Source organism: Physella acuta, unplaced genomic scaffold (genome assembly GCF_028476545.2).
Source record: "Physella acuta isolate Inbredline_101_S28 unplaced genomic scaffold, ASM2847654v3 ptg001278l, whole genome shotgun sequence".
NCBI lineage: Eukaryota > Metazoa > Mollusca > Gastropoda > Physidae > Physella > Physella acuta.
In genome coordinates, this window is record NW_026732793.1 from 95,926 (window position 1) to 240,104 (window position 144,179).

Below are 144,179 nucleotides of genomic sequence, written 5' to 3' on the forward strand. Positions count from 1 at the left end.
GCCCAAGACACCAAGCCCAAGCCTATTTTTGCATCCCCGTGGGTACAAAAAGGAAACGTTGACAATTCTGAATCATTTGCGCTAAATATATCTCAGATATAACGCTTGAGATAAATGTTTTTTAGAATTATTTTTTTTCCAAGTAAATATTTTTTTTAAAGCAGAATTTGCTTACGGTAAGAAATATTTAAGACATTGTGGTAAAAAAATAAATTAATAAATAGAAAAGTACACAACTGGCTTAACTCCCCACCCCTCCCCAGTAATACACGTAGCATTTTCTCCAAGTTATAAATAAAAAGTCATGCTCTTATAAATTCGTTCTCTTAACTTTTCATTCTTGCTAATCCGACTTGAATACAACCGAGGGCGTTTCTTTTCACGCGAGTTCAATAGTCAATCCTAATCTCGTGCGCTAATCAGGTTTAATCTCACCGAGGAGAGAAATTAAGTTAACCTTATTGACTTTTTGGGTGGGAAAATTTCTTTATACACGTTTTGTGTGCCTGAAACAGAATGTTACAAGAATAACTCAAGCAAAATGTTTTGGGTTCAATCAAAATACCAGAGCTAGCAAGATAAAGCTTCTGAAAAGGGTGTGAAACGTTAGCCTCGAGATATAAATATTTCAGCTCTAAAAATACTAATTCTAAGGAAACAAACAAGTTGCTAGTAATTTTCCTGTAAATATAATTCATGGGAATCACTGATTATGCAAAATCATGTATATAAATACATTTGTCATAAATGTGTATTTAGTCAAATTTAAAAAAAAGAAAAGAAATAAAAATTCCTGTAATTTAAATATTGCATTGCATTAATATTTATTTTCAAAATACGTAAGAAATTATATATATATATATATATATATATATATATGAATACGTATGTGTATCTGGTATGCTTATGTAGTGTAAGTGACGAGAATGAAGGCCATTGAGAATATTTGGTTTGTCACTGAACTAGGGCACAATATGTTACCAGGTCGACCCTCCAAGTTTACGCTCTGAACTAGGTCATAGTTCATCATGAATATAATTAAAACATTGATTTGTGTATTGACTCGGTCATCGGGTTAGAAGGTGGGACAATATCTTTTTAACGCTTTTGAGTTAAAGGATGGCCCATATATTTTTGAGCCACATACGGCTCAGAATATGAGCACACATGTATATGTAAATGTTCCACATATGGCTCTGTATATGAGCATACATGGATATTTAAATGATCCACATATGACTCTGTATATGAGCATACATGGATATTTAAAGAGTCCGCATGTGACTCTGTATATGGCATACATGGTTATTCATATGAGCCACATACGGCCCTGTATATGAGCATACTTGGGTATTTATATGAGCCACTTATGGCTCTGTATTATAAGCATGCAAAGATAACTATATGAGCCACATACTGCATTACATATAAGCATACATGGGTATTTAAATGATCAACATATGGCTCTGTATTTGAGCATATATGGATATTTATATGAGCCACTTATGGGTCTATATTATAAGCATCCATGGATAACTATATGAGCCACTTAGGTTCTTGTATATGAGCATACAGGGCTCTATTAATGATCACACAGTGTCAAACTATCTACTAAAATACACGAACATGGTTATGAAGGTAGAGCAATTATACGTGTTATACTAAATAAAACGAATAGTTTTTAAAAGAAAATGTTACTAAGTTTAACAAAACACAACAGGCTTACAAACCCTGCTTTTATTAAATTGTTTCATATTTTTCCCAAGTCACCATATAGATCAGGATATGTGAGAAGTTATACTATGCTTATAAAATGCAGTAAATATAGACACACTTATTTAAGCTCATCAGTGGCGTAGGCAGGGGGGGGGTTAGGGGGAGTCATAACCCCCCATAGACCCTCGGTATAAATATAAAGTATGGGGGGGGGGGTGCAAATCGAAAGTTTGATGGGGGGGGGGGGTTGCAAATCGAAAGTTTGTCCCCGGGTAAAAATTGGAACCCCCCACTTTAGACGATCCTGGATACGCCACTGAAGCTCATAATGCATTTATAAGCATGTAACATATTACATTTCTGTAATTGCCAAGCACTTCTAGATGCATGGCACATATACCAACAAAGTATCAACGTACGCAATGCACTTCTTGAACTAATGAGCACGCAATCAACGAACAACATCATTTTGTTTCGTTAGGTAAATGTTACATTGATTTGTTTATTGACTTGGTCATCTGGTTAGAAAGTAGGGCAATATTTTTTAACGCTCTAAGTTAAATGATGGCCCAGAAACCTCATACGACTCTGTATATGGCATGCATGGGAATTTAAATGAGGCACATATGGCTGTGTATTATGAGCGATCGTGGATATTTATATGAGCCACTTATGGCTCTGTATATGGCATACAAAGGTATTTAAATGATCCACAAATGGTTCTGTATAATACATACATGGGTATTTTAATAAGCCACATTTGGCCCTGTATACATGGGTATTTATATGAGCCTCAAATGACACTGTATATAACATACATGGCTCTATCAATGAATCTTCAGAATTAATGTTTCAGAATCTAAATCTCAACATAAATCATGGTAATAATTGTTTGCATAGCACGGGTTTAGGGAACATCCATCGATGATGTGGAAGGCCAAGGGAGACGTGGAGACTCACAGCAGAAAAAACAAAAACAAAACAAAACCAAATTGATGTGAGCAGGACTAACTTGGGGAACTGCCAAGAAAATTGAGAGACCGCAAAGGCGGAAACAGCTTTCTGTGGTGGACCCATTTGTCTTAAGCACACAAAGGAAAAGATGATGATGAAACATCTGTGATGTGAGTCCAGGTAATGAGGGGAAGGAGGTTGTGGCTACTCTCTTGTTGCCTGTGGGGGGTGGTTAAACAATGTAAAGTAGGTAGCTTACATCCACTTTTTATACAGTTTATCTGGATTAAATTTAGCCCAATGTTAATTTGTCTGTGTGAAATCATTCTTTTAGTAGTGGTGATGGGGGAGGGGCGAGAGCAGAAATATTAGGACGGTAGGAGAGTCAGCCTTTACGGTTCCATGTGTAAAAAGCGGGAGTGATCTCCCCTAAACTCTCTCGAATATATTTATAAAACACTCCGAGGATGGCAACTAGGGATAGAGACCATATTTTTTATTATTTTTAATCTATCTTTAATTACTAAAACTGTTTAAAATATATTAGAACCTAGTAGAAAAATAATAACGCACCAAGAGAACAGAAAAAAATGCGTGTATAATAGTGCAAAATATTAGTACTATATCCATTCATATGCGTTTTTTTGAGAAATCGGAAATAGCGTAAAGTACTACTTCCGAAAAATGGAAATTACTCAATATTTGATATAAGGCAGAGAATTAGATTTTTGCATTTATTATGAAATTTCGTCTATCTGAAACAGTACCTACTCCAGTTATAGGCTTTTGAAAAAACCAAATGTAGGATAAGTTCCGATTCCGGTTACCGGAAATCGCTAAATGTTGATACAGATCTACAAAATTGATATAATACTTATATATGAAATTTCATCAACCTAGATGTGACGTTACTCAAGTTATCATAATCACAGACACACATCCACATAGACACACACACAGACATAGGGACATAATTGCAAAACTATGTTTTTCCGACTAAGAGAGGTGAAAAAAATCTCGATTTCGATTTTTTGTACGTTTGCAATACTTCCGCCATACTTCTTATACGGGAACGTAAATCTGGAAACCTTAAGAGGGATTGGGAGTGTGTGGAGGAGGGGGGGGGGGCAGAGTTTCTTCAAGGCATATCTTCCGGGAGGGGGGGGCGGGTAACTTCTACCACCCCCTCCCCCGAACGAAATCGAATTTATATAGAAAATATACTTTCTACCAGTGTCCGATTCCCCCCCCCCCCCTAAAACTTTTAGACCGCCCCCACGAAAATTTCAATTGCCCCACACCCCCACCCTCGGAGGGAACAAATCTGGAAGAAATACTGGTGGGGGGTGGGGGGAACCACACCCTACGAGACTTAAGCCTACATTGCTTATTCTAATTCGTTATTGAATTTGGCAAGTTCTCATCTTGCTACAGTGAACAAAAAAAAACAAAAAAAAACAACAACACTATTGTAAAGAAGTTGACGTCAGTGGCTAGGGGAGACGTCCGCCAACGCCCCCCTGTCACGTGATTTTAATCTGTCAAAACTTTCCCAAGACATCAATACAGCAACAGATAGGCCTACGCTGAATACAAGGGAATCAATAACAACAACTGTATTTATTTCGCCCGAGTTGTCTCTCTTGGGATTTTCTGGTTGGTTTTGTCCGTGCTACTAACTTCATTGAAAGGTACACTAACACTTTATTTTACCTATTTTATCAGTAGGATATATATATATATATATATATATATATATATATATATATATATATATATATATATATATATATATATATATATATGAATGTATATATATATATATATATATATATATATATATATATATATATATATATATATATATATCCTTAGATGTCACATGTGTATTATTTTAGTTCATGTTTCTAAAATTCAACATTTTTATTGTTTTGTAAGTTCTGAGTGTTGTATTCGTCTAAGCCGAAAGTCGTATTTACATGCTATGTCGATATGTTGATAAATATTTGCAAAATAATTCAGCCACATTTTGGAGTTGGCTATATCCAAATACAAGTACTTTATTTACACATGGAATCCCATGAAACAGGTGTAGTTTAATCCGGTAGAACTCATCTTTGTCGCAGATTTGGGATTTGTCGTCACTCTTCTAAAATACAACTGTCTCTTGTTTGGGTAACAACAATTATAAGCATTATAATGTATCAATATTTTAAATATAACATTATATCTCTTATTTATACAGTACAAGTATTATGACGATATAATCAAGAAAAGATAACTGAGACACTTCAAGAATGGAATCTGAAATTCCCAAGTATTCCATTCTACTGCTGGCCCTCATATGTCTGCTAGAGATTGGTAAAGATATTTTGTTTTATTTTCCCGGTTGATAGATTTCATTATATATATATATATATATATATATATATATATATATATATATATATATATATATATATATATATATATATATATATATATATATATATATATATATATATATATATATATATATATAAGCCTCTATATATATATATATGTCTATTGGGACAGAGTGGTCTAGCGCTAGAGAGCTGGACTGCTAACCCGTAAGTCTCGAGTTCGAATCCGTGTTCAAGTCATTTCAAGTCCCCCCAACTCTGATGGGTACCTAACTCACCTTAGGGAAAGTAAAGGCGGCTGGGCATAGTGCTGACCACACTATCTCTTCATATGCCGAGGTCACAGAAACAAGTGAACTCTACTTCACTTGCCCCATAGACCGTCAGGTTTGAAAGGGAAACTTTTTACTTTATATATGCCTATATATATATATATATATATATATATATATATATATATATATATATATATATATATATATATTTATATATATATGCCTATATATATATATATATATATATATATATATATATATATATATATATATATATATATATATATAAATATATACATATATATATATATATATATATATATATATATATATATATATATATATATATATATATATATATTTATATATATATATATATATATATATATATATATATATATATATATATATATATATATATATATAGTTGCAACCTAATCGCAGTTAATATATAATGATTCATGCTTGGGAGCATGAAAACCATAACCCAACAATATCAATTTTAAAATCTTGTTTTTTATGTTGACTATGTAATACTTGTTCATAATTAAAAAAGAAAATTAGCTGAAGTATAATTTCGTTTTAGTTGAATTACGAGTCTGCAATGGTGACTAAATTTGATTAAATGTTGAAGCAGATTATCCTAATAATTAATGAAAATTAAAACATTCTCAGCTGTTCCTGGAACTGTTTACGGTGATATGCCACCTTATTCAGCTGGTAAGAAATAAATTTCTTTAGACATATGCATTTATTTCAAAACAGTTATTTTTTCTCATTTAAAGGGAAATATCCTAATATTTTTACGCGCGGGTTATAATGATGTATCCAAATTTTTACAGAACTTATGGGAATTATTGCAGACGTACATTTAGTTTTATAGTAAGAAAAGTCACTTATAAAAATGATGTTTTTATAGAAAGATAAAGAAATGAATTGTATCCAGAAATAGTATTTTTTTCCCGAGTAACCATTCAAAATTTAACAACTATTCTTTATTTTTAAAATTTCTTAAAGTCTGGCAATTAATATATTCAAAAGTATGTTTTGCAAATTTAAACACCCTTTGCTATAATTTTTTTCTATAAGTACAACGACATACCATATAATTACACATTTGTAATTTCAGGTTAAAAATAAAATTGTAATTAGACGAATAATATTATGTTAAGTATTAATATAGTAAATCTATATCTGTCCTCACAAGCCAATGATGAAAACTGTAGTACTAAAGCGAACATAGCAAGGTAAAATGAAGCTGTAAATAACATGTCTGAGGCAAAAAAAAAATCTTTTTGCAAAAAATAAAAACTAAACACCATTTGACCTAAAATAACAAGAAAAAGAGAAAAAACCACATAAAACTTGGACATTTTCTTATCACATAACAGAGGCCCCCTACCCCCTCATGTTACACGAACGTGACGTCATTCATTACGTCAACACCAAAAGAGAGTTTAAGCAAGTCGGAAATGGATCATTCGCTGACGTCACACTCGGAGAGTTCCGACCTTCGGGAGTTTCCGTGGTCTTCAAGCGATTCCGGGAGTCTACTTTCTACAGCGTGTTTAAAGAAGTCAGAATACACAGGTAGATGGTAAACGACAGGTACACGATAAGTGCATCATAGGTACACAATCTAACTTCACGACAGGTAACTGTCAGGTGCACAATCTAACTTCACGACAGGTAACTGTCAGGTGCACAATCTAACTTAATGACAGGTAAATGACAAATACACAATCCAACTAGATGACAGGTGCACGACAGGTGCACAATCTAACTTAACGACAGGTAACAGTCAGGTGCACAATCTAACTTCACGACAGGTAACTGTCAGGTGCACAATCTAACTTCACGACAGGTAACTGTCAGGTGCACAATCTAACTTCACGACAGGTAACTGTCAGGTGCACAATCTAACTTCACGACAGGTAACTGTCAGGTGCACAATCTAACTTCACGACAGGTAACTGTCAGGTGCACAATCTAACTTAATGACAGGTAACTGTCAGGTGCACAATCTAACTTCACGACAGGTAACTGTCAGGTGCACAATCTAACTTCACGACAGGTAACTGTCAGGTGCACAATCTAACTTCACGACAGGTAACTGTCAGGTGCACAATCTAACTTAATGACAGGTAAATGACAAGTGCACAATCTAACTTAACGACAGGTGCACGACAGATGCACAATCTAACTTAACGACAGGTGCACGACAGATGCACAATCTAACTTAACGACAGGTGCACGACAGGTGCACAATCTAACTAAATGACAAGTAAATGACAAGTACACAATCTAACTTAATCACAGGTATATGACAGGTGCACAATCTAACTTAACGAAACATCAACTTCATCCCATGTTATTTACTTGTGCAGTTTCAAATCTTCAATTTCAGAGTATGAAATTCTTGTAAAACATACATTAATCATACTAAAGTTTAATTATTTAACTAAGCATACAGAATTCTAATCAAAATATTCAATTGTCTATATCTATATAAAGCAATGTATGTGTGTGTGTGTGTGTGTTTGTCCTTTATGCATTACTACACCTCTCATCACATCGCCGTGAAACTTTGGAAAGTTGTTGAGAATATTCCTGGGGAGGTTTCTGCGAAAAAAAATATTTCAAATTCGCAAGGGCGGCGCCACGGGAGGGTGCGATTTTTCTCTATATACGGTATATAAAAATAGTAAACGTGAATTGTAGTGACACTGTTCACACGATCGCCATGACACTTTAGGAAGTTGTTGAAAATATTCCTGGGGAGGTTTCTGCGAAAAAAAATATTTCAAATTCGCAGGGGTGGCGCCCCGATAGGGCGCGATTTGTTTTTTTCTATTTACGGTATATAAAACTAAAAGTCGATTTTGGTTTGGCATCGTTCATCCAATAGCCATGAGACTTTGGGGAGTTCATTATACCACTCTAGGGAAGGGTTCTGTAAAAAAATAATTTTTAATTTCGCAAGGGCGGCGCCACGGGAGGGTCCGATTTTTCTCTATTTACGGTATATAAAAAAAAATAAAAGTGAATTGCAATGACACCGTTTATCCGATAGGCATGAAACTTTGGGGATTTCATAATAAAACTCTAGGGAAGGGTTCTGTAAAAAATCATTTTTAATTTCGCAAGGGCGGCGCCACTGGAGGCTGCGATTTTTCTCTATATACGGTTTATAAAATTTCGGTTTCACACCGTTCATCCGTGTACCATGAAACTTTGGGGAGATGATTAGATCACTCAATGGTAGGGTTTGCAAAAAAAATATTGTTTAATATTGCAAGGGCGGCGTCCCCGGGGTGGGGGGTGGGAGCGATTTTTTTTTCTCTATACACGATTTATAAAAAATAAAACTCGGATGCGGTTCATCCGAGTACCATGAAACTTTAGGGAGTAGATGAGAATACTCCCGAGAATATTTCTGCGAAAAAGAAAACTAAAGTTTCTTATGGGCGGCGCCATATAGGGTACAACTTTCGTCAATACACGGTTTGGCGCCCAGAGTTTTAGAGCGACTATGTTGGCACTTGGCATCCGTTAATCGAGCGTCCTGTATAGCGAGTAAGGAGTACTACTATATTCAGCGGTAAAACTACAACAGGCTTATAAAAATAACTTTGTAACGCGAGGAAATCCTTCTGTACAGTTTCGTCACCTTGCGAAAGATGAAAAAATAACTGTTTGAATATGAGGAGCCTACTGTAGAGTTTCGTCACTTTGCGAATGATGCAATAAGCATCTATTATTAGACAATCCAGGCCGAAATTGAGACCGAGCATCTAATAATAGACCATTAGTAACGCTAGCATATTGCATCAGTCACACTGATATTTAAAACACGTCAAATAATTTTTTTACGTGTTAAAGAAAAAAATCCTGATCATTTGTGTCACATTAGCGAATGACGAAATCTGCATCATTATTAACAGGATGCTATTTGGCCGATGGCGCTTGTTAGTTTTAAGGAGCCAGGGGTAGTACACCGCGCCTATGCGGTAGTGTAATCGGGGGGGGGGGGGGGGGGGTGGGGGCCCTGAGAGCGCCCCTCTACGTTCTGACACAGAGGCGGTCACCGAAGTGTGTTCTACCATATTATTTCGGTGAGTGATTAATGTACACTCAATGTTTTCATGCGGTAGTGTAGGTAAACCCGTGTCCCGATATTTCTGATAGAAGCGCAGGCATTGTTTTTTTTTAAAATAACTCACTTTTAGAAAAAACGGCCACGCGTCTAAGAACATATGATTGGTAACGCGTTGGTGAAATCCTTCTAATACATTTCGTCAAACTTTCTTCTATCCCCGCGGCAACGCGCGGGGACGGGTACGCTAGTATTAAAATAAAATTTAAGCGTACGTTATCCAGATCAAATACCCATCTCTAATCGATTCCCACAATCACTTTTAAATACATTTAAACTAATTTTAACTAATGGTTTAAAAAATTTCCATTTTAACTATAAATGCCATAGTAAATACATAGTTAAAAAGTAAAAAAAAAACCAGCACAACTTTGACATAAAAAATAAATGTTCATCTTCATCTCAAAAGATCTTGAAGTTCAACACGACTCAACTTGTAACACAAGGGCGACAACCGTTCTCTTTTGTTGCAGGTACTTGGAACACTTGAACATAACTCCTCGTCTGATTGGTCTACTGCCCACTGGACCCTCGACCAGGAACATCTCTATTGTGTACGAGTACATCGAACACTCCAGAACAATCTTCTACTACCTCCGCTCAGAACACTCGCCGCTCAGGAAAAACCAGTGGGCGCAGCTTTGCTTCCAGCTCTCCATGATGGTTCATCTCATCCACCAAGAAGAAGTGCTCTTCAACGACCTTCACGGGCATAACGTCCTCATCGTCAAGAGAGGTCAACTGGTCAATACTCACATTATAGACTTTGGTCACGCCACGTATAAAACTGGACGTGTTGTTCAGTTTAATGAGAGTTCTCTGCTGAATTACGGACATTTGCCGCCTGAGCTTGTCTACAAGACGCAGACGACCACAGCCTCAGATGTGTATGCCCTGGGGTATATTTTCAGCATGATCGCGAACAAGACGGAAATTCCAGAACTTAAGAAACTATCGTTGTCGTGCATGGGGCGGAACCCTAAAAAGAGACCTGCCATGTCAACTATTGTGACAAAAACATTGAATGTGTTATTTAAATATGGTATCCGGAGTAAAATATTAGAAAGTTGCTTTAACCAATTATTTACAAACACAACACACGGTTTTTCAACCCGCGAACATTGTGCTGTATCAGAAGCTGAAGCAAAAATGATTTTTTATTGTATAAGACGGCCGTTTTCAAGGAACAGTACTTTTCCTTTAAAAAGTAAACCGGAAATCGTTCAAATGCCAACTCCAGGTTTAAACTCATTGAGATGCAGGTCACACTTAAATGTGTTAAACCAACACGATTTCGTTTCTGTCGAGACGATTTTCCTCAAAAATTTAGCCTACGAGTTCCACTACGCGATTCGCCTGGGCATGCTGGAAAAGAACAGAGAAGTTGTTTTGGTCAAGGAATTTTATGACTTCCGCTTCAAAGACATCAGCCATGAGGCTTGTATAACGGCGTACCTGGCTGAAAGGGGCGTAACCCCACCTGTCGTAGGGCTTACCTTAGAGTACAAGAGACTCCGAGACGTTGCCATGGTGCAAGAGTGTTACGGGGATGCCGTCACCATGGAAACGTTTCTACACGCGACGCAAAGTTTTGAGTGGAGTAACGAGCAATTAATTAAAGCCACGGTTAATGATTTGGCATTGAACGGTACTAACAAACGCACGTGCAGCACAACTAAGTTACAGATGTTTAAATCTATGACGGCTGATTTTGGAATTATTGAATGCAAAGCCAAATCGATCAGACAGAGAGTATTGGAGCAGGTTTGTAAAGATTTGGTATCGAAAGTACAAATTACTCACAGATCCGGTATCGCCATTAATAACTTAGATCTTCGTAACGTGTTGGTAAAGCTTACTGAGAAACCGGGAATACCTTTCCAAGATAGTTTCCAGATCAATTTAATCAACTTTGGAGCAGCTACTTTGATACCACGTCATTTTAATGTCAATGATAAAAACCGCCGCCCACCGGAAGTACTTGAAGATATAAATAGATTATGTTCCGCTCTACATACTCTATTACTAGAGTATATGCCTAACGATAAAGCTTCAAATTTAAACGAGGGTAATCAAGAATGTGATGAATTACAATGCCCATTGATCACAATTATGCCCTCGATCAATGGCTCGAACACACAGACTTTCCATGCTAGAACTAAGAAAGTTTCTCATCAAGCCAAGACATCACCTTATTTTCGGCTGCAAAATTTGCTGCTGAACTGTCTTAATGGAGAACAGGAAGTCGTTCCTACGACCGAAGAGCTGCTGGTGAAAATCCTTGACCTTGCAGACTCGAACTGGCTCTAGTAAGCTGGTCTTATCCCCCCCCCCATCCCCATGGAATGTCATTAGAAGCATCAGTATTATACGTACGATCAGTCGAATTCCCCCACACCCAAAATATAATAGTGGCAGTACGTTATTTTCAGATTGTGTATGAATGATTTTTTTTTTCTGAATAAGATTGATATATCAAAATAAAATGTTTAAGATAGTTTACAACCGAAAATTTAACATTCTTAATCCCAGTGATAATCCAGTTTACGGGAAAGTATATGACAGGTGAGGATGGAGGTGGTCGGGTGGTAACTCATAAGTCTCGAGTTCGGATCTGGAATTCATCTGTAGGATGTCCCTGAGTCTGACAAGGTGTGATGGGTACCTCAGTCTCGTTAGTTGAAGAAATGGCGGCTGGGCATAGTGCTGACCACATCATCCCTTCAAATGGAGAAGTTTAAAAAAAAATAGGAGAGGTCTACTTCACCTGCACTATTGATTTTCAGGTTCTGCTTCGCTTGATCAACCGGAAATTCAGCACACCCATACGTACACGAGAAATGGTCTACCTACGGTTCTTTGCAGCCGATATCCATTTGTACAAGTCAGAACTAACTTCATGACGACTTCACATAGTTTTTCTACATTACGTAACAATTATTATTATTTTTTTTTTTGCCTCAGACATGTAATTTACAGCGTCAGTTGTGTGTGTTCGCCTTAGTATTACAGATTTCATCACCGGCTTGTGAGGACTGATACAGATTTACAATAGTAATATTTCTTTCTTACTTATAGCCTACTTTCATTAATTTAAGATGGTTTACTTATACATAGATCTAATACAAAACGTCTAAATATAAAAAAAAAATTAAAAAAAAAAAACAACCCCAACCTGAAAATGCAAATGTGTAATTAAATGATGATTCGAGGGATTTTTTCCCCCTCGGCGTGGTGGGTGGGGGGGGGGGGGGAGACTGGGTGGAACTTGGGTTTTTAAGTAGAGCTGAAATAAATTTGTGATTACAGAGAATTACAATGATACAAATTTTAAGCAATCGGAAAAGATATGTTATTACAACGAGACACATCAAAGCAAGCACTCTTCCCTTTCAAACAATTTTTTTTTTACAATACTAAGATTTTAACCTATTGAAGCTCGCATATAAAATACTTAATGAAAATGAAGCAAGATAAAGAAAGTGATATTTATAGTGATGAAAGTGTAAACATGTTAAATTTTGCATATAAATTATTTATAATTGCATAAAAATTTCTATATGTTTTAATTGTAAACTACAACTAGATTATCTTTATAACTATAAGTTACGAAATTCTCTCTTGTACATGGCCAGTTACTTCAATGCCAGTGGAGTGAAATATATAATTATTACCTCCCTTAACAATAAGCATATGGTATTTAATAGTTTTTATAAACGTAAATAATACAATCACCCTTTTAAAATTGCAACATAAAATCATGTTTACAGCGACCCTCAGGTTTTGATGGGCTAGATTATTATTATTGACATGGATTGGAATTATAAATTGTTAAATTGAATAATCTAACAAAATCTATTTACTAACATTTGCTAATGCTTAAACATTGATTTCTGTTTTACTTTGATGCTAAATATAGGCCTGGTTAACCACAGCTTGCTTATAATTTTAAATGTAATATTAATTCTTGAGTGTAAATGTAAATAGATTAAACAAATAAAATAGATTTATTGACCTCATTTGTCAATTTTCTTTAAAAAATCTATATACGTGTGTTATCGCATTGCGTTAGGTCTTTTTTTTATTTATTCGACGATTGATCAACACTAAACATTGAAACATCTTACTATTAGGTAAAGTAAAGTTAAAATAAAAACGTTAGCGTTTTGTTAAAGATAACTCCATGATTTAAATATCAGCACTAGTCCACCAACGCCCCACCCCCCGGGCGCTTACATTTCCCTGACTTTTTATAACGCCTGGCTTAGCTATCTCTTACATAATCAACGGTCCTTACACCACGTCTTCGTGTTCTACAAGCCTTCAACCGAACGTTGAGGGTAAAGTTCAAATAATTTATGCGGCTTTTTCTTTTACCTGTGTACGGCTAACCTGCCTAGAGATGAACGGTTATAGATCAGGGTCATCGATAACTGATCAGAGATATATCCATGGATAATCCATGTAGAACAGTGTGAATTTGATAATCCAATTAGTATAATGTGTTAGAGTGTGGTAGTGGAGATTTGTAGGTAATTTTAAGATGGGACAAGTATTAGACAAATTGTGTGCGTTCGTGAACGATGTGTGTGGTTTACACTTGAAGCGGAGAATCTTAAGGGAGTTAAGTATAGCTAATAGTCGGCACAAGGGAGGTAAGATTTTATATTTTTCACTGAGATTTTATTTACATTCTTATGCATTGGAATCAACGTGCAAACATTTTAAAATGTACGCAAATAACATAATCAATAAGTTTTTTTTTAAAAAGTAAATCAAATTACGGACAATCCGATAGAAAAAATTAAAGAAAATATTTAAATTTTATCTACTTAATAATCACAGCTCACAATTTTGAAATCACACATTTAAACAGTAAAGTAAGTTTCATAACATTTCGATTGCTGTGATCTACTCTCTAAACTTCGCTAACTTTGAACAGAGTTCCCAAAAAAAAAAGTAAACATAATGCAACATTAAACAAACAAACTTATAGAAACAGTATCCCCCATTTCCCCCTCCCCTTTCCCCTTTCTAAATTCAAATCTAACACTACACACACAATAACAAAACATCGTTATTCTAACTTCAACAACAAGGATTAACCAATAGGATGAATCGATGTCACAATTGGCTAAACAAAGCTGAAGTATCATAGCCTGTTCTGGACAACTGAACACACAGAAGGCAAAATGCTCTGTTGATAAAAAGACATCTGATCATCCGTCTGTTAAAGAAAGCCCCTTTTGTTTTAGCGAACATTTGGCTTTATGGTTAAGATGTTGACAACATTGTAAGGTAGTAGGTAGGGTGGTCACAATTGTAGTGGATACTGGCTGAGATGAATGGGTGGAATGACTGGAGTCATATAAGGGAGGTAACTGCCCATTCGCTTTTGTGACGTGGACAAAGGGAGGTAAATGCGAAGACAATTAAGTTTTAAAAAAATAAGCCTGAGAAAATGGGGTAAGTTGTAATTATATCTTAAACACAGAAAATAATCACATACTGAGCTTGTTTTTAAATTGTTTTTAAAATTTTGTACCTGCGCAAGGTAGGTAATCATGTTAATTATATAATTAGTGATATATAATGTTATAAATTGTATAGGTTAGACTGGATGAATAAGTACAAATTTGTTGTATGGGTAAAGCTAAGTTTAGTACAGAGAGGTGAAACAAAAGAAGTTTGATAAAATAAGAGACACATAGTTCACAATACAAACTTGAAGTCTACTCTGGAGTTGATTGCGTTGTCTCAAACTACTAGTTAGACTGATATCTTTTTTACTCTAAAACATACCTCTATGTGCTATTACTAGTGTAACGACGTGTAGTCTTCGTGCTACACCCAGAGCAATAAATCATTATGGTTTGTCAAACAGTCAATGATATCGTGTATCCTAGATTCTTAACTTGATGCTTCTAGGTCAGGGGTCGGCAACCTGCGGCTCGCGAGCCGCATGCGGCTCTTTTGATGTCAAAATGCGGCTATCCAGCTCCTTGCACAAATATTAATAATTATATTATTTCATTTTCAAAATAAATATTACACTGTAAAGAAACGCAACTATAAATAGGACACAAATACTAATCAGAGAACAGTGAGAATAGGTGCAGTAGGAAGTATACGGACACTTTTGGGCACCAGGCCCAGCCCTTACAGTCGTGCTATGGACAGCCCCGTGGCAACAATACCATGCTTGTCACTTCCAAGTGCCGACTTTTTCGAAATCTTTGAATGGGGAACGTTATTTTATTCAGAATGCATTTCTCTATCTGTCAGTAATCATTACTTGGACCTGAGTGACGTAGTTTTTTTTTAGTTATTAGCTTCATACGGTCGAGCTGGGTACTGGACGGTGGGGTACGAGTTTACCCTGGGCTCTGTGGGTGGAAGATAAGCCTGGTGAGAACCAAATGACAGAAGGGACCGAGACACGGTTATCAAACCGATATCCAAGGACAGTTAGTCGAAGTTTGTCGTGTTGCGGCCTGTCTGGCTAATGGCAGATACCCCCTGTGCCCGTGATATCCGTAAAGTCATAGAAAAAAGTTAACAGCTTCTTAAGTGGATCGGGATAGTCCTATAGTTATATTATTTGATTACTAATTTTATTACTCTGGTGAGACATGTATGTTTTTACATCAATAAATATTATTTCATATTTAAAGCTATTTATTTTAAATAGCAAATCAAATTTATTGACATAATCCTAATCGAATACCAAATATTGAAAAAAAATGTGGCTCTTTAAAATCTGGGAAATTTTGTAAATTGTAACTTTTGACTCTTTCGTCTCAAAAGGTTGCCGACCCCTGTTCTAGATAGTTCTAGCAATATTCAACACTTTCGGCACTGATTAGTTAAGTTTAGCATGTCCGACAACTCTTAGCAAATATTATCATGACTCTATCATGTCCGACTACTCTTGTCACTGATCAGCATTATTTTAGAATGTACGACAACTCTTGGTAAATAGTATTGACGTAAAGATATCTGTCTAATCGAGTTAAAACTTAAGTCATGTGCTAAAATTTGTCCTCAATGCTATGCCATCCTCACAGGACATAAAGTCTTGTGAATGAAAGGAACATCAGAAAACTTGTTATGATGTTCTAAAAATTACTTAAAGATAATTTTGTAAACATTCAAAACAGTTTCTTTTTACTAGAAAGAAGTTTTTTTTCTTCAAATTAGTATTATCTACGTCAGTGAGAAGGCCTTGACAATAGAAGTTATTAAAAAATAATGTTAATACATTTTTCTAACGCCGTCACTAACTAAACCAGGGGTCGGCAACCTGCGGATCGCGAGCCGCATGCGGCTCTGTTGATGTTAAGGTGCGGCTCACTATACTAAACTATGTGAGGATTTATACTTTCCAGCGTGGATTTGATCCCACTTCGCCAGGCCGATCCAGCCCAGTCATGATGCAGATTAGGGTATCACGATTATTCTCACTGTTGCCGCATCGATCACGAATGTGACTTTTGTCACGTTAGTCAGTTAACTTTTATTTCCCCCATAGCCTTGATAGACCGCATTTGTGCAACATATTTCTTTTCACTCCGTTCCTAGACCAGCTAATCCTATTAGTTTACTTATATTTTCTGGGCGTCGCCTCTTTGCTATTGTTGATGTGTTGAATTGATTTCCATCTTTGTAAGGGAGACAAACAGCGTATTTGTAAGGGGAGACAAGAAAGTTAATTTATTTGTGAGAATCAATAGGAAAAGCGCGTGACGTTTATTTATTTGGTGTGATATATTTGGATTATAAATATCTACTCTAAAAATATTACAAATAAATAAAGGTTAATAGTATTCGAACGCATTTCATTGACAATATTGCACAATGACATTCTTAATACTTACATGTTACTTAGAACAATAATACTCATCCCTCCGCCCCCCTCCCCCTACCCCCCCCACTATTCCCAACCAACCCCATCAACCCCCCACCCTCCTACACCCCACCCCTCCTACCATTCACGACCAACCACATCAGCCCCCCTACACCCCGCCCCTCCTACCATTCACGACCAACCACATCAACCCCCCCCCCCTACACCCCACCCCTCCTACCATTCACGACCAACCACATCAACCCCCCCTACACCCCACCCATCCTACCATTCACGACCAACCACATCAACCCCCCTACACCCCACCCATCCTACCATTCACGACCAACCACATCAACCCCCCTACACCCTACCCCTCCTACCATTCACGACCAACCACATCAACCCCCCTACACCCCACCCCTCCTACCATTCACGACCAACCACATCAACCCCCCTACACCCCACCCCTCCTACCATTCACGACCAACCACATCAACCCCCCTACACCCCACCCATCCTACCATTCACGACCAACCACATCAACCCCCCTACACCCCACCCATCCTACCATTCACGACCAACCACAACAACCCCCTACACCCCACCTCCTCTACCATTCACGACCAACCACCCCACCCATCCTACCATTCACGACCAACCACATCAACCCCCCTACACCCCGCCCCTCCTACCATTCACGACCAACCACATCAACCCCCCCTACACCCCACCCATCCTACCATTCACGACCAACCACATCAACCCCCCCTACACCCCACCCATCCTACCATTCACGACCAACCACATCAACCCCCCTACACCCCACCCATCCTACCATTCCCGACCAACTCCATCATCCCCCCACCCCCCCTACACCCCACCCATCCTACCATTCACGATCAACCACTTCAACTCCCCTCTACACCTCACCCTTATCCACGACATCATCAACTCACAGCTACACCGCACGTCAGCATTTCCTTATACACCCTACCTCATCTTTCATTGATAAACATCGCAGCATCCCGCCACAAGACACAACAACAACATTCCCTTATACACCACACCATGCCGTTTCATCACCGCTTGGCACACCCCACACCCACCACACGACCAACACAAACTTTCCTTCTGCTCAAATCCCACTTGTTGAAAAACCTTTTTAAAAAGCCCATATGTAAACGCTCCTTTCACATTACCAGCCCACCGAAGCCCACTTTTCAAAGCTCTCAGGCTAGATGCACACCTGAAACTCCCACCTGTAACGCCACCTAACCTACCTCTAAACCACTCTCCATACAGCAAAAAAATAAATTACGTTTAAAAAACCTAATTATAACGTATTCAAGAGGGCAACACGTTGTAAACGAATACATTGGTCTTAAACTCGACGCAATTATATCCTCTAGATCGATCACCACTCAAGTGTGGGCTCAATAACCTATCGACCACGCCCCGTTTTGTCAATACACTGCTCATTTTACCCCCAGCACATATGGGACAATAATAAATAACACCCACTCTAGCATTGGTAGGGGGCGCAACTGCGACATGATCATGTAAAAGAAATTATCAACTGTTTTTTTTGTTCAGTCCAAAACAAAATCGATGCTACAACAATCAATTTATACTCAGCAACATTAAACAACATCATTTCAACCACACTTTTGACACAAAAGTACCACACCGACAATAACTCACAGTAACTTACAAAAGTTATACGCCACAGTTAATAAACAGTTCCAATTCTATATTATATCAAGAGTGTGTCTATTCGTTAAGTTGCAATCCTTTCTTTGATTTACTTTCTCGTATATATACGAAGTGTAGAGAAAGTATTGTAATCGTGCAAAATAAAAAATCGAGATTTTTGCATAGTTCGACGTTCTACACCTCACTGATACGGAAAAACATAATTTTGCAATCTTGTCCGTATGTCTGTTTGCGTGTGTGTGTCTTACTGTGTGTCTGTGTGTCTGTAAACACGATAACTTGAGTACCGTTACATCTAGGTTGATGAAATTTTATATATAAGTATTTTATCAAAATCGTAGATCCGTATCAACTTTTGAGCGATTTCCGATAACCGGAAGTGGTACTTTTTTTTACTTTGAATTTTTCAAAAGCCTATAACTTGAGTACTATTTCAGATAGATAAATAAAATTTCACACGTAAGTAAAAGATCTAATTCTCTACCTTTTATCAAATTTTGAGTAATTTCCGTTGACCGGAATTAGTAATTTACGCTATTTCCAATTTCTAAAAAAAAACGCATGTTAATTTATAAAGCACTAATAATATTGCGTTTTATTATGCACATTTTATTTGGCGTTCACAGGTGTGCAATTCCTTTTTCTACGAGATTTTATTCTATTTTAAAAAGTTTAAGTATTTAAAATGGATTAAAATTCATGTCTATATCCCGAGTTCCCGTCCCCTGTTTTTTTTATTTAAGAATATTCGAGACAGTTTATGGGAGATACCTCCCGGTTTATTTTTGCATATTTTTGCTTTTTTTTCCTTTCGTCTAAATCAAAAATTATTAAAAGTGTGCTGAAAGATTCTCTGGAAAAACAGTTAATTGTAATAAGTGATCAAGCATCTTAGGAAACAGTTAAGGAAGAATAGAAGTATGAACTTTTATGCTGCGATAAACACAAAAAATGTTGGGAAGCGCATTAAAAAAGATGTTTCAACATGTCGGCCTGATGTCACACACAAATGCCTCCTTATGCTAATAGATTCACCTCTTAACGGTGCTGATCTTTTACAGATTTATATTAAAACAGAGAAGAATGTACTTATAGAAATCAACCCTCAAACTCGCATACCTCGCATTTTCGACAGATTTTGTGGGCTCATGGTTCAGCTCAGTCAGCTGTTGGAGAAGCTAAGCATCAGGGCAAATGATGGCCAGCAGAAACTTTGAAAGGTGATCAAAAACCCAGTCAGTGACCACCTCCCCATAGGCTGTTCAAAATATGCCATGTCATACAGTGCTGAAGAGATTGTAGATGTGAGAGATTACGTACCCAAGGATGGGCCTGCTGTTTTTGTTATAGGGCTGGTAAGTAGGTCACCAACCAGTTCTATGGTTCAATAAAACCTGCATGAGCCATAGAACTGGTTGGTGACCTACTTACCAGCCCTATGGGAGCCATGGCCCATGGCAGTGTGAAACCTGACTATACAGGGAAAAACATTTTCTATCAGTAATAACCCCCTTCATACTTCCATCACGTGTTCAAAAGTTTGTAATGCATTTGAAGAGGGTTGGGGTATCAAATAAAAAAAAATAGCTTTTTTTTAGTCCAGATTGTCACAATGTTATTTTGTTTCATATAAACGAGTGAAATCCCCTTGTGATTCGAATTTAAAAAAAATATTTTTAGATTAAATTGATAACCCCCTCCTCCTCTAGATATTACTTGTTGGATGCCCGGACAAGCACTTATCTGGACGCCCCCTCCCCCCACTCCTTTAGATGCTTCTATATAATCCGCCATCCCTGTACCAACCTCACGATTTTTAACGCTCTCCGTGGATATATTAAGGCTTACCATCTGCCCCATCGTTAATCCCTTTCAGTAATCACACAGCATTTGATCTGGAATATTCCAACAGTACAACCAACTTGACTCTGTTTACCAGATACTGCGAGATATTTAAACGATTAAATCAGACCGAATTTACTACATTATTTTCTATTTAAAAAAATGTTTTCCTATACTTAAACAACAGTAACTAAAAAAACCAAACTGAACACAACACAAAGATAGGATAAAAATAAACGTATTTGAGACTAAAAAGAAAAGCTTTCATTCTTTTTTAAGTCGTAATCGATATTATAAGATATTATAAAGAGCTAGATCTATCAATGTGTGTATGTAAATATTTATACAATGCAATATTACTTATAAGAGATGAAATAGTATGCACTATTTTTGTTGTTGTAATTGTGTAGATATTAAGTGTGCTTAGTTACATTTTTAAATTACGTCCATTGTTTTAAAAAGATAAATGCTCTCTGATGCTCATTAGTGAGTATTAATTAATAACCTCATCAGATGAAGTTCAACGTATAATTTCAATCTTAGACATGCACAAAATGTAGACCAAAGCAGGGGCGTAGCGAGGGGGGGGGGGCGGGGGGTGCGGACCGCACCGGGTGACACCATTTAGGGGGGTGACACCAAGGCAAAAATTAGCAAAATATATAGTGAAAAACTCGAGGGGGGGGGGTGCAAATCAAAAGTTTGAGGGGGGGTGCAAGTCGAAAACTTGAGGGGCCGGGGGTGGGGGGGTGCAAATCGAAAGTTTGAGGGGGGGGGGTGCAAATTGAAAATTTGAAAGTTTGTCCCTAGGAAGGGTCTCTATGCCTCTGGGGGGGGGGGGGGGGTGACACCATTAAGTGCCGCACCGGGTGACACCCGACCTCGCTACGCCACTGGACCAAAGTATTGTGTTTCAAGCGACCTGAACATTGTTTCTATTTTACTAGTATAGTTAGGGAAATATTCACTGATATGGTTGAGATTAAAATTAATATAAAAATGTATTATAATGATAATTACAACGGCTTTGGAAATCATTTCATTCAAAAGAAAATCATTAGTTTCTGCTTCAATTCAAATATTCGTAAAACCTTTTTGTTGTAATCAGAATAAAATACATAAACCCTTTTTTCATGCTCTACTTTTAAATGGCGCACGTTGTTAAGAGAGAACTGTGCCACCATATATATATATATATATTTATATATATATATATATATATATATATATATATATATATATACATTTATTTATATATAGATGTGTTTGTGTGTGTGTGTGTATGTGTGTGTGAGAGTGTGTGTGAGAGTGTATGTGAATAATCAGAATTATCCATATTTTATTCATCACTTCTTCATTACCAATGGGTAGAACTCAAATCCTGACCCAGCGTACGTGCGCCTATGTATATGCTATACAAGTAAAGATTGATTCTTTTCTTATAATGATATACTGCCTCTTTATTAAAGTTGTCCGCCGTCTGCTATACTTAAACAAAAATCGTTCACATTTCTGCGCATGTCTTAAATAGAAGGGACGTAACACGTGGTTGTTTCAACTCACGGTCCAGTTATCGCCCTTTGCTCGGGGAATAAACACCGTTATCGTCTTCAGGCTCGTCGCTGAGAAAGAAGATACGAGGTTGACTTAACGTAAAACGATGGTCAAGGGATATAAGTAACGAGATAATAAGACAGATGAGGTGAAAGTGACCTCGATTGCTCGGTTTGATGTGCTAGTGTGCTGGTGACGATGTGTTGTGAGAGTGTGTTGTGTGTGTTTGCCACAGCTGTTGCAGTTTTCACTCACGCCGATCGAGACTTGCTAGTCTCGCGGTGATTGAGTGAGTGTCGATTTGAAGAAAGTAAACCACGACACGTTTAAAAAAGCATGGGAGACCGGCCTGTGTTAAACTATGCCTTGTTTTTGTTTTGTTTTAGTATCGTCTAGTCCACAAATTAATTTGGAGTTTTCAAAATGGCGCTGTGTAGGATTCTTGCATGTATACAAGTATACATTTTCACAATAGGTGAGTTCATTTATTTTTATAATTAAAAAAGACAAATTATTGGAATGTATAATATATATCAAAGTAGGGGAAATCGTGGTCGAGGGGTAGCACTCATGAATGGCCCAACAGTCTGTGTTTTGATTCATGGGTCTTGATTCCAAAAAGCGCTTTGTCCATTCAACTTAAATGGGGACTGCATTGCAGCTTGAAATATAAAGGCTAGTTGAAAAATACTGACCGCACTCATATTTCAGTATACGAAATACGTTAAATGATCTTTAGATCCAATTATAAGAAAAGAGTCTATACTTTATATACAGGTGATTTTATTTAACATTAGACGAGTTTATTTGAACATTTGTATTAATAATTATCATAAAGACTAATTAAATGTAATTAATGAAAATAAAATGGACTTCGTGGTCTCGACGGAGAAAGCACGATTGTTAACTCCAAAAGTCCCAAGTTTCAGACTCCCGGGCAGACGAGACTAGACAGCCCGCGACAACAACCGATTTAGGAAAGAAAACTCTCAAATCAAACAACTACTGCCTTGTAGATTACAGTTGAGTAGGTAAAGGCTGTGTTTTCTCTCCAGAAAGAAAAACAAGCCTAAATAGATGCAACAAACCAATTGACGCATAAAATATTGATGTATGATATTTAAATGTGTTTAGGTAAATTCCGTCCAATTAAAAACGAAGGAAAATATTGAAACTGAATATTTATTTTTCCGTTGGTTTCGTTTATATAATAAGTTTGTCACATTTTCAAGCAGTTTAACCATGAAAAACAAATCAACATTAAGATAAGATTTGTGTACGTTTACTTTAAGATCTGAAACGTTAGCCTTCTTTAAAAACTGCAAAGGAAAATGTAGGTTAGCTTACAGGTTTTGTCTGATAAAGTTATTAATTGGTGTCCCTCTGCGATATATAAGTGGTTCATTTCCACAATTTTTTTTAAAAATGATAGTTTATGCCTGCTAATAATACTAGTGTCCTTGTGTTTGATGTGTGTGTGTGTGTCTGTGTGTTTGTGCTTGATACATTGAAATATCACAATTCACTTTTACATACTCAAACATTGATTTAGCTGCAACAACAATAACACTAACTTAATACATCTATTCACATAACCTTAGCTAGAGTAAGTCACGAAATACCACACATAACTTAACACTTTACCTCGCCTAGTCTAGACTAGTCTAATCATAACCAATGGATTACCTCGATCGGTATCATTCAAATAAATCTAATCCTTGCTACGTTGGATACAGCATAGGTGTTGGCTTAGTGAATAGAACTGTATAGCTAAGCGATTAATATATATATATATATATATATATATATATATATATATATATATATATATATATATATATACATATAGAAAAATATATGTTTCATGTGTATGAAAAAGATTGTGTAAAGTATTGTATGAAGTATCATAATCTGTTGTTTCTCCTTCATCTCTGGACAGTGTTAGTGGGATGTTCAGACCACAGTGAAGACAACTATCACATAGAGCCCCCAAACCCACCAGGTAAGACATGTGCACCCAACCCACTTCATCAAAATGCATACCCAGTAAGAGATGTGCCCCACCCCCTTAAAATACCACGCTTAGAGGTAAGACATGTCCCACCCCCCCCCCTCCCTTAAAATATCCCACCCTGTAGGTAAGACAAGTGCCCTCCCGACCATCACCCCCCCCCCGACCCCCATCAATTTAAATATAGTAGGTCAGTACTCTGACCCCCCCCCCCCCCACAATAACGCCTGTTATAACTGGTACTGAACAGTGGGTTATTTGTTACCAGTGTCTTCTATTGTTGAGATATGTTGTTGTTATGTGTGAGCGACTTACATCAGTGGTCCTATACTCAGGGATCCGGCATAAAAACACATGCGAGAATGTGATTTTGAACTCTGCGCCTGATGTAATGTAAGTTGGCTAAGTAATCTTGACAGGAAGATTGATGTTTTTGTTTGATATAATCATAGTTAGATGTACACGTTATACAAACTTATAATAAAATCAAATATACACACAACCATACTCACATGCACACACACAAATACACACTCACACACACAAATACACACACACACACACACACACACATATATATATATATATATATATATATATATATATATATATATATATATATATATATATATATATATATATATATATATATATATATATATATATATGCACATATACAAGTATATTACACAGTTGTTTAATTCAGCTTGCAAGAAAATCGAATTCAATATGGTGTCTTTTGTTTTAATGTCTATTGATTATAGTCGTAAAGAAAAGATATCTTAAGTCAGGGGTTCCCAACCCTTTTTTACTCTAGAGCACATTCTAAAATATCGGTATGGTTGCGGGCACCACCTATTTTAAATCGACAAACTCCTTCCATAACTAGTCATTTTCGCATAATTTATTTTCTTATTTTCTTAGTCATAATGTATTAATAAATATCAAACAAAAATGTTTCAAAATAATAAAATTATTTGGCATTTTTTTCAAATTGCATACACACAGAGAAATGTATTTACAAAACGTAAATAGTGCAGTCTGGCTCGCCGCTAGACAAGTTGGGACAAGTATCGAACATATTTAATAAACCTAGGCAGTCAAAAAAATTAAAACTGTAACAAATGAATAAAAAATAAATCATATTTTAAAATAATGTTTATGAAAAAAATTCTGTCTCTGCCGAATAGTTCATACGAATCGTTCAGCGGGCGCCATGGCGCCCGCGGGAACAGGGTTGGGAACCCCTGTCTTAAGTAATCCGAGAATAAACAATCCCACTCAATATAATCCCATCTCAAAGAATTATTTCTATAACAATCATTGCGCTATCAGATATTTCGTCTTTTTTTGAGTTAACGAACCAATAGATTTTAGATCAATGATAAAAAAAATAACAAAGCTATTATTTTGAAAATCATTGTTAATGAACAATGCTTAGTAGTTACAAGTTGATTAATATATTATTTTAATTATATGCATTGTTCATTATTGTATAATGATATAGTTATTGTATTTGCACGAAGAAAACTAACGAAATTAACAAGTTTTTTCGGTATTGGAGATCGGAGTGGTCGGGTCGGTTAAGCTTCAAACCCCAAGGCAGATGAGGCTCTTTAGCAAGAGACAGCAACTCTTCTAGGAGAGACAACTCCAAAATCAAGTAACTGCTGTTTTGTAGTTTGTTCTTTGTTGGACAAAGGCTATGGAAGCAGATCCAAAAAGAAAAGCAGGCTGAAATCGGAGTAACGGCCTGTTGTGGTTGTTACAGACGCATAACCAGTTGACACGTATAATTAATTGTTTTGTGGGAATCTCTTCCAACACCAGAATTAAGAACAAAGAAGAAAAGTACGATATTTAATAAGGTTTCAATACGTATAGTATTACCTGAGGTAATTTTAATTGTTTTAACAAATTAAAGATTAATAATGTATCCCTTGAAAGACGCTTAAGTGCCAACTGAAAATTCCGCCATTTCAAATTGTTAAAATAAAAGTACTTTATTGTCTAATCCATAAAAACGATACCACTTCAAAATATTGAATTTAAGCACGTTTCACAAAATGAAATTAAAAGTACGTATTGATCGATGAGTATACAAACGATACCACTTGAAAGTATCGAACAGCTAAGACCTTTACGTCTGAAGTACATGTCATTGTGCCTTCTTCCCCTCCCCTCCCCCCTCTTCCCAACACAACCTTCCCCTCACATCTAGGCCTAATTAAGTACCTATTGCACAGAAAATCTGCTCATAATTGATACACCTGACGTACTCTTAAGCATGCGATTCACCTTCTACATAAGGAAGTAGATAATGTAATAATGGCAGCGTTGTTCACCGACGAAAGCGTTATGTTATATTGTCCTTTATATTGTCCTCTATAATTCTATTAGTTCAAATCTTGTGAAGACACTGTATACATTCTACATCTATTTATCCTTGGCCCATCCCAGTACGTTGCCAACTATTCAGACGTGTCACTGTTCATCTTTTTGTTCAGTCTGTAAACCAAAATGTTGCGTGTTGAAATAGACCTAGGGTCGAAACTTCTATCGCAAAATTGTTCATAATTTGTAAACTTTCTGACAATACTAAAATCATCTAAATGAGTCAGGGGCGTAGCGAGGGGGGGGGGGGGGGGGCGGGGGGTGCGGACCGCACCGGGTGACACCATTTAGGGGGGTGACACCAAGGCAAAAAATAGCAAAATATATAGAGAAAAACTCGAGAGGGGGTGCAAATCGAAAGTTTGAGAGGGGGGGGGGGTGCAAATCGAAAACTTGAGGGGGGGGGGTGCAAATTGAAAATTTGAAAGTTTGTCCCTGGGAAGGGTCTCTATGCCTCTGGGGGGGGGGGGGGGTGACACCATTAAGTGCCGCACCGGGTGACACCCGACCTCGCTACGCCACTGAAATGAGTCAATACTCATATTACTCTAACCCACCCAACAATAGTTTAAATTCCGCTGAAGCATGCAGAAAGTATGACGAACATTAATCTTCGGTCACTTTAAAGCTTTCAATGGCTGTCTTGGGGCTTGCATGGTGGCTGAGGAAGTATGAGCTAGATAGATTCAGGAACCGAACTCGAGACTTACAGGTACTAGCCTTGCGCGTTACTGCTCGACCATAAAAACATTCAAACTAGCACTAAAAATAGAATTTTTCGTCCTCTCTCAAGGTGCGACCTACCCCATCCTGCTGCACGAGCGTGACGTCATACATTACGTAGACATCAACAAAGAGTTTGTGTACGTGGGGAATGGCGCCTACGCCAACATCACCCAGGGGGAGCTGCGAGACACGGGCACCCCCGTCATCATCAAGAAGTTTGGCAACTCGCCGTTTTATGATATCATGCACGAGGCCAGAATACACAGGTAGTGGTCAGTGGTAGTGGTTAGTGTAGGTAGTGGTCAGTGGTAAGGGTTAGTGTAGGTAGTGGTCAGTGGTAGGGGTTAGTGTAGGTAGTGGTCAGTGGTAGGGGTTAGTGTAGGTAGTGGTCAGTGGTAGGGGTTAGTGTAGGTAGTGGACAGTGGTAGAGGCTACTATAGGTAGTCGTCAGTGGTAGAGGTTAGTGTAGGTAGTGGACATTGGTAGATAATACTGTAGGTAGTGGAAAGTAGATGATATATGCACTAGCGTATATGCTACTATAGGTAGTGGTCAGTGGTAGATGATAAAATAGGTAGTAGACATTGATAGAGGCTACTGTATGTAGTGGACAATGGCATACATATATATATATATATATATATATATATATATATATATATATATATATATATATATATATATATATATATATATGAGTGCAGACTTTCATCTTTTCCTCATTAAGATTTAGTCTAATCGTCAGTTAACAATATTTAGTTTATTTTTTTTAGTTTTTCTGACTAGAAATTGTCGAATATTAAAAAAAAGTAATACGATGATTTTTTTTAATTACTTGATTATAGACGTTAATGCATTAACTATAAACTACTAGGCCTAATTAATTATATTAATTAATATTTAACAATTGTGTTTTACAAATCTTTTTTAATTATAGGAATTTGGGTGTAGCACGGTAGTTTAATAAACAATGCAATATCTCTTTCAGACACTTGGAACACCTCAACATAACGCCGCGTCTGATTGGTTTTATCCCGGCTGGAGATATGTCCCGCAACATTTCATTGGTCTACGAATACGTCACCAACTCACGCAATGTTTACCAACTCATCGACGACCGAATTTCGTTAACGAGATCACAATGGATCCAAGTATGCATGGAAACAGCTATGATGTTACGCCAGCTACATCTTCACGAGGTCCTCTACAACGACCTGCACCGAAAAAATATTTTAGTTCAAAAAGTGGCGGACCAAATTAAAACGTACATTATTGATTTTGGCCTGGCCACTTACAAAACCGGCAAGTTGTACAAGAACGATGAGAAGTCTATCGAAGGCTACAATTACCTTGCACCGGAATTGGTCAACAGAACTTTCACGAACGAAGCCTCCGATGTCTTTGCTGTGGGGTACGTCATCTCCAAGATCACAAAGAGGTGCAACCAGCAATGTTTGCGAAACCTCGGCCGATGGTGCCTAGCCAGAGATCCTAAGGACCGACCGGATCTGACTGCTGTGATAGCGAAACTAGAACAATGTTATTTCGAGGAGACAATGTACTACGAGTTACGTAACTGCCCGAGTCAGTTCTGCTTGGAACTTTCAAAAATTAGATTTTCTGAAATATATAACAACGAAACAAACATGACGTTGGTTTTTGATACATTTTTTCAAAAAACAAGAACATTGATCTCGTCTTTAAAACTCCAAGACACCAAGCAACCCCTTTTTAAACAGACAGCTTGGATAGACATAAGTGAAGACTACTTACAATGCAACTGCCGCTTGCAAGTTCTCAACGAAGACGATTTCGTCCAAGGCTATATGGAGTATATAAAAAAAGCCGACAACTTCACAGACACGGCAATCAGGCTTGGGAAATTAAAAGAAAACAACGAAACCGTTATCGTGAAAGAGTTCTACGATGTTGATTTTGAAGACATACGTCACGAAGCTTGTGTGAACGCTTTGTTAGCAGAGAAGGGCGTGGCACCTTTATTTATAGGTCTGGCGATTGAATACAAACTTTTAAAAGACGCCGCTTTCGTGGAAGAATACTTCGGGGCGGGCGTCACTTTGAAGGTTTTTGTGGAAGAGACCCGCGGGTATGATTGGAGTTTAAGACGGATGAAGGCCGTAGCTCAGGATGAAGACTATATGGAGTCAGACAACCCACGCGCCGACGAGTGTCGAGTTAATTTGGTTGAAATTTTGTTCGCCCTGGTCGCCGATATCTCACGCCCCGTCTGCAAGGCGAAATCTCTCAGGCAACGAATTCTCGAGAACATCTCCCTCAAGTTCATCTCCCATACCCTATCAACCCACGAAGCTGGCGTGTTGATAAACAATTTAAGACTCGAAAACACCATCGTTAAATGGAACGATACGGTCCAAAGAAAACCTTTACCGAGAATCGATACTATAATAGATATAAGACTTATCGATCTCGCCCTAGCAACGTCGTTGTTAGATGGTATTCAGTATAAGAAAACACCACTTATCGACAATACATATCACTACCTGGCACCAGAAGTTGTGTTGGGGTGGAAGTCAACTGTCAAATCAGACACCTTCAGCATGTGCTACGCTCTGCAGAGGATCATGAAGGAGTATTTCTCCGCCAACGACGTGGCGTCGGAATTTGGGAAATACCGATTCAAGTCAAAACTAGGTCACCGGGCGCCCCTCTGCCAAAACGAGGCGTGCTCGGTGAAACAGAACAACAGTACCGTATCCATGACAACAGGTACACAATCTGCAGACGTGTCCAATCGGATTTCCCCTTATAGCAAATATCAAGATTTGCTTTTAAAATGTCTGTCGAGATCGCCAAAAAACAGACCAAGCATTCAGGAAATTTTTAACGCATTGCATCATCTTTCATTCAATGACATTCATTGGCTGTGGTTTTAGATATTAAATTTTTTTTTTAAATACGTTGTTTTTTGCTGTTTTGTTTTTACAAAAAATTAATGAAATCTTAAAAAGACAAAATTATATTTTGGCAGAGAGCTACTAAATAAAACCCACTATACAAGTAATAATATTATTTAAAAAATAATTTCTACACACAAAAGGACATAAGCTATTAAAGTACGGGGGGATGACTCCTACCGTATTGTATAAAATCAAATAAACAATGTTACGTCCCTTTCAATCAAGTATTAGGATTACTGAATTTATTTTTAACTTTAGGAGTATAAACAAACCAATTAAAATTAATAACTTAGTTGCTTCTCTTTCTCTTATCCACAACGTACATTAATATTTGATTTTAAATATTAAATCTGCACTTACAAATCATAAAAAATATAATTACTTGTAAGCTAATGTACACCGTAATACACTCGCTAAGTGCTTGTCCATAGGTTACGCTACTTTAGTTCACTTAACTCTTTGCCTCTCATTACGACAGTTAGTCAAATAATAAAAAAAAAATTAAAAAAAAAAAAGCCAAATGACCAACCATGTCCACAACATGACCCGTCAAAATAAATCGGTAAAGTTTTTTTTAAATAACTAGCTATATATATATATATATATATATATATATATATATATATATATATATATATATATCCACGCACACGCACACACACACACAAACAGCCACACGTACACGCGCACACACACATACGCACACACACAAACACACGCATATATATATATATATATATATATATATATGTTTATTTATTTATTTATTTATACATATATGATATATCTTCATTGCCCACGCCACACCAAGTTTGCAACTCTGCATTAAGTACAACATAAGTAGTCGACTCCTCTGTTTTCACTAGATGTGTGTGGGATGTATTAATATGCGACGCCTTAATCACATGATGATCACAGCTCAGTCACATGAGACAAAACAACTCATCGCTATAAATAGATGACCGATAACTCTGGCTATCTCAAATTTGTTAGTCTGGCTGTCTGCTTGTTGACGTATTTTTGTCTCATTTGTTTCTAACATATAGATATATTTTCTTTTTATCCATATCGAGGCTCTCTGTTTGAATCTATATATATAATTCTCTTCTGGGATCAGTTAGAAAACAAGCTGCAAGCGCCTCCTTGCAGTCCCCTCTCTTTCTCTCTATCACTATCACTAACATCCCCCACCCCACCCCAACATTGTCTGGTGAGCGGTGTTCACTCTAAATTTTTACAAAGCTAAATGTTTACAAATCGTAAAGCCGTACAGCCGGGTTTCTATTAGGGGCAGATAATTTAGTTCGATTTTTAAACTTACAGGGGGTAATTAAGAATTAACTAAGAGGAGGCTGCTTTCGAGGGGGGGGGGGGGGGGGGGTGTGTAGGGTCGGGGTTAGGGGAAAGGGGGGCGGGTTAGTGTTTTAAAGCAAATATTTTCAGTGGCAGCATTGGTACTGTCGAATTCACAAATTATGAATTACTGAAAAGTAGAAAATAAAACAACTAAATAGCGGCGTATGATACGCTGCGGGTCGGCTCGTACTGTTGTATTAGCGTGCGCTTTACAAAGGTTTTTTCTTATTAGTTTTAATGGACGTGGATCTACTGCTTTATTTCCCTTGATTGATTATTTCCCTTAGATATTAAGATTTAGTATTGAACAGAAACAGCACAATAATTATACAAAGCTGTTGATAATCGTATTTTTTTATAAGCACGTATAACTGATAAATAAAATAAAAATTACTATTTCTGTATTAGAAATTGCATGAAAAAAGGCGAAAATTAAAAATTAAATGAGTTTGATCATGAAAAAAACGACTTGAGTCGGGTTGAAAATGTATGAAGTCTTGAAGTTTTACAGATGAATCAACGTTCAGGAATTCAGCTGAGTTCAAGTTGTACACACCACCTGTGGGAAATACGTATAATAAAATTAATTTATACGAGTGTAACATTTGCGCTACGCTCTTAGTCTATCAATTTTAAATTGGGAAGGTAGGTTAGTATCAAGACTAGTAAGCATAGAAAGAAAGTTCGTCGAACTTGACATTTCATGGAGCATATGAAGTAGAGTCCACCTGTTTTTGTGACCGCTCTTATAATTTTCTACGTACCTGAGCCCGGATTCGAACTCGAGACAATTGAGTTAGCAGTCGTACGTTCTATCACACGACTACTCCGTCACTAGTATCAAGACTAGGTTGGAGTTTATTTGGTTTTTTCAATCATTATAAATGTGAGAGCTATATTTTGTTTGACTCAGAGACCTGCCAACAGGGAAAGTATTAGGGTCTAATACAGGGGTCTCCAAACTACGGCCCGCGGGCCAGATGCGGCCCGCGAGGTCCTTTCATCCGGCCCGCGGAGATCTTTTTGTCCACAGAAATAACGTTTGTTGGTGATGGCTGAGCATCTTTGCCCAGAAAAATCAAAGACATGCCTGGAAGAAACTGGCCCCCGAACTGAAATTTGATATTTAATGCGGCCCTCGGACTGAAAAGTTTGGAGACCCCTGGTCTAATATATAAGGCTAGTAATTTTTCTCTAAGGCAGTTTTGTACAACACTATTGTGTATGAACGATGGTGGATGTAGTATAGTGGATGTACGACGATTTGTGTAGATGGGTGGATGTGGTATGGTGAATGTATTATGGTGTATCTGGATTTTGTGGTTGCTGGATGGTGGGTGTGGTATGGTGGATGTAGCATAGTGGAAGTAATAAGGGTGGATGTGCTGTGGTGGATATAGTATGGTCAGTGCGATATGTTGTATGTGGTTTTGTGGTTGTATAATTGTGGATGTTGTATTATAGATGTAGCATAGTGGATGTAGTTTTGTGGTTGCTATATGGTGTATGCACTATGATAGATACATTTTGTTGACTAGAGTGCTTTCTGACAAGTTGTGTTTGATGTGAAATTAGTTATTATAATATCACGTGACATAGTTACAGGTAAACAAGGTATCCTCCTGCCAGGAACAGAACTGACAACAGGACTGCCCTGTGGACATGAGGACCTTCTCCTCGTTGATGACGTTCAGGTTCTGATACCAAATCTACGGTGAAAGAATAATGTCAACTGTTTCATAGATAGGAAACTAAATAGAATATTTTTGAGAAACACAAAAATACATGGGTTGGTGGAGGCTGGTCAATTGATGCAAATTAGAAACACGTAGACATGATGCTAAAAAATATGTCAAGTTCTTTTCTTCTTCTTCGTTCTTAATTATTAGTGTTGAAGGGGATCGAGATTTATCTGCCAGTGGGTTTGAACTCGAGACTTTGTTCGAATTTATCAACCATGAGCTTTTTGCCGACTCGACCACGCCTCCAACACAATTAAGCGTTACGTGTCAACTGGTTATGCGCCATTAGGCCATTGACTCCGATTTCAGCCTGCTTTTCTTTTTGGATTTGCTTCCATAGCCTTTGTCCAACCAAGAACAATCTACAAGGCAGCAGTTGACAAGCAATTTTTAGACGATACGTTTGTTGCAATATATATATATATATATATATATATATATATATATATATATATATATATATATATATATATATATATATAGATATATATATATATATATATATATATATATATATATATATATATATATATATATATATATATATATATATATATATATATCTATATATATATATCTATATATATATATATATATCTATATATCTATATATATATATATATATATATATATATATATATATATATATATATATATATATATATATATATATATATATATATATATATATATATATATATATCTATATATATATATATATAAATATATATATATATAGATATATATATATATATATATATATATATATATATATATATATATATATATATATATATATATATATATATATATATATATATATATTCTCTAGCCTGTATTAACTCCGTTTTGTGATTGTTCTTGATATATACACCATTTTGTTCTAGTTTCACCTAAATTTCACGGTAAGAAAGACGTGTCGTCATACCTTCTTAACGTTATTACACAAGTTATTTCATATGCATTTAGTATAGAAATGCAAAGAAAAACTTAAAGCTTTGCTAAGAACACTACAAACCCTTAGCATAGAACCGGAAAGTCTCATGTTCGAATCCGGGTTTTAGTCAGTACAACGTCACAAAGTCCACCCAGCTCTGATGGGTACTTAAGTTAGAAAAAGTAAAGGCGGCTAGGCATGGTGCTGAGCACAGTATTCATTTATATGCCGAGTTCATAGGCACAGTTAAACTCTACTTCACTTGTCAAATGGACCGTCATGTTCTAAAAAAGAGCTTAACTTACTGACATTACCTCATTTATGTAACTCACCTGTGGAATACTGCAACTGTCAGTATTCGGGATGACCCTGACACTGCTACACACCAGGTAATGTCCAGTGTGCTTGATGCCAATATAGTCCTCGTAGAAGTCGAGAAACTTGACATTCTCTGTAAAGTTCTCTGTGACAAACGCTAAGGTGTCTGCCCCACTGGTTGTCGTACTAACAGACTGGCCGTCCTCATAAAACTTCTCTACTGTAAGATTTTTTTTTTTAAATCATTATTCATTTTATACCGAACACAGTTGAAAATTGGTTTCATTTAGTTTAGTTTAGACCAGCGTATGCCATGTATTTGAAAATAATTACATTATTAACACTTAGGTACCTTAGATCAGGGAGGATATTTTTGTTTCTAATTTTTTTTTGACAAAAAAGAATAAAATTAAACTGTTTTTTCTACTTGTTTTAGGATTTGTTTTATGTATCTATAGAAGACGAGACTCACCAGACCATGTGGGGGTGAGGGTGGTTGCGATATGCCTAGAGAGGAAGAGAGGGGGCTGATAGGAGGTGCGCTTACAGCTTGGTGTTTTCTAACGGCTCCCAACACTAACCCCCCCCCCCTTTCCCCTTAGCCCGACCCTACACCCCCCCCCCCCCCGTGAAAGCAGCCTCCTCTTAGCTACCTCCTGGAAGTTTAAAATCGTTTCAGACTAAATTATCTGCCCCTAATAGCCGTCACTAAACCCGATTTATAAACATTTAGCGTGATCACAGCTCACCAGACCATGTGGGGGTGGGGGTGGTGGTGATAGTGATAGAGAGAAAGAGAAAGAGAGGGGACTGCAAGAGGCGCGCTTGCAGCTTGTTTTCTAACGTCTCCCAGAAGATAATTATAATTATATATATATATATATATATATATATATATATATATATATATATATATATATATATATATATATATATATATATATATATATATATATATATATATATATATATATATATATATATATAGATCTCTACGTTGGACCATGCGGGACACCACCACCACCACCACCACGTACGCACGCCTAACCGTGGGAAGGGAGGGTGAGGATAATCGTCTTTTACGAGGTACTAATGTTTTAAAGCAAAATATTTTCAGTCGAAGCATTGGTAGTGCAGAATTCACAAATTATGAATTACTGAAAAGTAGAAAAAAACAACAACAACGCGTGTCGACTTGTAAACAAAATTAACACTAAATCATTCGGTGACGATTGGTTAGTTATGCTAGATACATTGTTAAAGCTTAATGTTGTTTACAGATGATTTGCCATTACACATTTAGTTTAGAGTGGTAGTGGTGTCAGAAGTAGGGTGAAGGCTGAGCTTAAGGTCATGGGCCCCAGTAATGAAGGTAGGCTAGGGTCATGGGCCCCAGTAATGAAGGTAGGCTAGGGTCATGGGCCCCAGTAATGAAGGTAGGCTAGGGCAGGACTTCGGTTTATGCGGGGGTGGGAGGTGGGGCTAATGTTCGATTTAGGTTTGGGTTAGGGTTATATTTATTTGATAGTAGAGTCGATTTAGTGTGTTTCATGTATGCTAGATACATTGTCTGCAACTTACTTGTATTGAAGAATCCGGAGTAAGGCAGACTAGCAAAGATTGGTTTCTTCCTAAACTAAACAAATATTGAAACGTTTTAACGAAAATTTAAAATAAATCATAGAGATAATTGCTAAAAAGTATTAATAATGATAAATAGGATTTTTTTAGGGGGGGGGGGGGGTCTTTAACTGATATCTCATACATCAGGACAAAGGCGGAGACTCGATTCAACAGCAACTTTATGAGGCAAAATACTTTTGACTGCTATATTATTTTTTTAAATAAAGAAGAAGCAATTTTCTGTTGTTATTTGTATAAAGAGATTTAAAGCTGATTATTCCACCATTACAACAGTATTGTTATTAACTAAAGGGAAGTAATAAAGTAAAATGTTGATACGACCTCACATAGTCACACCTTTGTCAGGTTAATCTCCCTTGGCATTTCAGAACTTCGTTGAATTACATTCTATGGAATATATTATACATCTTTAAATACACCCTCATAATTTGCATTGATAAAATAATTAAGCCTAAAACTATAAATCAAAACTGCATGAAAAAGTTTTAAGAAAGTTAAATGTGTCGTTATTTACATTATACGTAAAGATAAAACAATGAATTGAATTTGTAAGTATGACATTATGTCTTAGCAAATATCTTTATAGCTTACCTGTGGTAGTGTCCAAACATAGCTACACAAGGCGATATGCACCGCAAGAACGACAGAGATAAGAATAATAGCTCTGGAAAGAAAATTTTAACAAAACCGAAAACAAACAGAAAAAAAGTGTTTTATAATTTACAAATGTAAATGCATAATCTAACAAGACATTAATCGCGAAATTGACATCTGATTTGTCTATATAGGGTCTTAATTAGATGAAGAGGCAATGTAATGTAATGGGTGTAGTATGGGGGATGTGTTGTGGTAGTTGTGGTTTTGTGGTTGCGGTTTTGTGGTTGCGGTTTAGTGGTTGCAGGATAATGGATAAGAATTGTTTTTCCCCGTTTATCTGCCGACATAACATTTATTGTTTGTATATTTCCCGTATGTTAACCACTACCATTAACTACAACAAAAATATATTTAAAAAAAACACGCTAATAGTATAACCACATCAGTACGTTAAAACTATTCCTAGTAAAGGCAATACAGATGAAGCCATTGTGACTTTATGTAAAAAATAGACCTAGAATAAAACAATATGTTAGCCCTAACTTTAGGTACTGATAAAACTGATAAATATAGTATACAAATAAACATTCGTCATTGCTGATGTCATTATGTAGGAAGTGATATTGGATGCCGCCGTTGTTACTTTGATAGTTAATAAGGAGTTGAGAAAACACAAAATGAAAACAACATCAATGAATAATCCATGATGTATAAAATTAAATAAATACATCAACATTAAATTAATATAAATCGCCTATGTTTCTTTAATAAAACTATCTGATAAAGGTAGAAAATAAGCATAGATATCGCACTGTATGAAATATTTAATCTCCGTGCTGTAGCTTAATAGGTGGATATAAAACATTAATCTTTAATAATTAATGCAAAATTTAAAAAAAAAACGTTACGCAAAACACAAAAGAAAAAAAAAAAAACAAAAACAAAATAATAAAAGAATGGTATGCTTCTTCTTACCTTTCCATTACCGAACTGAGCTAACAGTATACACAAATGATAAGTGTTACTATTAATAACGATGAATTTTGGCACGGTTCACTGAACCGTGATATGCTGGTGATAGCTGGCTTTTTTTTATCTTAGTTTTAAATTTTAATCCTTTATAATAGATAGTTACATAATCTGTTATAGTTGGTTTTTATTCTTTAGAACGTCCATTTGAAGGATGTCCTTAGAGTAAAGTTATTTATATTCTTAATTTATTTACTGTTTAGACAAATTATAACAGAAAATATGTGATAAGGAAAGAAGTTTTTGAACAGCTTGGCATAGCGGTAGAGAGCCAAACTGCTAACCGGAAAGTCTCGAGTTCGAATCCGGATTAAATTTAGTAGAATATCATTGAGTCCATCCAGCTTTGATGGCTACCTGACTCAAGTTAGATTCTGGCCACATTATCCCTGCATATGCCTAGGTCTCTGAAGCAGATTAACGCTACATTATTTGCCCTCCCCGACCATTTTAGTCCGCCCCCCACCCAAACATTTCAAGGACCCCCACCCACTTCGAATATGGAAGACTTATATAATGTCATCCAAAGTCATTCTCGAACAACCTGAGATAAAGAATCGTTACACATCCCGATGCTGACTACTTTATTTACTACTTACTTTAAGAAATGAGGTAAGTAAACACAAATGTTAGCAACATGTCTTTAATGAACAGTGATCATCAGATTAGTACAATATTTCGATTAACAAAAAATATACAAGTACTTATTAATTTAAAAAAAAAGCACTGTCAATTAAGCATTGGGTTTAAAACTTTTTGTTTATAAATTATCAATTTCAAAAGTATGAATATAAACTGAACATTGAGTGAAAATTCAAAAGAAAAAAAAATATAATTTCATCATAATATAATTGTATAATTCAAAACTATTCAGACTGTAAATATTCGTTACAACACCATTTCCACTGTTATAGTATGTGATTTTTTGTAATTAGCTAACACAAAAATATACACTCACTGCAGTGGCGTAGCGAGGTCGGGTGTCACCCGGTGCGGCACTTAATGGTGTCACCCCCCAGAGGCATAAGAGGCATAGAGACCCTTCCCAGGGACAAACTTTCAAATTTTCGATTTGCACCCCCCCCCCCTCAAACTTTCGATTTGCACCCCCCCCCCCCTCGAGTTTTTCTGTATATATTTTGCTATTTTTTTGCCTTGGTGTCACCCCCCTAAATGGTGTCACCCGGTGTGGTCCGCACCCCCCGCCCCCCCCCCCCCCCTCGCTACGCCCCTGACTCACTGTATAGTTATAAGTCACTGATATATTTTAATAATATCGTAACAAATTTTAATATATATATATAACCCTTACAACCATACTTAACACCATTCACCATACATATAATAAAATATCTCTATACCAGTTTATAGTTCATGCTTGTTTAATTTAGTTTTCATTTACACAATAAGGCTGTAGGTCACATAGACAATTGGTCAAGTTTAAATGACGTGTACACAATAGGTCTAGTTAAAAAACAGATTATAAAAAAATAAATAAAACACATTCTTAAATGGGCGTCCGCAGAATTCTAGCAAATAATGAGGAATAGAGGAAGGGAAGGTTTTTGAAGCTGGTCTTCACCCTGTTGGATCATGACATCACTCACATCATTAGAAAGTTCATTTCAATTTCTCTTAATAATTGAACATTATCTTAATGACTCAGCGTTTTAATTTCCGTTTCACAAGAGGACTTGGGCTGCGAACGCCCCAAGCACAAAACTTTAAATAACTTATCTAGCCACAGAAGCAAAGTATATTTTTTTTATACTCAGTAGCTAAAATGTGCAAATTAAAAGAAAAAAAAGGGTAATTAGGGAAAATCACAAAGGGACCTAACTTTTAAAAGAAGATCACAAAGGGAGATAACTTTTAAAAGAAGAGCAGAAAGGGAGAAAACTTTTTAATAAAGATCACAAAGGGAGATAACTTTTAAAAGAAGATGACAAAGGGACATAACTTTTAAAAGAAGATGACAAGTGGACATAACGTTTGAAAGAAGACTGCAAAGGGACATAACTTTTAAAAGAAGATGACAAGGGGACATAAGGGCGACATGAGGTACTTGCTGCCGTCTGAGCTCTGTTTCCAGTAGCACTGTGGCATCAAGAGGAAGTTCCCTGGCCGGATGCCGGAAGTCCAGTCTAGAGTGTACCCCCAGCTGGCCAGATTGGCCGCTGACTGACCCTCGCTCGTGTCCATGATAAAGTGGGCGGTGTCTCCTTTCACATCCTATGGGAATATTTTAGTTTGCCTTAATTAATAGCTTAACGGTATAAAGTGAATAACCCTCATAACCCTTATATATATATATATATATATATATATATATATATATATATATATATATATATATATATATATATATATATATATATATATATATATATCTATATATATAAAGCAAAGTGGTCAAGTGCCCGATAGGGCACTTCCCGGCGCCGCAGGCGCGTCAAATTTGGCACGATGGTGCCTTCGGGCGATAGAACACGAAGGCCGGTGACGGTTGGCCGAAAAATATACGGAGAGGGGGTCAAAACTGACCTCGACTGACCGGCGCCTTATATGGGCTATATTAAGAAAAAAAAATTCCGACGACGACCCCCCTTGAAATTTTGTGAGGTGGTAGGAGAACCCCTTGGGGTGTCACAAAAAACTCGGCATATCTGGGAAAACTTCGTAAAGGGGTCAAAACTGACCAGTCGTATTTCCCTATATAATCTTTGTATTTTATGGGGAAAACAGAGGGTCATTTCAAAACGGATTTTAGGGCACTTACCTTCTTTCCATCTGGCTAAGTTTTGGCATGCTTATAGGTAAATGGCTTGGCCGTAGGGCAGACATGTCGGTTTCACTCAAAGCCCTCGACGAGGGCTAAAAAGTGACCGCGAGTGAAATTCTCTTTATATGAGCTATATTACGAAAAAAAATTTCCTCCGACGACCCCCCTTGATATTTTGTGAGGTGGTAGGAGAATGCCTTGGGGTGTCACAAAAAACTCGGCATATCTGGGAAAACTTCGTAAAGGGGTCAAAACTGACCAGTTGTATTTCCCTATATAATCTCTGTATTTTATGGGGAAAACAGAGGGTCATTTCAAAACGGATTTTAGGGCACTTACCTTCTTTCCATCTGACTAAGTTTTGGCATGCTTATAGGTAAATGGCTTGGCCATAGGGCAGACATGTCGGTTTCACTCAAAGCCCTCGACGAGGGCTAAAAAGTGACCGCGAGTGAAATTCTCTTTATATGAGCTATATTACGGAAAAAAATTTCCTCCGACGACCCCCCTTGATATTTTGCGAGGTGGTAGGAGAATGCCTTGGGGTGTCACAAAAAACTCGGCATATCTGGGAAAACTTCGTAAAGGGGTCAAAACTGACCAGTCGTATTTCCCTATATAATCTTTGTATTTTATGGGGAAAACAGAGGGTCATTTCAAAACGGATTTTAGGGCACTTACCTTCTTTCCATCTGGCTAAGTTTTGGCATGCTTATAGGTAAATGGCTTGGCCGTAGGGCAGACATGTCGGTTTCACTCATAGCCCTCGACGAGGGCTAAAAAGTGACCGCGAGTGAAATTCTCTTTATATGAGCTATATTACGAAAAAAAATTTCCTCCGACGACCCCCCTTGAAATTTTGTGAGGTGGTAGGAGAACGCCTAGGGGTGTCACAAAAAACTCGGCATGTCTCGGAAAAATCGGGAAGTGGGTCAAAACTGACCAGTCGTATTTCCCTATATAATCTTTGTATTTTATGGGAAAAACAGAGGGTCATTTCAAAACGGATTTTAGGGCACTTACCCTCTTTACATCTCGCTAATTTTCGGCATGTTTATAGGTCAATGGCTTGGCCGTACGGCTGACCTGTCAGTTTCACTCAAAGCCCTCGACGAGGGCTAAAAAGTGACCGCGAGTGAAATTCTCTTTATATGAGCTCTATTACGGAAAAAAATTTCCTCCGACGACCCCCCTTGATATTTTGTGAGGTGGTAGGAGAATGCCTTGGGGTGTCACAAAAAACTCGGCATATCTGGGAAAACTTCGTAAAGGGGTCAAAACTGACCAGTCGTATTTCCCTATATAATCTTTGTATTTTATGGGGAAAACAGAGGGTCATTTCAAAACGGATTTTAGGGCACTTACCTTCTTTACATCTGGCTAAGTATTGGCATGCTTATAGGTAAATGGCTTGGCCGTAGGGCAGACATGTCGGTTTCACTCATAGCCCTCGACGAGGGCTAAAAAGTGACCGCGAGTGAAATTCTCTTTATATGAGCTATATTACGAAAAAAAATTTCCTCCGACGACCCCCCTTGAAATTTTGTGAGGTGGTAGGAGAATGCCTGGGGGTGTCACAAAAAACTCGCCATGTCTGGGAAAAATCGGGAAATGGGTCAAAACTGACCAGTCGTATTTCCCTATATAATCTTTGTATTTTATGGGGAAAACAGAGGGTCATTTCAACGCAGACTTTAGTGTACATAAACTCAGTATATCTGGCTAATTTTTTGCATACGTTTAGGTCAATGGCTTGACCTTTAGGGAAAACTGTCGGTTTGACTCAAAGCCCTCGACGAGGGCTAAAAAGTGACCGCGAGTGAAATTCTCATTATATGAGCTATATTACGAAAAAAAATTTGCTCCGACGACCCCCTTTGAAATTTTGTGAGGTGGTAGGAGAATGCCTGGGGGTGTCACAAAAAACTCGCCATGTTCTGGAAAAATCTTGAAATGGGTCAAAACTGACCAGTCGTATTACCCTATATAATCTTTGTATTTTATCGCAAAAACAGGGAAATTTTAACACAATTTTTAGGTTACTTAACGTCTGTACATCATGCTAAGTTTTTGCATACACTACTATAGATGACTAGGCCGTATGGAAAAACTGTTGGTCAGACTCAAAGCCCTCGACGAGGGCTAAAAGATGATCGTGAGTGAAATTCTCCTTATATGAGATATATATTTAAATAAATTGACGAATGATCCCCTTAGTATTATATGACGTCGTAGACCGACCCTGGAGGGTAACAAAAAAACTTTATTCCCGTCGGAAACAGCCATTATAGTCGTTAAATATGTTCATATACCGTAATTTCTTATCTAAGCATAGCAACTGTTTGCAAAAAACAGTAAACAAAGACATACTTAATACGTTCAGTTTTCAAGGGAGGTAACGTTTTTAAAATTATCATTTTTCAAATAATTGTATACTATTTTCAACCGAAACATAAAATGACGAAGTATAGCATTTGTTTTAGTACAAAATTAAGTTGTTTATTCAGTTACGTATCCTAATTAAATAATCAAATAAATTTCAAAAGGCAATGTAATATAAACTGTTAGATATACTGTTTATGGAACCTGTGTAGTTCTAATTCCGTTTTAGTTATAGATTGCGTACTTTCCAATATTTCTTTGCGAACGGCATTTAAATGACAAACAAAAACCTTTTTTCTAACGATAGCATTACCGTTTAAATTAAAGCACTCCACACCCAACCCATCGCTAAATTATTAAGTATTCAAATTCTCAATGTTTTTTAAAAACCTAAGCGAAGCTAGGCAGTATGCCTAGTATATATATATATATATGATTTAAAGAATACAGAATTTGTAAAATACAAATGTTTTTAAAAACTGTATGTTTCTTAAAGAAAACAAACTGCTTTCTATATTATATTCCTTGAGGATAAGTCAAAGTGTTTTCTCTAAAACAAAAGTGACTTTGGTTTACAATGATTATTAAGGATATGTTAGGTATAATAATAAAATAGTGGGTGTTTATAAACATTAGCATAGCTTTAGAGTAGCCCCTCAAAAAGATAGTTTGTTTCTGTTGTGTATTTGTATCAAGTGTAAATAAGTAAGTTATCTTGTTTTAAGCGGCAGTGGGGTCGAGTGGTAGAAAGCATTCCTGTTAACTGGCTATTTAGGGTTCAAATCTTGGTTCGAAATCTTATGACGTTGCTGTGATAAGATTTGTAAACGGACCCAAGTTGGGAGAAGTAAAGATGCCTGGACATAATGCTGACCACACAATACACGAATATAAAGTCACAGACACATATAGACTAGATGATCCTCTGTTCTGTATTGTTTTTGTTGGCATACAAAGTCTTGCAGTGATAACAAATCGTGGAAGGGTATTCTAGTCTCAGCCTTTATGATAAGGTACAACTTAATTTTTGGTTTTTCACGAATAAATAAAATAAACACAGGTGTTGGCATACAAAGTCTTGCAGTGATAACAAATCGTGGAAGGGTATTCTAGTCTCAGCCATTTTGATGAGGTACAACTTAATTTTTGGTTTATCGCGAATAAAATAAAATAAACACAGGTGAACTAAATATGTATTAAGATAAAGAGCGTTGCTTATTGTATACCTGTAATGTGAGCAGGTAAAATTTCGTGTGTTGGACGACTTGAATAATCTCAGCTAGAAGCCCAACACCAGTGCCTTTAGCGTCTGTTAAATAAAATAAAAGTACTTGAAAGTGTGACATTATATCCTGCGCCTTTAGCGTCTGTTCAGTAAAATAAAAGTACTTGAAGCTCTAACAATATATTTGTAATAACTTTTTAGCCCTCTATAAATTTGTACTGTTTATTATATTTATTTAGATAACCACTACCAGTTTAGGTTTCCCTCTTTTTTGCTGTTCATAGGATTTTTTAAAATTAATTTAAAATGACTAATGACTAATTAGATACAAATTAAAATTGTATTACTATGTAATGGAATAAACATGTATTTTCAGGGTCTGATAGAAATGTATCGATTAGAAATAGTTCTAAATTGTGTTTCAAGATTTAACCGCAAACATTGTAAACAGAGTTTCTCTCAGACATCTTCGGGGAGGCTCTGTCCCCCCTCCCCCCAAAAAAGTCTAACCCCCCCCCCCCCCGACTTTTACTTTTACTAGTGTCCGACCCCCCCCCCTCCCCCCGCCCCAGAAAATGTTGTTCCCCCCCCCCCCCCCCCCGTAAATATCAAGTGCCACCATTGAGAAAATAGTCTGGAAGAAACACTGTAAACCTAAGTAAACGCGTGTGAGATAGACGTACGTTCGACCGTGCTGGGTACCAGGTTAAACTGGGCTATCAGACAATTGCTGCCTGCAGACATTGGGTTCCTGAGGAACTCGTTCTTCTTCTGCGTGAAGTAGACGTACCTGTCTGAAAATATAAGACATACCTGTCTGAAAATATAAGACACACCTGTCTGAAAATATAAGACACACCTGTCTGAAAATATAAGACACACCTGTTTGAAAATACAAGATATAGGCCTACCTGTTTGAAAATAAAGGACATACGGGTGTCTGAAAATGTAACACATACCTGTTTGAAAATAAAGTATATACCTGCTCTGAAAATAAAAGGCAATACTTCTATAGGTGCCAGCATCACATTACTCAACTTTACTTATTTACATTGGTATCCTCAGCTTACCTCTATTCTTCATTACACGTAGCCTAACCTGTATCTCAATACAGTTCTCACACTTTAGCAGTAAACACTCAACTATAACACCATACATAACAAAATATACTTACATTAATCGAATGTAGCGCTATGCATTTATTTTAGAAAATGGTAGAACAATGATTTCGTCACATGTTTTGTTTATATGTTTATATTTTATTTTAAGTTTCACATAATTGTTTTGTTAGTTCCAAACTTTAAATTTGTTTTTAAAAAATATTTTACTAAAAATCTCAAATAACTCAAAATTTATTGGGTAATCATTTGTTTTCCATAGATTTATATCTTGGTCATGTGATTACTACCACCAAATTTTGATCATGTAATGTGTATTGAATATATTTGCCGTTTACTTACCACACGTTTTGTCGTGTGCCTCTAAACCTGCAGCCCGACACGTTTCGCTGCAGTACTTGACGTACGCGCATCTCTTGCAGGACAGCATGCAGTACGACAGACGTCCACAGTGGAAGCAGTTGGTCTGCTCTGTCGCGTCTTCGTCGCACGCCTCACACCAACACACGGCATCCTTCTTCTGATAGACGGCAAGACTCTTGTGAGCCTCGTCCGTCAAATCTGTCTCCTTGTCTAAAGCTGTTTCACTGTCTAAAGCTGTTTCACTGTCTAAAGCTGTCTTACAATCCAAGTACTCTAAAGATGAGTCAGGTATATCATTGGGTATATCCACATAAGTAGAAGTCTCTTTCAAAGCGTCGCGTTTCTCAATAGAGTAGTGTGGAGATTGTTTGTTTTGTTTGGTCTTACTTGTAAGGTCATTGCCCTCATCGGAATCAATATCCGAGTCAACAAAAAGACTTTTGTTTAAAATTTCCGGAAGTTTTGTTGAACTTTTTAAACCGTACGTTAAATCCTCGTCTGAATCTGTGTCGTACAAATGATCAGTTTCAATCTTGTTGTGGCCCAATGATCGAGTAGGCATTGCTGGGTTCTGTAGCGCGGATAGGTGATGTTGTATTGGTCGTGGAAAGGAATTTTCTGCCGTCAAAGTCAAACCTCTGCTAGACATCTTGGGTGCAACATTTCCATAGACATTCTGATTGTCAATTTTACATTGACCCACACCTTCTTTTAGTATGGTTTTATCTTTTCTTACTTTGTCTTGATTGCTTCGTCGCAAGTTGCGGTCAAAGCCGGAAATTTCCGGCTGCTTCTTTACAGTGATGTGTATACTTTGGGGAATTACTGAACCCAGAGAGTTAGCCAGATGTGGAACTAGAGCACGATTGTCGAGACGACTCCGTCCTCCGGCACCGTAAGGCACTATTGAGTTCTCACCCTGGACGCTTGGCACCAAACTCCCCGACCCCTCATTGTAACCCCCACAGTCTCCTAAGTTCTCGATGACGTACTCTATCGTATCGTTGTCGTTCACAATTTTCCGGAACCGGGTCCCACTTTTGGCGGAGGTTAAAATTGTTTGAATCAGCATCCCCCTCATCTCTAGTTCGGAGAACATGCCCTCATTTTCCTTGTTCGCCAGCCCATGTTGGGTTTTAAATTCGTTTCTTCTTTGTTGGTTTCTGAGTTTCTTACTTCCACCCATGTTTACGGTAGTAATATGCCTGTCTACAAAAAATCAACAACTATATATATATATATATATATATATATATATATATATATATATATATATATATATATATATATATATATATATATATATATATGTATGTATATATATATATGTGTATATATACATACATACATACATATATATACATATATATATATATATATATATATATATATATATATATATATATATATATATATATATATATATATATATATATATATATATACATATATATATATAGTCGATGCAGTCGAAGTGGACTTGTTTCTTTAGATAATGAAATAAGATAGGAAAACGCAGTTTAGAAAATACAAATACTAAAACATCAATTAAAAAGAATGTCGGGCAATTACAAAATGAATACAGCTATAAAAAAAACATCTAAGAAACCATATTAGGACAGTAAAATGTTGTGTTACTTTTGATCGTATTAAATGAATGTGCTGATAATATATTTGTTTAAATTCGATAACATTTTTGTTAACCAGGTTAATTTTGATAAAATAATTGTTCTAGGTTTTTCGGAAAAATAAGATGAGTAGTTCAAGACAAATGGATTATTATTTTATTACAAATCACGTTTTTTTAACGACATGAGGAATTAGTAGTAATTAGTTTTATTATAAGTTATGTAAGAGGTAGAGTTTATTATAATCTAAAATCGTAAATAAACCAGTAACAAACCTCTAAACAAATATTTTCTTATAAACCTTCTTACCAGTTTGTTTGCTTTGGTTGTTTATATGTAACTACGAGATTCTTTTATAAAACTGACTTAATTTCCTGTCCTAGTTAGTAATGTAAGTTTTGTCAGTGTCATGACCTAGATATTGATTGCTACAGCTAGTGACGTCAAGACTTATTCCTCATATCCTGCTTATATGTATCTGTTTACATAAGGCAGGACAAATGTATGATATATGTACATATCAAGATTGATATGTTTTTCAACAATACATCTATATTATATGTAAAACGTTTCACAGGGGAAAATGCTGAATCTTTAGGGATTGATGTTTCTTACTAATATTAGAAAGTGGGAATTTCATTGAGTTAAAAACTTGATTTATAGATCATGAAGGAGTTTATCTTAGTAAACGGGATCTCCACCGTTTTAGACATTTTTAATGTCATAAGCTAAACGTTGAGATAGAATCGCTGATTTTATAGAAAGATATAATTTTACAGTTAACCAATAATGTACGAAGATATGTTACAAATATGTATGGTGAAATAGATTTAATTTATAAAAAAAACAGCTTTTTAAATATTGTGTACGTAACAATTTTAGTAACAAATTGTCGTTTATGCGACACATTATAAAACAATGTAGATAATGTAATTAGTTAAAAGAGGTCATAGTATTAGTATCAGAATAACTATAAGATAAGCTAACATCTATATGTAATATTAAACAATATTTATATAACCTAAACAAAGAATAGTTACGGAAATATATCTATACAAAAACTCCATGAAAATCTTGATTACAAACTACACTTGGACATACCTTATGTGTAAAACAGCTCTGTAGATAACCACAACTTTACGATTTTGAATTAAATTTATTATATTGGACAGTTGTACAGCTCAGCTCAGTTCTATTTATAGCTCAAGTTGCCACTACACGCACTAAAACAGAAACGGGAATTCCCAGCCTGACAGCTTTTACTGTAAAACCTTGTATTGGTGTGTGTCGTGACGTGTGCAACAGTATCTTGCTTATGGCAATGATTCAGCAGAATGTATTACCCAGTAGAAGTGTAAACAGAATTGGTTTACGTATAGAAGATATAAGTAGTGTAATTTGAGAATTATCTTTCTCTAGCCAATTTTAAATTACCTGCGATTGAAAATTCGTTTTTATGAAAAACATTTAAATGTTATTTCCTTTAACAGTTTTGTTCAAAAATTGTTCTTTTTTCTTCCTGTTTTGCTTCAATTGTCTTATTTTATAGCGGATACTATACATCAGGGGTCGGCAACCTTTTAAGACGGAAGAGCCAAAAGTTACAATTTACAAAATTACCCAGTTTTTAAAGAGCCACAAACATGATTATGTCATTAGTATGATCTATTAATAGGATTTTATATATATATATATATATATATATATATATATATATATATATATATATATATATATATATATATATAATTTAAAATAAATAGCTTTAAATATATGAAATAATCTCATTTGTTTTTGTGTTGAAAGGGTCTACTATAAACATCAGAGTACTTGAATTTGTTTTTTTAATTGCTCAAATCTCTCAGTGAACCCATCCTTTATTTTGTTTATAGTAATGCTGAAGTGATTCATGTTTATAGTAGTATTGGTTTCATCACGATATTTTTTTTTTCAGATTTTTCGTAATTAAGTAATTTACCGCTCTACAGATCTTTAAAAATATTTTTTTTTTCGAAACAAACCACTTCGTCAAGCAAGGATAACCCAAGTTTTCCTGTCCTTTCAGTTTTACATTTAGCTCGTTTAGTTTCTTTGTGATATCCATCACAAAGTTAAATGTGTCATTTGAGAATGGACAATTTAATAAGAAGTACAATGAAATATTGCGTAATTAAATAGTGTAATAGAATAGAGAGTGTTACTTGTTTATGTTTATTATTATATCGTTCATTACCGAGTGTTGCAGAACAAAATTTTTATTAGTTTAAAAAAAATAAAATAATTATAAATAATTGTGCAAAGCGCTGAAGAGCCGCAACTTGACATCAAAGGAGCCACATGCGGCTCACGAGCCGCAGGTTCCCGACCCCTGCTATATAGAGTTAATTTCTTGTGTTTGTGTGTTTATTGTATATATCTATTATGATCAAAACAGAATACCATAGTCAACATTATGATTAAGATCTTTAAATTTTTTGAATATTTTAAAGTGGTTCACTTTCACAAGTAGCACATTATGATCTCATGCACTCAATTTTATCTAATTAGCTTAATAAAAATTAGAAATAATTTAGCTAAAGTGAAAACAAATAGATTTAGATAAACGAACGAACCTAGCACTCAAAGTATTTTACTCCAAATTATAAGCGGTTTTAAATATCTATAACACATTATTCAATATTTAATTGATTTACCTCCCCTGGACTGTAGAAAAAATATTTATGGATTTATCTCCCTTCCTATTAACTACTGAACCTAACACCATTTATTTGTATACTCAAGGGTGGGGCTATAAACAGAGTTTATGTGGGGCATCTCTTCGGGGAGGAGGATACCGCCCCCCCCCCCTTTCCTCCAAGAACGAAATATAAAAAAGGTAAAAAAATTATATAGAAATTATATAATTTATCCATGGGGAAAAAATTAAGTCCACCTCCCCTCCCCCTAAAATTTCAGGTGCCCCCTTGAAGAAAAATGTCTGAAAGAAACACTGGCTATGATTGTGTTGCTTATGTTTACAAATAAATGTCTTCCCATCTTTTCCCCACGTGTGTTGACTTCCGGTTGCCATTTGGCTAACATTTAGTTTCAGCTCTGACGTCATCTTTTGCCAGATTTCTGTCGAAGTGGGAGGTTCGTGGATTTTATGTTATAGGGGTCGTCCATAAATAACGTCACACTCGTAGGGGGGAGGGGTCCGTAATTTTGTGACGGGGTGTGATGAGAGGAGGGTGGGGGGGGGGGGGTGTTGAGATGGTGTGACGTCACACTTTTGCTTTATAAAAAGCATTGTTAGAAAACGAGTTGCAGCTGTTCTATCTCGTTCTAGAAAACTTTCAATACATTGTAATAGGAACTGATTTAATTACTCTATTCTGACAAGTTCAGACAAGATTTTGGAAAAAAAACATCCATGTTTTAAGAAAAGATAAACTGCAATTTTGAGTGGAGGGGGGGAGGGGTTGTAGGCTGAGGTGTGACGTCATTTTAGGGGGAGGGGCTGGCTTTTTGTGACGATGTGTGACGGACGGGAGGGGGGGGGGGGTTAAAAAAAAGCATGACGTCATTTATAGATGACCCCTTAACCATGTCAGGATTGTTTATGTTGTGTTAGACCAGGGGTCTCCAAACTACGGCCCGCGGGCCGGATGTGGACCGCGAAGTCCTCTCATCCGGCCCGCTGAGATCTTTTTGTCCAAAAAAATTAGTTTGTTGGTGATGGCTGAGGAACTTTGACCAGAAAAATCAAAGACATGCCTGGAAGAAACTGGCCCCCGAACTGAAGTTTGATAGTTTATGCTGCCCTCGGACTGAAAAGTTTGGAGACCCCTGTGTTAGAGAGTAAACGATTTACGTGGAGTTGTAGAGAAAGTAGAGTTTAACTGACTGGTTGTTATAACTAACCATATTTAAATTATTAATTCTCAATTAACCATTTATTATTTCAAAGTTGATAATATTTAATGTATTGAATTTACAAACCATCTAAAGCGATTTAAATGTTAATTTAATTATCTAAAGGTTATTCAGATATAGTGGTATCGAAATATTATTGTGTTTACTTTAAAAAAAAAACAACCAGCGAATCAAGGGTAATGTTGCAGGGCAGCCATATAAAGTACTTTTTCGAACCTTTCAGTTCACGTGATAGGTGAAGCAGAGTTCACCTGTTTCAGTGACCTCGGCATATGAAGGCATAGTGTGGTTAGCACTATGACCAGCTTTCTTTATTCTCCATAGTTTGATTCATGTACCTATCAAAGCTGGGTGGACTCTGAGACGTCATGCGGACTCCGAGGTCCGAACTCCAGACTTTTGGGTGAGCTGTCAACCGTTCTACTATTCGACCACACCATCCAAACAGCGGGGATCGTATGGGTCGCCCATGACATCCTTCCCTGTTTTCGCCAGACTTGTTAGTTTTTATCGTCAATGTCAACACAGAGACTGAAGCTGATGACTTGAGACACCGTCAATAGAGTTAATACTTAATAAGTCACAATGCAATGACTGTTCAGAGTCTCAAGTCGATAACTTTTAGAGACCTTATAAAATTAACTTCAAGAGACTTGAGACCATGACTGTCCAACACTTATCTCAACGACTGTCGCGATGTTCTCCAATGAGTAAAAAAAAAGTACCACCCAAAGACCACCTCTTTGAAGAAACATGAAATAGAATTCCGCTCCAGAAAAAAAAACGCCCAATAGTATTGTGCTTGTCTATCACTCAGAGAAATACGATGCTTAGCAAACGAAAGCATTTATTTGTTTAAGATATATTACATATCCTTAAAGCGAAATCTAGCTATTCAAATCCTAAATATATTTTTAACTCGAAAAAAAAACCCACTTTTGTTTGAATATCCGTATGTAAGAACTACTTTTCCAGGTAATAAAAAGTTTTTTTTACCTGTTAACAATCGTAGCTAATCGAGTGTAACTATCTACAGTGATACATAGTGTCACTCTCACTGTTTTTATAAGGATTATTTAGCGTACTGACTAGCGATCATACTATTTCAAGGCCCCATTGAACAGATATATCCCAATATGTCATTTTAAAAGTGACAATTTTGTGAGCTATAGCTGTGGAAAAGTTTTTACGAATTAAAACTTTAAAGTCAAATAAATAATTATCATTTCTCTCTTTCTCTCTATCTATCTCTATCTATCTCTATCTATCTCTATTTCTTTCTCTCTCTCTCTCTCTCTCTCTCTCTCTCTCTAAATATATATATATACATATATATATATATATATATATATATATATATATATATATATATATATATATATATATATATATATATATATATATATATATATCAAGTAACACTAACAGCACATTACTTAAGCAGAAACAACTAATAAGCACTTGTAACAAAATATAAAAACACAGAATATATATATATATACATCTAGGACAGTTTTTTTCTCTCTCTAAATATATATATATATATATATATATATATATATATATATATATATATATATATATATATATATATAAAGTAACACTAACAGCACATTATTTAAGCAGAAACAACTGATAAGCACTTGTAACAAAATATAAAAACACAGAGAATATATATATACATCTAGGACAGTTTTTTTTCGGGACTATCCCCCCCCCCCCAAACCCCGTCCCCCTCTTCCCCCCAGCACACACCACACAGCCTTCTTTATTCTTTAAAAATTCGGATCCGCCTTTCTATCCAGATGCGAGCCTCTCTACGTGACTGTGTCAATGGGATTTATTTAAAAAAAAACCAGGGTAGCAGCGTAGCAATGTAGTCAGTGTAGCCGGGCAGACTGTGAACTGTCTAAGACTTACAGAAAAGAAAGCATTGAGTGTTTGAGTAGAGTGCAGATAGATGTGTATTACTGTGAATTTGTCAGCGGATATTTTATTCTGTGAATGTTTAGCCTGTTTAACTAGTATCGTGTGTTATTGGTCTCGCTGATATCACTGTTCAGTTTTTCACAGGAACATGTAACTACAACATAGAAAGAATTAACTTTTTATGTGTTAACACATAGGGTAAGTTACTATATTTGTTGGGTACAGCTTAAAAACATTGAAGTTTGTACATAAGATATTGAAATCATTTAGAGGTCTTGCGAGAATATGTTGTAACCACGGCCTGCATAGCTAATCAGAGGCGTAGCGAGGGGGGGGGGGGGGAGGGGGGGGGCGGGGGCGGGGACCTTAGGGGGCGCAAAAATGGATTGGAAAAATAAATTGAAAGTTTGAGGAGGGGGTGCAAATCGAAAGTTTGTCCCCGGGCGCCGGGAAGGGTCGCTACGCTTCTGCGGCTAATGCTAGAACGCGAAGAGTCAATTCAGCTTAATATTGTACCTGGCAATTGCTTGATGCCGTTGGTGGTAACAGTTGAACTATATTCTGCTGATTTATTTACATATTTTCTTTGATTTATTAATTTGTGGTTCACAGTAAACATTTTTTCTTGTTTTTTTTTATATTGAGTATAATTTATTTATTTTCATTTTGTTATGAAATGGTTTAACAATTGAGTGTTTTTTTTTAATGTTTAAGAAATTTAATCAAACCAGATTGTTGCAAATAATATTGCAAGATAATTATAAGCCTTCTTTAGTTGATCTACTGTGATAACATATTCTTTCATGGCATTATCCTTTGATTTACCTTTTAACGTATTCCATACATCCCATTTTGCCTTGCCTTTCATATCAAACAAACCTGGTCTGTCTGTTTTACAATCACCAACTGTAGCTTTCTTATATAGTCCATAAATGGCAAGTTTTTCATCATTTGTTTGTTCACTTCTTCAGCAGCAACTTTAAACTGCTCTTCTATGTTAGACATGGTATTATTTTCGGATCTAGAGTCAAGATCTAGAGTCTAATAGTAATAGCCCTATAAGGGCTGGTAAGTAGGTCAATAAACAGTTATATGGCTCATGCAGGTTTTATTGAGCCGTAGAACTGTTTATTAACCTACTTACCAGCCCTATACACCATATAATAATATAGATCTAGTATTTAAGATGGTTTACTTACACATAGATTTAATACAAACCGTCTAAATATTAAAAAAAAATAGAAAATCTGAAAATGCAAATGTTTAGGATTAAATGATGATTCAAGGGAGGAAGAGGAGCATATGGGTTTTTAGGTAGAGCTGATGGGTTTAAATTAAAACCAGTTGTATACGGCAAAATAATTCTAACATAAACATCTACACCTTAGATTATAACATTACTATCTGTATACAATTTTTAATAAGTGCTAGTTATAATAGTTAATGTTAATGTGTTTTAATAAAAAATGACACACCAATTTAAATTTTCGTACCTAGGTTAGTATTTTTAAAAGGAACTCGGTTAAACGTATTTTTAAAATCTTATATTTTTCGATCATTCAAGAGATTTACTGAATAAGATCTCAGTGATTCGGTTCAAATAAAGATTTAAAAAAAATACCATTTGGTTATCGGTCCATCGCTTTACATCAGTTACTGCCCTTTGTGCGCTTGTACTAAAAATGAAATCGGTGACCTGAAACTTGACTTAAAAAACCAGTTGTTTCCCTTTCAGTGTGCAAGAGTTTAATGGTGTGTGTCGTGTAGGGTGGTCTAGGCCTATTTGTCGATCTGGTTACGGTTATCTGGTTGTTTTTTTTTTGTTTTTTTTTGTAGAATAAATTAATCAGGTTCTTATTTGTTTGCTGTTAAAACCAATATCCATTCATATGGCAAGGTCTCTGAAATAGATGAACTCTTCTTTATCTATCAATTGTGTCTTGAGCACGAAATGGATAAGGTAATGCTGATTTAAAACGCATGTTTTGTGTAGTATAATACCAATAATTTTCTACGATATAAAACCAATACATTTTTTAAATACAAAAACGAAGTATGATACAAAACAAACACTTTATCTAATTTACATCCTGCTCTCTGTAGGATATATAACACACACATCGTGGTATAACACCCAAATTTTGTAATATATAACACATTGTGTAATATTTTAAAACCCATGCTTTCTATGATATAAAGTACTAATTTTGTACGATATAAATGACAAACGTTGAATAATGTAAAGAAATTTTAAAAACATTGTCCATTATCTATAGGCCCCCACTTTGTGTTCTTGAGCGAAATATTTTACTATAATCAATGCATCGCATTAAAATGATAACATTTCTAATTGGCTTTATTGACAAGACAGCTTATTTTCGGGCAACAGGGTAGCCTACTTCATTGCGAGTCGTTAGTTACGCAAACGGTGCCGTGTTAAGCCGATTAGGGCGCAGTGTTTATTTCAGACTTTTTTTCTCCGAGGTGGGGGGGGGGGGGGCGGTTGCTACTTCCGGGGGCGGGCTGACTAAATTGGTTGAAGGGCTCGACTTGGAGGCGGATAAAAGTAAATATTTTCTATATATATTTTATTTCCTGAAAGAAACACTGTTTAGGAGCACAATGACTGTAACTTCGCCATTGTAGTCACAAATTTATTATTTCTCATGTGGTGTGAATTAATACAGACAGACTCTACTCCACCTACCCCGTTCACCGCTCCTTACCCTTACCGGATATATACAAAACTACGTTGATAGAGTTAAAATATAACGAGGTCAAACCCTTTGTTTATTAAATTTTTCTTCACAGCGCAGGCGCGGTTATGAAAATGTGTGACAACAGTTTTGACATTGATGCATTTTGTTTACAATTTTTTCAAACAATCTAGACGTCATACTTTTTTCTGGCCAACTTTGATGTGTACCAAACATAAATAGTTGACTGTTGGCTCGACTTTGATGCGAGCAAAACAAACACAAAAATAATTGGTTCATCTTCGTGCTATCCTTAAATAGCTTATCCAAGGCCACGAAATGTCGACCATAACAAACATGTCAAAGACAACAACCCTTAAATCAAACTGTCTTGGACAGAAACAAATGAATACACAACACACGATGAGTAATGTGAAGTTCAAAGAAATATTTTTTTTTACCGGCAACTAGGGCATGTTGTTGATAAAGATATGCAAATTCGAAACGCTCCATCAAATAGAGCAATCTTGTGAAACAATTGTTTATCCGTCATGCGCTTTAAATTTATCACGGAAGAAAAAATTATAATGTGACGCCGAATATTGTATTTCTCGGAATGGGCTTATTTAAATTTTTGACAGGCGATGTGAGAGAGAATTACAAGACTAGATCAGTGGTTCTAAACTTTTTTGGAGGAGTCGAACCCCACTGGTGTCATATTATGCTCATTCACCGAACCCTTCTATAAAGTTCTATCGTCCGCACTGACAAAATCAGATCGTGAATCTTTCGACGTGGTCGAGTCGGTAAAGCTCATGGTTGCTAAACCGAAAAGTCTCAAGTTCAAAACCCTCGGACAGATTGGGCTCGGCAGCAGGGGACAGCAACTCTTCTAGTAGAGACAACTCCAAAATCAAACAACTGCTGCCTTGTAGTTTGTTCTTGGTTGGACAAAGGCTATAAAGGCAAATCCGACAAGAAAAGCAGGCTGAAATTGGAGACACCGGCCTAAATTGCGCAGAACCGGTTAAGTCGGGTGTGTATTGACCTCGACGGATTACCTAAGACTGACTCACCGAACCCCTGAGGCTCGATCGAAGCCAGGTTAAGAACAACTGGGCTAGAGGATATAATTTTTATAATTATTGGACGGACGATAATCAGAAATATGTACACAGTTTGGTGGTATAATATAGACAGAAACGCCTTTGCTCTCCCTAGCGTGAGTCAGGTACCCATTTATAACCTAGACAGACGACTGTGAACACTTTAAGTCGACGCGTGAAATGGACACTAAAACTGATCATATATAGATTAGAAACATGGGACGGAGTGGCCTAGAGGTAGAGCCCTAAAGCCTCGAACTGGAATCCGGGTACTAGTCAGACATATCGTCACTGAGTCCATCCAGCTCTGATGGGTACCTGACTCACGTTAGGGAACGTAAAGGCAGTTGGGCATATTGCTGACCACTCTATCACTTCATATGATGAGTTCACTGGAACAGATGAACTCTACTTTATCTGCCCCAGGTGTCTTGGGCACGAACGGGGAAAGATGATGGTGAATTGATCGAAAACTAATGTTAAAGACCAATTCAGAATACGGGACAATAAACAGATACATTATGAAGAATACATAAATAATACCGAATACACAAACGATTGATAAAAACATAACGGATACGGGGACAATGGGAAAATTATATATATACCGGTTTCACTTGAACTATTTTAAAAACCTTCTTGACTAAAGTAGCGAGCAAGACTGTTGTGAGTCAGTGTAATCTACTAACCAGTCAAGTGACTGAACTATGGCCCACATGTCTAGAGAGTAAACGCCCTTGCCAACATCAATGACTACCATGTGTCAATCAACTCACAATAAACCACGCCCATGAATCAAAATGTCACAAAAACAAAGCACCGATATAGAGGCTATGGAGTGCGGTCTGTCTGTTATCATCGAGTCTCTTTGTTTTGATATATATATATATTATATATATATATATATATATATATATATATATATATATAAAACCCTGTATGTTCTTCATATCATCGCTATTCAAGTCATAAGCGTCGTAGTCAGTGATCACAAATCAGAACACCTGGAAACCCCACCCCCCATACTACTTATATAATGTCCAGTAACGTTTCATAGAGGACCGTGCGTTATGTATACAAACCTACTGGAAACCTCTCACCTCTCATTGCTCAAACCTCCCAACCTCCACTACGATCGTAACTAAAAATGACATCCTCCCCCCTTCCCCCCCCCCCCACCGTGCTTAAGGAGCCCAGACACCCCCTTATAATAGTTATGATTCTAAACAAAAATCAATTAATTTATCATCATTATTTACAACGATACATCACACAGATTGTCACTTTACATTTTGTTAATATATCGAACACATTATTATTACATAAGTCTTACCCCCCTCCCCCCTCAGCTTTTGTCGTTGTAAGACGCCATTCGTGCACTATATCCCCCCCCCCCACCCACCTTTACTCAACACTGGGATCTTAACGTAGCCGTTTGTTTACTTCAGATATGTGACGGGACCGTAGCTAAAAATAGAAACAAAGATAAATTTGGGTCACCTACGGGCCGTGCTGTTCTTCTCTAATTATCACTCGCAGATAATTGTTTTAATTAATCCGGTGAAGGGACGGTTGAATGAGGCTTCATGGGGGGGGGGGGTGTTTGGGGGTCCAGGCTAGTAAGAACAAGATTGCGTTAGAAAAGTCGAATCTTAGTTGACGGAACAATGATAAAAAAAAAAACCGATCACAAAGTCAAAGAAGTGGACTTAAATTGGGTCAAGCTTCAAATAAATGTTTTTAAATAGGTCAAACGTTAATCGTCAACTGATTAAATGAACCCAAGGGCATTAAGATACTGAATATTTTTTTGTGGGTCAAAATAATAAACTCGTACTTGAGTGTAAGGGAAGACTATTTACCAACATGGGAAGGTGTGTGCTATGTAGACTAAAGTCTAATCTAGTTGATTAGTGACCCTTCAGGCAGCTTGGGGAGTTGGGGGCAACCTAAAAAAATGTTAGTATTATTCTGCTGAGACGAATTTGTTAAAGAGAATTATCTGTTGTAATTCTTATCATTTATGTGAAATCAACTGTCAAATATCTTAAGTAATAACAACATATCTGCTAAGGCACAAACACATGCAATTTTTTTTTTAATAATTTTTTTTTTTAAATTAAATTTTTTAAATTAAATAAACTATGTTTGGCTAAATTTGCAAAAAATATAAAAGATTCATGAAAATCAAGACATAAAACAACAACACAATCAATCAATTTCTATTCAATTTCTAATCAATTTCTATTCGTACCATACCAGGATAGACTAGGTCAGAAACCTTGTATTATTGTCTTCCTTGACGCCCCGAGCCCACAATAAGCGAGACGGTGCTACTACATTGGGCTGGTATATAAAGGGAAGAAACCGCTCAGGGGAGATAATAACAACAACCCATTCCTTGATTAGATCTTGTTGTATTTTAACTACCTTGTTCGGTGTAAGGTCAGTTGTCGTGTGTAGGTTGCAAATTTTAACACAGCCTTTCGTTACTTTCATTCAATGTAAGTATTTATGTCAGTTTATGAAATTTATAGCGTTTATTCTTTTGCATAGAAGGATAGTTTATTTTTTTTTTAAATTTTAGCTTGTTACAACCAGTGGCGGAACTAGAATAAAAGGGCCACCCCGCAAAAACTATTTTTAATCCACCCCCTATATATATATATATATATATGTATATATATATATATATATATATATATATATATATATATATATATATATATATACATATATATATATATATATATATATATATATATATATATATATATATATATATATATATGTATATATATAGGCCATATATGATATATGATATATGATATATATATATATATAATATATTATATTATATTATATTATATATATATATATATATATATATATATATATATATATATATATATATATATATATATATATATATATACATACAATCACAAAATACAAAAATGGAATACTCATTGCTGGCCTGTTCGGGATTTGAAAAACATAAATTAAAAAAAATTTCAGCATCAGGTCATGTGTGTAAGTGCACAAAATCAATTTTAATTAATTTTGATAGAAGACCCCTTAAAATTTAGTCGGTCATAATAATATAAAACATAAAAGCTTTGTATAAGTACTGGTGTCTCGTGTTATGTTTATTTTTATGTTTTTTTTTTGTATTTATATTATTAATTTTTTAAAATATTATTGATTTATACATTTCCTTTTTATAGTATGTCATTCTTTAGTAATTACTTATAAGAAAATAATAATTAAGAGAAGTAATTGGTTTTTAATTTGTTTTGTACAAATCTATTAAAAGGAGCTTATGATCACCCCTATTTGACTATTTTTTTAAAAAAAAGGGAAATAAGTCATGGAAGTGGTTTGAACATTTGCTTATCTTTGATAAGTTTAATTGTAGGAGAAAGACTCGGCTTTCACAGTGGTTTAAAAACAAAGGGAAAAAGAATATACAAGAGCGTGGGCTGGTGTCTATAGAATAAAGATAATCCAACCGCAGCTACGGTAACTTTTTACAAAACAACCATCAAGTTAAAAATAAAAGAAAATTTACTTTTTTTTAACTATAAATTTTTTTATTATAGTCGGCTCTGGGCTCCTAAATGGCGTGCCCCCCCCCCCAGAGGCGTAGCGAGGGGGGGTGGCGGGGGGGGGGGGACATATTGAAAGTTTGAGGGGGGGGGTGCAAATCGAAAATTTGCTCCCCAGGGGGGCGCCAAATTGAAAGTATGTCCCCGGGCGCCGGGAAGGGTCGCTACGCCTCTGCCCCCCCCCCCCCCCCCCCACAACCATGTTAATCCTCAGAACATTGCTCTTGTTCAAGTAGGATATTTGTGCATGTTTTTTTTTTTTTAGATGCAACCAATTACACCTAACTTTCAACTATTTTGTGTTAATACACAGCAATTGGCTGTAAACATAAATAAACAACTTTTATATTGGTATGTTACAGACATACAGTCACATATACACACACAACTTGTACAAGCGCGTACACTTTCAAATACCCGGATAGATAATTTTTTGCCGTATTTACTATAGTAAAGAAGCCTTTCGAACCTGACAGTTCCATGTGGCAGGTGAAGTAGAGTTCATCTGTTTCAGTGATCTTGGCATATGAAGGGTTTATATGGTCAGAACTATGCGCATCCGCATTTATTTTCCCTAATGTGAGTCAGATACCGATCATCGTTGGGGGGACTTTCTAGGGACTTTCTAATGACATGAAACCAGTCTTAGAACTTGAGACGTTCGGTTAGCAGTCAGATGCTCTACTATCCGACCACTCCGTCCCATCATCTTTTCCCCTTCGTGCCCAAGACACAGAGGTCTAATGATGTAGAGTTTATAAGCTTAAGAGACATCGGATTATGAATGGATTGTTTGGCCAGCACTATGCCCAGCTGTCTATTCTTTCCCTAACGTTAGCTGGTTAGACAGTGTAGACTTTATAGGGACATTCTACTCACCTGAACCCACCCTAAAGGTCTTTTATATATCAATTTAATAATTTCATGTATTAACACCTGTAATATAATGTATTCTTTAAAAAGTGCATGAATCGGTTTTATATAAGATACAGACCAGACAGAAAGACAGACGACAGCTATGAGATTTACAATAGAGGTTGATGCGGTGTTGTGATAATTCTTAACTAGCTTCTCCCCGGCTCCTTCCCATTATCATTCCTTGTCAAGAAATAAAAAATCCTCCCTAAAATGACGTAGAGCTTGAAACCTACTCTAAAATAGTGAATGAAACTATAGGATATTAAGTACCGCTATTGGGTGTGAAAAATTGACTAGAGTGCAATATTCTGTCTAAAATCAGTATAATAACGATTTAAAATGTTGCCAACAATGAATAACATTTTTAAAAAGTCATCATGACTCGCTGTATGATTTATTTTAAAAAAAAATATCTACGTCATACATTAACGCTTACAGACATTTTTTTCTCACAGTAATAAATAAAATATTCTAAACATAGAAACGTATTTCTAAAGGGGATATAACTCAAGTTATTGATTCCATGAGATTGTGAAGTTTTACACCCCTTTGTTGACGTGCGAGACAGTAATTTTTTTTTTCCCAGACCATAACCATTCTTACAACACATACATACATAGGTTTATTTTTTTTTAGATTTTTTTTTTACTGAGGGTAATATATGTCTAGCTATGTGCATGTGTCATTGTATAAAAGTGTCACTGACATTTTTTACCGTGCAATCAATTTGGGTACACAAAGGTTGTTCGTGATTGGCTAGACAATGGCATGCTATAATAAAACCGTGCCCGATGACTAACCGGCTAAAAAAGGGACTGGCTAAATCATAATGCAGCTTGATAACATATCGGCTAAATAGTTAAATAAAGGGTAACCTCTCACGCCATGAAAAGAATGTCATGAAATGTTGCAACCCCCCCCCCCCCCCCCACTACCAACCCTTTATCGACACCCGTCTTTGCGGTCAATAAAAAATAGTAACGAAGGTCAACCTTATTTAGTGGGGTGTGTCACTTTAACAAAATATGTTACCATATTTGGTCGCTTCAAGACGGTTAGCGTGACTCTAACAAAGCATTTATTACTATGACTATTGATGTGTTGTAATTTTGTAACTAAGCATTCATGAGTGGTTTGTTACTAAAAATAAGTACTAACTAGGGAGTGGTACTAAAATCTAAGTGCTCAAACTCAAGTGATTTTTGTGTCATTAGACATGGCTCATCCACTTAAAATTTTTTATTTTAAAAGCGTTAAGTATAGTGGGGGTGGTTTGCCAAATTCTACATATATATATATATATATATATATATATATATATATATATATATATATATATATATATATATATATATACTTGCATATATATATATATATATATATATATATATATATATATATATATATATATATATATATATATATAAATATATATATATATATAGTTGCATATATACATATATATATATATATATATATATATATATATATATATATATATATATATATATATATATATATATATATATATTTGCATATATAAGTAGTATATTAGGTCGCTTTTGGACCGCATTTTTGGCGGAGCAGGATGTGGGGAGGAGCAATGACATATAGTAAAATACTCGGGAGCAGGATGCGCGGGATGCGCAATGACATATAGCAAAATACTCCCAGCCTGGCGCATCGGGATGTGGAGGGTGGGTGAGCAGGATGCGCAGGATGCGCAAAGACATATAGTAAAATACTACGCCAACCGGGGTTGGCGGAGGTGGTGGGGAAGTAGGTCACCTTTTGGTGACCTTGTGACGTAATCATTGACCTTGTGACGTAATTACTGACCTTGTGACGTAATCAGTCACATTGTGACGTAATCATTGACCTAGTTACGTAATTTTAATGTGTTTTTAATTAGTTTGAATATATTTTTTAATTAATTTTTATAATTAGTTTGTTTGTGTTTTGTTTGTTTATTTTTAATAAGTTTAATTAATTCGATTTTTTATTTATTTTGTATTTGTTTGATTTTAACTTTTTAATTATTTTTATTTTGTTTATTTTTAATTTAATTATTTTATTTTTAAGGTTACGTAATTGGAGTTTAATTTTTTTTTTTTTTTTTTTTTTTTTTTTTTTTTTTTTAAATTTTTAAATTTTTTAAATTATTATTTTTTAATTTTAAATTTTATATTTGTTTATTTGTTTACTTGTTGTTTAATTTAATTACTTTGTTTATTTTGTTTTGTAATTTTTATTGACGAGTTACGTAATTGGATTATTTGTTTGATTTTTAATTAATTTGATTTTAATTACTTTGTTTGTGTTTTGTCTGTTTATTTTTAATAAGTTTAATTAATTTGATTTTTATTTAAATTTTTAATTTTTTAAAATTTTATTTTATAATTAGTAATTATTTTAATTTGATTATTAGTTTGAAATTCATTTTATTTCTTTGATTTCAATTACTTTGTTTAATTTAATTACTTTGATATATTTCTTTTCTTTGTTGTTTAATTTGTTGGTTTGTTTGAATGTATGTATGTTTTAAATAAAAGACTAACACTAGCCGTGTACTTTGTGAATAACATCCATTAAAGATAACGATCAGCCACAGCTGTTACGTATCGACCCGCCCGCGAAGTTTTCTCACCGCTGCCCGTTTTAATGGGAATGTATTGATCGCAGCCGCTGGCCCATCACAGCATGATGTCCCACCTAATTAAATTTTTTTTTGTTATGCTTCACCGAGTTACCCCCGCTCGGTTGACGGGTTATGGTAATTAACGACATACATTAAGTAGCTTTCCGCGAAGCACTTAGGTCATTATGCAACAGCTGTTGTGCGACAGCTGGTGCTGTAATTAGGCCGTTCAACCGGATAAATGACCGCGAAAATTGTGTTCTAATCACTTCAACTTCGGACTTCAAATCAAGCGTCACCGCGACTTATCCAGCCTGCGACCTCTGTTGACTCCTGAGACTAAACCCACGCCAGCTTTACCAACCATCACATCCACCTAACCCTATACGGACCACATCTTTTGTGCGTGTTTATTCTATTAAAGGTAAGGTTAATATTACTTTTTGTTTTAAGGGAGCTAACCCCATTAAAATACCCTTTAAATAAATAAGTATCTAAATAAGTATTCATATGTATTCCTTTTAGTGTACAACCGACCCTACGAGACAGACTAACCATCGACCGAACCTATTGAGCTACCTACCCATCCCCGAGGCACCCACTGAACCAAACGTTCCAGCTACATCCAACTACACCATTTCGGATCTCCACACACAGCTAACTTCACGTTCAGCTTACGCGTTCAAACCCATAGGTACGTTCATTTTTAATTTTGTTTTAAGTATGATTTTTGTTTCATGCATTTTATTTTATGTATTTATTTTTATTCTACAGCCAGTGACCTACCCAGTCATCCAACTACTAGACACTTCGTCAATAATGCAAACCGCCCAGTCTACCACCCATCCAGCCATGAGCCGTAACAAGTGTGACATATGCAACCGTGTGTTCACCCGCAAAGACGGTTTGACAAGACATCACGACTCTGTTCACCGCCGACAAGGACATCTCTGTACAACATGCGGGAATCTATTTACACGACTTGACAATTTAACAAGACATTGTAAAACAACACACACCAACCAAACATCACCGACCGACACCCCATCAGCAACCGATAGACAAACTCCACAACCACTATACGTGACCGACAGACAAACCATGCAACCCCTAGCAGCGATCCAAACAACTCGTACCATGACCAACACTATTCCATTAAAGCGACATACGATGTATGACGACATAGCAAACAACAAACGCGTAAAGACTAACAACGACAGTAACGTTAATTCACACACCACTATTTTTCCTGTAGACGACCTACCCATGATACGTTATACATGTGACATATGTGAGCATGCATTCACCTGCAAACATGGTTTGAAACGACATCACGATACGGCACACAGACGACGAAGACATACATGTAGAGAATGTTTGCAAGAATTTACAAGAAAATATAATTTAACGAACCACTATAAAATACCACACACCATCAAAACATCACCAGACGACACATCAGCGACCGACACGAATATCCCATAGGATGACTTCTCACAGACATCTCCTTACACCCAACACAGAAACTCACTTTCTTACTTTTATATTAAAAGACAAGTAGACACAATGTGACATCTCCCCTAGACTGTAGACCGATGGGGTTGTTTTTATTCAATAAAAATTTATTATATATGGTCTTTTGTGATTTTTTAATGTGTTATTGTTTTGTTACTTGTCCCTGAAAGTTATGTAACTCGGTATCCTGTATAAGAGGTATGACTGGAATCAAAATCACGGGAGAGAACGTGACGTACATCGCGATATTTGAAAACAGGGCGATGTTTAACCTCAACCAAAAAAGACAATGAACCTAGAAGGAAGACGAATATATATCTTAGTCTTGCAGCAGATTACCTTCCCATGTTCACTTTAGTATTACAGTTTTCATCAAACTTCTTTTTGACTTGAACTTCGTTAATTTTTAAGAAAGTTTACTTATACATAATACATTACGTCTAATGACAATTTTTTATTTTTACCACTCAATGTATTTTCTTTTTCTATATCTTACATTGTCATCTTAATTTTTGATCACCTTAGTAAAAATTTGCTTAAGATTATAAACTTCAAGTTTTAAAAAACAACAACGTTATAGTACGTCGTGTCAAATGACACACCGTTTAAAATGTCTACATTTAAAGTTCACCAAAATAATGACGTAAAATCTAAATATGATATGACGTTAGCATACATATCATTCAACCTAATCACTCTAAAGTACAAATCAATAATTTTTATTGATTAAGGGGCTGGGTGAGTTATTTTTATTCGGGTGCCCAGGGAAGGTTTGGAGTTGGTTGGGACAGATTTTATACACGAGTCGGTGACGTTTTCACCGAGGCAGGGTTCGAATCTAGACCATGCATGTTTTGGAATTGTTAGGGAGAGTTAAACTAAGGTTGGTGAAGTTTTCACCGAGGTTGGTTTTGAACTCGGAACATTCATGTTTTGGAATCGGTAGGTGTAGAGTCCATACTAGGGTCGGGGAGTTTTGCTAACACTGAGGCAGGTTGCAAAGTTGGCACATGCATGTTTAGGAATTGATGGTAGCCGAGTTCATACTAGTGTCGGTGAAGGTTGGTTTTGATCTCGGAACATGTATGTTTTGAAATTGTTGGTAACCGAGTTCATACTAGGGTCAGAGGAGTTTTTGTTAACACCGAGGCAGGTTGCAAAGTTGGTACATCCATGTTTAGGAATTGTTGGTAGCCGAGTTCATACTAGTGTCGGTGAAGGTTGGTTTTGAACTCGGAGCATGCATGTTTTGAAATTGTTGGTAACCGAGTTCAGACTAGGGACGGGGGTGTTTTCACCGAGGCAGGTTACAAAGTTCGTATATGCATCATTGGAATTGTTAGGTAGAGTTAAACTAAGGTCGGTGAAGTTTTCACCGATGTAGGTTACAAAGTTGGTACATGGATGTTTAGGAATTGATGGCAGTCGAGTTCATACTAGGGTCGGGGAATTTTGTTAGCACTGAGGCAGGTTGGAAAGTTGTTACATGCATGTTTGGGAATTGTTGGTAGCCGAGTTCATACTAGTGTCGGTGAAGGTTGGTTTTGAACTCGGAACATGCATGTTTGGGAATTGTTGGTAGCCGAGTTCATACTAGTGTCGGTGAAGGTTGGTTTTGAACTCGGAACATGCATGTTTTGGAATTGTTGGTAGCCGAGTTCATACTAGTGTCGGTGAAGGTTGGTTTTGAACTCGGAACATGCATGTTTTGGAATCGGTAGGTGTAGAGTCCATACTAAGGTCGGTGAAGTTTTCACCGATGGTGGTTTCAAAGTTAGTACAGGCATGTTTTGGAAGTGTTAGGGGCCGAGTTCATAGTAGTGTCGGTGAAGGTTGGTTTTGAACTCGGAACATGCATGTTTTGAAATTGTTGGTAACCGAGTTCATACTAGGGACGGGGGCGAGGGCGGCGGACAAAGTTGTCGATGTAGGTAGGGTGCAAGAGATATTCAACGAGGAGTGGTGTCTACAAGTTATGTATCCCAGTCTGTTGGAGTGGTTTCTAGGGGGTTGTGATATTAGTTGAATAAATATTTGTCTGTAGGATTGTCATACAGCCTTTGTCTCTTAAATGGAATAGGTATAGTGCGGGTAGTAGTAGTAGTACGGTCTGTTTATCTAACGGTTGGTATTGAGGTTAGTGTGATGACGCAAGGTTGGATGGGAGAAGGGGAACGGGGTTGCGGACAAAGGGAAGGGGAAGGGCGAATAGTGATAAAAATAACTCACCCAGCCCCTTAATCAATAAAAATTATTGATTTGTACTTTAGAGTGATTAGGTTGAATGATATGTATGCTAACGTCATATCATATTTAGATTTTACGTCATTATTTTGGTGAACTTTAAATGTAGACATTTTAAACGGTGTGTCATTTGACACGACGTACTATAACGTTGTTGTTTTTTAAAACTTGAAGTTTATAATCTTAAGCAAATTTTTACTAAGGTGATCAAAAATTAAGATGACAATGTAAGATATAGAAAAAGAAAATACATTGAGTGGTAAAAATAAAAAATTGTCATTAGACGTAATGTATTATGTATAAGTAAACTTTCTTAAAAATTAACGAAGTTCAAGTCAAAAAGAAGTTTGATGAAAACTGTAATACTAAAGTGAACATGGGAAGGTAATCTGCTGCAAGACTAAGATATATATTCGTCTTCCTTCTAGGTTCATTGTCTTTTTTGGTTGAGGTTAAACATCGCCCTGTTTTCAAATATCGCGATGTACGTCACGTTCTCTCCCGTGATTTTGATTCCAGTCATACCTCTTATACAGGATACCGAGTTACATAACTTTCAGGGACAAGTAACAAAACAATAACACATTAAAAAATCACAAAAGACCATATATAATAAATTTTTATTGAATAAAAACAACCCCATCGGTCTACAGTCTAGGGGAGATGTCACATTGTGTCTACTTGTCTTTTAATATAAAAGTAAGAAAGTGAGTTTCTGTGTTGGGTGTAAGGAGATGTCTGTGAGAAGTCATCCTATGGGATATTCGTGTCGGTCGCTGATGTGTCGTCTGGTGATGTTTTGATGGTGTGTGGTATTTTATAGTGGTTCGTTAAATTATATTTTCTTGTAAATTCTTGCAAACATTCTCTACATGTATGTCTTCGTCGTCTGTGTGCCGTATCGTGATGTCGTTTCAAACCATGTTTGCAGGTGAATGCATGCTCACATATGTCACATGTATAACGTATCATGGGTAGGTCGTCTACAGGAAAAATAGTGGTGTGTGAATTAACGTTACTGTCGTTGTTAGTCTTTACGCGTTTGTTGTTTGCTATGTCGTCATACATCGTATGTCGCTTTAATGGAATAGTGTTGGTTATGGTACGAGTTGTTTGGATCGCTGCTAGGGGTTGCATGGTTTGTCTGTCGGTCACGTATAGTGGTTGTGGAGTTTGTCTATCGGTTGCTGATGGGGTGTCGGTCGGTGATGTTTGGTTGGTGTGTGTTGTTTTACAATGTCTTGTTAAATTGTCAAGTCGTGTAAATAGATTCCCGCATGTTGTACAGAGATGTCCTTGTCGGCGGTGAACAGAGTCGTGATGTCTTGTCAAACCGTCTTTGCGGGTGAACACACGGTTGCATATGTCACACTTGTTACGGCTCATGACTGGATGGGTGGTAGACTGGGCGGTTTGCATTATTGACGAAGTGTCTAGTAGTTGGATGACTGGGTAGGTCACTGGCTGTAGAATAAAAATAAATACATAAAATAAAATGCATGAAACAAAAATCATACTTAAAACAAAATTAAAAATGAACGTACCTATGGGTTTGAACGCGTAAGCTGAACGTGAAGTTAGCTGTGTGTGGAGATCCGAAATGGTGTAGTTGGATGTAGCTGGAACGTTTGGTTCAGTGGGTGCCTCGGGGATGGGTAGGTAGCTCAATAGGTTCGGTCGATGGTTAGTCTGTCTCGTAGGGTCGGTTGTACACTAAAAGGAATACATATGAATACTTATTTAGATACTTATTTATTTAAAGGGTATTTTAATGGGGTTAGCTCCCTTAAAACAAAAAGTAATATTAACCTTACCTTTAATAGAATAAACACGCACAAAAGATGTGGTCCGTATAGGGTTAGGTGGATGTGATGGTTGGTAAAGCTGGCGTGGGTTTAGTCTCAGGAGTCAACAGAGGTCGCAGGCTGGATAAGTCGCGGTGACGCTTGATTTGAAGTCCGAAGTTGAAGTGATTAGAACACAATTTTCGCGGTCATTTATCCGGTTGAACGGCCTAATTACAGCACCAGCTGTCGCACAACAGCTGTTGCATAATGACCTAAGTGCTTCGCGGAAAGCTACTTAATGTATGTCGTTAATTACCATAACCCGTCAACCGAGCGGGGGTAACTCGGTGAAGCATAACAAAAAAAAAATTTAATTAGGTGGGACATCATGCTGTGATGGGCCAGCGGCTGCGATCAATACATTCCCATTAAAACGGGCAGCGGTGAGAAAACTTCGCGGGCGGGTCGATACGTAACAGCTGTGGCTGATCGTTATCTTTAATGGATGTTATTCACAAAGTACACGGCTAGTGTTAGTCTTTTATTTAAAACATACATACATTCAAACAAACCAACAAATTAAACAACAAAGAAAAGAAATATATCAAAGTAATTAAATTAAACAAAGTAATTGAAATCAAAGAAATAAAATGAATTTCAAACTAATAATCAAATTAAAATAATTACTAATTATAAAATAAAATTTTAAAAAATTAAAAATTTAAATAAAAATCAAATTAATTAAACTTATTAAAAATAAACAGACAAAACACAAACAAAGTAATTAAAATCAAATTAATTAAAAATCAAACAAATAATCCAATTACGTAACTCGTCAATAAAAATTACAAAACAAAATAAACAAAGTAATTAAATTAAACAACAAGTAAACAAATAAACAAATATAAAATTTAAAATTAAAAAATAATAATTTAAAAAATTTAAAAATTTAAAAAAAAAAAAAAAAAAAAAAAAAAAAAAAAAAAAAAATTAAACTCCAATTACGTAACCTTAAAAATAAAATAATTAAATTAAAAATAAACAAAATAAAAATAATTAAAAAGTTAAAATCAAACAAATACAAAATAAATAAAAAATCGAATTAATTAAACTTATTAAAAATAAACAAACAAAACACAAACAAACTAATTATAAAAATTAATTAAAAAATATATTCAAACTAATTAAAAACACATTAAAATTACGTAACTAGGTCAATGATTACGTCACAATGTGACTGATTACGTCACAAGGTCAGTAATTACGTCACAAGGTCAATGATTACGTCACAAGGTCACCAAAAGGTGACCTACTTCCCCACCACCTCCGCCAACCCCGGTTGGCGTAGTATTTTACTATATGTCTTTGCGCATCCTGCGCATCCTGCTCACCCACCCTCCACATCCCGATGCGCCAGGCTGGGAGTATTTTGCTATATGTCATTGCGCATCCCGCGCATCCTGCTCCCGAGTATTTTACTATATGTCATTGCTCCTCCCCCACATCCTGCTCCGCCAAAAATGCGGTCCAAAAGCGACCTAATATACTACTTATATACACATACATATTATGTGTGTGTGTCACCATAACGTATACATAAGTATATGCATACATGTATATATATAAAGACATACATTAATTAATATGTATAAAAGATATCTCCGCCTCCCATTTACGTTGTATTGAGTCCACAGCCTCCCCCCCCCCTTCCCCACCTTGCTGACGACCAGTAAACCTTATGTTACCTCTAGCTCCAAAATATAACGATCGTGACCAGAGAGAATAAGTTCAGCTTGAACAAATCACCATTTGTTCAAACAATAGCACATTATACATACTCGTTGTATCCGCTTATGAGAAGTAACAGGATATAAAGCTGATACAGCCATGGAGCTGTTAGTATAAAAGCGTGATGTGTTGTAGCATATATAACCTCTAATTAAGCTATTGAGCGTGAATTTTAATTATCCAGAACGAGTTACTGTTGCCGGGTTATTTGCTGTGTTGAAATTTTATGTTCAACCAACTGCAAGTAAGCCAAATTTTTACTACATTATGTTAAAGTGTAAACTCATTTCTTATTTGATAATCTTATACTGAATATTTAATTTTAGCTTATTGGTTACGATTAATATGCCTTTTTATCGAATTTCCATCCCTTAGTTTATGGTTTATGTAGTAATATTTACGTATGTGTAATTCAAGAGTTTAACTTGCTTGTAGGCTTATTTGTAGAAACCAGTAGAGCAATGATACATTTTATAATCTTTGGGTATGACAAATTTGACAAGGATACCACGAAGTATGATTTGTGAAAAGGTTGTACTTTTATCAAAATATTGTTGCGCTGTTCCAAAGTATCTATATATATAATTCTCTTCTGGGAGCCAAGAGAAAATAAAATACTTAAAAAAAAACTTTTTAAAAAACCACGTTTTTCTTGTGGACTAAAAAGTAGAAAATAACTATTTACATACATTTGATGACAAAAAACGTGGGTACGTTCACCATCAAATTTCCCGACCCATCTGCCCGACCCACGTTTTTTGTCATCAAATGTATGTAAATAGTTATTTTCTACTTTTTAGTCCACAAGAAAAACGTGGTTTTTTAAAAAGTTTTTTTTTAAGTATTTTATTTTCTCCTTTTTAGTCCGTTGCTACACATGAAAAACGTGGTTTTTAAAAAGTTTTTTATATAGTTTATTTTCTACTTTATCTAATCACTTGATTAAGTATGACTTGACTAAGTGTTTTTAAATACACGGACTAAAAAAATCTTGAGCGACCGATACGCTTTAAACAGAGAAAGGGTGTAATTTACGTTGCTGGCGTGGAGATCTACTCACGAATCACGTGATCAAATCTCCCATAAACAAACAAATAAACGCGAAGCTGAGTTAAGGAAAAACGTGTTTATGTGTATTTTAGCATGCCCAGCGTACCAACCGTGTCACCGTTAACAATGTGTTACCGTGTCCGTTCTCCTTTTTAGTCCGTTGCTACACATAAAAAACGTGGTTTTTTAAAAAGTTTTTTTTAAGTATTTTATTTTCTCCTTTTTAGTCCGTTGCTACACATGAAAAACGTGGTTTTTAAAAAAGTGTTTATAAATACACGGACTAAAAATCTTGAGCGACCAGGATTCGAACCTGGGTTGTCGCGGCCACAACGCGAAGTACTAACCACTATACGATCACGGCCAGCGCGCTCACATCGATTGGGGCCGAAGTAACTGTGTCAATAGGACTGCAGTCTTGTCGGTTTCTTTAGAAATCATGTCCTCAATTTTATGGTCCTTGGGGCGTAATTAAATTAAGCTAATTACGGTCACTAATTGCTAGTTTTTATGATTGCATCTGAAATTGTTAGGCGAAAGTAGCATGCATGCCAAATTTCAGGTCTCTAGAGCAATTAGAAGTGGGCTAATTTTCGATGTCAATTTTAACAACAAACATCCAAACAAACAAACAAACGCGAAGCTGAGTTAAGAAAAACGTTTTAACAAGCTGCAAGCGCCTCCTTGCAGTCCCCTCTCTTTCTCTCTATCACTATCACTACCACCCCCACCCCACCCCCACATGGTCTGGTGAGTTGTGGTCATGCTGTGTTTACAAATCGTAGAGACGGGTTTAGTGACGGCTATTAGGGGCAGATAATTTAGTTTGAACCGATTTTAAACTTACAGGAGGTAACTAAGAGGAGGCTGCTTTCACGGGGGGTGGGGGTGGGGTGTAGGGTTTGGTTAGGGGAAAAGGGGGGGGGGGGGGTTAGTGTTTTAAAGCAAATATTTTCAGTCGCAGCATTGGTACTGTCGAATTCACAAATTATGAATTACTGAAAAGTAGAAAATAAAACAACTAAATAGCGGCGTATGATACGCTGCGGGTCGGCTCGTATTTTTTAATAGATTCTAGTTATAAAATAAAAACACAAAATACAACAGCATTCACTTTATCACTGCGCTGTCACTCGACCAGTCACTTCCCCTGTTACCCTCGTTCACGCCGTACAACATACACGTCAACACACCCGCTGTCACTCGACCAGTCGCTTCCCTTGTTACCCTCGTTCACTCCGTACAACAACATACACGTCAACACACCCGACCTCGCGCACCACTACTAGACATCAAAACCCCGCAAGTTGGTTTGACTGGGCATACGGCTGAGAACGGAAGCAAATAGCGTCAAGTAGGAACTAATCTGGAATCAATAGGGTAAAGGAAATTAGCCGGGATGAGAACGTCCTGGAGGAACATAGAAAGTGAAGCAAGGACTGCTGGACTTAATTGGGTCCAACTGAACAGAGTTGCCGATACCGAGTATGTTAGGAAATTGTAGCTGCAGCCCCTTTGCTCCACAATGGCCTCATGGGGTAAACTCTTTAAGACCGTAACGTCACTCCCATCTGTCGACAGGCCGGCCTTGCATGCCGTAAAATGTTCCTAGCATCATCCGATATAATCTGACAGTTATTAAAATAGTTTTATTTTAATTTAATTTTAGACAGCTTAAAAATACAAAGAAAAATAAAATAATGAAAAATTCGTTTTGAAAATGGACGTAAACATTAAGTTTTAAATTCAAATAACGCGCATCATTCGTCATCATCTATTTTCATTTGTAGCCCATCTGGAACAGCGGACTCGGTTTTGGGCTGCTCCCTTTATCTGTGCCCACGTGAGCTCAGCTGTCTTAGCCTCTTTCTCTACTGTTCTTCCCCATGGTCTTTTTGACCGGCCCACTTTCCTGTTTCCCTGAGGATTCCAGTCCATAGCATTTTTTGCTATATTTCCGTCTTCCCTTCTTAGCATGTGACCAATTCATCCCCATTTACGGACCTTGATATCCTTCTGTATTGGCTGTTGTTTTGTATTTTGCCACATGTCTTTGTTTGGTATAACGCGCATATTATAACTTTATTTTTTCGAAAATTGTCAATAAATAGCATCCATACGGTTAAAAAAAAAAAAAAAAAAAAAAAAAAAAAAAAAAGACTTCCTACTAAGGGAGATAAACTTTACTTAAAAGGCTTAAATCAAACTTACGAAAGAAAACACGCAAAAATAAAGACACAGCAATGAATTAAGTTTCAATTTAATATTTATTAATTTTTTATTATATTGTTATATCAAATGTAGCTAAAAATATAATAAATTGTAAAGCTGTGAACTTTAACTTAAGTGTAACTGAAAAAGGTACACGTTAAATTTAATTTATATTTGTTTAAAACACAAGAGAATATTTTCTCTCTACCTACGATAGCATTGTGTAGATCAAGTTTTTAACCTAAATTTTATGTATGGATCTCTATTAAAATAGGGACAATCAATTATCTTAACTTAGAATTGCAGCCACAATCGTCCAATACAATTTTGACTAAACTAAACACGTATTTATATATATATATATATATATGTAACTAGGGTAGGCCTAACTACTAGTTACAATCTGATGCAACTGATAACGAACGATAAGCCGCGACGCAGTATTACAGTCTGATGCAACTGATAGCAGGTGGCTTATTAATCGGACTGATAACAATCTCAAAGCCAACGCGTGCTATTTTGGGAAACGGTACGAGGGGATTCAGACGGCCTGTCAACTTTGAGTGATAGGATGCAGATGTTTTATTAATCGGGCTGTACGTTAGAACTGCGCAACTAGTAGTCGGAGACATCGATTACAAATATCGATTACGGATGAATACAAGTACGAATACGAGTACGAATACAAGGGATAAATAGGAGGGGACGGCGGAGCTCGCTCTCTCTTTCGATCGCTCGCTTTAGATCAGTCAGTCTGTGTGACAGTTGGTTATAGAACGGGTTAGCCGTCTTGGGTTAAGAAGGACGATAGACATGTGGATTCAGTTATATGAAGCCTAGTGAGGACTGTTAGGGGTCAGTTGATTCAGACTATTATTGTGAAGCATTCCTGTTGATTCATTGTGTTATTTTGAAGCATTTCTTGATTCATGTAATAAAAGGATCAATAGCGAACCTGCATCTTCGAGTATTTCTACTGTAGTCGATGTTGTGTAGAATGAGTGGTTAAACTCGTTACATTTGGCACTACAGGCAAATAATCTCGTAACATGTGGCGTTGCGAGCAGGGTAACTGTTCGCTCGTTATATATATATATATATATATATATATATATATATATATATATATATATATATATATATATATATATATATATATATATATATATACATATAAAGATATTTATATACTCACACACACACACACACATATATATATATATATATATATATATATATATATATATATACATATAAAGATATTTATATACTCACACACACACACACACATATATATATATATATATATATATATATATATATATATATATATATATATATATACTCTAACCCTAACACAAAATAGATGTTCTCGTCAAATAGACCACTTTAATCTTGTTGACTAATAACTATAAACATTTCTTAAACAAAATAATAATTTGGTTCAACATATACTAACTCGCCTGTGTTTTTTTTTTCTTAAACACAAATATGACATTCTGTTGAATCACTGGACATAACGCTGTTAGAGGTTAATTAAAAACTGTTAGTGTTCAGGCATATAACTACGTAGCTAAAACTATGGCTGAGGATGATATACTGAATATTTGTATAAATCTTCTCTCGTGAACATTTAATCTTCTTCAGAACTTAAACTTTATTTGTCTTTATGGGGCTTAATTCACTGTAATGTAATACTGCATTTTACAATTGTTTAAAAAAAATCAGTTATAAAAACGTTCGTTTTTGCAAAATATAATTGACATTTTCTTACATATTTTGTTCACGTATACTGTTGCATATGATCAACAGATTTTCTAGTGTGTACACAATGAAGACATACGTGTACAGTGTACGCCTCGTGTGTGTTCTGGCGTGTCTAGTGATGGCGGTTGATGGTCATGGGCGTCTCTGGGATCCACCAAGTCGGAGTTCAATGTGGAGGAGGGGGTACAACACCCCTGTTAACTATCAGGATAACGAGCTCTTCTGTGGGGGATTTAGTGTGAGTTTATGTGTATGTGTGGGGTGAGGGAGGGGGATACAAGACCCTTGTTAACTATCAGGATAACGAGCTATTTTGTGGTGGATTTAGTGTGAGTTTATGTGTGTGTAGGGGGTGAGTGTGAGGAGGGGGTACAACACCCCTGTTAACTATCAGGATAACGAACTCTTCTGTGGCGGATTTAGTGTGAGTTTATGTGTGTGTGGGGATCAGTGTGTGTGTGTGGGGGTGAGGTGAGGGAGGGGGTACAAAACCCCTGTTAACTATCAGGATAACGAGCTATTTTGTGGGGGATTTAGTGTGAGTTTGTATGTGTGTGTGGCGGGGGAGGAGGGTGAGTGTGTGTGTGGGGGGAGTTTACAACACCCCAGTCAATTATCAGGATAACGAGCTATTCTGTGGGGGATTTAGTGTGAGTTTAAGTGTGTGTGGGGGTGAGGTGAGGGAGGGGGTACAACACCACAGTGAACTATCAGGATAACGAGCTATTCTGTGGGGGATTCAGTGTGAGTTTGGGTGTGTGGTTGTGGGGGGGTTAATACACCACTGTCAACTATCAGGATAAGTAAAACTGTTGGTAATTTAGTGTGAGTTTGTGTGTGTGTGTGGGGGGGGGGGGGGTTGCAACACCCTAGTCAACTACCAGAATAACGAGCTTTTTTGTGGGTAATTTGTGTGAGTTTGTGTATGTGTGTATGGGGGGGGGGGTATAACACCACAGTCAAAAATCAGGATAAGTAACAATTCTGTGGGGAATTTAGTGTGAGTTATGTGTGTGGGGGTTAAGCGTGAGTTTTGGGAATGCTTGGGTTAAGTTTGTGTTGTGTGTGTTTGTGGGGTGTGTGGGGGGAGGGGGTAATGTGAATTTGAGTATGTGTGGGTTACGTGTACCTTTGGGTGAATGGGGTTTAAGTTTGTGTTATATATATATATAAGGGTTTAATATAAGTTTACGTGTGTTAAGTTTAGAGTCCGGTGATTTATGGTGGCTGGCCATTTTATTACAGAGGTGTCTAGGTTGGGGCTAATAAAACGCCGATTTTTATTTTTTTTATTCTTTTTAAGAACTTCTTGACTGAAATATACTTTATTATACGGAATAAATTTAATTTTTAGATTTACGATATTTAAAAAAAAAAGTTAAATATGCACAATTTAAATTCTGACTTTGTTGTTTAAATTGTTGTATGTAACATCCAACCTTCAAATAGCGTGTTACCTTGTTAATCTGTTTGTAAACCTTTACGTCCCCAGCATCAGGTAAGTCTAGGCTACAAGTGTGGACTGTGTGGAGATCCTTATGACGGAGTTCGCGAGAATGAAGAGGGCGGCAGATACGCCACTGGACTAGTCACACGAACATACACTCAGGGGCAAAGGGCCACTATTCAAGTGGACATAACCGCCAACCACAAAGGTAATTAATTACAAAAATATTATAATAGCTTTTTCTAAAAAAAAATGTTTTATTTAAATTGTCAATCAAGCTAAAAGACAAATAGTAATATATGTAATGAATGCAACTCAATCATCAAGTGAATAGCTACACAATTTAAACTATTATGGCTACTTATTTTCTATTGTCTTAACTACGAATTCCCACGCTTCGGCGAAGGTTACTCTAATAACATTTGTATTTAAAATACTATAAAAATTTCTCTCTACATAGAAAACAGAGTAGGAAATATTTTGTGAATTTATAAACATATTATTATGTGACTATGTTTTAAAACATTTCTTTAGTATAAAAATCTGTTTTTATCATATCATTAAGTTTCCCCAGTATAATATAATATATGGACGTTCAACATGTTTTTTTTTTTACTGTTTTTTTTCTTACTAAATTCTTTGGTATTACCTTTTACAATTATTTTTCCACAGGATATTTCGAGTTTAAAATTTGCCCGACCAATAACCCTAAAGTGAGAACCACCCAGGATTGTCTTGACCGCTATCCTCTACAAATGGCCGATGGGTCGGGCACGCACTACAAGATCAGCGCGGAATCGAAGATGTTTTACGTTGACGTCATCCTTCCCGCGGATCTCACCTGTGACTTCTGTGTGCTACAGTGGCGCTACCACGCAGGTAGGTCAAGGTCAAATGCGGTGTCTCAGTTTAGGAGGTGAAATTACCCCCCCCCCGTAAATTACCCCAGTCCTGCTCTGTTATTACCCCCCAGACCAACTACATCCAACCCCACCACCCCATGATATATATCTGCCTGTTCAGTAATCCCCAGTCTTAGAAACTACACTAGAGGATGAAGGGGGTGGTAATGTTCTTCTACCATTTCTATCTGGATGCATTTAGACATATATTTTTCCAGATTTTTATCTGTCATTGTAAATTGTAATTTAATATGCACAATTAAAGCCAACATATATATATATATATATATATATATATATATATATATATATATATATATATATGATTATGTATATCCAACCAGGTAACAACTGGGGCCAAGATCCAGACGGTAAACAATGTGTGGGCTGTGGGTACCAAGAAGAGTTCTATGGCTGTGCTGACATACGAATCCTGCCAGCCGGAAGTTCTGGAGCTGCCACCTTCAAGCCTGTGTACCCAGCAACACAAACATTCAAGCCTGTGTACACAGCAACACAAACAACACCCAGGACATCCCAGCCTCAAACGACTAAAAGGATTTCAAGTTTCGCCTCAGCGAAGACTTCGATGAGCAGCGGATCTTCCAGTAATGGTGTGGCCAGTCAGATCAACGGGGAGGAGATGTCTTGTACAGGTGTGGCAGGCAGGAGAGACCTCGACACCTGGTGCCAGGTGAACTGTCAGGTGGGGAACTGCCCATCGACTCACTGCACCTGCAGGAGCCAGCCGTACGTGTATTACGGGGAGAGACCGGCAGGATGCCGGGCTGCCGGAGCTTATGCGGCTGTTCCCGGATATGATAATTGGTGTATGGTCAACTGCGCAGCCGACTACTGCCCGAAGACCATATGTGTATGCACGTGATGCGTGTGAGGTACACAACACACGTGCAGAGACAATGTACCCACATACAAGGGAATTCCGATTAACAATGTCCAACAAACAAAAGACTCTTCTAAAAAGAGGTCTTAAGTTGTATTGTAATGTCATCTTTAGCTTTAGGGTCAGATTTTAGATAAAGTCTATGTATAAGCTTGGTTTAGACTTTGTATTAGGGGTAGTTTAGTGAAGACATTGCTCTTAAAAATAGTTACTGTTTTACTAACAGTATATTTAACATTTTGACAATCTTCGGATACTTTGTTATAATCGGAAGCAGGTTTCAAAAATAGGCCTAGCACCCCCCCCCCCAACCCAAAAAAGAAAACTTAAAAAAACCACCTATTTTTAATGTAGACCTAGACATTTAAAATTATACACTATAGGGCCTACTTGTCCCACCCTAAAAAGCTTTAAATATGCATTAAAGTGTGACAACCAAAAAAAAACTAAAAGTAAAAAATGCTTGTATGTCTACTCTAATATTTCTGAACTTGCTGATATATAACCTATAAATATAAGAACCATGTATTCTAAGTTAAATGATTGTATTAAGAGCATAATAATCAAAATATAATTACAGAGCATCTGATTTATGCCTTGTTGGCATTTACAATTTTCCATTTGCGGATCTGAAGTGTTCGTGTTGGGTACCACCAACGATTTAAAAATCTCCCTGAATGACTAACGTTTTAGGAATACTTCTCAATGGGCTATACATATTATGAATATGCTTCTGTGTTCAATAATTGCAAAACAAAAAAAAATTAATAATTTAAAACAATATTTTTTTTAAAAATGCATTTATATATCATCGAATTAAAAAATGTGTGTTGTTAAAATGTTATGATAATGTATAAAATTATTAACCACCCTGCTAGTATTTTGTGTGAAGTTATTTTTTTTAAAATTTGCTTTTCTGCAGTAAGATCAGTAGCGTAGCGAGGGGGGGGGGGGGCGGGGCGGTGGGGGGACTTATGTCCCCGGGCGCCAACCTTAGGGAGTGCCAAAATGGGTTGGAAAAATAAATTCAAAGGTTGAAGGGGGTGCAAATCGAAAGTTTGAGAGCAGGGGGGGGGGTGCAAATCGAAAAGTTTGTCCCCAGGCGCCGGGAAGGGTCGCTGCGCCTCTGAGTAAGATTGTAGAAAAATTCACCCAGTGACTCCTTTGTTTTAAGGTTGACATTTACTCTCGTCTGTTGTATGACATTCGGTCAAGACAGGAACAACTATACAGAATAGGGTATCTAATAAAATATCGGATTAAACAACATTCTCTTTGTTTCTAAAAAAAATAAAAATAAAGCAAATACTTATAATACACGTTATGGGCAAATGATTTGTCAAAAACATTTAAGACAAAACCTTAGCTAAAGTCTAAATAGACTTATATTATCGATAAACAAATGAACTGTTTGTAGATATAATAAACCGGGAGTGATCTCCCCTAAACTTTCTCGAATATTCTTATACAACACCACCGGGGATGGCAGCGCGGGATATGGAAATGATTTTTAATCAATTTTTAATTACTTAAACTTTTTAAAATAGAAGAGAATCTCGTAGAAAAAAGACTTGCTCACCAAGTGAACGCCAAATAATATGTGTATACTAGTGCAGAATATTACTAGTACTTATAAATTCACCTGCAGTTTTTGAGAAATCGGAAATAGCGTAAATTACTACTTCCGGTCAATGGAAATTACTCAAAATTTGTCAGTAGGCAAAAAATTAGATCTTTTACTTACACGCGAAATTTCATTTATCTATCTGAAATAGTACTCAAATTATAGGCTTTTGGAAAATTCAAGATAGAAAAAGTTCCACTTCCGGTTACCGGGAATCGCTCAAAAGTTGAAACAGAACTACAAATTTGATATTATACTTATATACTTATAAATTTCAGCAACCTAGCTGTAACGGTACTCAAGTTATCATGTTTACAGACACATACATACACACACACACACACAAATACACATGCACACACAGACATACGGATAAAATTGCAAGACTTTTTTTTCCCACTCAGGGAGCTGTAAAACGTCGAGATTTGCAAAAAATCTCGATTTTTTTTTCACGATTACAATACTTTCTCTATACTCTGTATACGAGAAAGTGAAAATATGCTATTTATTAAAGGGAGGTAACAACATCGTAAACAACTAAAATCAGTAACATTATCTATAGCGTGGATAAACAGTAAACACTAATATATTAAGTCTGTTTTAAATCACTTTTACAACTAAACAAATGTTTTTGGCTGACATTGATAAATTCATTTAATTTGTTTGAGAAAAAAATTCATAAAGTAAGTGTAAATATTACCTAACCTGAAGCCTTTAGTTTTTTTCCCCCACTTTGATTTTAAATAATTGAGCTTTAATTTTACATTTTGGTTGCCCTCAAACATTTGTACATTTATTTATGGATCCCTGAAAACAAAGGGACACAATACAAAACACAAAACCAAAGGTTTGCTCGTAATGCAAATGAGTTTCCATCATGCAGTCTCACGTTAATTCTATATGGAGGAAAATAATAGTAATGCATTTCCTCAAGATTAGGCATTTTAAAAAAAAAAAATGCTTAAAAACCAATTTCGCCAATGTGCCTAATTGATTTAATTTGCTCTAAATTAAGGGGTGAAAAACGAAATTCAATATGCATTGAAAAGAAGCATCAGAAGGCAACAAACTACAAAATACAGAAAAATCAACATCATCTTCTTTTTCCGACGTGCCCAAAATACACGAGACAAATGAAATGACGAAGTAGACTTCGTCTGTTTCAGAGACCTCGGCATATAAGTGGATAATGTGATCAGCACTATGCCGATCCGTCTTTGCTTTCCCTAACGTATGTTAGGTACCCGTCATGGTTGGTTGGACTCAGGGACGTTCTACTAACTTGAACCCGAATTCGAACTCGAGAGTTTTGGTTAGCAGTCTAGCTCTCTACCGATAGATCACGCCCCCCCCCCCAAACAGAAAAAATAATGTATGCTTTTTATAATTTACTTTACGATTAAGTTGACCAATTCAGTAAGTTCGAATTGACAACGTGTCTTGTACCAGGGGAGGGGGATGAGGTATCACAGTGACTGAAACTTGCTTAAAACATAGAGAGCGCCGTACAACATACAGATATGTGAATAGCTTACTGTTCATACAGTACAGGCTTATGTTATTATGACAGGGGGAAGTGAGGGTAACATGAACTGATCTACTTATATACGGACAGAGTGAAGGAGTCGAATTGAACTTTGAACTTTGGTCATGAGTCATGGCTTCATTTTAAAATAAAGATGGCTGATCTAACGGAGAAATTCGATTCTAGATTGAATATGTAGGCCTATAAAAACACAATAAATAATTAGCTTTCGTTTATAGATGTAACGATATAACTGTTTGTTGTTTCTAGTATGGTCCAACACTATTATCAATTAATTTACTCGAGAATACAAGCGATAAATAGACTTAAGCCGTTTGTTACGTCTGTGTTAAGTCGATCGTAGTAACTAAATTACACACAAAATAATTGAGGTTTTTTTTAATGAACTATTTCAGGTATTAAAGATTTCATATAAATCTTTGTTTCTTAACATTGGGATGGGTTAAATTAGGATATAATTTAATTTAAAAAATATATTTTAAATGTACTCTGAATGATATAAAGTATTTACACCCTAGGCAAGATGATAACGCGTTAGCTCATAACTAAGATGGTATGGGTACGAAACTTATGTAGTCATGGTAAATTTTGTTTGTTTGAATGTTCCCACCCAGAAAGTTGACAGAAGGAAATCTCAAAGCACACGAATTGCTATAAATCCTTGCTATTCTTGAATTTCTCGGAAATTGAAAAATGGAACAAAATTCTGGAACGTTTGCCTGAATCTGGAGCTCATGAAATAATACACGAAGATGCTTAAGCTCGAGTTAAAAGACTCCAAAAGGAAGCTGAACATAAAAAACACAAGGAACAAATTTTGTCTGCGATTCACGTCGAAGGGAGAGAATTCTGAATCAAAGATTGACCACAGTGTGTTGACGAAGGTTGGACCGGCGCAGACGATGTACACCATCGAGAGAAGTTTAACCATTTTAACAACTTTGACGTCTTTGTTAGAAATTTTAGATTTACCCGAGTTGAATTTCGAGGTGGCTGATTTCTGACGCCATTTTGTTTTCTTGTTTAGTTCCGTCACCATGACGACCGTGCAAGCAATGACAGCGATGAAGGAGCCGAAGGTGGAGATGACGATGTTGAACATGAAGGTGATGTTGTCGACCAGGTCGCTGTCCCAGCTGTAATAGATCCCGAACAATGTCCGGTTCAACTTGGGGTAGAACCTCAGCGCTGGACGGTTGGAGTAGAAGACGGGCAGGGTGCCAGCAATCACCAGCAGGAAGATGAGCGTCATCGTGGCGGCCACGCGCTTGTTGGTGAGGACGGCCTTGACCCTGAGCGGCATGGCGATACACAGGCACCTCTCGAACGTGATGAACACCGTGATCCAGCCACGGACCCGATCGAACGTGACGCGAACAACACCGCCCACGATGTAACGAAAAGTCTCGTACACGGTACACACATCCGAGCTGTAGTAGTAAGGGTTGTACCACACCGTCAACAGCCCCAGCATGACTAGCGACAACAGGTCGGCTATAGTAAGGCTAAAGAGACTTATATTCACACTGTCTTTTAAACCTTGTTTTAAAAAGATGATCATGTTAATTATGTTTGTGAAAATACCGAATACAGTGAGGAAGGTTCCTAAGTTGACAAGAAGTATAATCGTTAAAACCGTGTATGTCATTTCATCCATATCGGTAAATTCAGCCAGCTGATTTTCGAAGTGTTGAGTGAAATTCATCTTGACTTGTATACTATATCGAGTAGTAATCAATAAAGTAAATACGTTCTATTAAATCTCATGTTTCGCCACCACAATAGGCTAAAAAGATTTTGTTCAGTGATAGAATAGCAACTAAAACATAACATTTTGTTCATAACTTTTTACAGCGAATATTTTCTAATGATGTACCTTCTTTGGGGCTGGTCTTTCTATATGTTCTGTTCAGAGAATGCATTGGCGAATCCGTTAGATAATAATAATATAATGATTTATATGTCTAATAATATTCTTCTTTCATGCTGTTAATTAGGTGCACTTCTTATTTCACTTTGTTCAGGTCTTTACCAAAGTATTTTCAAAATACCAGTGTAGAATTTCAATTTCATTACTCAACTATCAAAAAGTAGTAGTATTTCACTCTGATAGTAGAATTCTAACGCGTCTGTACGTTGTTTTGTGTTTAAAGTAATGCGTTCAGAATAGTTTGGTGGTGTTTAGAATTTATCTAACACCTTACAATATTTACTCTTTGTAAGATGATGGGAGGTAATTTATAAATCCTTCCGTCAAACAAGAAAATCAATTTCCATAACAATAATAACACCATTACCTTCCTTTTCTGGCGCATCAAATTCTAATCTGAAGCCGACATAAAAACTACATACAAATGTTTATCATATTTTGCGTAGTTTTGTTTCGTCGGATAGTTTTTAATTTTTTATTTTACCCTAATTCAATAAGTTGTGTATGACGACCATGACTATTCAAGTCGTTATCTCTTTGTGATTCAGAATCTGTACAAATCTCTGACTAATCCAAATAACCCATGAAATTATGAGTCATACATATTACAAAATTGATACAGTAATCTAAGGGGCATTGCTAGGGGCATTGGCAAGGTGTAAATTGGAAATAATGTATAAAACGTTAACATTATATGGAAACGTCTTTGTTTACAAAATATATTACCATATATTGTGAGACGTGTTGATCAAAGTTTTTCATCTATAAATACCCATCACAACACAATGTGTGTTGTTTTGTAAACTTTAAGCTCATATATTTTATAAGATTCTTTGTTGGCTTTAAGAAAAGCTGGCTGTTGTGCGTTTGTTTTAGATGTTTTAGTTAATATCGTAAAATATTGATTTGTACCGCGTTCTGGACGGAACACTATTACTTTGCCCCTTTCTACAGAATAAAACTGCAGATAAATTTTGTTTTTAATATTTTAAAATATCATACTCTCGTGGAATTGGTTTGTCTTTGTATCTAGCGGAAAACAGAATGGAACTATTTTCTCTTTCAACTGTAACCTGGACTAAACATTAACTATCATCAATCAGTTCCTGCTTATAGTCTTGTCTGAAATCTAGACTGATCCACCAGTGCCTGCCAATACTGTGGCTATGCCTGTAGCCTAACACCAACTCTGATCCATAAGCTCCTGCCAATACTGTGGTTATGTCTGTAGCCTAACACCAACTCTGATCCATAAGCTCCTGCCAATACTGTGGTTATGTCTGTAGCCTAACACCAACTCTGATCCATAAGCTCCTGCCAAAACTGTGGTTATGTCTGTAGCCTAACACCAACTCTGATCCATAAGCTCCTGCCAATACTGTGGTTATGCCTGTAGCCTAACATCTACTGATCCATAAGCTCCTGTCAATACTGTGGTTATGTCTGTAGCCTAACACCAACTCTGATCCATAAGCTCCTGCCAATACTGTGGTTATGCCTGTAGCCTAACATCTACTGATCCATAAGCTCCTGCCAATACTGTGGTTATGCCTGTAGCCTAACACCAACTGATCCATAAGCTCCTGCCAATACTGTGGTTATGCCTATAGCCTAACATCAACTGATCCATAAGATCCCGCCAATACTGTGGTTATGCCTGTAGCCTAGCATCAATTCTGATCCATAAGCTCCTGTCAATATTGTGGTTATGCCTGTAGCCTAACATCAACTGATCCATAATCTCCTGCCAATACTTTGGTTATGCCTGTAGCCTAACATCAACTGATCCATAAGCTCCTGCCAATACTGTGGTTATGCCTGTAGCCCTGTGTGTGCACCTTGAGACCGCCTTACACTTGTATTATTGCTGTGTTCTCCTGCACTGTGTCAGTCTACAGCTCAATGTCTCGCCCGTGGTACGACTATCCTACAACAAAGACAAGATGGCGGTGGGGCTGGGATGTCAAGTTGAGATTCTTATACCTGGACGAGTTGTCTTTATGAGAAGGACATGGACTGCACATTTTGTCTTAGATAACACGATTAAATAAAGACAGAATCACATTGGGATTCTTAAACCTGACTGGGAGCACTATTATTTTTTTAGAGGTGAAGATATTCATTTGAACACTTTTAAGTTAATAGAACGTGAGATGAAAATATTCATATTTGCACATTAATATACGGTTGATAAATGACCTGCAATTTCTCGGCCTGTTGCGCATTTTACTTGGCAAGGGTAATACATTATCTCCCCTATGTGAATACAATAAAATGTATCTAATACAAGGGAAAGAATAAATAAGAAACAGTTTAAATATTTTCAAACATAAATAAATTACACGATTTGAGACTGTGACTTTTTTTTTAAAAATATAGTGTTTATTTATTAAACTAAGTGTACATTTTTATTTTCACGTATAAAAAGTGTAGAAGTATTGTAATCGTGCGAAAAATCGAATTCGACATTTGACCTCATTGAGTCGGGAAAATATAGTTTTTGCTGTGTGTGTATGTATGTGTGTATGTCTGTGAACACGATAACATGAGTACCGTTAAAGATAGGTTGATAAAATTTCATATATAAGTAATTTATCACATTTGTAGATCTGTATCAACTTTTCAGCAATTTGCGGCAACCGGAAGAGGAACTTATTCTACTTTTGGTTTTTCAACAGCCTACAACTAAACGAAATTTCACATATAAGTAAAAGATCTAATGCTCTGCCTTCTGTCATATTTTGAGTAATTTCCGTTGATCTGAAGTATTAACTAACGCTATTTCCGATTTCTCAAAAAAAAAGGAATATGAATTTATAAAGAACAAATATTCCGCAAATTTCTGTTTGTGCTTTTTTTCTGTGTGCGCATTTTTCTCTTTGCGCATTTTTCTGTGTGCACAAATTTCTTTTTGCGCTTTTTTCCGTTTCGCTTTTTTTCGTTGCGCATTTTTCCGGTCACCCTAAGCTGACATAAAAGCTAAAAGAAAGAAATATTTAGCGAATCTAAGAAACTTAATAATATATTTCTTTAATGAAATACATATAGATGAAACTCGTAAAAAAATCTAACAATACCACATTTTTGTTTTTTATTTTTTCAATCTTATAAGTATAAATACCAGCAGCGAATATAACTATAACTCAGCCATCCATATTTTAATAGCTGAACATTAAAAATCAGCTTACGGGCAAAAATAAATTAGCAATTTTCAGGATTTGTTAGGATATTCACGATATATTTAAATACTGATAATAAAATGTTGACAAATATTCAGTTGAATTAATTTTTGGAACCGTATTAAAAACAATAATTGAGGCTTTAAAGATAAAACAGTTGAAGGCGTTTAAAAATTTCTGTTAAACAATAGCTTCTAAGGATTATAAGAAAGAAAGTGTGAATGAAATAACTGAATGTATTTTCTATGGCTGTCAACAAATTATCCAGACTGAGAGAGAGAATCAGGCGTCCGTCAAAAAAAAAAAAAAAAAAAACAACTCTACGGTGTGTAGCCTACACTTTTCTTGGAAAAAAAAAACAATTTACTTAGAAATAATGTGTCATGTAATTTACTTTTTAATAATCAAGGGAGACAACAATAACACGTTGTTTCTAATAATCTATGTGATATAAAACGTACAAAAATAACAATATATAACAAGCTCAGTCAAGTGGTTCTTTTCGACGAATAAATAATTATATGTTGTTAGTAGGTTGGTGTAATCAAATTCTTACACATTATTTAAATATTTATTTAAAATATATTTTATTTAAACATAAAAATGCGAATAATTCTAATTGCGTTTTTTGACAAGTAATATTTCTGATTTTTTTACGATTTAGTTTGTAAATAGTAAAATTATAGATCTACTAGGCATACTGCCTAGCTTCGCTTAGGTTTTGAAAAACATTTGATAATTTGAATACTAATTATTTGGTGATGGATGAGGCGTGGAGTGCTTGAATCTAAACAGTAATGATAATTTTAGAGAAGATGTTGTAAGTCCTTAAACATCCGCTTTCAGAGAAAATATTCGAAAGTACGCAATTTATAACGAAAATGGACATAGAACTACAGAGGTTCCATGAACAGTATATCTCATAATTTATATTACATTGACTTTTAAAATTAATTTTTTATTTAATTATGATACGATGTTTAATTAACAACTTATTTTTTTCTAAAACAAATGCTATACTTTGTCATTTTCTGTTTCTGTTTAAAATAGTATATAATTATTTGAAAAATAACTATTTAAAAAGGTTACCTCCCTTGAAAATTAACCGAATGACGTATGTCTGTGTTTACTTTTTTTTAAACAAAGTTACTATACTTATATAAGAAAATACGATATATAAATACATTTAATGACTACAATGGCTTTTTCCGACAGGAAAAAGTTTTTTTGTTACCCACCAGGGTCGGTCTACGACCTCAAATAATATTAAGGGGATCGATCGTCAATTTATTTATATATATCTCATATAAGGAGAATTTCACTCGCGGTCATCTTTTAGCACTGGTCGAGGGCTTTGAGTCTGACCAACAGTTTTTCCATACGGCCTAGTCATCTATAGAAATGTATGCAAAACATTAGCATGATGTACAGAGGTTAAGTAACGTAAAAATTGTGTTGAAATTACACTGTTTTTTCCATAAAATACAAAGATTATATAGGGAAATACGACTGGTCAGTTCTGACCCCTTTACGAAGTTTTCCCAGATATGCCGAGTTTTTTGTGACACCCCAAGGCGTTCTCCTACCACCTCACAAAATATCAAGGGGGGTCGTCGGAGGAAAAGTTTTTTCGTAATAGAGCTCATATAAAGAGAATTTCACTCGCGGTCACTTTTTAGCCCTCGTCGAGGGCTTTGAGTCAAACCGACAGTTTTCCCTAAAGGTCGAGCCATTTACCTAAGAGTATGCAAAAAATTAGCCAGATGTAAAGAGGGTAAGTGCCCTAAAAGCCGTTTTCAAATGACCCTCTGTTTTTCCCATAAAATACAAAGATTATATAGGGAAATACAACTGGTCAGTTTTGACCCCTTTACGAAGTTTTCCCAGATATGTCGAGTTTTTTGTGACACCCCTAGGTGTTCTTCTACCACCTCACAAAATATCAAGGGGGGTCGTCGGAGGAAATTTTTTTTCGTAATAGAGCTCATATAAAGAGAATTTCACTCGCGGTCACTTTTTAGCCCTCGTCGAGGGCTTTGAGTGTAACCGACAGTTTTCCATAAAGGTCAAGCCATTGACCTAAGAGTATGCAAAAAATTAGCCAGATATACTGAGTTTAAGTACCCTGAAGTCTGCTTTAAAATGACCCTCTGTTTTTCCCATAAAATACAAAGATTATATAGGGAAATACAACTGGTCAGTTTTGACCCCTTTACGAAGTTTTCCCAGATATGTCGAGTTTTTTGTGACACCCCTAGGTGTTCTTCTACCACCTCACAAAATATCAAGGGGGGTCGTCGGAGGAAATTTTTTTTCGTAATAGAGCTCATATAAAGAGAATTTCACTCGCGGTCACTTTTTAGACCTCCTCGAGGGCTTTGAGTCAAACCGACAGTTTTTCCTAAAGGTCAAGCCATTTACCTAAGAGTATGCAAAAAATTAGCCAGATGTAAAGAGGGTAAGTGCCCCAAAAGCCGTTTTCAAATGACCCTCTGTTTTTCCCATAAAATACAAAGATTATATAGGGAAATACAACTGGTCAGTTTTGACCCCTTTACGAAGTTTTCCCAGATATGTCGAGTTTTTTGTGACACCCCTAGGTGTTCTTCTACCACCTCACAAAATATCAAGGGGGGTCGTCGGAGGAAATTTTTTTTCGTAATAGAGCTCATATAAAGAGAATTTCACTCGCGGTCACTTTTTAGCCCTCGTCGAGGGCTTTGAGTGTAACCGACAGTTTTCCATAAAGGTCAAGCCATTGACCTAAGAGTATGCAAAAAATTAGCCAGATATACTGAGTTTAAGTACCCTGAAGTCTGCTTTAAAATGACCCTCTGTTTTTCCCATAAAATACAAAGATTATATAGGGAAATACAACTGGTCAGTTTTGACCCCTTTACGAAGTTTTCCCAGATATGTCGAGTTTTTTGTGACACCCCTAGGTGTTCTTCTACCACCTCACAAAATATCAAGGGGGGTCGTCGGAGGAAATTTTTTTTCGTAATAGAGCTCATATAAAGAGAATTTCACTCGCGGTCACTTTTTAGACCTCCTCGAGGGCTTTGAGTCAAACCGACAGTTTTTCCTAAAGGTCAAGCCATTTACCTAAGAGTATGCAAAAAATTAGCCAGATGTAAAGAGGGTAAGTGCCCCAAAAGCCGTTTTCAAATGACCCTCTGTTTTTCCCATAAAATACAAAGATTATATAGGGAAATACAACTGGTCAGTTTTGACCCCTTTACGAAGTTTTCCCAGATATGTCGAGTTTTTTGTGACACCCCTAGGTGTTCTTCTACCACCTCACAAAATATCAAGGGGGGTCGTCGGAGGAAATTTTTTTTCGTAATAGAGCTCATATAAAGAGAATTTCACTCGCGGTCACTTTTTAGCCCTCGTCGAGGGCTTTGAGTGTAACCGACAGTTTTCCATAAAGGTCAAGCCATTGACCTAAGAGTATGCAAAAAATTAGCCAGATATACTGAGTTTAAGTACCCTGAAGTCTGCTTTAAAATGACCCTCTGTTTTTCCCATAAAATACAAAGATTATATAGGGAAATACGACTGGTCAGTTTTGACCCATTTCCCGATTTTTCCCGGACATGGCGAGTTTTTTGTAACACCCCAAGGCGTTTTCCTACCACCTCACAAAATTTCAAGTGGGGTCGTCGGAGGAAATTTTTTTTCGTAATAGAGCTCATATAAAGAGAATTTCACTCGCGGTCACTTTTTAGCCCTCGTCGAGGGCTTTGAGTGAGACCGACAGGTCTGCCCTACGGCCAAGCCATTTACCTATAAACATGCCAAAAATTAGCCAGATGTAAAGAGGGTAAGTGCCCTAAAATTCGTTTTGAAATGACCCTCTGTTTTTCCCATAAAATACAAAGATTATATAGGGAAATACAACTGGTCAGTTTTGACCCATTTCCCGATTTTTCCCAGATATGCCGAGTTTTTTGTGACACCCCTAGGTGTTCTTCTACCACCTCACAAAATATCAAGGGGGGTCGTCGGAGGAAATTTTTTTTCGTAATAGAGCTCATATAAAGAGAATTTCACTCGCGGTCACATTTTAGCCCTCGTCGAGGGCTTTGAGTGTAACCGACAGTTTTCCCTAGAGGTCAAGCCATTTACCTAAGAGTATGCAAAAAATTAGCCAGATATACTGAGTTTAAGTACCCTAAAGTCTGCGTTGAAATGACCCTCTGTTTTTCCCATAAAATACAAAGATTATATAGGGAAATACGACTGGTCAGTTTTGACCCATTTCCCGATTTTTCCCGGACATGGCGAGTTTTTTGTAACACCCCAAGGCGTTTTCCTACCACCTCACAAAATTTTAAGTGGGGTTGTCGGAGGAAATTTTTTTTCGTAATAGAGCTCATATAAAGAGAATTTCACTCGCGGTCACTTTTTAGCCCTCGTCGAGGGCTTTGAGTGAGACCGACAGGTCTGCCCTACGGCCAAGCCATTTACCTATAAACATGCCAAAAATTAGCCAGATGTAAAGAGGGTAAGTGCCCTAAAATCCGTTTTGAAATGACCCTCTGTTTTTCCCATAAAATACAAAGATTATATAGGGAAATACGACTGGTCAGTTTTGACCCATTTCCCGATTTTTCCCGGACATGGCGAGTTTTTTGTAACACCCCAAGGCGTTCTCCTACCACCTCACAAAATTTCAAGGGGGGTCGTCGGAGGAAATTTTTTTTCGTAATATAGCCCATATAAGGCGCCGGTCAGTCGAGGTCAGTTTTGACCCCCTCTCTGTGGACTTTTCGGCAAACCGTCACCGGCTCTCGTGTTCTATTGCCCCAAGGCACCATCGTGCCAAATTTGACGCGCCTGCGGCGCCGGGAAGTGCCCTATCGGGCACCTGACCACTTTGCTTTATATATATAGATAATTGTTTCGCTCTCTGTCTATCTATCTGACAAGGGCAATATATATAAAAAAAAAAAAAAAAAAAAAAAAAAAAAAAACAAGGGCAATTTAGAGAAAACACAAGCAGAGTAAATTATAGATTCATAGTATTACGAAAAACGAAACGTGACGTGACATGGATTATATAGTAGAAAATAGCTAAAGCCGGAGAGTGCACACACTAATATGACGTCATTGATTATCGAGTGAACATTGAATTCTAAAGCCAATTTTGTCTAATCTTAACATTGGTTGGCGTGCAGAGTTTCTTTCATGCATCTCTTCGGGTAGAACGTCTAAGACCCCCACCTTCCCCCTCAAAAGAAATGACGTAATCGATACTCTAAAATAAAACACTGACATTATGGCCTAATTAATAAGTAATCTTTAAAGTGTTTTGCGTGCATAGTTTCTTTCATACATCTCCCCCCCCCCCCCCCCCCCCGTAAAACGTCTATTTATAAGATAAAGCCTAGTGCTAACAAGAATGCTTTCTGTATTGCAACAATACAAAGCCTAGTACTAATAATATTACGTTATTTAATAAACATACTTATTAACAAATATTTCATTTTAAAAAATACACTGATGCCTTATGACCAAATATGCTGACAACTTAAGAAAAAGCTGATAAAAAATCTGATGGGTGATAGTAAGTAATATGATTAAAGCCCTTCAGTGATAAATTTTACATCCAAGGACTTAAATCGTTTAAACTATCGGAAATTGTTCATGAAGCAAATATAATAGCTCACATTTTGCCAGCACTGATGCTTTAAAATCGATAGTGAAAATAAAAGATAAAACAATGATTAGTCATGACGCAATATTATTAGTAATATACATTTAGGGTAACTAAAATAGTGATACAATTGTAACCGTTGTTTGAATAAATTTGAATAAATTTGAAATACATTGCACATTACTCATTACTAGATTCAGAAAGCTACAACAATGGGGTTACTTATTTACTTACTTAATCCTCGTCCCTCCCTGTAGTCTATAGGGCAGCAACAAATCTACGCTATTCTACTCTTCTTGGGCGTTCGTGCCTACTGTTGTACCGTTATTGAATAAATTAATAAATAAATAAGTTCTCGTTGAATATCTTAAACTTTCGATGACAAATAAAATAATCAGACTGAAATTTTTACAAATTCAGCAAAATATAGATACATTAAAACTAACGTCGCTATACAGTGGCGTAGCAAGGTCGGGTGTCACCCGGTGCGGCACTTAATGGTGTCACCCCCCAGAGGCGTAGCGACCCTTCCAGGGACAAACTTTCAAATTTTCGATATGCACTTTTTGCCTTGGTGTCACCCCCCTAAATGGTGTCACCCGGTGCGGTCCGCACCCCCCGCCACCTCTCGCTACGCCCCTGCCGCTATGTTAATTTCGTGTTATGACCCTTAGAAAGAAGACTCAGTATTGAAAGAAAATAAATGTACAGTACTACTTTCGGATGGGAAGTATATACTGTTTAATGGCTCATTCGGACATGCTCATTTTGGGTTAGCAAGCACGTGCTCTACCGCTAGACCACGCCATACTTATGGAAAATTAACAACAGCTGAGGGTAATTGCTTTTTGAAAAAAAAAAACTGTCAGTAACGACAACCATAAAATTTACTACGAAATTTTGTACACACTATGTTATGTTACATTTTGTATCATTCCCTAAAATTGAGCTTGAAAAGTTTCGATCTCTTTTGCAGTGCTTTAAATTGAAAATCTCGTTAGTCAGAGAGAGATATAGATCTAAATTTTCAAACTAAATTGATTGTTTTGAACATGATTTCCATTGATAACAAAAAACATAGCATTTATCTGTTTCTAGGCCTCGCTTTAGGATATTTTAATACAAAGTGTACTCATGATGAAAAAAAACAAAACTTAATCAATGTATGTACCAGGGCTATATATTAATATTGTAAATAAGTATAGGACAAATTTGAATGAATAATAACTAACTGTACGTATTTTTTTTAAATCACAAATTAACGTAGGCTATATTTTTCTTTAAGCAAGATTACATTTTAATTGTTTAGGATTTAAAAACCATAACAATAGGTGACAACATTTCTACTTTTTAAAAACGATTAAATAAAAATATTCTCATTTGGTTTAAAAAAATGCTAGCTGGCTAGTATGGAAACGAGAAGCTGGTGACAGTGTTTCTTCCAGACTTTTTTCTCCAGGGGGAGGGGAGAATTTTAGGAGGGGGGGGGGGGGCGGACACTGTCAAAAGTATATATTTTCTATATAAATTCAATTCAGTTTCAAACAGAGTTTCTTCCAGGCAAACCCCCCCCCCCCCCCCGAACGAAATGAAATGTATATAATTTATATTGAAAATATATACTTTTAACAGTGTCCGCCCTTCCAAAGAAAGTCTACCGCCCCCAGCCCCCCATCGAAAATTTCAAGTACCCCCCCCCCCCCCCCCCCCCCCGGAGAAAAAAGTCTGGAAGAAACACAGGTTCCAAAGAAACTCAGAAACTCTGGTTGGTGACTCTTTAATCACGTGAAAAATCTTAAAATATTAGAGTCAAGGGAGTCAACCGATAAATCAACAGCTAAAAGTAGAAATAATATATTAGACGTCAATACATAATAATAGAAGTCTTATTTTAACATTTCTTTATGTGTAATTTATTGTGTACTCTATTTTGCGTATAAACATTATATTTTACATAAAAATAAATAAACTTATTATTTAAATTAAAATGTATAAGCACTAGCTATTACTATGATTATTCCCATTAAGTAAGAAAACTTTCAGATATAGATACTATAATGGCTTTACATAATGGTTTAACTTATGGATCCCCGAAAATAAAGGGACTGTTTTCAAGTTCAAGAGTGGTATTTAGAGATCGACAATATGGTAAATTAGGAATAAATTCAGATATTTTTTCACAAAATACACGGACATCGAGTTAAAAGAAATATTTCAAGCAAAGCTAAGACATAGACTGGGAACTCTCACTTAACTGAGAAAAAATAAATGTACAGGAAAGAAATAAATAAAGTATTAATTTTAATTTAGACAGTCTCAAGCCAAACATCACTCGATCAACCCCAAAGTAAATTAACATTAGAACAGTCTTCTGTTTCCCAGGTTTTTAAAGTGCACAACCTGAATGGTAGAAAGAGATACACACCTCAACCCCCCCCCCCCCCCACACACACACAATTTTATGTCATGGAAAGTTTTGGAATGATAGATCAGTATGTGTATTACAGAGACACTTCTCCCACGGTCGTTTCTATGGGTGGCTACAATGTGAACTTTTGACTCCGCAGCACAGTAAACTAAGCAGTCAAGAGAAACCTAGTTTGCACACCTTATTTTAGTCTAGTTCTTATGCCATTTTATTTTCTCCCTTTGATTATTATATATGCAATTGATGTTCATTGTTCATGTCTTTGATGCTGTGTAAAATCTATCAAATATATTATTATTACTTATTTAAATGTTTAAAAGAATTGAATTAATAAAAAAAAAATAAAAAAAAAAATTCATGTTCAAGAGTGGTAACTCGCTGCGGCAACTTGCGCTCGCGAGCCGCTTGCTGCTCTTTTGATGTCAAGATGCGGCTCTCCAGCTCATTGCACTAATATTAATTTTTATATTATTTTATTTTCATAACTCGCAACAAATATTATACTGTAAAGAAACACAACTTTCAATAGGATAAAAAACACTTATCAGAGAACAGTGAAAATAAGTGCAATAGAAGCCGACAACCGCTTTGGCCCCAGACCCAGCCCCACACCTGTGGACAGCCCCGCGGCGACTATTCCATGCTTGCCACAGCCCAAGTACCGACTTTACGAGTATCGTTAAATGGGGAATGTTATTTTATTAAGAATGCATTTCCCTATTTGTCAGTAATTATTATTTCGACCTGAGTGACGTAGATTTTTAGTAATTAGCTTCCTATGGTCGAGTCGGGTATGCCTACTGCAGAGGCGTAGCTAGGGGAGGGCGGGGAGGGCGGCCGCCCCGGGCGCCGACCCTAAGGGGGCGCCAAAGGGGGTAGAAAAAAAATTTACAAGCTCATTTTAAGCTGCAATTTTGAATTATAAACGGTCAAAGTAAAGAAATTTAACGGTTGAAAGCCTTTGCATACTGATTTAACTGTTTTCTACCTTGAGAGTAACTGTAAAATGTATATCCTTAAGAAACAGTGACCGGAAAAACTGCTTTCCAGCTTTCCTAGATGGAAGGGGGGGGGGCGCTATTTCGAAGACTAAAATCGGAAAAATTAAGGAATAAATAACCCTTATCACTCAGAAAAGAACCCATGGAACTAAAGCGTATTTTTACGATTGTGTAACATAAAAAAGAGTTAGTGACGTTTAAAATCCGCTGTACCATTTTTGTCCAAGATGGTGGGGAAGAGGGGGGGGGGGGCGCTTTTTCACAAACAAAAATCGCAGGATTTGTACTGGATCGGTTACTAGATAACTTTTTTAACAGTGGAATAGAAATGTTTTTTCCTCTAGCTTGTTTCATTATAGTTATACAATCAACCAGTCAACGAAATACCCATATCGTATTCCAATGTGAACAATAAATTGCTATTGTATGTCACTTGTATGACCTTAATCTAACAAACTTATAATCCAAATATATACTATATCCTAAAAGAGACTTCCAAAGATAAAACATAAAAAGACTGTTCTAAACGAATTAGCACCGCTACAATATTTTATTTCTGACATTACTAATCATCATCTTTAAAGGAATTTAATTGGCGTTGAGTTAAGTTTTAGGGAACGACAATCATACAGCGTAACTATTAATTTTTTTCATGACTGTCGCACACACATACACACACACACACACATATATATATATATATATATATATATATATATATATATATATATATATATATATATATATATATATATATATATATATATACATATACATATATATATATATATATATATATATATATATGTAACGAGAGTATCCTGCTCGCAGAGCCAAATGTAACGAGACTATTTGCCTGTAGTGCCAAATGTTAACGAGTTCTGCTCGACAACGCCAAATGTTACCGAGTCTAACCACTCATTCTACACAACATCGACCACAGTATAGATACTCGAAGATGCAGGTTCGCTATTGATCCTTTTATTACATGAATCAAAGAAATGCTTCACAATAATATACTGAATCAAAAGGAATGCTTCACAATAAGAGTTTGAATCAACTGACTCCCAACAGTCCTCACTAGTCTTCATATAACTGAATACACATGTCTATCGTCCTTCTTAACACAATATAACCAACTTGATACTGCCACACAGACTGACTGATCGAGAGAGAGAGAGACTCAGCCGTCGCCTTCCTTATATCCCCCTCGTATCCGTAGTCGTATTCGGTTCTATCATAATCGTAATCGTAATCGATTCTAATCGTTACATCAGAATGTTAATTACGCCGCTTCTGTCGTACAGTCCGATTTAATATAACATCTGCACTGTTTCGTCAGCCAAATCGTGTCAAAGTTGACAGCGCTTGTCGTATCCTTCCAAACTACGCCGTGGCTTTATGATCGTTATCAGTTGGCTTATCAGTCCAACACCTGCACTATCGCGTTCTCAACAATAGTGACTAGTAACTAGGCCCACCCTAGTTACATTCACCGCCGCCTTTTTTTGTGTGTTTTCAACCACAAACAACGCTTGGTAGGTGCACTTCCTAAATGTCCATCGCACCATCGTAAAAAAAAAATTATTGTTCCATTCACTGTCAATGTCGTCCCATTCGTAAAAGACTGACAGTTATCCCTATTTCACATATCAAATGTGTCTACATCATATTCCTCAGACACAAAAACAGTTCTAGAATTCACATCCACCTTTTTTCGTTTGGTGCCTTCACCAGTTCACTTTTATGACTTTTTGAACAGTCTGTTCTCATACCAGCGCGACCATGAAAGAATTGATGGTTGCTGACAAAAAATTTCGTATTCTTTCTGTTTCTCAAACTTCTCCGCGGACCACTTATCTGATGGTCTACTGTCTCTCTGCTTCTGGGAGGAACGGGATCCTCTTCGTTGCCGTTATCCTCCACTTGTGTCTCGCTGTTGTTCTGTTGATGGTGACATGGTTCCGGGATGGGTATGAGAATTTCCGTGTAAGTTTCCGGTTCCCTAATTGTCTTAGGTTTCCTTGTGTGTAACTGCTCTTCTTGACTATGACAATATTTCTTTAATTGAGCAATATTCGCCCACCGATCCGGTTTGGCGTGATCGATGGGTCTTATCTTAAAGGGGCCACCTGCTACTTTAGGCATCTCCACGACTTGCCATATCTCCTGTCCCCAGAGGTCGTGGATTTTGTTTCTGCCTAACGGGTGGCTACGCAGTAATACCCTGTCGTTCAGTTTGAGTGGCGGGTCCTTTGTCTGTACCGGCGGTTCCCTTCGCCGTGCTTCATGTTCTAGTCTTTCCTGTACTACCCTGTACATTTCTCTAATTCGTCTCATATGTTCATTCACATATTCCAGTGCAGTGTATGAGCCAGTCATACTCTCCTTTTTTCCTAGGAACAAGTCAAGAGGGAGTCGAGCCTCCCGTCCGAACAGCAACATGTGTGGCGAAAAGCCGGTTGTGGCATGGGGGTGCAGTTGTATAGATATACCAACTCTGGGAGAAAATCAGGCCAACGTTTTTTCTGTTCAGGTTCTAGCGTACGCAGCAAATCATGCATGCTGCGGTTGAACCGCTCGCACTGTCCGTTTCCTTTCGGATTAAATGTGGTTGTTCTATATTTGTTGATCCCGTAGTGGCTGCACAGTTGGTTGATTACTTCTGACTCGAAGGCCCTTCCTTGGTCAGAGTGTAATTGTCTTGGTATGCCATATTTGATGAACCAATGTTCTATTAAGACCTTTGCCACTGTTTTGGCAGTCTGATCTCGTGTGGGCACCGCCACAGTCCATTTGGTGAATACATCAGTCATTACCAACACATGTTCCGTCCCATCCGATGATTGCTCCAACGACGTAAAGTCCATAGCCACAATCTCTAGTGGTTTTGTCGCTAGTAGGTGTCCTGATGGCTGTCTCATTTTGACAACTGGCATTTTCGCATGCTGACACCTCACACAAGCCTCACAATGGCGTTTGACCTCCATTTCCATATTGGGCCAGTAACACCTCCGTCGTAATATTTTGTGCGTCCTGTCCTGACCCTGGTGTCCTGCCCTGTCATGTGCCAACCTTAGCACTTCTTCTCGTAATTGTCCAGGCACCACCACCTGGTGTATTGTCCCATCAATTTGGTCATGAATTCTCCGCATGAGAACACCATCCTTTATGCTGAGACGGTCCCACTGACTCAGTATTTTCTTTGTTTCTCGACCAAATTGTTCTCTTTCCCTTCTTTCTGGGAATTTTTGTTCCTGGACGTGTTTCAACAGCGGCTGTAAGCCACTATCCGTTCTCTGGGCATCTCTTATCTCTTTGTGATTAAGGCAACTAAAATCACCAATGTCCATATGTCCGGGCTCTGTGGAAATGTGCTCCACCCCGGTCTGTCCGTTTTGCATCACTTGCACCCCGTGAGGGATATCTGTTGACGCTCTGACCTCACATATTCCTGTCAGCGTTTCTTCCTCATCGCCCGGTCTCTCGTAAGGATTCCTTGATAAGGCGTCCGCATTGTCATTGGACCGCCCCGGGCGATATTTTATCTCTAGGTCAAGGAGTGCCAATTCTGCTGCCCATCGCTGTTCGATGGATCCCAGCCTTGCTGTAATTTGAAGTTCTTTTTCAATATCTGATAATTTTTCTTCAAGTCTTGTTTGAGACTCTTTCATTTCTTCTAGTTTGCCAACACTGTTCTGTTGTCTACTATTTTTATTTACTTCTTCCGATAACAGACACTCTAAAGATGAACATTTCTCCTGTGCTTTTAATTTGCATGAACTTTCCCTATCCAGTTTCCTGGTTAACATTGAGATCTCATTCTTAAGTCTACCCATTTCTTCCTTATCATCATTTTTCTTAGCCAACAAATTGTTCACTTGAAACTTTTCAACATTCAAGTTCATTTCACAGTTCATTTTTTCCATATCGGATAATTTCTCTTCGAGTCTTGTTTGAGACTCTTTCATTGTTTGTTTCCTTTTGTTTCTTACGCCATAACCTCGCCGCTCTGTAGCCTTGACCTGCCTTACAGAGGGCGATCGTTTCACCGGACAGTGTTGTGCCATATGTCCGGGTTGTGAGCGGGACAGGCAATTTGGTCGACCATCAGCCGTCCACCGGAGCGATGGACCGGCAGGTCGCGGCTGTCCAACCTGTCTCTGTTTTGTCCCGTTTTTGTCCTGATTCTCTGCTGTTGGCCTGCTTTCTAACCTCTCCAATCGTTGGTCAACCTTATCCAGGTGAGCCAACAGTTGAGCCATCATGGTTTCCACCGTGCCGGTCCCTGTGGGTGGGGATTGTTTCTGTTCCGGCACAGAGACTTTGTCTACCGAACAGTTCGATTGGTCCTCATCCTCGGACCTGCGGATCGCTGAGTTCCTGACCTGAAGGAAGGTCAACTGCGGGTCTTTGTAGACCTCTTCTTTCAAATATCTTCTTGACATAGGGGTCGCCAGCCCCTCGATGAAATGGTCCCTCAGCAGGCGCGCATCCATGTCGGGTATTTTGCCTTTTACCGCTTCAAAGGCCCCGTTCATTCGGTGTGAATACTCCATCACACTCTCCGCCATTCTCTGCTTCAAGCCTACTAACACCGTTAGCAGTTGCGAACCCGACCGTCTCTCCCCAAAGGTCTCCATAATCAGATCCAGCACCTTATCTGGATCTGATTGGATGGTTTTATCGTGGCATTTTACCTCTGCCCTGACCGTCTCTCCTATACTTCCCATCAGCAGTCTTAATCTTTCCTCTGGTGACATGTATCTTGAGGCCCAGGCAGCCCTGATCTCTTCACTGAACCTGTTGGTTAAGGTTGGATCACCGTCCCCGTAAAATTTGTTGATGTGGGACTCACTGGGCAGGACCACAATATGGATCGGCTTTTTGTCCACATTTTGTCCTGGTCCATCTGGAGGCAAAGGGTCATCTTTACCGTTGCCTATCTTATCTGACTCAGATTGTTGGGCCAGCAGGAGTTTTTGTTCCTTTCCGATATCTAAAATATCACTCCCGCGTCTGCCACTCACACTAAGGAAAAATGTTGCAGCTATGCAGCAGATAGTGTTGCCCAAAAGGGAGATCATGACACATTTCCAGTGTCCAAGAGTTACATCCATATCTTGGTTGCCATCTTTGCCCAGTATTTGTCCAACAACCCAGTTGGAGATACCAATGACAATTATCTGGATGCTGGTGGTCAGCCCCATAGCTGTCCCCAGGGTAGTTGGTGCTACAACTAGGGGTATACTGAGCCACATGCTTGCAGCAGCAAAAGAGCATGTGACACCAAGCCAGAATGATAATGAAAGGTGTCTCATCTCTGTTCTTTTCAATTTCCTCGATTCTGATTTCCGTTTTCCCTTTTATTTATTTCCTTCAAATAAAAAAAGACGTTTCTTACCGTGTGTGTATGAAAAATTTTCCTCGTTCCTCAATTTTCACTGTTCCTGAATGTTCGAATTCACACACACGAAACACAGTTATGAACAAGGTTGACTATGGGTGCCTAAAGCGGCAAGTCTAGTTGAATTCATCCTGTCCGCAGCGCCAAATGTAACGAGAGTATCCTGCTCGCAGAGCCAAATGTAACGAGACTATTTGCCTGTAGTGCCAAATGTTAACGAGTTCTGCTCGACAACGCCAAATGTTACCGAGTCTAACCACTCATTCTACACAACATCGACCACAGTATAGATACTCGAAGATGCAGGTTCGCTATTGATCCTTTTATTACATGAATCAAAGAAATGCTTCACAATAATATACTGAATCAAAAGGAATGCTTCACAATAAGAGTTTGAATCAACTGACTCCCAACAGTCCTCACTAGTCTTCATATAACTGAATACACATGTCTATCGTCCTTCTTAACACAATATAACCAACTTGATACTGCCACACAGACTGACTGATCGAGAGAGAGAGAGACTCAGCCGTCGCCTTCCTTATATCCCCCTCGTATCCGTAGTCGTATTCGGTTCTATCATAATCGTAATCGTAATCGATTCTAATCGTTACATCAGAATGTTAATTACGCCGCTTCTGTCGTACAGTCCGATTTAATATAACATCTGCACTGTTTCGTCAGCCAAATCGTGTCAAAGTTGACAGCGCTTGTCGTATCCTTCCAAACTACGCCGTGGCTTTATGATCGTTATCAGTTGGCTTATCAGTCCAACACCTGCACTATCGCGTTCTCAACAATAGTGACTAGTAACTAGGCCCACCCTAGTTACATTCACCGCCGCCTTTTTTTGTGTGTTTTCAACCACAAACAACGCTTGGTAGGTGCACTTCCTAAATGTCCATCGCACCATCGTAAAAAAAAAAATTATTGTTCCATTCACTGTCAATGTCGTCCCATTCGTAAAAGACTGACAGTTATCCCTATTTCACATATCAAATGTGTCTACATCATATTCCTCAGACACAAAAACAGTTCTAGAATTCACATCCACCTTTTTTCGTTTGGTGCCTTCACCAGTTCACTTTTATGACTTTTTGAACAGTCTGTTCTCATACCAGCGCGACCATGAAAGAATTGATGGTTGCTGACAAAAAATTTCGTATTCTTTCTGTTTCTCAAACTTCTCCGCGGACCACTTATCTGATGGTCTACTGTCTCTCTGCTTCTGGGAGGAACGGGATCCTCTTCGTTGCCGTTATCCTCCACTTGTGTCTCGCTGTTGTTCTGTTGATGGTGACATGGTTCCGGGATGGGTATGAGAATTTCCGTGTAAGTTTCCGGTTCCCTAATTGTCTTAGGTTTCCTTGTGTGTAACTGCTCTTCTTGACTATGACAATATTTCTTTAATTGAGCAATATTCGCCCACCGATCCGGTTTGGCGTGATCGATGGGTCTTATCTTAAAGGGGCCACCTGCTACTTTAGGCATCTCCACGACTTGCCATATCTCCTGTCCCCAGAGGTCGTGGATTTTGTTTCTGCCTAACGGGTGGCTACGCAGTAATACCCTGTCGTTCAGTTTGAGTGGCGGGTCCTTTGTCTGTACCGGCGGTTCCCTTCGCCGTGCTTCATGTTCTAGTCTTTCCTGTACTACCCTGTACATTTCTCTAATTCGTCTCATATGTTCATTCACATATTCCAGTGCAGTGTATGAGCCAGTCATACTCTCCTTTTTTCCTAGGAACAAGTCAAGAGGGAGTCGAGCCTCCCGTCCGAACAGCAACATGTGTGGCGAAAAGCCGGTTGTGGCATGGGGGTGCAGTTGTATAGATATACCAACTCTGGGAGAAAATCAGGCCAACGTTTTTTCTGTTCAGGTTCTAGCGTACGCAGCAAATCATGCATGCTGCGGTTGAACCGCTCGCACTGTCCGTTTCCTTTCGGATTAAATGTGGTTGTTCTATATTTGTTGATCCCGTAGTGGCTGCACAGTTGGTTGATTACTTCTGACTCGAAGGCCCTTCCTTGGTCAGAGTGTAATTGTCTTGGTATGCCATATTTGATGAACCAATGTTCTATTAAGACCTTTGCCACTGTTTTGGCAGTCTGATCTCGTGTGGGCACCGCCACAGTCCATTTGGTGAATACATCAGTCATTACCAACACATGTTCCGTCCCATCCGATGATTGCTCCAACGACGTAAAGTCCATAGCCACAATCTCTAGTGGTTTTGTCGCTAGTAGGTGTCCTGATGGCTGTCTCATTTTGACAACTGGCATTTTCGCATGCTGACACCTCACACAAGCCTCACAATGGCGTTTGACCTCCATTTCCATATTGGGCCAGTAACACCTCCGTCGTAATATTTTGTGCGTCCTGTCCTGACCCTGGTGTCCTGCCCTGTCATGTGCCAACCTTAGCACTTCTTCTCGTAATTGTCCAGGCACCACCACCTGGTGTATTGTCCCATCAATTTGGTCATGAATTCTCCGCATGAGAACACCATCCTTTATGCTGAGACGGTCCCACTGACTCAGTATTTTCTTTGTTTCTCGACCAAATTGTTCTCTTTCCCTTCTTCCTGGGAATTTTTGTTCCTGGACGTGTTTCAACAGCGGCTGTAAGCCACTATCCGTTCTCTGGGCATCTCTTATCTCTTTGTGATTAAGGCAACTAAAATCACCAATGTCCATATGTCCGGGCTCTGTGGAAATGTGCTCCACCCCGGTCTGTCCGTTTTGCATCACTTGCACCCCGTGAGGGATATCTGTTGACGCTCTGACCTCACATATTCCTGTCAGCGTTTCTTCCTCATCGCCCGGTCTCTCGTAAGGATTCCTTGATAAGGCGTCCGCATTGTCATTGGACCGCCCCGGGCGATATTTTATCTCTAGGTCAAGGAGTGCCAATTCTGCTGCCCATCGCTGTTCGATGGATCCCAGCCTTGCTGTAATTTGAAGTTCTTTTTCAATATCTGATAATTTTTCTTCAAGTCTTGTTTGAGACTCTTTCATTTCTTCTAGTTTGCCAACACTGTTCTGTTGTCTACTATTTTTATTTACTTCTTCCGATAACAGACACTCTAAAGATGAACATTTCTCCTGTGCTTTTAATTTGCATGAACTTTCCCTATCCAGTTTCCTGGTTAACATTGAGATCTCATTCTTAAGTCTACCCATTTCTTCCTTATCATCATTTTTCTTAGCCAACAAATTGTTCACTTGAAACTTTTCAACATTCAAGTTCATTTCACAGTTCATTTTTTCCATATCGGATAATTTCTCTTCGAGTCTTGTTTGAGACTCTTTCATTGTTTGTTTCCTTTTGTTTCTTACGCCATAACCTCGCCGCTCTGTAGCCTTGACCTGCCTTACAGAGGGCGATCGTTTCACCGGACAGTGTTGTGCCATATGTCCGGGTTGTGAGCGGGACAGGCAATTTGGTCGACCATCAGCCGTCCACCGGAGCGATGGACCGGCAGGTCGCGGCTGTCCAACCTGTCTCTGTTTTGTCCCGTTTTTGTCCTGATTCTCTGCTGTTGGCCTGCTTTCTAACCTCTCCAATCGTTGGTCAACCTTATCCAGGTGAGCCAACAGTTGAGCCATCATGGTTTCCACCGTGCCGGTCCCTGTGGGTGGGGATTGTTTCTGTTCCGGCACAGAGACTTTGTCTACCGAACAGTTCGATTGGTCCTCATCCTCGGACCTGCGGATCGCTGAGTTCCTGACCTGAAGGAAGGTCAACTGCGTGTCTTTGTAGACCTCTTCTTTCAAATATCTTCTTGACATAGGGGTCGCCAGCCCCTCGATGAAATGGTCCCTCAGCAGGCGCGCATCCATGTCGGGTATTTTGCCTTTTACCGCTTCAAAGGCCCCGTTCATTCGGTGTGAATACTCCATCACACTCTCCGCCATTCTCTGCTTCAAGCCTACTAACACCGTTAGCAGTTGCGAACCCGACCGTCTCTCCCCAAAGGTCTCCATAATCAGATCCAGCACCTTATCTGGATCTGATTGGATGGTTTTATCGTGGCATTTTACCTCTGCCCTGACCGTCTCTCCTATACTTCCCATCAGCAGTCTTAATCTTTCCTCTGGTGACATGTATCTTGAGGCCCAGGCAGCCCTGACCTCTTCACTGAACCTGTTGGTTAAGGTTGGATCACCGTCCCCGTAAAATTTGTTGATGTGGGACTCACTGGGCAGGACCACAATATGGATCGGCTTTTTGTCCACATTTTGTCCTGGTCCATCTGGAGGCAAAGGGTCATCTTTACCGTTGCCTATCTTATCTGACTCAGATTGTTGGGCCAGCAGGAGTTTTTGTTCCTTTCCGATATCTAAAATATCACTCCCGCGTCTGCCACTCACACTAAGGAAAAATGTTGCAGCTATGCAGCAGATAGTGTTGCCCAAAAGGGAGATCATGACACATTTCCAGTGTCCAAGAGTTACATCCATATCTTGGTTGCCATCTTTGCCCAGTATTTGTCCAACAACCCAGTTGGAGATACCAATGACAATTATCTGGATGCTGGTGGTCAGCCCCATAGCTGTCCCCAGGGTAGTTGGTGCTACAACTAGGGGTATACTGAGCCACATGCTTGCAGCAGCAAAAGAGCATGTGACACCAAGCCAGAATGATAATGAAAGGTGTCTCATCTCTGTTCTTTTCAATTTCCTCGATTCTGATTTCAGTTTTCCCTTTTATTTATTTCCTTCAAATAAAAAAAGACGTTTCTTACCGTGTGTGTATGAAAAATTTTCCTCGTTCCTCAATTTTCACTGTTCCTGAATGTTCGAATTCACACACACGAAACACAGTTATGAACAAGGTTGACTATGGGTGCCTAAAGCGGCAAGTCTAGTTGAATTCATCCTGTCCGCAGCGCCAAATGTAACGAGAGTATCCTGCTCGCAGAGCCAAATGTAACGAGACTATTTGCCTGTAGTGCCAAATGTTAACGAGTTCTGCTCGACAACGCCAAATGTTACCGAGTCTAACCACTCATTCTACACAACATCGACCACAGTATAGATACTCGAAGATGCAGGTTCGCTATTGATCCTTTTATTACATGAATCAAAGAAATGCTTCACAATAATATACTGAATCAAAAGGAATGCTTCACAATAAGAGTTTGAATCAACTGACTCCCAACAGTCCTCACTAGTCTTCATATAACTGAATACACATGTCTATCGTCCTTCTTAACACAATATAACCAACTTGATACTGCCACACAGACTGACTGATCGAGAGAGAGAGAGACTCAGCCGTCGCCTTCCTTATATCCCCCTCGTATCCGTAGTCGTATTCGGTTCTATCATAATCGTAATCGTAATCGATTCTAATCGTTACATCAGAATGTTAATTACGCCGCTTCTGTCGTACAGTCCGATTTAATATAACATCTGCACTGTTTCGTCAGCCAAATCGTGTCAAAGTTGACAGCGCTTGTCGTATCCTTCCAAACTACGCCGTGGCTTTATGATCGTTATCAGTTGGCTTATCAGTCCAACACCTGCACTATCGCGTTCTCAACAATAGTGACTAGTAACTAGGCCCACCCTAGTTACATATATATATATATATATATATATATATATATATATATATATATATATATATATATATATATATATATATATATATATATATATATATATATATATATATATATATATATATATATATATATATATATATGGCGGGGCGCCAAACTGAATGATCGCCCCGGGCGCCGGGAGGGGTCGCTACGCCTCTGGCCTACTGGACGTTGGTGTACGAGTTTACCCCCCTGCGATCAGTGGGGGGGGGGGGGTAGAAGATAAGGACAGAAGCGACCTATACGATAATCAAACCGATATCCAGGTAGTCGGAGTTAGCCGTGTTAAGGCCTGCCTGGCTAATAGGAGACACTTTCTGAGCCGCTGTTATCCTTAAATAAAAAACAAAAAAATAAATAAAAGTTAGCTTCTAAAGTGGATTGGGATAGTGCTATAATTATATTATTTGATTACTAAGTTTATTGTTTTGGCGAAACACGTGTGTTTTTTATATGAATAAATATTATTTCATATTTACAGATATTTATTTTAAATAACAAATAAAATGTTTTTAACTAATCCTAATCAAATAATAAAATATTGAAAAAAATTGTTAGTGGCTCTTTAAAAACTGGTAAATTTTGTAAATTGTAACTTGTAATTCTTCCGTCTCAAAGAGTTGCCGACAAAAAAGTATTTAACTAATCCTAATTAAATAATAAAAAATTGAAAAAAAATTGTTAGTGGCTCTTTAAAAACTGGTAAATATTGTAACTTGTGGTTCTTCCGTCTCAAAGAGTGGCCGACAACAATCGGGTGAGCAAGTGCGCCTTCTATCGCTAGACCTCGCTGTACCTTAGCAATAGCCTTCACCAGCTGTAGACAATAGTTTCTAAAAACGTAAGTAACGACAACCATGTTTATTCTGAATTACCTGTGCACACCTTGTTACGTACCTTTAACGACACTTAATTAACGAACGCCTTTGGAGGAAATATGTACTGTAGATCTAATTTTAGACTTTCTTTCTGACAAATGTTGTGTGGGTGAGGAGGGGGGCTTGAAGCACGTTCAACGCATCCCCCCCACCCCCGAAATTTAAGTGCTTATTCTACGATAGTTTTAAGTGGACACAATATGAAGTTTTCACAATTTCTTGGTTTATGTAGCACTACCTTATTCCAGAGTCTCCTTGTTCTTGCATAAAACATTGAACTATAAATCCAGTTCTTCATTAGACTAGTGCTTATTTTCTGAACGACCACAGGCCAAATTAAAACAATATTCATACCAGGAGTAAAAGGATCCATTTAAACCTACACGACGCTTCACAAAATCTGTATATACTATACAAGAGTTCAATAGATGTAAACTTACAAATCGAATGAACGTAATTTTATATTAAAGTTCATCATCATCTTCTTCTTCTTCGTTCTTAAATCTAGTGTTGGAAGAGATTCCCTCCAACACAGTGTCAACTTGTTATGCGCATTATTGGCCATTGACTCCAATTTTAGCTTGCTTTTCTTTTTGGATTTGCTTTCATAGCTTTGTCCAACCAAGAACAAACTACAAGGCAGCAGTTGTTTGATTTTTTTTTGGATTTGCTTCCATAGCCTTTGTCTAACCAAGAACAAACTACAAGTTAGCAATTGTTTGATTTTGGAGTTGTCTCTCCTAGATGAGTGGCCGTCCCCAGCTATCTAACCTCACGGATTAGAACGAAGGACTTTTCGGTTCAGCAACAATGAGCTTAACTAAAACCACCCCGCCGACCTCTAAGTTCATCTCAAATATTACTCTTTGCAGATCACTTCACAGCAGCTTTACATCTGAAGACTAACAAAGCATATTTCTTTCTTTAACTGTTCCAAAAGTATCATTATCAATTAATTGCTGTTCGATAGTAACACATTTAACGAATAACAAGTCGAAGTGAACTTAATTCACCGTCTTTAGCTCCGATTTGAACCATCTGAAAACTGTTATTAAAACATTTAATTTTACTCTTCGTGCGTAAGTCATTTTCTCTTTTTTTTCCGTAATCATTAATGTCATTTTTTTTCTAAACAATGTTTCCAAATGCTATGAGAATTTAAAAATAACAAAAAAGAAAAAAATCCAAAACTGGTAATGTTTATTTTACGCTTTCTTCAAGAACACTAAAAACTAAATTACCTTAATACGTGTCGGATAAATAATACCTAACTATCTCGATTTTTTTCTTTGATAATTATGTAAAAGCACTGCCGATATTATAATTATATAATTAAAAGCTAAGAGCAATACTTAAAATGTAATCAACTCTAAGATTAGATTTAACAAGGATTCTCGTCTGTTCGAGCATTGAATTAATTCCTGTTCGTGTAGGATATAATTACAGGTATAATGTTGGAAAAATTAAATCTTACTTTTTTTTTACTAATCATATAAAATGTCGCAGTTATTTTCATGGAAATTAAACCCCTTCTCTTTATTCTTCCTTTTTGTTTTCATTCAAGTTTTAGAACTTTCTGGGGAAAAAACGTTTTACATCCAACTTAAAGAGTTTGTTTAATCCAATTTTTTTTAGTTATGTCATTATATATTATTAATAACTTCAATAATTATGAGCAACGTTTAAGTGAAGAAAATTGTTTCAGTTGCAAAAATGTTTAAAGGGAATAAATTACGCCGTTGGTTAAAACGCGATAGTTGTTGTAAAGTATACTGAATTTAGGATTAAATTTAAGACTATTTCTGCTAGCTGAGGTAAGGAGACCATGAGTTTGATTTACAGTGTTAATATCACGTTAGCTGATGTACCTATAGTTGACAACACCTTGTACCCCATCCTCATCAACATCATCGCCAACGTTTTAACCGTCTTAGTTTCAATCTTCGGGATCTTGACCAATGCGGTCAACATATTGATCTTCCTGCGGCAAGGCTTCATTGACCAGGTCAACATAACCTTACTGGCCTTGGCCTTGTCTGACCTTCTGGCCCTGATGGCCATTTCCGTCCCGACCCTCGTGTTTTTCATGGCCTACAAGTTGTTTGACGTCATCCTATACTCGGGCGAGATCTCATACATTACGGCAGGGACGGTGCACCTGATCTTCGTTAGAGTGACTGGTTGGCTGACGGCTTTCATCACGTTTGAGCGATGCCTTTGCGTGACGTTACCCCTGCACGTGAAATCCCTTTTCACGAAACAACGCGTCACGTGCGTCGTCGTAACCATTTACGTGTTCAGTTTCGCCTGTTTGGCGCCTACCTACTACACGACGCGAATTATCTCGAGTTACCTCCCTCAGATTAACCGGAGTTATCTCATCCTGGTGTACACCGACGATCGAGCTATCATTGATCACGTGACGTTTATCGTCGGCAACGTATTCCCCGTCATGGCGTCTTTCTCCATCGTCGTGCTCAGTACAATCTTCCTCGTTGTTGGTCTCGTACGCTCTACAACGTTTTCAACACATCAAATACAACAACTCACAACTAACAACAAGATTCAGGTCATATCAAGGAAGAAGATTAAGATAATTAAACTGACGTCATCGCTGGCTTTAATCTACATCGTCACGTTCACGCCGACTATAATCTTCACCGTGTGGACGATACGTGATCCTGGGTTCAGCGTGACAGGGTTCAACCGGAACTTCTTCAACGTGGCATTTTCCTTTTCCTTCCTGATGGAATCGCTCAACTCCAGCCTGCATATTTTCCCGTACTATAGTCTGAGTGCTAAGTACAGGACCAGCTTCAGAACGTTGTTTACGTGTTGTCCGGCTGTTCGTGTACCCTAACTTGACATTGGTACCAAGTAGAAAACATGCGTTAAAACTTTATTTTATTGCTTGTGGTCTGATGGTACGATTTTTGTGTGCTTTGGTACAACTGTCTAAGTACTAAGGAGATCAAAACTTAATTTACATATTTTACAGACTTTTAATTTCGACACTGTGGATGTTGTAGTATCTGACTGTAGATATTGTATGATCTGACTAGATGTTGTAGTTACTCTTAAATACATTATACTTTCTGTAAAGAAGGTTTAAAGTTCATTTAATACTGAAAGACTGGCGCTTTTGTTGTGGTTTTTACATGACTCATTTTAAGGATTGGTTATTTAAAAGTTTAATAAAGTTGTTGATATCTTTGATCGTTGTAACAGTAACATTAACGGTTATTAAATTAGGAGCAAAAATATAAAACAAGAAAAGTCTTCAATACTTGCTTATGGTGAAAAATACAATTAGCGGCCCAAGACTTGATTGGGGAAACAATGATCACTACAACAACCTATGTGTGAACTATTTTACATAACATCTGTTTAGCTTCAAAACTAAAGGCTGCATTTGAATTAACAGACGAAATTTAAAAAGTAAATTACTTTACATTTTGTCTGAAACGACATTTTGAAAACAAAATGAATTTTTAGAACTTTGTCCATCATATGGTTCAGATTTTATGTTGAATATCGTTGACTTATTCCCCCTAAGGCAACTTTTGATATGAGTTTAGTGATAACCATTACTTCAACCTGAATTGCACTATACTGGATAAAGGACAACAAAATCAATACAATGATGGAAGCTATTGATTCTTTGATATGTTATACGTGCTGGAATGATTGCTTAACATTTCAAATTAAAACAAGCCATTAAACGATCTGTATTTAAATTAGTTCAAACATTGCACACGTTGCGTTAAAAAATACTGGCATGTCACGTTATCGTGCTTGTATGTAGGACAGAAAAAAGGTTTGTTGAATTACCGAAACCGACAGGAAGTTGTGACTTTAAACATGATACACTACAAACACCGTGGGCTTGTACTTGTATAGTGCTCTGGAGAAAACATGACTGAAACGTGTTTACATTGTTTGTGATATTTTCTATAGTTCTCTGCTCCATTAGTTAAATCGATTTCTGAATTGTTTTAGCTTTCATGATGAATAAAACATAATTTTCATTACCTTTAGTATTATCAGGCTCATTGTAATACTTTAATACCTAAATGTTTTTGACCTTAATGAAGCCACTATTATTTAACAAAGGCTTTTGAAGAGTTTAAATGGCCGTAAACATATAACTATAGTATAATAGAAGTTGAGTTTTTCAATGGTAATGTAATCTATTCAAAACACCCACCTTTTGTATTTACCTTCGGAGGGGGGGGGGGGGGTAGGGGGTGTAAGTACTGCTTAGACAACCATCTCTTGCTAATTTAAAACATTGTAAGTTATTTTTCAATGGGTTATGGGTTAGGTGTTTGGCAAATGTGTGTATCGAGGTTTTTGTTTTCAGTTGAGAGTTACGGTATTCTATCAATATACACTGTCGCGCTATGATAAAGATCGATTTTTAAAGCTTTTTGCACTCATTCCTTGAAAAATTCACATCGCGGTTCAGTAATTATGAAAGGTGGTGTCTCAAAATTAACAAAAATACTGACGTCAGATTTTCTTGACAACTGTTGTTACCGTTATTGAATAAAATGAATAAATTGAAATTGTGTTTCGACTTCATATAGTTTCGAATCAGACCAATATTTTACAGCATCCGAATTAACAATCCAGACCAAGCCTATAAAATACCATCAAACTAATTTCGTGAAAATGTTTGTTCATTGACACAAAAATAATACCTTAGATATGAACGTTAGCACTCCCTGTTGTAGAAAACAAATGATGTTTAACTACTTCACGCGTTACTACTTTGATAAATACATTACTATTAGCAAAGACGTTTCATTTCTATGAACTCGTCACACTACCAACGCTTTCTAGATTGTGTATTACAGCTACCTAACATATACATAAAAATGTTAACTTAGGCAATACACTATCTAGTTATACGTTTAGTCCCTGCTAAATATATCTATGTTACCCTTGGTGCACAATTTTAGAACCAGTGACATTGTAACCAAATGTCAATACACTTGTCACAAAACGCGAGGCCGATAAAAGTGGTCAGCCTAATGTCACATTCACCAGTCAAGTTTTGAGTGATTAGTGTAAATTCCCGATTAAAGTGACAGACAAATTGTGTTTAAATGTGTTATTCTACAACATGACTGTAAGCTGATTTCCTTTTGATCTTAAGTTCTTGGATTTTAAAACCAATACACTATTTCAATAGCATACAAAGGAATAAGTATGTGGAAAACTTTATAGATTCACACACATCCTTAGTGTGATATGCTTCTAAGTTGATTAGAAGAATGAAAATAATGATATTAGATGGGTATTTAAATATAAATCCTGCAAGTCTTCTTTAAATATAATATTCCACGTTTTCCGGAAACATTAAACTTTGAATTAAACTGTGATGCAAGTTATAAGTCTACCAATGAACAACACATCTTTTCCGTCTACCACGATAATTCCAGCAATTAACAATGAACTAGCGGAAATTTTGACCAACATATTGATTTCAATATTAGGAGGGTTCGTGTCTCTCTTTGGGATTGTCACGAACATTATTAACATGATAATATTCGTAAAACAAGGCTTGAACGATAGTGTCAACATAAGTTTATTCAGTTTAGCACTGTCTGATGTTTTATGCTTAGCTGATGGTGTCGTGTTGGCGGTTTGGTTTAGCCCACTGTACGTGCATTCAGCGAGTTACGTAACTTCCAACGAGTTTCATTATTTAATTGGAGGTGTGTTTCACGTGATTTTAGCGCGGATTACCGGCTGGATTACGGCTTACATCACGTTTGAGCGGTGGTTGCGTGTGGCTATGCCAGTCAGGGTTAAAGATATTCTCACCAACAGGAGAGTTACGGTTTGCATGGTGTGTATATTCGTCGTGGTTATCGCATGGTCCTCGCCGGTCTTCTACACCAGTCAGGTCGTGTGGAGATTTGATTTCGCTTCAAACCGGACATATCTTGGGGTCAACTTCACATCCAACCGACGAATCATAGACTCTTTGACCTTCAGTTTAGTCAGCGTCGTGTCTGTGTTTGGCTCTCTGCTCACCGTAATCGCCACAACTACCGCCATGGTCATCCGGCTCACCAAAAACACGAAACGGCGGAAATCAAGCTCTACTTCCGGTAACAACCAGTTCTCCCGGAAAGAGATGAAGATGATAAAAATGGTAAAGATTTTATCCCTGGTCTACGTCGTCTGCTCGGCCCCAGAGGTCGCTTGGATGATCTGGCCTATGGTTGACAAGACCATCATTGTGACAGGACTAAACCAAAATCTCGTCAACGTCACCAACGGCTGTACGTTTTTACTGCAGGCCATTAACTCGTCTATTGGACTGTTTGTCTACTATTTCCTGAGCTCTAAGTACAAGCAGACATTTAGAGAAGTATTCTGTTCTTGTTAAGTAATTAGGTCTAAAACATGTCGACACCGAAGCTCATAGAGAAAATAATACAGATATTCTGTCAAGTTTTAGAAATCAAGTGAATACATATTTTAAATTGTCAATTAATTATTTTCTAAACGACTGCATATTAAATTTATACTTTCTCGTTTACTGCCTATGTGTATGTAAACACGATAACTTAAATACTGTTTCAGTTTGCTTGGCAAAACTATGATATAACATTTGTATTATTTTTTTATCAACTTTTGAGCGATTCTCTGTAACCGTTAATGGTACTTACTCCTATTCAGGTTGCTTAAAAGCCTATAGTTTGCTAATTTTTAAGTATAACTTTGTATGCAAATGTTTCTTTTAACTGTTGAACATTTTTTGTTAAATGGAAGTGGTATGTAACTCTATTTTCGTGGGAACATGATATCTTTAGCACTGTTTATAGTTTCAAAGTTATATTACTTACAAATTTTGAGTGAACTACGATATCTGAAAGTGGTACTTTACTCTATTTACGGTTTCTAAAATACCTAAACGTCAGTAGCGTTTCAATTACGTGTACAAAATTAAATACATAGATATAAGATCTTATTATCTTCATTCTGTATAAATTTGAATGAATTTCGGTGACCGGAAGTAGTAATCTACTTTACTTCTACTAGAAAGATTATTCTCATATTTTCCACGTAGGTAAACCTCAAAGACAATGCACTGTGACATAATTTGTAAATGAATTAGACATCTAATGAACTTTTTAAAAACCAATGTTTTTTTTTACAAAACTTATTGTTTGCTCAATTATATACACATCGTTTACGTTCTTCTTGATAAGCAATTCTTTTTCTACACTATTCTATTTAAAACATGTAAGTATTTAAAAAACATTTTTATTTTACGATTGCACTGTAAGTAGTGTAAGTGCCATCCCCTTACTGTTATAAAAGAATAAACAAGAAATTTAGGAGAGATCACTCCAGCTTAACTTTTAAATGTTAATGTTTTGTTTGTTTAACTTTTTTTTTAAATTTAAAGAAGTGAAAGTTGGAGAAGTCACATTCTTCAGAAATTCAGCAAAGAATAGTCTCAAAATTATTAGCGACACATTAAATATTTTTAAAATCAAGCACGCTGTTATCAAAAATTAAATATGGTTAATAAAACCTGACTGTTTAATTTTTGTTGGACTTTACGATAGATTGGATGTAATTGATGTTTGTATTATTTTCAGTAACTAGATCTAAACAAAATTTATAAAAGCCATTTATTCTTTTTACGCTTTCTTTGATTGTAAAATCTAAATAAACGCATGAAATTTATCTGTCAACAAAAAATTGGAAGTATTCTCTTCAGGTCTGTGATGTCCATTAGTTTTGTTCTAAATTTCAAATTACGTCACATTTTTACCTACATTTTTAAAGACTCACAGGTAATTTAAATTTGGTCATTAATTATAATAGAAAGCTTTCTTTATTTTACAACATAAATGTGTTTAAAAAATTATAAGTGCTTTAGTAAAGAAAAGTAAACAAGAGGCAGAATACAGCAATTAAAAAAATATAACGTTCAGATAATACGCTCAGTTTTTATTAACTCTCTAAAAAAATTAATAGTGCTCCCAGTGTGATTCTGCCTTTATTTAACCGTGTTATCTAAGACAAAATTTGCAGTCCAAGTTTTCCTCATAAAGACAACTCGTCCAGGTATAAGAATCTCAACTTGACATCCCAGCCCCACCGCCATCTTGTCTTTGTTGTAGGATAGCCGTACCACGGGCGAGACATTGAGCTGTAGACTGTGCAGGAGAACACAGCAATAATACAGGTGTAAGGTGGTCTCCAGGTGCACACACAGGGCTACAGGCATAACCACAGTATTGGCGGGATCGTATGGATCAGTTGATGTTAGGCTACAGGCATAACCATAGTATTGGCAGGAGGTTATGGATCAGTTGATGTTAGGCTACAGGCATAACCACAGTATTGGCAGGAGCTTATGGATCAGTTGATGTTAGGCTACAGGCATAACCACAGTATTGGCAGGAGCTTATGGAGTAGTTCGTGTTAGGCTACAGGCATAACCACAGTATTGGCAGGAGCTTATGGATCAGTTGATGTTAGGCTACAGGCATAACCACAGTATTGGCAGGAGCTTATGGATCAGTTGATGTTAGGCTACAGGCATAACCACAGTATTGGCAGGAGCTTATGGGTCAGTTGATGTTAGGCTACAGGCATAACCACAGTATTGGCAGGAGCTTATGGGTCAGTTGATGTTAGGCTACAGGCATAACCACAGTATTGGCAGGAGCTTATGGATCAGTTGATGTTAGGCTACAGGCATAACCACAGTATTGGCAGGAGCTTATGGGTCAGTTGATGTTAGGCTACAGGCATAACCACAGTATTGGCAGGAGCTTATGGGTCAGTTGATGTTAGGCTACAGGCATAACCACAGTATTGGCAGGAGCTTATGGATCAGTTTATGTTAGGCTACAGGCATAACCACAGTAGTGGTATAAGCTAATTGATAAAAGGTAATGTTTATTTCAGGTTACGAGTTTTAAAATATTACATTCTATTTTTAACTTGACAAAGGAAAGTATAACAAATTCCACAAGAGAATGATAACGGGTAAGATCTTTTAAAATATTTTTCATTTATCGTATCTCAGACAATGTTAAAAGAATTTTCAATGCAAAGAACTCATCCTTGAAAATAAAAGTCAAGTCCTCGGCACAAATGAAGGCGTAACGGTAATAGACGCATCATCTTTAAACACACGCCAACAAATGTTTATCAAAGATGACAAAACTACTTTTAAAAACAGATGCTGAAGGTTTGAGTTTACAAAAAAGCACAAATTAGGTTTTGATTAGTACGCGTTCACTGAAAATTGCGATCAACACAACTCAATAGCAATAACCCTACTGATTCTAAAATGTTTTAAGATTTTTAAAAAAGAACTTTCAAAATCCCAATAATTTACAAATTTGAAAAGCTTTTATTCAATTTACACCTTGTCTTCGCTAAGCTTACGCTCCGGTGATTATCAATTTATAAACATATCGATTATTTGTTTCGTGGAGTTGAATTGTATGAGTCAGAGTTTTGTATAGGTTTGTTTTCACAAAGAGACAGTTTTTGTTAAACTTGGGTGCTCTGCAGTCTTGTAAAATATTTCGTCATGAATAATAAATGATACAAAACTACTGAAATAATAGATGGATAAACACTTTAACTATCAGATGCAACAACCTAACGAAATGTGATAATGCTTCGAAAAATGTTTTAAGTGGGCCTAGCGTGGATGTATACTGAAGTAAATAGGCCGTATTATCACGGGGTTATTATGGAAATTTTTTGTCTGGGTTGAAAGTGGGAAAAAATTACCTCCCATCATCGAAGAAAGAGTAAATATTGTAAGGGTTTAATAAATAACACCGATTATCAAATAGTTTGGAACAAATTATATCTTACACATAAAAAACACGAGCCAGATGCTTTAGACGAGTAAAAAAGTTTGTTTGAAGTCGTGGTAATCTAGACTCGAAATGTTTTTTTTTATTATACCTTTAATGTTTTAAAGTTCTAAACAAAGTGTAATAATATAAGTCTACCTGCCGTAACAAAAAAAAAAATAAAAAAAATAATAAAACACTTTAAGAACTTACAAGCCATTGGCCATTTTACGTAAAAAAATGTAATTACAATGTTTAAACAGAACAAACCCAAAAGTCAGTTTTAAGCAAAAGTACAACAGATAATGTTTACACTTAAAGTTGTGAGAAAATGTCTCAGTTTAATTACCTCATCATCACCATCGAAAATCTGCTCAACGTATAGTATTTGTGAAACATAAGGTAAACTACTACGTAAGCCTATTTGTTTAACCGATCACTTACCTGACACTTTTTAAGTACATCCCAAAATGAATTTCACAAATTACTTCGAAAATCGGCCAATTAATTACATGGATTTGGATGAAATGACTTACATAGTTTTAACGATTACATTTCTTATTATTCTGGGAACTTTTCTCACTGTATTCGGTATTCTCACAAGCATAATTAACATGATCATCTTTTTAAAACAAGGTTTAAAAGACAGTGTGAATATAAGTCTCTTTAGTCTTACTATAGCCGACCTGTTGTCGCTAGTCATGCTGGGGCTGTTGACGGTGTGGTACAACCCTTACTACTATAGCTCGGATGTGTGTACCGTGTACGAGACTTTTCGTTACATCGTGGGCGGTGTTGTTCGCGTCACGTTCGATCGGGTCCGTGGCTGGATCACGGCGTTCATCACCTTCGAGAGGTGCCTGTGTATCGCCATGCCGCTCAAGGTCAAGGCCGTCCTCACCAACAAGCGCGTGGCCGCCACGATGGCGCTCATCTTCCTGCTGGTGATTGCTGGCACCCTGCCCGTCTTCTACTCCAACCGTCCAGCGCTGAGGTTCTACCCCAAGTTGAACCGGACACTGTTCGGGATCTATTACAGCTGGGACAGCGACCTGGTCGACAACATCACCTTCATGTTCAACATCGTCATCTCCACCTTCGGCTCCTTCATCGCCGTCATCGCTTGCACGGTCGTCATGGTGACGGAACTAAACAAGAAAACAAAATGGCGTCAGAAATCAGCCACCTCGAAATTCAACTCAGGCAAATCTAAAATTTCTAACAAAGATGTCAAAGTTGTTAAAATGGTCAAACTTCTCTCGATGGTGTACATCGTCTGCGCTGTTCCAACTTTTGTCGACACCCTGTGGTCAATCTTCGATTCAGAATTCTCTCCCTTCGACGTAAATCGCAGACAAAAGTTATTCCTTGTATTTTTTACCTTTAACTTCCTTTTGGAGTCTTTTAACTCGAGCTTAAGCATCTTCGTGTATTATTTCATGAGCTCCAGATTCAGGCTAACGTTTCAGAATTTATTTCCATTTTTTAATTTTCGGAAAATTCAAGATTACTAATAAATCATTTATAGGATAAAAATGTTGAGTTTTTATGTTGTTTTTTTTTTTTTTTTTTGTTAATTTATATTCATGTGTAAATAGAACAGTGCATCACTCGATGTCTATATGAAGGTGTGTTTTCAAGCAATCAGTTTGAATTGAACGATAAGGATACAAATTGCTATTGGATTGATTAAGAATAAGCTATCCTCCTTGTGAAAAGGCCACCAACTACACTACAGCTAGAGTTCTCTCTCTTACTTGTGAATGGGCCGCCAACAACGGCTCCTTAGTATTCTTTCTCTTATTTTTATCTGAGCCGCCTACCACAGCTTTTTAGAGTGCTCTTTCTTACTTCTGGATGGGCCGCTACTACATCTTTCTCGATGTAAGTTTAGTGGAGTATGGGCTTTCTTCTGAATAGGCCGCTACTACATCTTTCTCGATGTAAGTTTAGTGGAGTATGAGCTTTCTTCTGAATGGGCCGCTACTACATCTTTCTAGATGTAAGTTTAGTGGAGTATGGGCTTTCTTCTGAATAGGCCGCTACTAGATCTTTCTAGATGTAAGTTTAGTGGAGTATGGGCATTCTTCTGAATAGGCCGCTACTACATCTTTCTAGATGTAAGTTTAGTGGAGTATGGGCAATCTTCTGAATAGGCCGCTACTACATCTTTCTAGATGTAAGTTTAGTGGAGTATGGGCTTTCTTCTGAATAGGCCGCTACTGCATCTTTCTAGATGTAAGTTTAGTGGAGTATGGGCTTTCTTCTGAATAGGCCGCTACTACATCTTTCTCGATGTAAGTTTAGTGGAGTATGGGCTTTCTTCTGTATAGGCCGCTACTACATCTTTCTAGATGTAAGTTTAGTGGAGTATGGGCTTTCTTCTGAATAGGCCGCTACTACATCTTTCTAGATGTAAGTTTAGTGGAGTATGGGCATTCTTCTGAATAGGCCGCTACTGCATCTTTCTAGATGTAAGTTTAGTTGAGTATGTGCTTTCTTCTGAATAGGCCGCTACTGCATCTTTCTAGATGTAAGTGTAGTGGAGTATGGGCTTTTTTCTGAATAGGCCGCTACTACATCTTTCTCGATGTAAGTTTAGTGGAGTATGGGCTTTCTTCTGAATAGGCCGCTACTACATCTTTCTAGATGTAAGTTTAGTGGAGTATGGGCTTTCTTCTGAATGGGCCGATACTACATCTTTCTAGATGTAAGTTTAGTGGAGTATGGGCTTTCTTCTGAATAGGCCGCTACTACATCTTTCTCGATGTAAGTTTAGTGGAGTATGGGCTTTCTTCTGAATAGGCCGCTACTACATCTTTCTCGATGTAAGTTTTAGTGGAGTATGGGCTTTCTTCTGAATAGGCCGCTACTACATCTTTCTAGATGTAAGTTTAGTGGAGTATGGGCTTTCTTCTGAATAGGCCGCTACTACATCTTTCTCGATGTAAGTTTAGTGGAGTATGGGCTTTCTTCTGAATAGGCCGCTACTGCATCTTTCTAGATGTAAGTTTAGTTGAGTATGTGCTTTCTTCTGAATAGGCCGCTACTGCATCTTTCTAGATGTAAGTTTAGTGGAGTATTGGTTTTTTTCTGAATAGGCCGCTACTACATCTTTCTCGATGTAAGTTTAGTGGAGTATGGGCTTTCTTCTGAATAGGCTGCTACTACATCTTTCTAGATGTAAGTTTAGTGGAGTATGGGCTTTCTTCTGAATAGGCCGCTACTGCATCTTTCTAGATGTAAGTTTAGTTGAGTATGTGCTTTCTTCTGAATAGGCCGCTACTGCATCTTTCTAGATGTAAGTTTAGTGGAGTATTGGTTTTTTTCTGAATAGGCCGCTACTACATCTTTCTCGATGTAAGTTTAGTGGAGTATGGGCTTTCTTCTGAATAGGCTGCTACTACATCTTTCTAGATGTAAGTTTAGTGGAGTATGGGCTTTCTTCTGAATGGGCAGCTACTACATCTTTCTAGATGTAAGTTTAGTGGAGTATGCGCTTTCTTCTGAATAGGCCGCTACTACATCTTTCTCAATGTAAGTTAAGTGGAGTATGGGCTTTCTTCTGAATAGGCCGCTACTACATCTTTCTCGATGTAAGTTTAGTTGAGTATGGGCTTTCTTCTGAATAGGCCGCTACTACATCTTTCTCGATGTAAGTTTAGTGGAGTATGGGCTTTCTTCTGAATAGGCCGCTACTACATCTTTCTAGATGTAAGTTTAGTGGAGTATGGGCTTTCTTCTGAATGGGCCGCTACTACATCTTTCTAGATGTAAGTTTAGTGGAGTATGGGCTTTCTTCTGAATAGGCCGCTACTACATCTTTCTCAATGTAAGTTAAGTGGAGTATGGGCTTTCTTCTGAATAGGCCGCTACTACATCTTTCTCGATGTAAGTTTAGTGGAGTATGGGCTTTCTTCTGAATAGACCGCTACTACATCTTTCTCGATGTAAGTTTAGTGGAGTATGGGCTTTCTTCTGAATAGGCCGCTACTACATCTTCCTCGATGTAAGTTTAGTGGAGTATGGGCTTTCTTCTGAATAGGCCGCTACTACATCTTTCTCGATGTAAGTTTAGTGGAGTATTAGCTTTCTTCTGAATGGGCCGCTACTACATCTTTCTCGATGTAAGTTTAGTGGAGTATGAGCTTTCTTCTGAATAGGCCGCTACTACATCTTTCTAGATGTAAGTTTAGTGGAGTATGGGCTTTCTTCTGAATAGGCCGCTACTACATCTTTCTCGATGTAAGTTTAGTGGAGTATGGCCTTTCTTCTGAATAGGCCGCTACTACATCTTTCTAGATGTAAGTTTAGTGGAGTATGGGCTTTCTTCTGAATAGGCCGCTACTACATCTTTCTCGATGTAAGTTTAGTGGAGTATGGACTTTCTTCTGAATAGGCCGCTACTACATCTTTCTAGATGTAAATTTATTGGAGTATGGGCTTTCTTCTGAATGGGCCGCTACTACATCTTTCTAGATGTAAGTTTAGTGGAGTATGGGCTTTCTTCTGAATAGGCCGCTACTACATCTTTCTCGATGTAAGTTTAGTGGAGTATGGGCTTTCTTCTGAATAGGCCGCTACTACATCTTTCTAGATGTAAGTTTAGTGGAGTATGGGCTTTCTTCTGAATAGGCCGCTACTACATCTTTCTAGATGTAAGTTTAGTGGAGTATGGGCTTTCTTCTGAATAGGCCGCTACTACATCTTTCTCGATGTAAGTTTAGTGGAGTATGGGCTTTCTTCTGAATAGGCCGCTACTACATCTTTCTAGATGTAAGTTTAGTGGAGTATGGGCTTTCTTCTGAATAGGCCGCTACTACATCTTTCTCGATGTAAGTTTAGTGGAGTATGGGCTTTCTTCTGAATAGGCCGCTACTACATCTTTCTAGATGTAAGTTTAGTGGAGTATGGGCTTTCTAGATTTTTCCGTTCTGTTGGTGTAAAGGCCACCAACTTCATCATTCTAGAGTGTTCCCTTTCTGGAATCTTCTGTCCAGCTGTCACATCAAGTGAACCATCACGTCGAAATGTGTTTTTTTCAGACAGCTTCTTCTACGTTTCACCTGTGGACACACATGCAGTGCCGGCGCCAGGTCATTTAGCGCCCTAGGCAAAACTTCTTAAAATGCCCCCTTTCATACTTAATTACTAAAACATATGTATAAGAAAAAGAATTAATTAAAAGTGACGTATTAATTTATTATCAATTACATACACGTTATAGGTAGACATCTAAATCAAATTTTACTTGCCTCCTTCGTCTCAAAGTTTGTACTAATTCCTTCAATTCCAGTTTGCAAGCTTAATCACATTTTATTCTTCTTCTTCTTCTTCGTTCTTAATTATTAGTGTTGAAGGGGTTCGAGATTTATCTGCCAGTGGGATTGAACTCGAGACTTTGTTCGAATTTATCAACCATGAGCTTTTTGCCGACTCGACCACGCCTCCAACACAATTAAGCGTTACGTGTCAACTGGTTATGCGCCATTGAGGCCATTGACTCCGATTTCAGCCTACTTTTCTTTTTGGATTTGCTTATAGCCTTTGTTTTAATTTTGGAGTTTTCTCTCCTAGAAGAGTGGCTGTCCCCAGTTAACGAGCCTCATCTGCCCGAGGGTTCGAACTCGAGACTTTTCGGTTTAGCAACCATGAGCTTTACCGACTCGACCACGCCGACCCCTTCACATTTATTGAAATTGTTGCTAAGTCCACGAGTCTACTTTGCACTTTACGACATAGCCGCCCCCCCCCCCCCTTAGAACATTTTAAGTAATTTTCCTACCCCCCCCCCTCCCGAGAGAAAAATGTCTGGGAAAAAAACACAAAAAAAAGTAAAAAAAAAGGTCTTGTAGTGTTGGGCTCTCTACCGACCTCCCAAGGTGAGTTCCAAAACGGAACTTACCTGCTTTAAGCTTGACTGTCTTTAGTTATAATTGTAAATGTATATATTGTGTGATTATGTAACGATTTTTAGGTTTTTGAAAATTAAAAGGTTATAAATGTTATAGATTCCAGCCTAAAATTGTTATATATGAATACTTTAGGAGAGGGTGAAAAATATGAAAAGACAATTAATTAGATGTTTAATGTACGACTAAAACTGTAAGTCTACTAACATTAAGTATTGCAATCTACAACGGCTACTGATGCAGAGGCGTAGCGAGGGGTGGGGGGCGGGGGTGTGGACCGCACCGGGTGACACCATTTAGGGGGGTGACACCAAGACAAAAAAATAGCAAAATATATAGAGAAAAATTTGAGGGGGGGGGGGGGTGCAAATCGAAAATTGAAAGGGTCGCTACGCCTCTGGGGGGTGACACCATTAAGTGCCGCACCGGGTGACACCCGACCTCGCTACGCCACTGTACTGATGTATTATTTGTTTTTCAACTTGATAATTCTAAAAAAAAACCTACCAAAATATTTTTTTAGAATTTAAGCTCTATATAATTTTTACAATAGCAAATAATAACTTAAATTTGTATTTAAATGTAAGCGGTCAACCTAAGGTGCAGGAATTTGAAATTATTATAAAGTAAGCAACGAATTACTTCCCATGTGAAAATCCAAATACCAAAATTGTATTTAAGGGAAATAACTTTCACAATAATAGCTAAATTAACCAAGTGTAACTAAGACAAGCTTGAAAAACACAATAAAACGCTCTAATTTTTATTATGTAAAAATTATAACAAACCTTTATATTAGCTATGTAAACTTGTGAAAACAATATATTTTACTTATTGCATACTTAAATGTAGCTTTTGTTTGAAAGTCTAAAAACGGTAGCTTTATTATAACATACTTCTATTCAATTTTTATGACAAATTATACATGTTTCTAATTAAAAATTTTCTGTAATTCCAAATTATTTCAGCTGTACGTAAAAACTCACGTAAAAAAAAAAAAACTCAAATTCCACCCTCTCCACCACCCCCCAATCCCCCCTCGTCCCCCGTCCCCTCAGCCCACCACGCCGAGGAAAAAAAATCCCTTAAATCATCATTTAATGACACATTTGCATTTTTAGGTTCAGGTTGGGTTTTTTTTTAATAATTTTAATTTTTTTTTTATATTTAGACGTTTTGTATTGATGTTTGAAAGGGAAGAGTGTTTGCTTTGATGTGTCTCATTGTAATAACATAACTTTTTCGATTGCTTAAAATTTGTATCATTTTAATTCTCTGTAATCCCAAATTTATTTCAGCTCTACTTAAAAACCCAAATTATTGCTTACATAAATAAAAAAATTATAATTTAATTAGAAAAAGTTTACGGTTAGTTATAATTTCCATCCTATTTGTTTCATATATTAATACTTTAAGAGTGGTAATATAGATTCCTAAAAAACTAAAGATTCTTCAGCTAGGGAACGCCTACTTGGCTTTGTAGTGTGTTCCGTACTGAATTGAAATAATCTAACTTACGATAAACGCGACTACTCAATATACTCTTACTCTACTACATTCACAACATATGCCACACTATTTACTTAATTACAGCCTAAACTGGTTTTAAGGCAAAATTGTAATGCCTTAGACTTAAACAGTAGGCCTATATTAAGTTAATTTTACAGTTTACAGTCCGCTGCGTGAGAGCTAGGAATTTGGCCTAGGATACGCTTATTTCGTTTAGACGCACTCATGTGAAAATTCAGAACATGTCCAAGGCCTATGTTTTCGCTCAGCGAGTGAAAACAAAAACGTGACCCAGAACATAAAAAGGGGCGTGGTTTTGTGCCCTGCGACCCAGAAGATGTTCTATATACCCGTAACATGTTTGGTATACAGGGGTCATCCATAAATGACGTCACGCTGTCTTTGACGATTTTTACCTCCCCACCCCTCCCCTCCGTCACATATCGTCACAAAAAGCCAGACCCCCCCCCCCCCTCCCAAATGACGACACACCTCGGCCTACGACCCACCTTGAAATTGCTGTAGAATTTCTTATCTGAACTCTGTCTACATAAATTATTTTAATCTATTCCTATTACAATTTATTCAAACAGTTTCTTCGGGGGGGGGGGGCACTGCTTAAAGTATATATTTTCTATATAAATTATATAAATTTCATTTTGTTAGGGGGGGGGGGCGGTAAAAAAAAAAATTTGGGGGGGGGGGGGGCTTCGCCCCCCCGAAGAGATGCCTGGAAGAAACTCTCAGTCCATCTGTTAGTGTAGAATCTAAGTCTATTTCCTTTGGGTACAGGCACGTATCTAGCATTTAGGAATTCTAACAAAATGTTGCTCATATTTCATTTGTTTGGAAAATTGATCTTTCTCGTTGCAATGAAACAACGCCGACCTAGATCTATATGTACAAAACAGCATTACATTGACGACGAGGGTTGAGGTAAGTTTTGTATGTATATTGTAACTGTAATTGTACGAAATATAGAATATTAAAAATGTATTAGACCTAGATTAGGAAGGCTTTAGGCCCTAATCATTAGGTTAGGGCTACTTTTTTTTGTAATGGGAAATAGCGAGGCAGTAAACTGCGAGAAGAAAAAGCGAGACATATCCGCGGAATCGTGGGTAAATACTAAATAGCGAGACACTATTTAAAAAAAAAAGTTTTGTTTTATGTTTATTTTAAAAATTATTTTGTTGTTCCAGACTTAACAAGCATTTAATAATTTAATATCGTATATCACGAGTGTTGTATGTTGTTCTTTTTTTATCTAGATCTAGTTTTCATTATATAATATATATACATATATATATATATATATATATATATATATATATATATATATATATATATATATATATATATATATGTGTGTGTATATATATATAGGCCATAGGCCTATTAGAAGTTGAGATATCTTCTGCGGTATTTCTGGCAGTTTCGAACAAGTCGACACAAAAGATGGGGAATATAGAAAGTTTTAACTATATTAACGATACTACTTTGAAGTTTGCATAAAAAAAAAATCACTGTAAATCTGGTGCGGTAAAATTTCCGCAGATATCTTTGTATTTTACCACCACCGAGCGTAGGTATCGGCTGATGGTAATATGCGAGACTAAAATGTTATGTGTCTGACTGTTTTCGCGCCCTTTTCGCAGTGTACCTCCTCGCCATTTCGCTTCTCGCAATTTCCCAACACCCTACCTTTTTTACTTTCTCGTATATACGTAGTATAGAGAAAGTATTGTAATCGTGCAAAAAAAAAAACGAGATTTTTACATAATTTTGCAATCTTGTCCGTATGTCTGTGTGTGTGTGTGTCTGTGTGTCTGTCTGTGTGTCCGTGTGTAAAAACGATAACTTGAGTACCGTTACAGCTAGGTTGATGAAATTTCATATATAAGTATTTTATCAAAATCGTAGATCCGTATCAACTTTTGAGCGATTTTCGATAACCGGAAGTGGTACTTTTCCTACTTTGAATTTTTCAAAAGCCTATAACTTGAGTACTATTTCAGATAGATACATGTAATTTCACATGTAAGTAAAAGATCTAATTCTCTACCTTCTGTTAAATTTTGAGTAATTTCCGATGACTGGAAGTAGTAATTTACGCTACTTTCGATTTCTCAAAAAACTAATGTAAATTTTAGAAGTACTAATAATATTGCGCACTATTATGCGCTTTTTTATTTGGCGTTCACTTGGTGTGCAATTAATTTGTCTACGAGATTTTATTCTATTTTTAAAACTTTAAGTATTTAAAATGGATTAAAAATCATGTCTATAGCCCGAGTTCCCATCCCCTGTTATTTTATATAAGAATATTCGAGAAAGTTTGGGGGAGATCACTCCCGGTTTATTAAGTTTTAATTTTTTTACTTTTTCGTAAAGTCTTATAGGTCTAGGACTTTACGAAATATACTATACAGGAGGTATATAGTAGCATGAGGTATTTATTTTGCATTTGCTCAAACACCTTTAATAAACTACAAATGAGGTATCATATCATAAGGATTTTAAGTACTTTTCACCCAATTCAGCAAAAAAAAAAAAAAAGGCTGATTTTACAGACAGATAAACTGTTCCATAAAATAGATGTGTTGGTTTGTTAGTATAGTACAGGGGTCGGCAACCTGCGGCTCGCGAGCCGCATGCGGCTCTTTTGATGTCAGGATGCGGCTCTTCTGCTCCATGCACAAATATTAATAATTATTTTATTTTCGAAACTCTTAAAATATTGTTCTACAACTTTCGGTGATGAACGATATAACAATAAATATAAACGATAAACACTCGCTATTCTATTAGAATATTTAGTTACTTCCTATTTTAATGTACTACCTATTAAATGGTCCATCCCGAATCGAAATATTCAACTTCATGGTGGATATTACAAAGAAACTAAAAGAACTAAATGTAAAACTGCAAGGAAAGGAAAACCTAACCTATGCCTTGCTTGAAAAAGTTGATTGTTTCGAAAAAAAAAACTTTTTTGTTGAAGTCACAAAGAGCGATACATTACTTCATTTTGATAAATTTGAAAAAAATATCATGATGAAACCAATGCTACTTTTAACAATGAATTACTTAGGCATTACAATAAACAAAATGAAGGATGGATTCCTGAGTGATTTAAGTAATTCGAAACAAATGTAAGTACTTTGACGTACATAGTAGATCGTCTTAACACAAAAACAAACATTTCACGGAACTCAGGAGAAAGTTAGAAGATTTGGAGGTCCAGAAAAACATGCACGTTTCGCTGCACAACTGGACAGCTCAAACATAAATGCCTCGAGTTGAGGCACTATTATGTGACGCATGGAATATTCTCCCAAGATACTACAATAAGGTAAAGAAGTTAGCATTTTGAGTGCTGACGATCTTCGGGTCACTATATTTATGCGATCAGGCGTTTTCTTGCATGAATAAAATAAAAAGTAAAGAAGCCAACCAGTGTTTCTTCCGGGCATTTCTTGGGAGGGGCTACGCCCCCCCCCCCCGAAGAGTCTACCCCCCCCCCCCTCCCCGGACGAAATGGACTTTATATAGAAAATATATACTTTTAACAGTGTCCGCCCCCTCGGAAATTTTAGTCCGTCCCCCGCAAAAATTTTAAGTGCTCCCACCCCCCTTCGGAGAAAAAAGTCTGGATGAAACACTGAAGCAAACTAACAAATAAAAAAATCTTAAGGCGTGCTTGAAACTGAAAACAAGATATGAGCCAGGTTTAAACAAACTTTCAAAAAGCTTGCAAGGTCAAACTATAATTGTAAATATTATTCAATAATTATTGTTATATAATTTGATTACTGATTTTATTATTCTAGCAGAGCTGGTTAAAATGCTTAAATATGTTTTTTGCTAATCATGTGTATGTTTTTATATAAATAAATATTATTTCATATTAAAAGCTATTTATTTTAAATTATATATAGGCCTATATATATATATATATATATATATATATATATATATATATATATATATATATATATATATACATATATATATATATATATTCCTCATAAAATATCATAATATTGAAATAAAAATGGCGGCTCTTTAAAAACTGGGAAATTTTATAAATTGCGACTTTTGGCTCTTCCGTCTCAAAAGGTTGCCGACCCCTGGTATAGTAATCTCCACATGTGTTAAGGTTAGAAATTAGGGTTAGGTGTATGGTAGGACTAGGGTTGGGGTTAGGGTTAGGGATAGGGTTAGCATTGACATTATCAAGCCATGTTTGTATTTCAATTAATTACAAGTAACCTAATTAGTTAGATCTAGACTAGAAATCTAGATCTAGATATATAAACAGATAATGCCAACAACCTGCCCATTTACAACACTGAAAAATGTTTAGTAACATTCTCCTATTTGTTCTGAATAATGGGAAATTAAGTAATGTAAAAGTAAGAATAAACACATTACCTTATAACAAAAAGAAGTAAAAAATAAATCAACTTTTTATACTTGTCAATAGCTAAGTAGAGTTTTAAAAATGTGAATAAGGGTGGGGGTGGTGGAGGGAGAGGGGGAAGGGAATTCTTTACTCGTTAACATGACAAAGAATATTACAAAATTATTTATTATATTAACTTTTTTCATCATAGGGTGATCTGGATACCAGAACTTTCACCAGAAGTTTGGATACCATTGAAGCTACTTAACACCCCATCATCAAGTGGACACATCATCGAGTGGACACATCATCAAGTGGACACATCATCAAGTGGACACATCATCGAGTGGACACATCATCGAGTGGACCCATCATCGAGTGGACCCATCATCGAGTGGACCCATCATCTCCAGCTCTCCAGCAAGAGGAATTGAGAACTTTCAGGTCTGTTGGATGTGTGTATGTCTGGTTGTTGGTATAGAATTGGATGTCTAGTCTTTCACAGTGGCTACCTGGTGGACCGGGTAGCCTGGTCTAGCTTAGTGGTGGACGGGATCGCCTGATCTGGCTTAGTGGTGGACGGGGTCGTCTGGTCTGGCTTAGTGGTGGACGGGGTCGTCTGGTCTTGCTTAAGGATGGACGGGGTCGTCTGGTCTGGCTTAGTGTGGATGGGGTCATCTGGTCTAGCTTAGTGGTGGACGGGGTCGTCTGGTCTGGCTTAGTGGTGGACGGGGTCGTCTGGTCTGGCTTAGTGGTGGACGGGGTCGTCTGGTCTGGCTTAGTGGTGGACGGGGTCGTCTGGTCTTGCTTAAGGATGGACGGGGTCGTCTGGTCTGGCTTAGTGTGGATGGGGTCATCTGGTCTAGCTTAGTGGTGGACGGGGTCGTCTGGTCTGGCTTAGTGGTGGACGGGGTCGTCTGGTCTGGCTTAGTGGTGGACGGGGTCGTCTGGTCCGGCTTAGTGGTGGACGGGGTCGTCTGGCTGTGGATCGGTGTGGCCTAGACTATCGCAGGGCTGTGGATCGGTGTGACCTAGACTATAGCAGGGCTGTGGATCGGTGTGGCCTAGACTATCGCAGGGCTGTGGATCGGTGTGACCTAGACTATAGCAGGGCTGTGGATCGGTGTGGTCTAGACTATCGCAGGGCTGTGGATTACTTATGTAGAATCATTTTAGTAATAAGCTACTATATTACATAGTAAAATAGTTAATCATATGTTTAAATTAGACATTCACAATTAAATATGAAGACTCATGTCTATATTAAGAGAGTGATTATTTCCCCTACTGACTAAATAAAATGCCATTATGTCAAATTGTTTTTTTTTATAAAGCTTTGAAAACAGAGTGTGTTGCGTTTATTGTTTGTGTTTTGTGTATATTTTGTTTGTTTGGTGTGATAAATTGTTGTGTCGTCGGCCTAGATTGTGTTTTTTTTCCTTCAGAGTGGCAAATAAATGACATACAGCTCGCGTATATATATATATATATATATATATATATATATATATATATATATATGCCAAGTCCTTAGAAAATCATCTTACATATGAAGAACATAATATAACTAAAACAAAAGCCAACCAATACCAGCTGTATCCAATATTCTACCTTCTGATGAGGACATGTTAAAAAATACTGTAAGAAACACAAGTTTCACTTAAACTTTTTCTCTGTGTTGGCATTAGAAGTTCTTACATGCTGGTTTTTAGCAGAGTTGAATTGGTGTGTTAGTTCATCTATGTATAGTACTTAAAACATTACAGCTCTATTTGTTAAAGGAAAATAAACACTTGAATAGTCTAGATGGATTTGAAATGTAGTTGTTAAAATTGTTAAGATCCCCTTAAAATAAAATAATTACATAACATACTTTACAAAACCAATGTGTTGTTTTTAATGCCGCAAATGTTAAAACTGTTTAGAGGGTTTATGTCAACATGTTACTACGTATGAAAGCAGTTACTTTGAAGGGAGATTACCAAACATTGAGTTCTCTGCTTAGTTTTATTTCATTGCATCTTCCCATAAAGGAAATTGAAACAACTGATAAGAAAGAATTTAGCATGAGAGAAAGAGTATTTAATATTTTACTACTGTGGTAGATTTTATTTAAGAAAGGAAATCACACTATAAATAATATCTTTCAAAGAATCAGCTGGACACATTAAAAATTATAAACACACATCCAGTAGAAAGGCCATCACCAATTGAAACCAATAATAAATCATACACGCTAATATTCAAGAAAACAAGTATATATAAAAAAAAAAAAATCTTACTTTATATAACATCCCAAATAATTCAAACTATGTACACGCATGTTTATTACAATAGTTTCGATTGATTTTTTGATAAAATTGACTTCATTCAAATATCCTTCAAACTTATAAACAAATTAACCTATTTTCAAGAATCTTTGATAAAATATTTGAAGAGGGGCGATAAGTCAGGGAAGATAGTTTTGCTTATCTTTCACGCTATAGTTCTTGTAGTTTTGTCTATTCATCGATGTGTGCTAGTTACTGTAGAACAATCACTGCTGTAGCAGATGTATTTCCTTGTTACAAAACAAATAGTCTATTATAATGCCAAAAAATTGTATTGTTATTTTTGGTCGGATTTTTGCCCCCCACCCTCAATGCACTGAGGGGTCTTGCGGTATGCTCAGTGCATATTCCAATTTCTTTTGCGCCCTAGGCAAAACTTATTAAAACGCCCCCCCCCCCCTAATGTATATATATATATATATATATATATATATATATATATATATATATATATATATATATATATATATTAGAAGACTGTCTCAATAAATTCTAAATGAAATCATTTCATCCAGCATGACACAACAAATCACACAGAGATCCAACTCGTGTCTGGCTTGCAGTAATCATTTCTTATTGACGCCCAACGAAAATTAATGTTCCTTTTTATTTGGCAAGTCGGTCAAAGACCATGAATCAAGGAAACTTGATATGTGTAGTGGTTTCCCGCGTTCTTTTTTTGGCTTTGCATTTATACTATTAATTTGGAATTAATTGCTTTTTATAGCTCAGTCATTCGTCAGGATGCTTAATTCTAATAATTCTTAAGAGAAGAATTTTTAGTTTTAATTTGCATAGTAAAAAACTATTATAATTAGTTTTATCGGCACAACGATTCGACTATTTAAAGGAGAGAATAAGGCATGGAAGTGGTTTAAAGATTTGCCTATTTTTCATGCTACAACTTATGTAGTTTTTTCTCTCTACTTTACATAACCACAAGTCTATCAAGGTGCAAAAAAATGTTTAAAAAATTGTCGGATTTCGCCCCCTCCCCCTAAACCGGGCGCAAATGTGATAGGTAATAATATAAAGAGCTCATTACTGAATTATATACACCCGAAATAAAGAATGTGGACTTGGCATAACAGTCTACAGACCTATTTGTTTTCTTCATCAATTGTGTGACGCCAAAATAATAAAGCGGGAGTAATCTCCCCTAAACTTTCTCGAATATTCTTATATAGCACTACAAAATTTTGATAATTCTGGATTTGTATTTTTTGCCCGATTAATATGACCCATATACTCCGTATATGATGAAGTATTGAGGTGTAAAACTGCGAAAACTGTGAAAATTTCATGTGATTTTTGTGCACGATTACATTAAATTACACTACTTCCACTATACTCAGTATACGAGAAAGTGAAAAGGCAAAGTGACTATTAAAATCATAGTTTCTTCCAAGCATATCTTAGGGGGAGGGAGCGGGGGGGGGGGGGCGAAATTTTCAATTGCCTTTACCCCCCCCCCCCTAACCCTAACCCTACCCCCCCCCCCCCCCCACCCCCCACCTTCCCTCCCGGAGCAAAAAGTCTGGAAGAAACACTGGTTAAAAAGCGCCCCGACCTTTTCAAATAACGGAGACGGGGGCGAATTTTCACCAACGCGAATACTTATATATAGGTCTAATTTGAAGATGGGGCGCAAAATTTATAGTTCGTCCTGGGCGTCTAAATAGATCGCTACGCCTTTGTATATAGTTAATGTAATCTAATCAAAGTTATAAATTATTAGGTAGGCTACTTTTTAATAATTGGGATTTCACATTTTTTGCGCCCTCCTACGGACAGCGCCTTACGCACCGCCTAGTTCGCCTTATAGGTAGCGCCAGCCCTGGGTATGCTAGTTACGCCCTTGTACAACATTTGGTGTATTTTGTTTAAGATAAGGCAACATTATGGGCTGCAAAGGGGAAAAAATGTTTCAAGGGAGACAACTTTTAAATAAATTGCATATATGAGTTATATAAATTAAACTGTGATAATTAACAAAGAATGAAAACATGGATCTTGCTTTTTCATAAAATGCATGTTTGCAAGAATGTTTAATTAATATTCGCCAACAAAATACCGGTTTACTAAGAGATGTAATGCAGGTTAGTTGTAGTTATAATTTAAAACACTTTATCCTTAATTACCAAATTTATTATTATAATAATGATTTTTTCGTTTCCATACACGAGGTTTGATAATTGTTATGTGTAATAATTTTGAATCCCTTGAAAAATCAAGGGACAGATACAAGAAAAAACCCAAAAAGTATAGACCTTAAATATGTTTTAAAACGTTAATAATTAATCCGTTATTGACATGTTTGAAAAAAAATACAGATCATTTTTTTTCAAACATAATAATGCACCACTCTTTTATGAATTATAAATTAAAACGCGGTTCTATAAAGGCACACATTTACTATACAAATATGTTCCTGATTTTCAATTATTTGTTTAGTGTAATAAGCTGCAATGAGCCTCTCTTGAGTAAACCAGCCCTTTGTGGAAGAACTGAACTGCTCTTTGTCACGCGTTTGAGCCTGCTGGTTATATCATGTTGGAAGAATTTGCACATTCATCCTAGTCTTTTTGAAGCTTCTATAGTAGCAGATGGTGTTGTAGCTTCAATAAATCCACCATTTTGCTCAAATTTTTAACATATCCGTAACATAATCTACACGAACACGCGAAAGATGAAACAAAAAACAAGAGGAATAATCCAATAAGAGATATTGACTTCCCTTTGTATTTTAATTCACAAACTCAACCCTTTGATATACACACATCTTTTCGCATATACATCAGTATAAGAGTAGTTAGTACGTCGAATCAGATTAGCTTGGATATACAAAGTCGGTAAAGCTCATGGTTGCTAAACCGAAAAGTCTCGAGTTCGAATCCTCAGCCAGATGATGCTCGTTAGCTGGGGACAGCCACTCTTCTAGGAGAGACAACTCCAAAATCAAACAACTGCTGCCTTGTAGTTTGTCCTTGGTTGGACAAAGGCTATGGAAGCAAATCCAAAAAGAAAAGCAGGCTGAAATTGGAGTCAATGGCGCATAACCAGTTGACATGTAATCCTTAATTGTGATGGAAGCGTGGTCGAGTCGGCAAAGGGTTGATAAATTCGCAAAAAAATCTCGAGTTCAAACCCACTGGAAGATAAATCTCGATCCCCTTCAACACTAATAATTAAGAACGAAGAAGAAGAAGAAGATCCACGCAGTTCGTTCCACAAAGTGTTCGTAAATGACTACGTTCTACCGAGTACCACTGTAGTACTACATTCATATTCCGAAACCCTGGAACATTTGTTTTATCAAACTATAAAAGCTTGAGAGTTTTTTGCACTTTTATGCTTCAAATGGTGATTCTGAGCATCGGCGTACAATATTTCATGGGCTTCAGGCTACGGTGTGGTCTAATTGTAGAGCGTTCGGCGTGGTCGCAACTAATTAAACCGAAAAGTATCGAGATCGCCCTGGCAGACGAAGGGACAGCAACTCATCTAGGAGAGACAACTCCAAAAGCATACAACCGCTGCCTTGTAGTTTGTTCTTGGGTAGACAAAGGCTATGGATGACTGAAAAACATCATCAGTCACACACCTGGGGATGACTGACTAACAGCATCAGTCACACACTTGGGGATGACTGAAAGCATTAGTCACTCTGCTATATACACAAGGGATAAAATGATTTTCTTTACTTTACTCATATTTCCAAGTTGTTATTTTAATAAGTTTACAATACTTCACCATTTTACTTACATTTCTCATATATATATATATATATATATATATATATATATATATATATATATATATATATATATATATATATATATATATATATATATATACACAAATACAGTTGCACTATAACATATTTGGTTTCGATGTTAATTTATGCAACATATTTTACAATTTTATTTATACAATTTCCTTTGATACCCATTGGAAAATTAATTGTAGCTTTTATATTTACTTATTAATGTACTGATATTAGGATTTTTAAAAACATTCCTTACCTTCCACTCTAATATTTTTTTGTTTATTTTGTCCGGTGTCATGTATTTCAACTTGGTCATCTTTAAAACATTACTAGAATACCCGTCATCCGTTGGATAACTGTGGGTTTCGGGGGTCATCCATCAAAAAACATCACGTCTGTCACTCAGAGGCATAGCGACCCTTCCTGGCGCCCGGGGACAAACTTTTCGATTTGAACCCCCCCCCCCCCCCCGCAAGATTTTGATTTGCAACCCCCCCCCCTCAAACTTTTGATGTGCACCCCCCCCCCACTCAAACTTTCGATTTGAACCCCCCTCAACCTTTCAATTTATTTTTCCAAACCATTTTGGCGCCCCAACATATGTCCCCCCCGCCCCCCTTCCCCCCTCCAACTCCCTTCCCCCCCCCCCCAGCCTCACCCCCCCCCCCCTCCTCGCTACGCTACTGCAGTGTCACTTATCGTCACAAAAAACAGACCCCACATTCAAAAATATGTTTTTTATCTTTTAAAAACACCGAAAACACCGATTTCGGACTATCCCTTCATATACTGACGTCACATGTGACCTACTCAACTCTACTTCACCTGCCCAGTGTCCCGCCAAGTCTCAGACAACATGTTTTTATCGTTTAAAAAACTATTCCAGCCGAGCATGTCTCTGACCACACTATCCTTTCATATGCTTAGGACAAAGAAACAGATGAACTCTACTTCACCTGCCCTGTATCCTGCCAAGGTCAGATAGGCAACTTTATCATTCACATCTAATAAAAAAAATTGAAAAAAAAATATCATTGACATATTGGTCTAGAACCTGTGCCACCCGCATCAGAGCCGGCTACACTACCAACTTAGCTATTTACTCTTGACGTCACAAGTGAATTTTTATACTATACTTTGAGTCTCCTTGTGCAACTTGATTTACGCGCATAGATCTAGATCTAAGTCTAGTAGTAGTAACTTTCAAATTAAATTTTATCTTAAATTAGCCAAACAAAGATTTATATAAAATAATTAAGGCCTGAAATAGATTCTAGATGTAGAATTTACATTAAGTCTAGATCTAGAATTTACATTGAGTCTAGTGACCTAGATCTAGGCTAGATCTAGATCTAGATCTAGGCTAGATTCATAACTTTCCTTCGACAGCTGATCTTTAGATCTAGAGAAATTTATCGTAAAACTAAATGAAAAAAGACAGTTGAAAATTGATATAAGTGTTGGAACGTAATAAATACAGCAAACGGACGTATTGTTAAAGTTAAAACCGACAGAAAATTAGCTTTAGAACGCGTTAAACATTGGAATGGGAACACAATCTTCTTTGATAGGCCGCCATTATCGTTGTAAAAAAATAAACACATCATGTGACGTCACTGTTTCCGTCGAGTCTAGTGGCTTTTCAAATCTTTTTAAAAAATTGTGGTTAGTATACCTATGAATAAATCAATAAATTAATTAACGTCTTTAAATAAATTTGTGATTAACAGTCTGTCTGCATTAAAAAATTATTCTCTACCTACATACTATTTTGCAGCTCTCCAGATAGAGTCGAACATATCACAATACTCGATCGGACAAACAAAAAAATAAATATTCAAACATGTAAACAAACTTGACTTTTAGTAGTATATAGATTGTATTTGACCAAACATAATCTAATCGTCTTTTACCATTTCTAAGAGCATTGTATAATTGTGTTTAAGCTGTAGAACTTGTACAACCACCAATTCTTATGCTAGTTATTCAACTGAGGTTGAAACCATTAATCCAACCCACACTGTTCCCTTGTAACACATCATCATCAATTTACTAATCCAGTTAAATAATTTTTTAAATCGTAATTTTGAAACATGGCGTTTTTATAACAGTAACTCTCCGTCTAAAATGTAGATAGACCTTGCACGTGATGTGAATGTTGAGGCTTTCAACGATAGGCAAAATGGGAACTTCTAGGATTATCGCTAAATATCGTAGATAATAAGGGAAGACAACTTCAGGGATTATCGCTAAATCCCGTAGATAATAAGGGGAGACAACTTCAGTGATTATCGCAAAATGTCGTAGATAATAAGAGGTGACAACTTCATGGATTATCGCTAAATCTCGTAGATAATAAGGGGAGAAAACTTCAGGGGTTATCGCTAAATCTCGTAGATAATAAGGGGAGACAACTTCATGGATTATCGCTAAATCTCGAAGATAATAAGGGGAGAAAACTTCAGGGATTATCGCTAAATCTCGTAGATAATAAGGAGAGACAACTGCAGGGATTATAGATAAATCGCGTAGATAATAAGGGGAGACAACTTCAGGGATTATCGCTAAATCTCGTAGATAATAAGGAGAGACAACTTCAGGGATTATCGATTGTAGACAACAAGAGGAGACAACTAATTGACGATAGGAGATAACAGCCGTGTAGAGTTGTCCGAAAAACACAACAGAGAAAACAATCTTTGATAAGTGTAGCAGGAGACCATAACATTGTTCTTGCTCTGTGATCAGCGATTCCGCTCCCAAGTTAAAGTCAGCTTCCATTGTACAATCAGGCACTGTAAACTGTTTGCAGATCTGTATGCGTAAACAGAAGAAATCAATTACATGATGTATGTTACAAACAGTTCTATTTATTTCAACTATCTCGAATTCTAAGAATTGTGAATCTGTATCAGTCCTCACAAGCCGATGATAAAAACTGTAATACTAAAGCGAACATGCAAGGCAAACTGACGCAGTAAATTACATGTCTGAGGCACACACACAAAAAAAAACGAAGTGTTGGGTTCGAATCCAGGTTTAAATCAGTAGAACGTCACTGAGTGCACCCAGCTCTGATGGGTACCTAACTCACGTAAGAGAAAGTAAAGGCGGGGTACAGTGCATAGTGTATTTCTAGACCTCCGCGGAACCCTTGAGACTGACTCACCGAACCCATGGGGTTTGATTGAGCTCAGGTTACGAACCACTACATTAGAGAGTAGAGGCACTCACTGCGAGCATCGAACTACTGCAGTATTGTCCAACAGTTACCGCAAAAGGGTTACTTTAGGTTAGTATGATGTCTAGAGAAGACATAGCTCTGACTCTGTTACTATGTCAAGCAGGCATTTTGTGGCCAAAACCACATCCAGACAAATTCCTCTACGGCATTTTGTGGATAAACCCGCAAATAAAATAAAGCAATCTCTTCGAATACACTACCTGGATCAAAAAAGATGTTTAAAAAAATTATAAATAAAGGTAAAAACAGGAAATTTACAGAAACGTAAAAGTTTGGTAATTTTCTTCAAAATTAACGAAAACGTTGCAGTGCTTGTTGCGTAACTTTAGCTAAACTAGCTGGCATCAAAAAAGAAAATGTAAAATTTTAGCTATTCTATTTTGTTCTTGTTTTTTATTTTGGTTTAGGTAACATAACTAAAGGTATTTTTTCCCGACGATAAATGATAGTCTGCTCGTATTATGTTTACCGGACGACAAACGAGGTGTCATAATTACGTAATCTCAGACAGAAGGGAAAATGTCTGACTGTTAATCCGATGACGCATACCTTAGCGCGGGAAAATACTATCGATTTTGTTTACTGTCTAAAATACGTAGCAATTTTGTTGTGGAGAAGTTTTGTTTTATGTGAAGAGAATTTTCCTCTTTCATTTTGGTCCTGATTTCTTACTTGCACATATTACTGGGCAATTTAGAATTCAGTATCACGGAATTATGATTTTTTCGAGGAAATTTTGTATCGAGAAAATGTTCCTACCGAGCTAAGATCAAAAGATGTTTGTTCTCATTAAATTGTGGATTGTAAATAAACCACAACATTGTTACGTCATCACTTCTTGATTCTTGGGAAATATATTCTACGGGTGTGTGGAATTTAATGACTCCAACAGTTTTTCATACTTTGAAACACATTTAGATGAAATTATTTTTTTGTGTTTTTTATTCTTGATTTTCTTTGTTGTAGGTGGTAGCCTTTTTAGTACTGTGTCAATGATTCATCGTGAAACTGATTCTCAAAGATAATGTGTTAAGAACATTACACATTGTATAGAGCAGACTGAAGCTTAACTCAGCTTAACACTGTATGTTATAACAGAATTAAAAGCTCTAAAAAAATTGGATATAGAGAAGGTTTAACCCTTGATTTTACATCCAACTGGCCATTCTAAATACCAGACTGTAACGTTAAACATCGCGAAACACAAAACACGTTAAAATTAAATCTGAGCCAACATTGACATGAAAGCATATTGAAATTTATATTAGCTTTTAGTACTGTAACTTTAAATAGTTGATTCTATTTCAAGCGACCTAAAACTTCACGATACAAACATACTATCTTAAGGGTAGACACCACGGATAGATTTTTTTTTTTAATTTAACGCATTTCTGGGTATTTAATAAGTACATATGTTAGTAGTTGTTAGGCTATAGACAAAAATAATATATGGCCGTCAATAGCAGTACTGGTTGCCATGGGAACCGCGAAAAGGTGTGAAAACTAACACCTTTTCAAATCGCTAAGGCTTTGTTCCCATAAGAGATTTTAAAAAGCGGATGAAAGATTTAGATTTACGAAACCAAACTACACATTTCTACGTTTGTTCATTGCGATAGCTTGTACTCAATTTTTATTACAAATTTTTACGTAAATTTATGTACAGAAATTAGGGGGTGGTGTCACATAAGTATTGATATTTTCTAAAGTATTGTAGTAAACTTAATGTACAAACGTAGTTTTGTAGATGGTATAATGCTAAATGCATGTGGAATGTTTCAGTGCTGTTACACTAAGGGTTCCAAAGCCTTAGCGATTTGAATGTTGAATTTTGAGTAAAAATGCAAAGTTGAGAAAACGTGAAAAGAAAGGCAGAAAAAGGCACTGTGCGTTTCCTCTTATAGCAAACAGAAATTGACTTCTTGTTATGTGTGGAAGAACCATTTGGCTAATAAAATACGCGTTGATTCATGTTGTAAGTTTAAGATAGATTTGTCTGTGTAAGCAGAAAATATGCATACAACAGGTAATAAATTAATGACTGTTAAGTCTTAAACATCCTATCATTCGATTGTTATTCTCAGAACAGCTATCATCAAACCAGATTAAGTTTTGTTTGTTAGTCGGTCTTCTCACGTCAATAGAATGTCTATTGTAGCTTACACAAGTTTATTGCCTTATGATAATAGCCTACTACACAACGCTGGGTACAACGCTTGAGGTTAGACACGCCCCTTCACCCCACCCCACCCCACCGCTGGATAGTGCGTGAAGAACCGATGAGCCATAGATTACCAATGTTCATTCAACCGTGAATAATACGTCTGTGTAGATAGGGTCAAGTACAGGGCCTAAGTGAATGCTTATCAGCTATCCCATCTAGTATTTACATTCGATGCTAGCAAACCCTGTACGGAGAGATGGGCGGGCATACACATTAACACATGTGTCGTATACAGTCCGGTGTAAAGCCTGATGAACGCGTTCAAGCCTATCACAGCATGCCGTAACAAGATTATAAACCGGCCGTTGGTTGAATGGCGAGAAGGGGATGAGGGGGATAAAGGGGATGGACAGTACATTCTTCAAACTGATAGATATGTCCATGACGCATTGTTTCAGCTTAGTATAATAAAGCGTACGAAACAGTGTTTAATAGTGTTCCAGTGACAATCAACAGTACATTTCTAGGCTAAGTTTCAATTATTAAACTTAATGTTGTTCTATAACTTTAAAACAACAAATAAAAGAGTATATGCAAATAAAGTAAACAAACTAAGACAGGCGATTGTTTTGTTTATGTAGAAACAAGATGGCTGCCTAGCACACGTGGTTAGTTGCAACCTATCGCAGATTATTTTGATTTACTGTACTATTGTATGATTGGTCAAACGTATCAATGAATCTCTTCCCATTCATTATTTTTACGCGCATGCCCTTATATGGAGTTTGACATCAAATTTTACATGGTAGAAAACAACGTTTATCCCACTTATTTGTAGAACAAAAGAAAAGGTCACTACACCAGCGGGTACACGAGTGCTTGGCCCTTAGATTGCTGTAAAGTTTATGGTGCCTCGCGGGCAATAAATGATGTAATACTCGCTCGAAGATAGCCGCTGTCCACGTAGTAGTGTGAAAACTTGCCGGGGGGTACCATGTTTCACATGGCAATAAACGGATAACCGTACGGCGTAGAAGTCCGAAATGTTCGGGTTAGATAGACAAAAGGTATTAGTACCGAATTAAAAAATAAAAATTTTGGGGAGCAAAATTATTTTTTTATCGAAAACATGGGTATCTTGTATCCTTAAAATAAATTTTCTAATATAAAACAAATATTCTTCAATACAAAAAGTACTCGATAAAATGAATGGGGTCTCTGGTTGCGGAGCTCTATGGAGCTATGCGGCGCAGACCATGGATTTCTTCCCTTATCTCATTTTTACCATGATTTTTCTTGTGATAATCGGGACGTTTCTGACAATTTTCGGTATTTTGACCAACATTTTAAACGCGATTGTGTTCTTGAAGCAGGGGCTGAAGGACAGCGTGAACATAAGTTTGTTTAGTCTGGCAGTGGCCGACATGCTGTCGCTGGTCATGTTGGGGGTGTTGTCGGTGTGGTACAACCCGTACTACTACAACTCTGAGGTGTGCATGGTGTACGAGACGTTCCGTTACGTCATTGGCGGGTTGCCTCGTATCACGTTTGACCGCATCCGTGGATGGATCACGGTGTTTATCACATTCGAGAGATGTTTGTGTATCGCCGTGCCGCTCAAGGTGAAGACGATTCTGACAAACAGACGCGTTTCTGTTGCCATG

General features: G+C 36.9%; 7 protein-coding genes and 1 pseudogene across 9 annotated transcripts; 5 read left to right on the top strand and 3 right to left on the bottom strand.

The window, feature by feature from the left end:
* The first annotated feature begins 19,807 nt into the window (after positions 1-19,807).
* LOC131957920 (ribosomal RNA small subunit methyltransferase NEP1-like) lies at positions 19,808-20,624 on the top strand (annotated as a pseudogene).
* A 2,242-nt stretch (positions 20,625-22,866) lies between these two features.
* On the top strand, positions 22,867-30,512 carry LOC131957921 (uncharacterized). Its single transcript, XM_059322771.1, has 4 exons — positions 22,867-22,918; positions 24,383-24,445; positions 27,642-27,840; positions 28,563-30,512. The coding sequence occupies exons 1-4, from the start codon at positions 22,867-22,869 to the stop codon at positions 30,487-30,489; spliced, it is 2,241 nt and encodes a 746-aa protein (XP_059178754.1). The 3' UTR covers positions 30,490-30,512.
* Positions 30,513-32,099: 1,587 nt separating this feature from the next.
* Positions 32,100-37,546, bottom strand: LOC131957911 (uncharacterized). Its single transcript, XM_059322753.1, has 6 exons — positions 37,102-37,546; positions 36,847-36,897; positions 36,448-36,502; positions 34,881-35,086; positions 33,473-33,578; positions 32,100-32,428 (listed from the first exon to the last, which is right to left on the bottom strand). Exons 2-6 carry the CDS (start codon positions 36,871-36,873, stop codon positions 32,274-32,276), a joined length of 549 nt encoding a protein of 182 aa, XP_059178736.1. The 5' UTR covers positions 36,874-36,897; positions 37,102-37,546; the 3' UTR covers positions 32,100-32,273.
* Positions 37,547-40,058: 2,512 nt separating this feature from the next.
* On the bottom strand, positions 40,059-47,986 carry LOC131957922 (uncharacterized). The gene is made up of 6 exons (XM_059322772.1): positions 47,910-47,986; positions 45,986-47,215; positions 45,508-45,512; positions 45,209-45,365; positions 44,527-44,609; positions 40,059-40,368 (listed from the first exon to the last, which is right to left on the bottom strand). Exons 2-6 carry the CDS (start codon positions 47,190-47,192, stop codon positions 40,159-40,161), a joined length of 1,662 nt encoding a protein of 553 aa, XP_059178755.1. The 5' UTR covers positions 47,193-47,215; positions 47,910-47,986; the 3' UTR covers positions 40,059-40,158.
* Positions 47,987-53,416: 5,430 nt separating this feature from the next.
* On the top strand, positions 53,417-80,933 carry LOC131957910 (uncharacterized). 3 transcript variants are annotated; one of them, XM_059322752.1, is made up of 5 exons: positions 53,417-53,676; positions 76,852-77,044; positions 78,299-78,461; positions 78,926-79,132; positions 79,500-80,933. In XM_059322752.1, exons 2-5 carry the CDS (start codon positions 76,871-76,873, stop codon positions 80,039-80,041), a joined length of 1,086 nt encoding a protein of 361 aa, XP_059178735.1. In that variant the 5' UTR covers positions 53,417-53,676; positions 76,852-76,870; the 3' UTR covers positions 80,042-80,933. The 3 variants fall into 3 exon arrangements, with proteins under 3 accessions (XP_059178735.1, XP_059178733.1, XP_059178734.1); XM_059322750.1 differs by lacking the exon at positions 53,417-53,676 and adding an exon at positions 59,649-59,784; XM_059322751.1 differs by lacking the exon at positions 53,417-53,676 and adding an exon at positions 71,835-72,022.
* Positions 80,934-83,893: 2,960 nt separating this feature from the next.
* On the bottom strand, positions 83,894-84,790 carry LOC131957923 (uncharacterized). Its single transcript, XM_059322773.1, has one exon. The coding sequence runs from the start codon at positions 84,788-84,790 to the stop codon at positions 83,894-83,896; it is 897 nt and encodes a 298-aa protein (XP_059178756.1).
* Positions 84,791-111,150: 26,360 nt separating this feature from the next.
* On the top strand, positions 111,151-112,185 carry LOC131957924 (uncharacterized). Its single transcript, XM_059322774.1, has one exon. The coding sequence runs from the start codon at positions 111,151-111,153 to the stop codon at positions 112,183-112,185; it is 1,035 nt and encodes a 344-aa protein (XP_059178757.1).
* A 2,943-nt stretch (positions 112,186-115,128) lies between these two features.
* Positions 115,129-115,728, top strand: LOC131957925 (uncharacterized). The gene has a single exon (XM_059322775.1). It carries the CDS (start codon positions 115,129-115,131, stop codon positions 115,726-115,728), a length of 600 nt encoding a protein of 199 aa, XP_059178758.1.
* Positions 115,729-144,179: the final 28,451 nt, after the last annotated feature.

What these genes read in the sequence shown, in the direction of transcription:
- LOC131957921 (XM_059322771.1), top strand. Translation starts at nt 22,867, where the DNA reads ATGGCGCTGTGTAGGATTCTTGCATGTATACAAGTATACATTTTCACA. An exon ending in AGTATACATTTTCACAATAG is followed by an intron (nt 22,919 to 24,382) that starts GTGAGTTCATTT and finishes ATCTCTGGACAG; the next exon opens with TGTTAGTGGGATGTTCAGAC. An exon ending in AGAGCCCCCAAACCCACCAG is followed by an intron (nt 24,446 to 27,641) that starts GTAAGACATGTG and finishes TCCTCTCTCAAG; the next exon opens with GTGCGACCTACCCCATCCTG.
- LOC131957911 (XM_059322753.1), bottom strand. Translation starts at nt 36,873, where the DNA reads ATGCCAAGGGAGATTAACCTGACAAAG. An exon ending in GGGAGATTAACCTGACAAAG is followed by an intron (nt 36,503 to 36,846) that starts GTGTGACTATGT and finishes ATATTTGTTTAG; the next exon opens with TTTAGGAAGAAACCAATCTT. An exon ending in GGAGGATACCTTGTTTACCT is followed by an intron (nt 32,429 to 33,472) that starts GTAACTATGTCA and finishes TATTTCCCACAG; the next exon opens with GTGGTGTGTACAACTTGAAC.
- LOC131957922 (XM_059322772.1), bottom strand. Translation starts at nt 47,192, where the DNA reads ATGGGTGGAAGTAAGAAACTCAGAAACCAACAAAGAAGAAACGAATTT. An exon ending in GGTACCCAGCACGGTCGAAC is followed by an intron (nt 44,610 to 45,208) that starts GTACGTCTATCT and finishes TTTATTTAACAG; the next exon opens with ACGCTAAAGGCACTGGTGTT. An exon ending in TTTACCTGCTCACATTACAG is followed by an intron (nt 40,369 to 44,526) that starts GTATACAATAAG and finishes ATATTCCCATAG; the next exon opens with GATGTGAAAGGAGACACCGC.
- LOC131957910 (XM_059322752.1), top strand. Translation starts at nt 76,871, where the DNA reads ATGAAGACATACGTGTACAGTGTACGCCTCGTGTGTGTTCTGGCGTGT. An exon ending in CATAACCGCCAACCACAAAG is followed by an intron (nt 78,462 to 78,925) that starts GTAATTAATTAC and finishes ATTTTTCCACAG; the next exon opens with GATATTTCGAGTTTAAAATT. An exon ending in ACAGTGGCGCTACCACGCAG is followed by an intron (nt 79,133 to 79,499) that starts GTAGGTCAAGGT and finishes ATATCCAACCAG; the next exon opens with GTAACAACTGGGGCCAAGAT.
- LOC131957923 (XM_059322773.1), bottom strand. Translation starts at nt 84,790, where the DNA reads ATGATCATCTTTTTAAAACAAGGTTTAAAAGACAGTGTGAATATAAGT.
- LOC131957924 (XM_059322774.1), top strand. Translation starts at nt 111,151, where the DNA reads ATGAGTTTGATTTACAGTGTTAATATCACGTTAGCTGATGTACCTATA.
- LOC131957925 (XM_059322775.1), top strand. Translation starts at nt 115,129, where the DNA reads ATGCCAGTCAGGGTTAAAGATATTCTCACCAACAGGAGAGTTACGGTT.